Source organism: Liolophura sinensis, chromosome 6 (assembly GCF_032854445.1).
Source record: "Liolophura sinensis isolate JHLJ2023 chromosome 6, CUHK_Ljap_v2, whole genome shotgun sequence".
Lineage (NCBI taxonomy): Eukaryota > Metazoa > Mollusca > Polyplacophora > Chitonida > Chitonidae > Liolophura > Liolophura sinensis.
Window position 1 is genome coordinate 32,040,668 of NC_088300.1, and position 132,402 is coordinate 32,173,069.

At 38.0% G+C, this 132,402-nt stretch overlaps 2 protein-coding genes and 1 long non-coding RNA gene across 4 annotated transcripts; 2 read left to right on the plus strand and 1 right to left on the minus strand.

The window, feature by feature from the left end:
- The first annotated feature begins 3,047 nt into the window (after positions 1–3,047).
- LOC135466635 (iron-sulfur cluster assembly 2 homolog, mitochondrial-like) lies at positions 3,048–11,479 on the plus strand. The gene is made up of 4 exons (XM_064744227.1): positions 3,048–3,139; positions 7,094–7,190; positions 7,994–8,109; positions 9,602–11,479. The coding sequence occupies exons 1-4, from the start codon at positions 3,069–3,071 to the stop codon at positions 9,771–9,773; spliced, it is 456 nt and encodes a 151-aa protein (XP_064600297.1). The 5' UTR covers positions 3,048–3,068; the 3' UTR covers positions 9,774–11,479.
- A 3,286-nt stretch (positions 11,480–14,765) lies between these two features.
- LOC135468664 (mucin-2-like) lies at positions 14,766–98,414 on the minus strand. Its single transcript, XM_064747038.1, has 10 exons — positions 97,252–98,414; positions 67,648–69,301; positions 27,168–27,463; positions 25,735–25,857; positions 24,759–24,875; positions 23,695–23,807; positions 23,196–23,379; positions 22,468–22,609; positions 20,945–21,075; positions 14,766–20,043 (listed from the first exon to the last, which is right to left on the minus strand). The coding sequence occupies exons 2-10, from the start codon at positions 69,261–69,263 to the stop codon at positions 19,760–19,762; spliced, it is 3,006 nt and encodes a 1,001-aa protein (XP_064603108.1). The 5' UTR covers positions 69,264–69,301; positions 97,252–98,414; the 3' UTR covers positions 14,766–19,759.
- Positions 98,415–115,028: 16,614 nt separating this feature from the next.
- On the plus strand, positions 115,029–118,712 carry LOC135469168 (uncharacterized). Of its 2 annotated transcripts, none has more exons than XR_010444294.1 (3): positions 115,029–115,162; positions 117,530–117,845; positions 118,219–118,712. It is a non-coding gene; the product is annotated as an uncharacterized LOC135469168 (long non-coding RNA). The 2 variants fall into 2 exon arrangements; XR_010444293.1 differs by lacking the exon at positions 115,029–115,162 and adding an exon at positions 116,191–116,475.
- Positions 118,713–132,402: the final 13,690 nt, after the last annotated feature.

Here is a 132,402-nt window from a genome sequence, read left to right on the forward strand (position 1 = left end):
ACGAAAGACAGTTAACTATTGTCCACAAAAATGCATTTATTTTTTAGAATTTTTTCCAGTAAAGTGCATTTGTAACTTTGGATTCTACGGTGGCCTTTTCTGATCATATTATACCATTCGTGTCACACCCAATTTTTGTCACTTAAAATACATATAGACTGTTAAATTTCATTATGTTGGATGAATATACAAATAGATCTATGAATGCATTTGCCAAATAAACCTTGAAACGAACTATTTCAAGCACAAAATATAAATGTGACGTCACTGATACCTGTACGGACCACTGTCGAATCGGACGTTTTACAAACATTTTACTTGATTGGACAAATTCGAAAAAAATACGTCAAACTATTTTCCTGGCATCAGGTATATACTTAATTTTAATATTGCGATCACCCAAAGGCTCAACTTAAGCGCCAAAACAATGCTCATGCAGAAGTCGTGTGCATGCATGCACGTGTTGAGCGAATTGTCATGCTTTAATTTTGTTGCATAATGGCAACAATATTAATTTCACGTTAAAAAGGCTATCCCGGATATTTTTGACAAAAAGTCAATCGGCACAAATCCAAACGAAGTTTTGTTGTTATTTTAAAATACGGTAGTCCAAATATTACCTTTCACAGAATATCAGTCTCGTTTGTGAAAATTCCACCGTTCGAAGTCGCTTATTAAGTATCTAAAGAATATTAAAAGGGTCGCATAACATTTTTAAACCTTTTGAATCATTTTAACATTATAAATAATACAGGCAAGAATTTGATATTTACTGAAGGGCAATAATTTGAGCTATTCTTGTTAAATACGTAAAATTTGGCTTTCTGCGATTATGGACATTTTGCCAAAAATATCTGGTGTAACATCTTTAAACAACAAAATAAATATATATTGCATGTACGTTTGACCGGTCGAGCAAACGACATTAATATGACGACCAAGAAAGACATGAGTGTGAATTTAAACACAAAATCACTTGGCGTAAATTTATTTTACTTTTACAAGTGTGTAGTGACAAAATCACATTTTATCACATAATATGTCGTCGAGAAAAAGGAAAAGGGGCCGCTTTGGTGGCCTAATGCGTGATTTAGAGTGTCCACTTCGCAGTCGGAAGACCGCGGGTCGGGTCATACCAAAGACTTTAAAAATGGTACTTCCCACCGCCTCGGTTGGCGCTCAGCACTAAGCGGTTAGAGCAAGGAAACATGACTAGTTGGCCCGGCGTCAGTACAATGTGATTGGGCGGGGCGTTATGTCTGGTGTCTCTGGTGTGGCGGCAGTAGTTTGCATGGTGGCCTGCATGTACTCACCTACCGCAAGAAGACACAGTATATGCACACACACCCAATGGCCCCTCGTCAGCATATGACTGAAGAAGTGTTAAGTACGATGTAAGAACCCAAGCTTACATACACACATACGTACATTAAAGGAAAAACCGTATTATTGTCAAACTAAGAGGGATGGTATGAAGACATCTTGCAATGAAGTAGTGTTATAGATACCAATGTAGGGAAGTTTAAATAAAGGTGCGTTATGAAAAATTTCTGTTGTTTTGTGTGTGTGTATATATATATATATATATATATATATATATATATATATATATATATATATATATATATATATATATATATACACAGTCGTATAGATGAAGGGGCACTTTTCTGGTCGTGGGGGCCCACATATCCCTAAAAAAGTCGGGGCCTCAACTTCAAAACTCGTTGCCCCACAGTTAAACTCGGAATCCTGACACTTATACTCGGCTCATTGACTTTTAATCTTTTAATATTTTTTGCATTTTCATGACTACATAATCTGTTGATACAATCTGTTGATACAATGTATCGGAGTAACGATTAATTTTGAATAAGTGAAGACTTGTACATACGGCAATCTAAGGTTGCTGAGCTTCCGAGGTCTAAGGGGCACCTGACCCCTCACCTAACGTGTAGGGGTTGACTTTCGACTTTTAAATTTGCTCCAACTTTTAATCTTGTATAGCCCCCCCCCTCCACCCGTTTCAATTTAAAATTTCTTTTTTAAGCATTCTTGTGTTAGGCATCTTCAGTTTATAGTTCAAGTTAGTCTGTGTGTATTTGTATATGCACGTCGCCATAGACCCATGCATGCAGGCGGCTCAGCGCCGAGATTTAACCCAAACAAAGGTCGTATCTTCATGGTGACCTACACGTATATAACTAATTATCAAGGGCAAAATACAATTAGCAGTAAGGTATAGCGTGCCCCAATCCAATTTCAGTTAGTTTTGCTGTGGTTTTAAGTCTGAATAAGATACATGTATGGCCAGGATTCTGAATAGCCAGGAGCGTGGTGTTTTCCATCGTTGGTCTTTGGTCGTTGGTTTTATAACATAAAACACCCGTCATAAATAAATTGCTATAGAAAGAAACTGAAAAAGTGAAATTAAAAAAGCTGCAAAATGTAAAGGCGATTCGCGAAGGTGAGGGGATGCTAACGTACATAATGGAATACAGGGCATCTGCATGCTCAATTAACTTCATATACTTATTAAATTACGAAGCTACAAGATACATTTTATTTCATTTGTTTAATTCACCAATCACCTCAATTCCCCCTACACCCACAATGCCTGCAGTCACTTGATTTCTAATATCTTGTTTTCCAGTTTTCTTATATTTTTCTTGCAATCTCTTTTGGATTGCCCCTTTTGTTTTTCGCCTGGTATGCAAAGAAATGAAACATGAAATTAAGTAGCAATACTTTTCTATTCCTGCGGACGACTTTATCACGTTAATCGTAACTCATCAAACGTTCTTCAAAAAAGAATAAATGTCTATATGAATCTACATCAGAAAAGGAAAGACTGTATTTCCATAATTACATTTGCAGTTTTAACAATTACAAACTGATCTGATATGATGCATCAATTTCGATTTGGTTTTTTGTTTTTGTTTTTTTTTTTTTTTTTCAATGCAAACAACACGCTTCCTAAGGCAGATGAAAATAAACTTTTGGTGTGGAAGACTCAGGGGAGATAAGCGAGAAGTTTTCCAAGGAAAGTAACTCTAAAACGATGAGCAATGTCGACCTCTATTTTGATTTCGAGTGGAAGAAATTTTGTGAGACATTTCTGTCGGAATCTTGCCATTAGGTAAAGTCAGTTGTTGACGCACAACAAAGCAAGAGAAGAAGACAACATATTCTTTTGTGACTCTTATATGAGTAGTATTTTTCGAAAGTTCATGTACGCACGGCGTAGTCTAATACAACAACAACAGTATTCACTGGTCTGCAGTGACTTTGACAGAAGACATTGGAAAGTTTCGCAAGTTTAGGATGCAAGAGTCTTGCTCATTCATATCTCCCTAAACGTGTAATTCTAATTTGAGTGGCACAGCCAGAAGATTTACATTGTTAAACTCAGTGGAATATGTTGTAGTCCCCAAAGAAGGATATTTTTCCGCCTGACTTCTTCAGTTTCCAAAAACGACGCATTCATCCATTCAGAAAGGGCAATTATCGCCAAAATGTGAGCTTGTCTGAGGGATTTTTCGTAGATGTAAGGACTGGAAATTTTATAGTTGAGGATGCTGTCACATGGGCTAGTGACAATTCAATTCATTGAAGAACCAGCTTTTGACAATGACCATCATTGAAGGGGCTTATTGACAAAAAGACAAACCCCTAGTCTTTACAACTGCCGTCAAGACTCAATACAGTGTGCAACTACCAGTCGTAGTTATAGATTTAAGTATTGCTTTTGTTTGTTGTGGAGTGGGGTAACTCTCATTTCAAGCAATGCAGTTCCTGGAGTTACAGTGTGAAACTTTTGGCTCACAGAACCAAAAGATTCCATGACAGTTGCATCTGTTTATGAAAAATAATGTGCCTAGCCTATACTGTTGCAGTTTGTGAGCCTGCCTTCATCATGCTGCTTTAACAAGACTGATCTTGATGTCATGACCAATATCAGGCTAAATGCAGGCAGACATATGACCTGTTGAATGACAAACAAGGCAAACAAATTCAGATGTCGGCCTCAGGACGAGAGATCCTGAAAATGGCTTTTATTTTGGTCAGTTTATGTTATTGTCATAGACTGTTTTTTGTTAGGCCAACCAGACCAGGGTAGGGATTTTGTAGGAATATCCAGTTGACGTCGATGTATGTTAGGAAAGTGTTAATGTTCATGTGAACAGCGATAGATATTCCTTACCAGTACTATACACCTGACACATTTGTGGCTGTTTCATACTGTAACTCTTGTAACTACATTGCTCGAAATAAGAGTTGTCCCACCTCGTAACTGTGCTTTTGTTTGAAGAAAATCTAGAGAAAAATATCCTTCTTCAGAATTTATGACACACCACAAATCATTAGCATTATAACACTAGTGTCTGCACCACTTGTATCAGTTACATGTTACCAGCTATATATATATTTCCCCTTGACTAAGCTGCACAAACTCTCCCCTTTCTAGTAACCTGTTGTTTTGATTATACCTGATATTGTTTCTTTGGTATATTCTAATGTGCCATATTCTCCACAAGTTATAAAGGTCAGAGAGAGCGGATCATAGCTGAGTGATCAAAATGCTTATCTTTGAGTCGCTAGGAGAAACAAGATGTTTTTCCTATCCTGTTAGGGATATGACCACAAAAGTGGAAGTTCGTTGGACAAATTCCTTTCAGATTCCTCACATTGAAGTGAAAGACCTCAAGATTAAAGATTCAAATTATACCTGACAAGTGAAGTTTGCATCAGGATTGAATGTAGGTGTAGCGGCCAGTTTTACAAGCCAAGCTTCATCTCAGGGGTTGGTGGGGATGTGTATTTTTATGTTCGTTCAAAGTTCAGAAACTTGTGTAAACCATATTTGATGAGTCATAAGAGGTGGTAACTAAAAGGAATGCTCACTTCATACTATTTGAAACAAGTAGCATTTTCTTGTGAGTAGAATAGCACAAAGTGTCCCTGGCCGTAATTCTGGCACATTTTTTTTTGGTGGTCTCTGTCTTCAACCGTCCTTATCTTGCTTCTGGGGAGGCAGAGCTGTTCCAGTCTGAAGATGAGTGCAGTAACAATGTTTACCATGTGATTTCCTCATTAAAAGTGTTTTAAACAGCAGTTTAAGTTTTTCTGATGCACTGTTTGCATACTTTTCATCGACTACAAGGTAGTGTCCATAAATGGGGAGATAACTATCATTAACTTTCCACCTGCAGGATATTAAAGAATCAAAATCTGTACACAGTGTTAGTAAGCAACACATGAACATCCTATATACAGACAAGTGTTAAACTTCATATTGCCTTCATATCAGTCAAGTATTGTTCTGGAGAGAAAAATTAATACAAAATATTAATACAAATTATTACAGCCGATTTATATTGTTGTTTTACCGATTCCTCAAACTTTTCGCATATGAAAGATCAGCTTTCAGTGCAGTTTATGCATATTTATGATTTGATTTTTGGAACAAAACTATATTGGTTTGATGGGCAAGTTTCAGGGCTTTACAAAAAGTATAATTTTATCAGTCAGCACAGAATAATGCCTTCAGAATATGCTTGAATACACACCTTGCAATTATTCGAAAAGGCCGAAGAATTAAAGTAGATTTGAAGTTACGCTGGTTGGTATGAATGCTGTACTTTCAAGGCCACACATGTCGGGGTACATCACTCGCCTGTGAAAATGAGACGAAGAGGGAAAAGGTAACATAGGAAATGATCAAGAATGGATGACATTCTGAGAGCTATGGCTGATAATAACTGGAAATTATAGTATGTTTGACAAGATACAAATCTGCACAGCATATGTGATTGTGAATGTCAATAAAGTGAAGTTTTGGGCTAACATCAGAATGAAGCAAGGTTTTGAAGTAGCTTCCATGCCATTTAGACAATGTTTACACCTCCATGTCTGTGTAAGTAAAGCCTGTGGGCTTGAGTGAAATGGGAAGTGACCAGATTTGTGCACTACTAAGTAGACTTAATCAGATACCTATCCATCAGTCTAGTGTACCTTCAATTTCAAATTAAGTTTGGTATGTAAAACTGCAGTATAGGAATGATACTTTAAAATGATAATTTTGAGATGAACACTTAAATTTTGATATGAAGAAATTAATCAAACTACACATCCACTTTATAAGGTGGATGAATCAATCAGAATAAAACAAAATGTGTCCCTTTAAAAATGCTAAACTTTAGGTGAAATACAGTAATTTGAACAGGCTAAAATGTCTTACTGTAATTCTTTAACCTTTTTGCATGTTTGTAAGGTGTTTATACAAGCATATTCTTAAGGCGTTATTCTGTGTAGACTGATAAAATTATACTTTTTGTGAAGTCCTGAAATTGGCCAATCAAACCATTGTAGTTTTATCTCCAAAATCTATTTATAAATGTGCAAAAATTGTACCCAAACTTGCTCTTTCATATGCGAGAAGGTTGAGGAATTAGGGTAACCTAATGAAAGATTGTCAGTTTTCTCAGGTTATGTGATTTGGACAGGTGCATGGGTACTGTGGTAATTGCTGTTTCATACATCCACATGGTCACCCATGTGGTTTCTGTGGACCATCAAGTTTTATATGTAATTATTGTCAGGATTTGGTTTATTGGTCGTGAAAAATGAAAGTCACGCGAAAGAGCATTATTATATTGTATATCACCAATGCGGTCACTGTGAGTTCGAGTCCAGCTCATGCTGGCTCCCTCTCCAGCCGTATGTGGGAAGGTCTGACGGCAACCTGCAGATGGTCGTGGGTTTTCCCTGAGCTCTGCTCTGTTTCCTCCCACCATAATGCTGGCCGGCTTCATATAAGTGAAATATTCTTGAGTACGGCGTAAAACACCAATCAAATTATTTGGGCTAAAGGGATTGAATGAAGGTTTTAATCTGTGCCCTGAGTCAGATAACCAAATACATGTACTAATCACATGTAGCAAATATTGTAATAAATCAGAGTGAAAGTTACCTTTGAATTGATCATGAAAAGCACGGATTTCAGATTTATTGAACTTGAATGATTTTATTGGCATTTATTTTTAGTACATGTATCAACATCATCATTGGCATTGTTATTTTATTCTCTCAGAAAGACTGGTGGTGCTCAGTGTTTGTACTCCCAGGTGAGCAAGACACAAAATCAGGTGGATGATGGAGAGGTCAAGCTGAGTGACCGCTGTGTTAAGGTAAGGCTTGTATGGATGGCTATTAATAGGTCTGACTTGAGTTCCATAGCAATCTCACAAGACTAGAAAGACGGGATTTTTAGAGTTATGGGTAACAGGTTGTATGAAAGCATGTCACTTTATTCTGGATTTGCATGGATAACATTTGTACCTCTGGATTATTATTTGTGCTGAAGCTTTACATACCAATGAACTCCAACACGAATATTCATAAGGTACTTTGTAGACACATATTGTAAGAAAGGATTTCATATGAGGATGATTTCATCACTGGAGAATATGGTAAAATGACAGGCCTTCATTCCATATCCCATGAAACTCGCACGATTTCCATGCAGCTTGAATAAAGCTTATTGTCCTAGGCCCACTTCAGCAAAACTTTGATAGTCATACTTCTTCTAACTTTTTTTTTGTAAAAGACTTCTAGGTTAAAGTGCCATAAGATGACGTCATTTACAGGAAAAGTTATGAAACAATTATTTACAAAGTTTCATGAAAGTGGCAAATAATCAAATATAAATAAGACTGTCAAATATCAACAGATCAAGAAAGACATTTCTAACCAGAAAGTAGGAATTCCCTCCCTTTGAAACTACTTCATATTTATGGCATCTACCTTGAGTCAAAGATACAATGAAATGCTAACAGCTTTGGTGGGACCTAAACTTTACTGGACCTCTTGTGCTGCTAGAACAGGGGAGGTAACAAGGGTGCAGTTACTGGTCCAGACCAGTTGTCTATTTGGAGTTTTTTCCCTTATACATTTAACATACGTTAGATTTGTTTTTTCTCTCTGTTGTCAGAAGCTGAAGAGCTTTGGTGAAGATGACAGCTGTGTTCGTGTTGTTGTAGAAGGAGGTGGTTGTGCAGGATTTCAGTATAAGTTTGAACTGGACAATGAAATTGGGCCGGAGGACAGGTAAACTACAACTTGACAACTCAAAGCATATCCCTCATCATCCTGCATAGTTTCACTTTGTTTATTTATTGATGTATTTATTTGTTTATTTGATTGTTATTTGAAGCCACAATCAAGAATTTTTTCAACTTTTATTACTATAAGCAAAACGGCATAAGTTGGATTTGAACATTTGATGTCATTAGTGCCTGATAGATGCACCTGGTGTACACTTTAAAAGATCAGACCAATTTACAGTGAACGTGAAGTTTACCACTGGTTAATACTTTAAAAAATACTGGTTTAAAAGTTTAATATTATGAGTTTAGGAAACTGAAAAGATGGAATTCAACAGTGAGTATATGCCAGAGACGAGCAATTTAGTCAGAATAGCCATGTTGTAGAACTTCCTGGGGACTTGGCCAATCCCTGATTGTAAAAGCATCATGTGATACTTTAGCTGCGGTGTCAAAATACTTGGCATCTCTTGATTGTTTATTGTGACATCTTATAAATAAATAGACAGATATCAGTGCCATAAATTGGATTATTTCAAGTGGTAAGCTGAATCGTTAAATATGCTAAATATGCTCTGATTGCTATATTATCCATTTAACATGAACGTGGGAAGGTCTTGCAGCAACCTGCGGATGGTCGTGGGTTTTCCCCCGGGCTCTGCCCGGTTTCCACCCACCATAATGCTGGCCGCCGTCGTTATAAGTGAAATACTCTTGAGTACAGCGTAAAAACACCAATCAAATAAATAAATAAATACATTTAACATGAACATACATGTACATGTAGTACTGAATCTGTATTTTATGGGAAAATATAACAGAGCAAGACTAAATGGAATCTTTGACATCAGTGTGCTTCAGCCTGCTCTATATGGCCCCAAAAGTCAATAGAATTATTGTAAATTTCTGATGTAAGCAATTCAAACTGAAGTTTCTGCATTTTACCTCCAATAGCTGACTTTCTGCTCTTTCAGAAAAATATCAGTTTTTTAAGTAGTTCCAAGTTGGTCTGAAGTACAAAGATAATGTATGCATGAAAATTAATTAACATTGCCATAGATGGATGTAGAAGAACAATGGGTAAATTTTGTGCAGACTGGATGCTTACTTTTTATTCCTTTCTCAGCCAAAGCAGTTTGTGGCATGATGATGTTGATTAACATGTTACCATATGTTTGAATAATTACTCTGAAGGCGTCACATTATCGCATAAACTTTATAACAGAAAAGTGCAGAGGAACGCCATTTTTAACTTAATTTTTCTTTGATACTTATATTTAGGCCTGCAACATTTAAAGCTATTGATTCAAAACTATATACAGGTCATGATATAGAAATTAACACTATAGCCTCTTCAGTGTATGCCGCATGGTACTGAAGAGAAGTTTCCTTAACAGTGCCTCTCAGTTATGTACTGCAGAACATCTGCGCCTTAGGTACAGGTGTGCTTCAAATGTGTTATTGTCTCAGTTGATATGTGCTTTGGTCTGTTACAGGGTATTTGAGCGGGAAGGAGTGAAGGTCATTGTGGACACAAATTCTCTAGAATTCATCAAGGGCTCTACTATAGACTACGACGAGGAGCTGATTAGGTCAAGTTTCAGGGTGATAAACAACCCCTTAGCAGAACAGGGTTGTGGCTGTGGGGCCTCGTTCTCTCTGAAGTAGATCCCTACAGGGTCTCTTCAAAGACAATGGATATTATATAAGCGATATCTGCTTCTTTAAGCATATTTATGTTGTCACGGTTGGGTGAATACTTGATACATGTAGAGATGGAGAAAAGGGAAGTGATATGTCCTGCATTTATTTTTTAAACCATATTTGGAATGCATGAAACGCTTTTAAAATCAAAGAGGTGTACAAAGGAGTTACAGCAACAATCAAGCATCATGGTAATGGCTCCTTTAAGCAATTTACCCTACGGTTGGGGGACACAAAGTGTTGAATATTTGCAAAGAAGCACCAGGTTTTAGTTTCCAGAACTTTATCAGGGGTGTCAGATAGGACCCCTATTGTTTTTGTACAAATTATTATTTTTATTCCATAAATTTGTGACCTTGCTACTGCCGGGACTGTTTAACAGATTGACTTGAAATTTTGCAGCAAAATTTAACAGACTTAACATGGTAATTTCACAGTTTTGTACACTTTCGACTGTCAGGTTCCTACTTCACTGTCCATAAAGCCACAGTATGGTTAGAAATAGATAAGTTTTGAGGGCAAATACGACATGGACCCAGGCTGAAATTGCTAGCAGTTCTAGTTAATCGTATTACTTGCACATTAAAACATGCTCCATTTGGTTATGGTTTGCAGTAATTTAAGTCATTTCATATTTTGAGTCTTTCACGTATATTCTTCAGTATGGTTTGTTTCTACAGACCGAGACACACTAAATTAATATATTTCAGGGAATCACGGATAAATCCGCTGGTAATATTTGCTACATAAAGCTCTGACACGTTGGGCATATTTTTGGGAAACTTTTCAAAATATACCTGTATGAAGGAAAATGGCTGCTTGGTGTGTTCCCAAGGCTAGTAGTGTTCTGTATTATACTTCAGTGTATTGTAAGGCTAAATGTTATGATATTTCCTACCCAGATTACCACGGGATGTTTAGCAGATTTTCAAACAGGTAATGTTTCATTGTTCTAGGGTAATTCATCCATGCATATGTTTAAGGTTAACAAGAAGTCATTTTCCTACCTCAATGTAGTGTTTATTCTGTACAATGACCCAGAAGTCTCTCACCAATGTGATCACTGTGATCTAAAGTCCAGCTTATGCGTCAGGTTTTCCCGGGTTTCTCCCACCATAATGCTGGCTGTCATCGCATAAGTGAAACATTCTTGAATATGACGTAAAGCACCAATCAGATATTAAAGTGAATAAATATTAATGAAGTAACTGAGGGGATACAATGAGCATTGAATGGGCATATTTATTTTCAGTAAGAATCTCAAACAGTTTTTTCCTAGACATTTATTATATTGACATTTTTGTCTTGTGTTTTCTCCAGTGTTGTTATCTTCTCGGTCAGGTAGCCATTTTGAAAACAAACTATTCCACTAGTTTGCACAGTGTTTCGCAATCTGTGTGTAGAGCTATTAAAATGTCAACACATTTTCCAAGAGAAAGTTTGTATATTGACTGGTTTTAAGTATTAGTTTAGACAGCCAAAAACAGGTTTTCTCTGTAACAGTATATCCTTTGGCAAGTAGACAGGTAAATTGTTAGGGTCGTGATGAATGGACATGTATGTTGCATTTTGGCTTTAGTGAGAAACAGGCATGGTCGTCCTTACTTAAGAGCATTTTCGTGCAATCATTTGAGACCTGTGAATAATAGTATGCTAACATTTGTACACACACACACACACACATATATGAATTGTAGCAAATTCAACCAAAGTATTTGAAATTGTGGTAAATTCTTTTTAATATCTTAAATATGAATTCTAGGCAAGGTAACAATTTAAACCGCTCCTAGTGAAGAATCCTAGCCCTCTCTCAACCAAGATACTGTATGAATCAGAATGTTTCTATCTGTGTATCACTTGATCAGTGTGATCTCTTTGACCATTAGGGTCACCTCTAGGTCAAACCTGGAAACTCCTCCCGTTCCGTTGCGAGGCCTCCGTGGCCTGGTGGTTAGCTTGCTAGAGCATCCCAGTGACCCAGTAGCCTCTCACCCATTAGATCACTGTGTTCAAACCCAGCTCAAGCTGGTTTCCTCTGCAGTCGTACATGGCAAGGTATGTCAGCAACCTGCCTATGGTTGTGTGATTCCCCAAAATGCTAGCTCCAGGAGTGCCATTTAGGTATTCTTACATGAAGTTTGGTACGTGGGAAGGTTAGGCAGCAACCTGCGGATGGTCATGGGTTTCCCACGGGCTCTGGCTGGTTTCCTCCCACCATAATCCTGGCCGCTGTCATATACGTGAAATATTCTTGAGTACTGCGTAAAACACCAATCAGATAAATAAATAATTTACATATGTTAGAGATGACTTTCAACTACCAATATAGCAGACTCACAGAACTCGTGATAATTGTCATGATAATCTGTGCATTTAATTTGAAGTTTTTGTTAAATATTTGCAAGAAACATTTGATTAATTCTGTCACATTGAATTCAACATTGTAGCGTGACTGAAAGATTCTTGAGTGCAGCTATAAACACAAAACCGTTGATCAGGTCAAGCATGTATGACACAATAATTCAGTCAAAAAGTATGCTATCATAGCATTACAGAGAAAAAGGTGATAGACTCTGGGTCATGGTTGTCTGGTTTAGGTGCTTCCTTCTCAGGTCAACCAAGTGTGAGTTCAATCCCAGTCCCAGTCTGGAAATTTTGAATATAGCCTTCTTTCATTATTTGCATGCAGGGCCTCTTTCGTGTGGTCTTCCATAAAGAGATGGGAATCATGTCAGGTGATATCCTTGAAGGTGCATACATAACCTCTTGAACTACACCTTTCCCTCATCATAACATTTCTTCATTACATCACTCATTCACTATAACGCTGTCACAAATGTGTTCTCAAAAGTTCATACAAAGGGCTTCACATTTAACATGTACAGCAAGCAGATTTGTTCCCAACCACAGTGCTTTAACGAGGAATAGGTGCATGTTTATAACGTACTGTCATTACATCTGATGACTTTTTAGGACAAGGTTGGTGAGTTTGGGTGTAAGTTATCCTGTCATAAGATGGCTGTGTCAGGAGCTGCCTTACTTTGAGTTGTCTCCCTTCCAACTGTTCCTGGTAACACCTAGTGCTAACTTGATTGATGAAAATCTGTGCATCCAGTGTGGGAAATGTTTGTCTGTTTTTTGCGAAATGCAAAAATACTTCATTCTGTAGGTTTCTTCCAAATTACCTATTTCAGGTAAATGCAGTGTAATAACTCTGTCACACATATGCTATCAGGGTATCGTAGAGAAAGATCTCAGAGAGAATGGGTCATACATGCCTGGATAAGATGCTTAATTGTCTTTCAATATCTAGGTCATCTATTCATTTGATTTGGGAAAGAGACATTGTTGGTGTTGGTGTTCGGTTAGACTTCTTGTCGGCCTCAATGGGTTGGGTGTGTAGTCTACAATGTACATACTTGCACTTCACTGCATTTTGTTAGGTTGGAGACAGATATATATATAAAGGCTTGGAGTACTCTTCTTTGTTCATCAATCTCACGACCTGTAAACGTGAAAGTTTCGCTTTTTTTGTTTGCACATACATGTAGTATTATTGTCTGACAATGCTCACCATCCAGCGAGCAGCCATAGGGGTCTGGCTAAAGGATTGAACCTGGGCATCCTATGTATGAAAAACCTGGTCATCCTGCATATGAAAAACCTGCCCATCTTGTGTATGAAAAACCTGGCCATCCTATGTATGAAAAACCTGGCCATTCTGTGTATGAAAAACCTGGCCATCCTGCGTATGATAAACCTGGCCATCCTGTGTAGGAAAAATCTGACCATGTGTAGGAAAAACCTGACCAGTATGTGTACGAAAAACCTGACCATCATGTGTATGAAAAACCTGACAATCCTCTGTATGAAAAACCTGGCCATCCTGCATGTGAAAAACCTGGCCATCTTGTGTATGAAAATCCTGGCCATCCTGTGTATGAAAAACCTGGGCATCCTATGTATGAAAAACCTGGCCATGTGTATGAAAAACCTGGCCATCCTGTGTATGAAAAACTGACCGTCATGTGTATGAAAATCCTGGCAATCCTGTGTATGAAAAACCTGGCCATTATATGTATGAAAAACCTGGCTACCCTGCGCATGAAAAGCCTGGCCATCCTGCGTATGAAAAACCTTGTCATCATGTTTATGAAAAAACCTGGCCATCATGTGTATGAAAAACCTGGCCATCATGTGTATGAAAAACCTGACCATTATGTGTATGAAGAACCTGGCCATCATGTGTATGGAAAACCTGACCATCCTGTGTATGAAAAGCCTGGCCATCCTGCATATGAAAAATCTGGCCGTCCTATGTATGAAAAATCTGGCCATCCTGTGTATGAAAAACCTGGCCCTCCTATGTATGAAAAACCTGGCCATCCTGTGTATGAAAAACTTGGCCATCCTGTGTATGAGAAACCTGGCCATTATGTGTATGAAAAACCTGGCAATCCTTTGTATGAAAAACCTGGCTGTCCATCCTGTGTATGAAAAACCTGGCCATTATGTGTCTGAAAAAAGCTGGCCATCCTATGTATGTGAAACCTGGCCATTATGTGTATGAAAAACCTGGCCATCCTGCATATGAAAAAGCTGGCCATCCTGCGTATGAAAAAGCTGGCCATCCTGTGTATGAAAAAGCCTGGCCACCCTGTGTGTGAGAAACCTCCAGCAGCTGTGGATGGTCATGGGTTTGACCGGGACTGTATATGAAATATTCTTCAGTAGAGCATGAAAACACCAATAAAATAAATACCAACATATCATTAAGTTTGCCAGTGTTGTCAATGATTGTTTCACCATTTCAAAGCTTTTACACCTAAACTCACATTTCTGCGTGTACAAAGGATCGTGTCTGCAGTACATATAACATCAACTGGCATCATCAAAGATGCTGCATCTTTCTCACCAAACTTAAAAACAAACAAAAAGACAAAGAACACAAAGGGATTCATCGATTATAATTTAGAAATTTATTATTCAATAGCAAAAGAATTTCCTTTGCCAATGTACGTTGACAAGGACAAGATATATTGTGCGATTTAGCCATCTGACTGTCTGCATCCCCTCCCCCCCATGGAAGAGACATTGCGTTTACGGTACAACCATACACCCTCCTGTCTTTTTGGATACAAACCCAGTGTGCCAGCATCATGCCCACCTTCACAAGGCCTGTAGCTACAGACAATAGAGTCTATCACATTCAGTAAAATACAATTGGTTTAAACCTATTTGCAAAGTTGTAATGAGAAATATACAAAGGTCAATGAAATATACAGATACAGTGTATATCAGACAGGTCACGGTGCCATCAACATTTTTCGATGAGTTTTATATCAAAATTGTTCTTCATAAATGATATCGCCCAACAAAGATCAAACCCCATATGGAAAATTTCATTTGTGAAGACATTTATGAGACTTTTTTTTTTTTTAATCATATTAAGGGTGCCCAAGTTTTGCAGAAACAAATGTCACAGACAACAGAGTTTGAGTTAAATGCACTAGAATAATGGTAAAGTCACTCACAGAATAACTTCCATAGCTGGTTATAAACATGAAAATTTGGCAAACAATTAGTAAAATTAACCACATTACATCACTTGACTTCCTGCATGAGCTTTGAGTCTGTGCATGAAAAGTAGACACTACCACAAAATGTAGTTTATCGTGATGCGTATTACAGTGACAATGTGTTGAAATGTGCTGAATTTAGTTCAGCATTGTCTAAGCCTTTGTTCAGCAGTCAAAATAATATCAGACTATTTTATTACAACGCATATAATCAAGGGAACATTTCAAAATAACACTGATCTGCTGCAAAACACATCATGAATACCAGAGAAAGAGAAATTAGACTACCAGAAAAAGAATCATTGTAGGATGTAAATCATAGCTTACCCCTAACTCCAATCAGAATATAATATATCTTCATCGTGGGATTGCACACAGATTTAACCAACATAGTTGGATTCATGTTTTTAGTAATCTGGGTAAGTATATATCAAATTGGGCAGACACTGACGCAATGGAAACCTCGGCCTTTACTGCGGATGCAGTCAAAGGGTACTAAAATATTATTCTCTTTACACATTCTTTTATTATAAAGGTAGTAATTTTTTTTTACATGTTTACTATTCTAAAAACGAATATTTAACTCTTGCAAATTTGGCCAGCCAAGAAAATGAAGTTTCATAAATAACTCTGATTTAAATACATAGAGAGGTTTTAAAAACTGATACGAGGAGATGAGTTTATTAAGGTACAGAAATACACAATATAAAGCTAGCAAGTTGGTATGGTGACAATCCATGAATCTGTGAGAAACACTGATATAGAAGGACTACATGTGTGATCAGATGAATAGATTTGATCTGACACTGGATCAATTAAAGCACCATGGGAGATCAAATTTGGGTCTTTTACAATCATTTCAAAAATGTATAAAACAATATCTGCACGACTTGCTGAATATAAGCGCATTGTTACCAATATCTTCCACTCCGATTCCTATCACAAAAGCATTGCTTATTCCAGAATAGTGAATAAATGGCTCAATTCTGAACAAAAAGCTATTATGCATAATGACGCCTCATCTGTCAGAGGAATGATCAAGTACAGGTATCGGTAGCAGGTAAAAAGTGAGATACAAGGAGCACTTTTTTGAAAAGGGTTAGGGGGAGGGTACCGGAAGGGTACTGCACTTAGTATCTAACAATTAGTCAAAAAAACAATACTTTTTAGATGAATTTTCCTGTAATTTAATCCAGAAATTTCTCTTTAAATGTAAACACAAATAAAATGAGAGTTCTTAATAAGCTTCTAGTTAATCATTCTAGAAATTTTTTATCGGCTTCAGATTTCAATTGTCATCAATTCGTATCTTCCCACAAAAAAACCATTTCAAAGAGAAGATAAGCAGTCTTTCCATTACCTTTGCAATAACTTGATAAATCAGCCTAAAATTTCATTTTAAGCCAAGTTTCCTGAGAGATGCATATTGAGCTTAAGAATACATGCATATGAGGCGTCTCATTGTTTTCTTGTTTTGAACAAATCACAATTCTCTTGGTGAAAAAAATACATTCAGAGACATTACGTAGTAAGGAAGCAAAAGAAATGGTAATATCAACAAAGCTCTGACTTCTCTACAAATCATCACTTAACATAACCGTTTTAAATTCTTTTAATTTCTACCCTCTGCATATGATGTTTTTTGACAAACCCAAGTCTGGTATCAGGAAACATAAATTTTAATTAGATGCATGAACATTTGTTCAGTCAAAAAACTAACATGGTCTGAGATACATGAATAAAGACTTGAAATATCAAAACCACTATGGTGAACCTTATTACAGGCTTTGAGCCATAACAGATAAATTCAAATTTTCGGCATTTAATTCAGGAATATTATTACTAGCAGATGAGAAGACAAGCAAAACTAACATCCTTTTAATCATCTGGATCTTAAAGCACTGCTGAAATACTAGCACAGGCATGTTGTCCTTCATGTACCACTACATGATCACGTAATCTGATATGAACCAAATGGTTTAGTAAGCACTATAGTGCCACCTACCTAGTGCCAGGTGCGTGAAATCCACATGGATGATGATTTCAATGATGAATGCAGTTGAGAAAAAATTTTAATATGAGTGAATTTTTATTAATTAGTGCCACCATGCTTGGACAACTGTCCAACAACAAGAATAACAATGTAGGCGAAAATGCGGCATTTTGCGTAAAAAAATTCAAGCCAGTCTTTGCATAGAAAGGCCTTTTATATAGTACTGTTGTAGTGAATGGAAAGATGCATCTTCATCAATTCAGGCAAACTCAAAGGTGGAATTATAGACATGGGACAACAACAACAAAAACAACAGTTAGGCCAATATCTTTTTAACACGTAGGTAATTTAAAAAAAAAAAGGCACCAATTTCTATGTAGCATAAATCTATTCCCAAATATAAAAAAGAAATAATCAAGAACAAAACAAAAATAACAAATCATAGTTTTGGTAACAGAAAAATCAAAGCAGGTCGCTATTCCACAAAGCCAAGTGGGTTAAGTTGGCTGTAACTTTGCACTTTGGGCAACACGATAAAGACACGTTACCATGGTAATTACAATCAACTTACCCCAGAATTTCTTTGTGCAAATGGGCCCAGATAAAACATTATCCTTACAGAACTTATTATGTCTTGTGTAAAACAGTGCACTTATATACCTGGGAGGCACTCCAAAGCGAATGACCACCACCATCAGCTTCCACAGTTACTTCCCTTGAAGGTAAGATTACTGACAACTGGGTGTTGTAAAACACTTGAAAGCACTGTTAGATGTATGTATTCCACATGAGCTGGTTTACAATCTTGTTTGTATTTTGCACGTTTTTTTTTTTTTTTTCGTTGTATGTTTATTATTAACTTCATTTCAACTCACTTAGGAGCACATTACCCATTCTTATTCCAGACAGTGTTTCTGAAATCCTGTTCCTAAAAAAAAACTAACTCCCTTGAAACTGACAATCTACTAGCTATCATTGTTTCCAGCGATATTTGGGTTTTTTTTTTCAGGATTTCTTCTCCATAGCATTTGATGTACATACATTAAAGACCAGGGGGAAAAAGCATAAAGTTCATACATCTAACATTTGTTTGAAATGAAAGAGATTTAAGAGCACTATTGATGTAAAACTTCACAAACATGGTTCCAGTGTAAAAAGAATGTTATTTCAAAAGATTTTTAGGTAAAACACATCAGGGTAAAACAGTGTTTTTCAGGGAAAAATGAAAAAAATGAAAACTGCACACGTAAGAAAATACACTGCCTGGAGTAGATCATAAAGCTAGAAATTTGATACTGAAAACATTTTACATCTATTTTACCCCGAATAAAAACACGAATGAATAGCCCAGGCCACCTAACCGGCTGTTGACATAATTTTTTAGATGGACTCTGTGTATTTGAAAAAAAAAAACTATGAATGCATGGCTTCATTATTTGGGCTAACACACAATGTACCGAAACAGCCAGCATTAAAGTTGTGCATTAAATGAAAGGATGATTGGCAAATATTTTATTGTGTCAAATAACTTCTAAAATTAAATGTGGTGCAGAACAGTACATAAAAGTCACATGACCTCAGCACAACTACCGACGCATGATCTACAGCACTGTAAGTATGTGATGCACGTTCTTAAACACACGGTTTTCGTGGAAGTGCTTGCATAATGGTGACAAGCTCCCCTCCTCTAAAAAGCTATATGAAACCTTATACACATATAACATATAAACAACAACAACAACAAGAGATGTGTCCTATATGCTGAGGACCTAATACCCCAGCAAGTACCATTTTGGGGCCCCATACCAATAAGCTGGTACCGACCTAATGCATCTTTAGTTTAATGCCATCTCATGGCAGGTGAAACAATATAAAGTTATTTTCCTCCCTTTCTCTCCAGGAGACCTCCCTTAAGAAGGGAGATAAATGCTGATGAGCCACTGCCATGCCTAAATATATGCAACACGACTCCACACATATGCTTCGCTAATACCACATGACTGCATGCCTTTGTCAATGCCGATAAAAACGCCAATAGATGCTGCTGACTGGAACGAACACAGTGCATGATGACCAATTTTACAACATACACAGAGGAAATCTGGCATTTGTTTACAGCTACCAGTTTCCTGCGTCGGTGACACAGAGCGTACATATGCTTGTGGTATATGACGTGGGTTTGCGATCCACCCAGCTCAGGTAACAATATCTGTATATACCTTTATAAGGTACTCTCCATAGCACTATGTAATATGCTACCTAATAAGGTGTGAACATGGGATCCTCCCGGGCCAAGGGAGCCTGTGGCCATCTTTGACCTGCTCCCCGGCAACTGTGAATGACTTCATCATGACCACCTTGATGACCACGCAAATACATTAACCACATTGACTCAGGGCAGACTTTTCCTCAGAAGGAAGGCTTTGAGCTTCTAGCATTTCCTTGAGTAAGTCACAGAATGGCACTACACCTTCATTTTTCAGTTTCTGAAGGTGACCAATCGTTTGTAAGCTTGCCTGGCGAATGTGGGCTAGCAGTAGCATCAGGGACGGAACATAGCCCCAGTTCTGGGGGTGGTGTTTTTGGGCAGTAGCTGTGAGAGCATCAATTAGGTTACTCCTCATGTTTGACAGCAGGCCGGGATTACTCAACTGGCGCACCTCTGTACAATAAACACAGAAATATACATCAAACAATATAAAATTGGCATAAAATATTTCACACTCTTTTTTTTTTACATTCTCCAACATTTTTATCAATTAAGAGCAAATTCTTAAACCAACTCTTTCTAAACCATATTCATTAACTGGTACTGCATTTCACCTAAAGTGTAGTATTCTTCAAAAGGCACTTATGGCTTGATTTCAACTAATTCATCTGCCTTATTGAGCCACTTAGAAAGTTTGTTTTTTTTGTGAAATTAGATTAGAAAAAAAAAATGTAACTTCATATAATAAGCACCATTTAAAGGCCTTCATGTGCTCTTGAAAGTGTATTTTATATACCAAACTTTACATGCAATATATGAAGTTCTGGACATAAACTGATGCCTCGCTTAATTTGGAAATATTTTTAAGCCCTTTCCTAGGAAATATATATAATGGTTGATTTGAACCAGTATACATATATATATATATATACATTTATAACATATAATGGTTGATATAAACCAATGTATAATGGTTGATATGAACCAATGTATAATGGTTGATATGAACCAATGCATAATGGTTGATATGAACCAATGCATAATGGTTGATACGAACCAATGTATATAACTACAACATATAATACATGATATGAAAATTGCCTTTGTCACATTTTGTGGCCACGGGCAGGGAGACAAAAACCATAACAAAAACCTCTGGCAAGTTCTTTAGCATGTTGGAAAATCACAAATATATTATCTCCCTTGGTTATTATAAGACATTGCTAAACTGCAAGAAAACTGTGAATCTCAGAAGCAAAGTCTAATTCCACTAAACACAATGCCCATATTAGGAAGTTCAGCTTGCCCTTAAAGTTGGTGATGAAATAGGATGGAAAAGTCCTATGGCACTTACCAGCGTTTGTCAAGGATAAGGCTTTTAGTAATAAAAGTTCCTCCTTATGCACCCCGTAAAATGCCATCTGAGCCGAGATTGCTGCCACTTGTTCGAGCACATCCACCATGTCCAGCACATACCAGATTTGTCTGAAAACACATTATTTTTAAGTCATTTAATTCATAGTGTTCTCAGGAGTATTTTGTTTATACAATTCTTGTCAGATTTACGGACAGAAAAAAGACATAGATAAATCAAAACTTAAAGCTGACCTCTTACTGAGCATCAATAGGAAACAGCGTGTATCAAGTTTGCTACAACCATAACATTTAATTCAAGCTATTTATAAGTAAGCAGCAATGCAAGTTTAATGTGGATTGATATTTAGCCTCCTTACCAAGTCTCTTTTTTAGTACATTCCACACATTTCAATTGTGATGGTCTGAGCCTCAAGTGATCACCAATATAAAACAATGCAGTATTTACCATTTCAAAACAATTTTACATTCATACCATTTTTTTCGTTCGTCCCATAGCTTCTGTGAGCAACAACTACACTAACACTTGTCATAATACAGAGAAAATGCTAGGCTTCCAGTTAGTCAATCCAGGTTGAACCAATGTCCCAAGCCCTGCCCTGTGCTCTTCTTTTCATTGTGAGAATTGTGATGTATGTTTCGGCAGCACAGCACTGGTATTGATTCAAGAAAAGTCGTCTGTATTGCTCTTCACGGTGATAAATTGATAAATGATATTTCATGTCGAAAATGAATATTGATCTGTTTCACAAAATATTAGGCCTAGTATCCACGCAACAAGCTGGTAATTGTTGTAATGCATGTACTCTGTCCCAACATGTACTCTGTCCCAACATGTACTCTGTCCCAACATACACTCTGTCCCAACATGTATCCTGTCCCAACATGTACTCTGTTGATACACTCTGTCCCAACATGTATTCTGTCCCAACATGTACTCTGTCCCAACATACACTCTGTCCCAACATGTATTATGTCCCAACATGTACTCTGTCCCAACATACACTCTGTCCCAACATGTATTCTGTCCCAACATGTACTCTGTCCCAACATACACTCTGTCCCAACATGTATTCTGTCCCAACATGTACTCTGTCCCAACATACACTCTGTCCCAACATGTACTCTGTCCCAACATACACTCTGTCCCAACATGTATTCTGTCCCAACATACACTCTGTCCCAACATACACTCTGTCCCAACATGTACTCTGTCCCAACATGTACTCTGTCCCAGCTGAAATACAGGCCCTGGGATCACGAAGCCATTTTAGACTCAAGTCAACATTTCGAATCACTTCAAAATTGTTATTTCTAACGTAACATGGTCAAAATATTGCTTAACAACGTAAAATTTTGGGTAAGTCGTTGCAGAACAAATTTGAGCTAAAATTACGGAATGAAACATACCAAGTTTAATGACTAAAATTCTGACTTAAGTCCAAGATGGCCTCTTGATCCTGAGGCCATATCATCAATATACTAAGTTTGATATTGGTTTACCTGTCCAGAACAAGATCAGATGCGAACACCAGTTGTTTCCCTTGGTACTCGACAGAACGGAATGCGCAGCTTAGCAAAAGCAGTTCCATCCAGCAGCATTCAATCAGGTGTACTTGGTCACATAGCACCAAATCTGTGTACCCTAGGGGAGAGAAAGCAGTCTGTACAAGCACCAGTTATAATGTCTTATAAAATAAGACCTTCACATAAGTCTTACTTATTGATCGACATATTACAAATGTCAAACAGATGCTTTTTTTTTAAGTCAAAAAGCATTTCATGTGAAGTTTTAAGTTTGAAAATGTCTTCAAAACCTGCTTGTGAAAGAAGAAAACACATCCAACCCTTACTGCAAAAGTGTACCATCGATCTGAAATGTGTATCTGATACAACTGTAATCATGAAAGGCTTTTGCAAGAAACATCCAGAAACAAAGTTACCTTACCAGAAAAGATATAACTTTTGTCTGTGACTACTTTAAGTTCCAATGCCAAAGTGTAAGTAGTGTATTTGTCCTAAAATTCCAACACCCAAAGAATGCATTTTAGTGGCAAATAAACATCATGAAATGTTGGTTTTGGTGCTGAAATTTATATTTTTCCACTAGAATAACATTCTACCTTTCAAACAAACCTCAAAACATCTTTCTAAGATCAATAAAACTCTCAGAATCTGGCAAAACTATCAACTTAGTTATGGATGAAGTTTTATGTTTTAATGCTAATTACCTTGAACATGTTTTGCCCAGTTAATGAGATAGACAAGTTCGCGGTCAACAAGCTTGAGAAGGGATGAGAGGAGATGAGTTTTTGACGGGGGAAGACTGTGATCATGTAAGCTCTCCAGGATTGGTGTGTCGGCCTGGATTAGGGCATCCAGCACAATCACTGCCATGTGCCCCAATCGCTTAGCCTGAAACAGAAAGTGAAAGTAAGTCACTTGTCATGTGCCCCAACAGCTTAGCCTGAAACAGGAAGCCAGAGTGAGTCACTTGCTATGTGCACCAACAGCTTAGGCAAAATTTTAATTTCTTAAGCCCTCAAACAAGCTTTCAGATTGTATTTCAAACTTTGACTTCAATCAGAAATGGTTTTGTGAAATCAGCACCAGTTCTTTAACTGTATGAGCCATTAGCCCCCGCCCCCCAATTTTTATGAAATTTAAAAAGAATTGTGTACCATTATCAGGTTTTTGTGTCAAAGCGATGAAAACACACAATATAGCTACCTTGGTGCCATTTGTCAATGCCGTGCTGTCAGTCCTTTGTCTTTTCCGGGGACGACTGACAGGTGTGTTAGCACTACTTGTACTGCTACTTCGTCTCTCTTTCCGTTGGCTCGCTGAAAGAACAAGTCAGTCAAGTTACCATCCTTAGAAATCATGGATTAAAAACTTATGGTGAATGACCTGTAATGCCCCAATAAATTGCATTTTTAGAAGCAATTGATTTCATAAAATATTATTTATTTATTTATTTATTTATTTATCTGATAGATGTTTTACCCCATATTCAAACCTACTTCACTTATACGATGGCAACCAGAATTAGGAAGCTGGACAGAAAGGGGTGGGGGGACCCACGGCCATCCACAAGATGCTGGCAAACCTGCCCAAACCTGCCCATGAGCAAACTCACATGCTGGTGACAGGCTCCACAGTCACTGTGCTGGACCGACACGCCAACCACTCAGCCACAGATACCTCAGATAAAGTATTACTTTTGGTTTTAAATTATCCATTTTTTTCAGTTGAATATCATCTTAATATTCAAGAAATTTTCAAAACATGTTTCTAAGATTTCTCACAATCAGTTAAAAAGTGTAACTTATTCAAGGAGGAAATTTTAGGTTGTCTACTGTAAGTCAATTGTCATGCAGACATTGATATTGCACTACAAATACAAATACACCTTGTTAGAGGCGAACACTTTACAATCAATGTGTCACCAATTCAAACATCATATGTCACGTAAAACTAATCAAGAGATTGAATTTAAGATTTACATAAAAATTAAAAAGATATCTCTTTATTCTCCATTCTCTTGGTACATTAAAATGCATTATCAGTTCTCTTTAAAACCATTCTCAGCACTGTCAACAATAAATCTGACTAAACTAAAATTTTGACACCAAAGTCTTACTACAGTCAAAATTCTAACACACCTGATCAGCTTTGGAGTAAATATCTATTTAACACTTCTGTTTCTCTAAACTGCTTCTTTTTCTCAGAGAAGGCCCCAGTCCCCTTTCAACACGAAGACCATCAATATAGGTATCAATCTCTCCACTTACTGCCTTTTGTCATTCCTACTTCATAGCACTTCCTAAGTCGGCAAGCCTGGCAGCTCTTTCTCCTGTGTTTGTCTATAGTACAGTTGTTAGTCGCAGGGCATATGTAATCAACAGGGCCTAAAGAGACAAAGAAGAAAAAAAAAAAAAAAACTGGGTCAAATTCAAACAGGTAAAAACACCTTCACTGTTCAGAGCTTTTCGTTAGTTACCAGTGATAACACATGCACTATATACGGTACACTTACCTGTAGCCATAGATAAATTACAGGTGTTCTTTGAAGTAAGATAAAAACTGTTAGTATTACAACACAACTCTTAGCCTTGAGTAAACAACCTGAACACGATCTCATGGACTCTGAGAAGGGAGTCTAGTGTTGGTGTTGCACTGATAGTCTGGAGATAACATTCATGCAACCTGAAATCCTTATCTACATAAAAGATTGATTATTGTATGTAGGCTTTGTGGATGTAGGACAAAAAATAGAACGCTTTTAAAAAACATGTAATACATACACATTAAAAGCAGGACCAATGCCGTTAAAGGATACACGAGAAGGTACCATAAAACAAAGAGTTATTTAGTTTTAACAAAAATGAAGAAAAATGTGGCCAAAAATTAGAAAATGGTCAATGGTCAAAAATATTCACAAATGTTGTCTGGGAAGGCGAGACTAGCTTAGCGCCCCCAATTCCCAACAAACCTATTTTAACTGCTTTCACTTCTATGGGCAAAAACCTGATGTAATGTCACAGGTCTCAATTTGAGCAGAAAGGCCACCACAGAATCCAAAAGTTTCCAACTGCCTTTTGTTGAGTTGAAACAATTCAAAACTATATTTATGGACAGTTTTTAATGATCTTTCATCTGAAATATACCTCATGTTCGTATTTTCCTTTGGCCTTAAACAGAATGTTTTATTAAGACATTTCATGACATTGTATGACGATTGTATGGCGATGAAGATGTAGCCCTTACCCTGTATACTCCTCTTGAAAAAGGCCTTGCACCCCTCACAGGACCAGACCCCATAGTGGAACCCCGAGGCCCCATCGTTACACACCTGACACTGTCGGGACACGCTGTTTGATGTACTGCTCCCTGTTACAACGCAAAATACACTGGGGGTATAGTTGAAAATACAGAGGTGATAATACACAGGTGAAAATACAAAGGTTATAGACTTGAAAATACACAGAGGTGATCCTAGTGATAACACGCAGGAGAAACAGGTGAAAATACACAGATCAAACAAGGTTGGGGGGGGGGGGGGGGTCAACCAGTCATGTGAAGAAATAACCCCCAAATTGACATGTCCAACAACTGCAAAGCTCAGCCTTGAGAAAACATGTACATGCATGAAGCAGGTTTTCCATGGACATACCTACAGCATCAACATTTAAACCAAATCTTCTGGTCTGGGTTAAGACTCATAGGTTGCATTAATGAAACAGAAAAAGAAAAAGGGCTTTTGGTAGCTCAATCTTAAAACCCTAGTGCACAGAAAGGTGATCTGATCCCACAAGTCCAACAATAAACAAACATTGCCTTGTATCAAAAAAACCATGCCTATTCCAAGATATCCTGTGGTGAGCTGTTAAAATTTATTCACCTGACTGGGGTCTTAAACCATACTCTAGAATATTTTCATCAAAATACAATGGTGATCAGTTTATTGAGTTGAAGAAACCGAGGATGGCTGGCAATAAACCACAGGGCATTGGTAAGTAAGCGATGAACTTTCTTACATTGTCATTAACACTGAGTGAGCTCAAAATGTATGTTACTGTAATTCTCCAAATTTTTTACTTGCATGCAAGTTGTTTATTCAAGCATATTCTGAAGGCATTATTCTGTGTACAGTGGTAAAACTTTTCACTTCTTGTGAAGCCCTAAAATTGGCCAATCCAACCAATGTAGTTTTGTCTCCAAAGTCAACATGCATATAAATTGCACTGAAAGTTGCTCTTTTATAAGCGCAAAGGTTGAGGAATTAGGGTATATTTGTTGAAGACAAGTAATCGCTGACAGTTATCCTGTATGTAAGACTGTATGAACAGTCACAAAACTGCTGTCATTTGCATAATGCCACCAGAGCCCCCGAGATCAGTGCCACTGGAATCCACTGTCATGAACTGGGGAAACTATTTTAGGGAGCAGAAGATAAGTTCATATAGTTATATACCAAAACAGAAAGCTATACTGTCTACACAACACATGTCTGTTCCGGGAATGCTAACCTGGCTTATTTCACAGATCCAATTCATAGCTTGTGCTAGTATTGGTTACAAGCACTAGAAGAGAAAAAAAAAGGGGGGGCAGAAAAAAAGCATAGGAGTTACGCAGTATGTTAAGAGCATGTTACTGGGTTCAAATTGTTAGGTAATAATTACAATCCTGCTTTATCGTACCTGGTAGTTGTTCCTCTTGCTTGCACACCACCTTTGATGGGTCTCCGAAGTTGGACTCCATTCCCATGATGCCCGATCCTGAGTCGGTCTCAATGCTGGAGGAGGAGCCGTTCATGATGGAGCGCTCCTCGGGGAGGAGACAAGAGGAGGAGCATACTGGGGGCAACGAGGCAGGTGCAGGCCCTATGGCACTCATGGATGTGGAGGAGATGGGGGACTGCATCGGGCTAACACCTAAGTCCTCGTCTGCGTCTTGGCTGCTGTCTCGTCTGCTAGCCTCACTTACACCACCATCCCTGCAAAACACAGACAGAGTCAACGGTAAGGCCAGTTTAAAGCAGGAAAGATTTAGATTCAAGAAATGTCAGACATGTATCGCATATGTTAAGCGGTTTTCATTTCTTTGTATCACCTAGACTTATCTAATATGCCATTTTCATTCCTACATCAAACAAGTACATTTAACTGTTAGACTGCTCCACATCTAATACATTATGTTTACCACAACATCATTTTAATATCTTTAGACTGAAACCCTGGATTATACAAATTGACAATAGCTCACATCACAATCATCAAAACAATACGTGCCGTTATCAAATAAGAGATTTTCAAGAGTACTAGTACATGCAGAGAGATTTCTAAGTGGAAACAAAATTCTAGTAAACAAATAGACAGAACTTGTCATCAAATTTAATTAACAAAACAACTTCCACAAGACAGCTTATGAAGTTGCATAAGAAAGATTTACATAAATATACCTGAAATGAAAAAGTATTCAAATATGGCTAAAGTGAACTTCAGGTTAAACAAACATGAAACAAGTGAATAAAGAGAGCTAGACATCTGAAAAAAAAAACAAAAACTACTTAATGAGAAATTATCTACGCATCCTCCTAATCCAGGGGGGACTCTGTGGCTCAGTCGGTTAGCGCGCTAGCGCAGCGTAATGACCCAGGAGTCCCTCACCAATACGGTCGCTGTGAGTTCAAGTCCAGCTCATGCTGGCTTCCTCTCCGGCCGTAAGTGGGAAGGTCTCCACCCACCATAATGCTGGCCGCTGTCGTATAAGTGAAATATTCTTGAGTACGGCGTAAAACACCAATCAAATAAATAAATAAATCTTAATCCTGGGAAGACAAAGGACAAAAAGTCACCCAATCATTTGCAAAGAAAATGACAACTATATGCAGATCTGAAGGCAAATTGTATATAGGATTATAGTACACAGAGGATCCAGCCCAGTCAAAGTCATTTTATCAATTTTAGTACAAATTTAGCCACAAAGTCTTATTCATGAATAATTTTAGTACAAATTTAGCCGCAAAGTCTTATTACATGAATAGATTTTAGCACAAATTTAGCCACCAAGTCTTATTCATGAATAATTTTAGTACAAATTTAGCCAAAGCACCTGAAGTCTTATTAATCATCTGAGTTCAGTACACTGAATTTGAGGTCTTCTTCATAATTTGACAAAGTTAGACAATGCACTTGATGATTTACTCAAATAATTTTAGCACAAATTTAGCTAATTTATGCTTGAAGTCTCATCATTGGTAAATCTGAAACACCATGTTAACATGGAGAACTAGAGAACAGGCATGAATTTGAAACTGTATGTACATGTTAAGTCACTCCTGGTTCAACAAAGGCAAGTATGCCACTTCTCTAAGCAATCACCCTCACTCTCAAGAATTAACCATACATCCAACAAAAAAGCTTAATCACGCTGCGCTCAGATTGCTAATGCTTGGTTACATGCTAACGTCACTGTGACTTTCCATCCTCTAGCCAGATTCTGGTGATAAATCGCAAATATTTCTGTACAAATAACACGTATATACCTACTGGCACAAGTAAATCAAATAAGGTTTGTCTGGGAGGAAAACCACATATTGGCAACCATCCCATCAAATAAAAACAATGTACTTCTCCAATGCTCAGTTTTGGAACAGAACAGTTCAAGTTATTAAAGACAGATAACTACCCTGAATGACCTAAAACTTCAGCCACTGAAGTGCATTTTTAGGGGCAGACAAACTTACAATTTTCCAGTATAGAATATCATTCCATCTTTCAAACAACCTTCAAAAAAGCCTTTATAAAATCAATAGAACTCTCAGAATCAGGAAAAATTGGCAAGTTAGTCATGGATGAAATTTATGGTCAGTTTAGACTTAAAAATTTATGTTTAAACTCTGATAGGGTCATTTAATGAAGTAAGTTCTTGGAGACTTTTTTTTTTTTACAGATGAATAACAAACTGTCCTACTTGGTATAAACATTTTCACTGGAAATATAGTGTCATTTTTTTTCGTTATTTCTGTGTACAGACAGTTATCATTCCAGGTGTATTAGCGTAGCAAATTGAATTACAAGCAAGAATCTCTGACGGACATGAAGACCAGGTGGGTAAATGTAAAACTAAACATCGCACAATATTGATCCTATCTTCCCTGAGTGATCAATCAATTCTGGATATAACATCAAGGATTTATGATTTTTAAAATATTGTAATAATGCCATATAGCCCTAAGACTGGCACCCAAAACTAAGCAAGCACAATCTGTACAACATCTGGTTCCAAAAGATTTCATAATTATCTCCGTCTTTAATAAACCTGTTTTATGCCTAGAGATATGACTTGCTCTTGTAGCCATGTTGGATCTCTGACAGAAAGATTTCATGGTCTAATGCACAGTGGGAGAGAAAACAATTCTTTTGTTAGAGATCCAATATGGCTGCAAGTGCTGATCATCAATACAGAGATTAGCCCTTGGATCAGTCACATGTCAAGTATACCAAAAGCGTTACTGTCATTTCTGTTTCAGTTCTTCTGGTTTTCTATAGAGATATATGACTAATGCAATAGCTGTATTGGAGTATATGGAGACTACTTAAAAAGGCGAAGACTTAACAAAGGTCTTGATTGAATGCTATCAAAGGTTCCACCAATTTTATTTTGTGCTCAACGGGAAGTCAGCACATCAACAAAAAAGAAAGGCATAAAAATAAAACTGAACATTCGCCTTTTAATGGTGTTTGATCTTCATGTTTTAAATGATCTTCTAGTTTTATTTTCACTCTCATACACTCCTCCAATGTTGAACTGAAGATTTATCCTGCCTGTAAAAATTTCAAATTGGTGTGGCCTAATTACAATCAAATGCAAACCTTAAAATCTATACATCAATATCTATCTATACTTAAAACTGCTAGCGAAAATCCTACTGCACTTCCAAATGGGTTCTGGCTGTTTTTTTTTTTTTTTTTGGCCAATATGATTTTTAGGAATTGTAATAGTAGACCTGCCAAATGTGCAGTAAAATATGACCTATAACCAATCAATAGTCTGTAAAACATGTGTTCAGTCTGCTGGTATGTAAGTTATACCATTGTTGTACCATGACTATGTCATCTATGGTTAACCAAGGTGGTCAAGGAACAGGCTGCGTAGCTCTAAAGGTAATATGCCAGATTATTGCTATTTTCTGACTAAAATTTCTGAATGTAATTTAAAGAATCCTATCACTGATGATATCACAGGATAGCGCACTTTGCAAATGACATCCCACCTTACAAAATAAACCCTACCTAGCAAGTGACACGTTATTGAGCAAATGACAAGTTACCTAACTAAGACATCCTGCTTTTGCAAATGACACCTTAACTACCTAAGACGTCCAGTTTTGCCAATGACACCCCACTCAGCAAAAAAAACTCCAAGCTCCAAGCAAATGACACCACCTATCCAAATGACACTCCACCTTGCCAAAAGACCCTCCACCTAGCTAAATGACACTCTACCTAGTCAAATGAGACTCCACCTTGCCAAATGAAATTCCACCTAGCCAAATGAAATTCCACCAAGCCAAACGACACACCACTCAAATAACACTACATCTAGCCAGGTGACAATCCACCTGGCCAAATGACACAAATGACACTCCACCTAGTCAAAACACTCCTCCTGGACAAATGTGACTCCACCTAGTCAAATGACACTCCACCTCGCCAAATGACACACCACCAAGCCAAATGACACACCAATCAAATGACACTCCACCTAGCCAAATGACACACCACCAAGCCAAATGACACACCACTGAGCCAAATAACAAACCACTCAAATGACACTCCAACTAGCCAAATGACACTCCACCAAGCCAACTGACACACCACCAAGCCAAATGACACACCAATCAAATGACACTCCACCTAGCCAAATGACACACCACCAAGCCAAATGACACACCACTGAGCCAAATGACACACCACTCAAATGACACTCCACCTAGCCAAATGACAATCCACCCAGCTAAATGACACTCTACTTGCCAGAAAACACCCCACCCCACCCCACCCGATCACAGCTACTGATGCCACAGTATCATGTTGCCTGCACATGCTAATGAATGATCATGCATATTTTAAAACTATTTTTTTGAATTTCAAGTTAAAGAATTATTGCATAAGTTTGAACAGCATATAAAAACTTTACAAACCATACTCATCAAATTGATGAGACAACATTTTTTTTTTCAACTTATGCTCAATAGATTCACATATTCAGAGAAAGTGTTAATTTAAAAATCTGCCAGATTTACAAGTGTTTGAGTTTTTATTGACTCACCTGTAATTACTGAATTACAAATCACTCAAAAAAAGGTGATTTTCCGTCCAGTACAGTGGGTTAAAAATAAGTTAAGAGTGCAGCTGTCCATGTAATCTACTGCATAACCCCCATGCAGTCTTCACAAGAGTCCACAGCCTTAGAACTAACCTATACAGCCACTTCTCCAGACATGTTAATGCTCAGGCACCGGGAATAGGAACACTGTCAAAGTTCCAAGACAAATAATACTCCAGGGCTCTAACAATGATTCACACAGGATGAGCAGCCCTCGGCCAGTGGTCATGTAAGACTGGTGGTCATCCTGGTAGTTAACTCGCTGCAGGCTGGCGGTGGTCAGTAGACTGCAGAGTGTCCAGCGTAATCATGAAGCCTCAGTCAGACAGTGGAGAGCTGGTCTGACCAGCTATGCATAACACACCCATTGCACAGCCTATACAGTGGTCAGTCCTGCCAATCTATAGCCTAGTCCACTGATCTATATATAAACTACAGTACTGACCACATACTGCCCTCTGTCCACTCATGCATTCCGGCCACTTATACTGACCATACCGCCACTATACCCACAGCCTGTCCGTGACCTTTTGAACCTTATGCTATCAAGAGTTCAACAGATATTTTATTTTCTAATAGACAGTGCATGTCTCCGTATGGTAATACTCAATCAATATTCTAATAAACACAAAAACATAACAAGCCCCACTTGCTTTTTTTCTGCTCCAGTAACTCTGTTACATGCTCATATACTGAAAGCATTTGCATTGACATTGCTAAATTGTCCTCTTTGTATCATTCAGGCTTTGCTTCAGTGATTCCTTTTTTATAAGTGAAATTTAACACACAATAAAAATGTTAGTAAAACTTGCAATACTATATGCAATACCACACCGGGGTGGATGCATTTTAACCAGAAAGCAAGCTGCATGTTTGATACAGATGGTATTAAAAGCATCATTTTTGACATGAAATGCCCTAATTCTTCCAAAGACTCATACAAATATATTTGAAAAGAAATGTTTAAAATAGCAGATGAACTAGAAAGCTGAATAACAATATAATTTAACTGTCTAACCAGAGCATTGTAGACAAAATACTTAGTCCTTGATAATTTGTGGTTCAAAAATTACAGTCTCTAAAATTCTGGTGTATTTCAGAACTAAATACACAGACTGAAATTCCATTCCAAATCTACTGTTTATGGTGATCTTACTTGATGCACTTATATGCAAACCAAATGCTGGATAGTCCAGTATTTTTTAAACTTTGGCTCAGTGTAAAAAATGTAAAAAGACTGAAGATATTTCTTAAAATTTGTTTATAAAATTAAATCCTACATGTACTTCATGCCATCTTTTTTTTTACCTGTCACACACATATTCAACATTTTAACAACATAGGTTGTGATACTTTCAAATAACACCTGTGTTTCACCTGAAAAAAATAATTTTAAAAAAGCCACCTAAATTAACTGTGAATGCAAGTTACCTTCATCTCCCCTCAAGGCCATTATGTCTGCCCCTTAACATTTTCTGTCTCATTTCCCTAGACAACTAATTAATTTCTCACCTGTACAGCTTGTAACCTCCTTAAGAGCCATTCTGCTATATACACTGAGAAAAACAAAGGTGCTATATAGAACATTCAATGGCTCTTCAGAGTGGATCATACAGGGAACCTTTTTGGGTTCTTTGAAGAACCTTTTCTAAAAGGTTCCTTGAAGAATCCTCACATATGGTGAACCCTTACAAGAAACCAATAAAGCTTCTTTGATGAGCCTGTTGCAAAGAACCTTATAAGAATGGTTCTTCCAAGATGCTTTTTATGTTCTTCCTTATATAGATTGGTAAGTTTTAATGTTGTACCTTCTGAATGGTAGGCCTCTATCTCCAGAGTATTATTAATATAAAAAATATATGCTGTTCCATAGATACAAGATTTGTTCCCTTTTAGCAAAATGCAAGGCTGTTTAAATCACTGCCATTATCTGTTGCAGTCAGTTTTGTGAGTAGAAAAAACCGGACGTTCCGGATAAAAAATAGACTTTCCATCTAAAAAATTCCCCATGTGACACACGATTTTAATCTGCTCAGCGACATGAAGTCGTCACAATATTTTAGGAAGATAAATTGTTCTAATATCATTTAAAGCTCAGAAACTATTTAAATGTGTTAAAACCAACATTATACATGATATAATATGTTTTTTATTATGTACTTAAATGTATACAGAAAACATTGAAAGCAGTACATGCAAACACATTCTTTTACACATTACTGTAACCAATTCAGTTTAGCCAATCATTGAACAGTTCGTCGCATCAGTCTCTTTTACGGTGAGCCCCACAAAGCAGTACTCATAAACATCCTCCATAGGCATTACTTGACGATCAGGCTTAAGCAGACTAAAAGGGATGGCCCATTACAGTTTAATTTTTAATATTTTAATATCACTGTGATTGATTCAGACAAGGTCTTGAAATCCAAAATGGATGTTGGCCATTAAAGCAAAACACCAAACCAGGTGCCAAGCTCTGCAATTCCTGTGAACCAACAAGTTGTAGGATGTTACCTACATATATACACAAGTCAGTCACCATGTTTCTGGTATATCAAACACTGTCCAGGATGTCTTCATACTGAAATATTAATAAATAAAAAATCAGACAAAAAAATTAAACACCACAAAAGTACCAACTTCAACAACACATGTACATATATATTATCTATATATAGGAAAAAAAAGTAAATAAAATGCCTTTTTAACTTTCTACATTTCTGATATATTCCAGCTGCAGTTTCAAACTTCAAGTTATTTTCAAGGATATATCCTTGAAAATAACATGAAGTTTTGAAACTGCAGTTTACTGGCATATTATTTTCAAGGAATATATCTTTAAGGAATGTAGAAAGTTGAGAAGGCGTTTATTTTTTTCCTATGTAAATTCTCCTCACCAGAGGATCTTTCTGTATTTATATATATATATATAACCCAAAATAAATAGGGGTACAAGTATACCAAACGCAACAATACGTGTATGTATACAAATGTCAGACATGACACTTATATTTAACACTACACTTTGTAAGTAGTATTCCAAGGACAATTTAGATTCGTACAAGAAAACAAGACTGAGAACAATACTGAACCAAAAATATGCCCAAGCTGGAGTGACTGCACCAGAACTTTTTTTTTTTTCATACTATGTTTAAATCACAGTAACAATTTTCATTACTGAAAACTCCTTATTCTGATTTGTTGCCAAATTACAGATAGTAAATGGTTGTGATTTAGACAATAACTAAGAATGAAACCTCTCCATACAGGATTCCATTCTGATTTAGGTAATGTACGTATTTTAACAAGCAGCATTTGAGTTGTTACAGGAAACATGTACCTCTGGCCCGAAGAAAGGGCCTAAAGAATAGGTCTGCAAACGTGTGAAAAGTGTTTTATCCCATAAGACATAGAGGGAGATAATAGCTCAGGGGAAGTAACTGAATTAAAGTATAACTTTTAAAGGTACATGTAGGTCCACACTGTGAAATAATTTTCTTTCAGAAGTATTTTTACAAAATCAGAACAAAATGTATCTCTTTATACGATGTGGGTCGCCTCAAATTTAAGCAGAATCACGTAATATTTAATTTGCAAATTTGCAATACACTACAGACAACCGGAGACAAATATTTAGGACTAAAATTATCTAATCAACACTACTGAAACAGTTAAAACAAAGATAAGCATGAATTGTGAGAAAATGTAACACAATTATATCACACTTACCGATGAGAAAGTCATCACCACCGATGTCTTCTATGAAAGATGAGGTAGGCAAAAGCTGCACGGCTTTTCAAACTTTTCGTTCGATATTAGCTGTCTTCAGCAGAATGGTAGGCTACGATGCACATGATCATGCACGGTCACATGACCCCAAAAAAGTGACTCGTCATTCATTCTGAAAAACCTTTAGCTACGACAAAGAACATTTGCAATGGCCAACTGCATTGTTTTCTTAAAACGGTTCTTTGAAGAACCATACCTTCCACAAAGAACCATTGAAACGCCCTTTGTTAAGTGTGTACTACCATTTCCCGAGAACCACCTTATCTCAACTCGCTATACTCAGCATGATTTCACGGATGACTGATGAAGCAACAATCGAATGGTAACAAGAATGGTATGTTATTAAGTGCTGAAAATGAATTCCTGGTTTTAACACAAAAAAGATATATATAAGTAAACATAAACATAAACTGGGCTTACTAGACTCTCTTCAGTTCTATATCAAGGCTATGAGAATATCAGCTGATCTGGTCAAAAAAAAAACTACGTAAATAAAACAATATGTGCAATACATGACTCAATTTTATTTATTTATTTATTTATTTGCTGTTTTCATACTGTTCTCCAGAATTTCTATAAAAATTTTTAAGTATTTCTGGGACAACTTCAGGTTGTTCCATCTCTGTTTTTTATATAATATACATCTAAAAATATATTTTTGATTTGAGTTTACTATATTATAACCGTGGATAATACATTAAAGGAAGAAAATGTTTTTTAATATACTAGATTAGAAAAGGGGACAGTTTAGGGTTGCAGAATGTGAAAAATAGTCAAAAGGAAATCACTATGTCTTGGCAGTTAGACAAACTGGCAAGAGTTGGATTTGAACACCCAAACTAGCAGGTTAATTAGGGGATAGTGGACTACAGAGATGCTATTATCACCAAAAGTGATAACCTTGATTTCAGGAGTACAATCTACATTCAACATGAAGATAAATCTGATCAATGTTACACAAAGTACAGATAAATTTCACAAATACCCTACTACATGAAATGTCAAGATGAGATTACTGAAATATTAAGTTTATGTCTTTAATGAGAGACTATTTATAAGAATTTTTTACAACTGATATCTAAAAAAAGGTTAAAAAAAGATAAGCACTTTATTTAAGTCTGTTTTTAAAGCAAATATAATATTACCTTTGCTAGGAGCTACATTATCTCTGCATGAGTCTACGAGCAGAGATTTATTCAAAATTACACTGAAATCAAACTGTGTGGAGATTACCATCCTATACACAATTAATGTGATACCTTGTGGCATGAATGCAAATTACAGGTAAACACAAAAATCAGGTAAAGGTAGGTGTTATAAACACCCATAAACACATCATAACACGTACATGCAGAGATTACATCTCAGAATACAAACACTGGCCACTAAAGCGCTTCAAATAAACACATCCTCATTTTCATACACAAAACTCTGTTTTGAGAAATCCCCCCCAAAAGAATGAATGAATGCTTGAGCTATTACATCAGACTTCACAATATTTCAGTGATATGACAACAAGGAGTCATTATATGTGTTTATATAAACTGTGTCTTCTTGTGGCAGGACTTGGTCCATGCTGCCAAAGTGCTGCCTTCACTGAGGCATTGTGCCAAAGACACCAGACGCCAGAGTTAACAACAAGTACCAATCTTAAAGTCTTTGGGATGTTCCAACCAGGGTTTGATCCAAGATCTCCCGACCTCTTCCAAAGAAGGAAAACATGTATCAGTTATCTATACTTTACTTCCCCATCTCAGCATTGTCCTACAAAATAAACCACTTTAATCACAATTTTATCTATAACAAGAGGGGCCTCCATGGCTCAGTTGGATAGCGCAATAGCGCAGCGTAATGACCTAGGTGCCTCTCACCAATGCAGTGGCTGTGAGTTCAAGTCCAGCTCATGCTGGTTTCCTCTTCGGCCATGCACAGGCAGCTCTGTCAGCAACCTGCAGATGGTTGTGGGTTTACCGCCGGGCTATGCCTGGTTTCCTTTCACCACAATGCAGGCCACTGTCGTATAGGTAAAACATTCTTGAATATGGCATAAAACACCAATCAAATAAATAAATAAATAAATAAATAAATAAATAAATCTATAATAAGAAGCCAGAATATTCACACTCGCATGTAGATTTAACCACCCTTTGAAATTAGGATTTCTCATTTGATAATTTCATCAGATTTGTCAAGTTGTCTTGAAGACACTGGGCTGCTCCAACCCCCACCCATTCTAGCTAAACTAGGCTTGCCTTCTACACAAGACTTGTGGTAATAAAAAAAAAAAAAGGGTCAGAGTGTCCCACTCAAAAATTCTCTCCTAGCACCTGAGCATAATCCAACAATTACATTTGTTGAGAAAACAAAGTGAATTATGTCATGATCTAGAAACTTTTTGGCCCATTCTGCTGGATTCAGAGCACTTGATCCATCTTTGAGGTAATTATAACTTTCAGCACCAAATGTAAGATTTTATGACACATATGCTTTTAAGAAAAATGCACTAATTGGGGTTAAAATCAGCCCTGCTACCCCAAGTGAACAATATAAATTAACTAGGATGGTCCTAATATTAAAAATATTATACAACTGTAGCTCATCAAATAAAGTTTCTCTTGCAACAATTTTCAGTATAAACAGAGACAGGAGGTCACAACTAAAACATTGTAATCATCATTTAGCAAAGAAACATTCAGGATAAATGCATTACTACCGACCAACATTTTACAACAATACAAAAAACAGTAGAATTTTTACTAACAGAAACAAAGTAACTCTACAGTAATTCTTTGGAAATTATTAAATCAGAGTAAGTGTTGTAACACCTGAATAATAGATTTTCTGATTTTTACGCAAAAAAAATAAAAATAAAAAATTAACCGTACTATTTTACTCTTCAATCTTTTCTTTGCCCGTATTTAATACATATTTGATACATACCATGCATGTATTAAGCTTTTGTCTAGGTTAACTGAATGCACACTGTGGGTGCGATAACGAGATGTGTGGGAGGGACTGGGTGAAGGGCAAATTGATCAGCCTCAGCAATATACTATCCTTCATTACTTAAGCAAATTTCCCATTCATTGTTCATAAAACTTTCAACACAAAACAAAAATTATATCGCAGTCAACGGAATTCAATCAAAATATTTTCAGCAAACAGACTAAAGTTATTTTTTGAATGAAGCCCTAGTTGCATTATTTTGGCTATTTTAACTGACATAAATTTAAATACTTAGTAGTAAAAAAAAAACTTAAAACCATGTATGGTTTTATTTCACTGGTATTTTATTTTATACCATAATGAATATTCCATTTCCAGACTGACAGTCACGTTTATACATGTAAATAGAAAAAATCGTGCAGTGACTAAAGTTAGCCTTACTCCACTGGTTATGCGTGTCATGTTAACATTACACCACTGGTTATGTGTGTCAAGTTAACTTTACACCACTGGTTATGTGTATCAAGTTGACTTTACTCCACTGGTTATGTGTGTCATGTTAACTTTACTCCACTGGTTATGTGTGTCAAGTTAACTTTACTCCACTGGTTATGTGTGTCAAGTTAGCCCTACACCACTGGTTATGTGTGTCAAGTTAGCCTTACTCCACAGGTTATCTCTGTCAAGTTAGCCTTAATCCACAGGTTATGTGTGTCAAGTTAGCCTTTCTCCACTGGTTATGTGTGTCAAGTTAGCCTTACTCCTCTGGTGATGTCTGTCAAGTTAGCCTTACTCCACTTGTTATGTGTGAGCAGTCAGCCTTACTCCACAGGTTATGTCTGTCAAGTTACCCTTACTCCACTGGTTATGTGTGTCAAGTTAGCCTTACTCCACAGGTTATGTCTATCAAGTTAGCCTTACTCCACTGGTTATGTGTGACCAGTTAGCCTTACTCCACAGGTTATGTGTGCCAAGTTAGCTTTACTCCACTGGTATGTCTGAGCAGTCAGCCTTACTCCACAGGTTGTGTGTGTCATGTTAGCCTTACTCCACAGGTTAAGTTAATCAAGTTAGTCTTACTCCACTGGTTATATGTGTCAAGTTAGTATTACTCCACAGGTTATGTATATCAAGTTGGCCTTACTTCACAGGTTATGTGTGACCAGTTAGCCTTACTCCACAGGTTATGTGCGACCAGTTAACCTTACTTAACAGGTTATGAGTGGCCAGTTGGCTTTACTTCATGGTTATGTGTAATCAGTTAGCCTCTCTTCACAGATTATGCGTGACCAGTTAGCCTTATTTCACTAGTTGGCCTTACTTCACTGGTTATCTATGACTAGTTAGCCTTATTTCACTGGTTATGTGTTAGCAGTTAGCCTTATTCCACTGGTTGTGTGTAAGCATTTAGCCTTACTTCACTGGTTATCTATGACTAGTTAGCCTTACTTCACCGGTTATCTATGACCTGTTAGCCATACTTCACTGCTTACCTATGACCAGTTAGTCTTACTCCACTTGTTATGTGTAAACAGCCTTTCTTCACTGGTTATCTATGACCAGTTAGCCTTACTTCAAGGTTATGTGTGATCAGATGTCTACTGTCACAGTGCTATTATCATTTTCTCAGTAATTTCCTCCTTTTGGTGAATGTACCTGACAAGATTCATCATCTTCATGGCAGCAGATTCACACACCTTACTAAACATTAAAATGTGGGCCTTGCACATTTCCACACCATTTTCCATATAACAAACAGTTGGCAAAAAAATTAAAAAATTAAAAACAAAAAAAACAAAAAAAAACATGAAAATAAATATTTTCAAATATTCAAATAAAACACCTAAGTGGGTGCCTGCATAGATTATGTTCCAGGACCAACTATTCTATCTTCTCAAGAAATGAAAGTAATGGAAGTGTCATACAACAGATGCTAATACTGTACAGTAAACTGTTCTCTCGAGCACATCATAGCATCATTTTTTACTACACTAAATAACAATGACGCCTACATTATCATTTGGACTGCATAATGAGAAAGATATTTCACAATCTACAAAAAATTCTTCACACAAATTAGACTGATCAATTCTAAATGAAATGGAATGCATGTCAAACACAACAGTTCAGAAACAAAAGCGGGAGCCGATATACAACTTTCCTACCCACACTTACATTTATCGTTCAAACCCTCATGACGGCATGTCAGCTAAAATGGCCGGCATTTGCCCTAAAAAGATATGTATTTTTTTTTCTTTCGCCTTGAACTCTCGAAAAGCATGTGCATGAAATTATACGTATCATTCACATAATATAGTGAATTCGCTACAAGAGATAAGTTATACAGTTTAGAAACAGTCCTCTAGGTTATTAGAGGCAGTTTATGTTGGGCAGAGTCCGGCAGAGGCATAGCTATAGACTAGGAGCGAGCGTCTGGCCATGCAGTCTGCTTAAAGCAGACACAAGCACTGCGTTACTCAATGCACCATGAGACAACAGCTAGCCAGACTTCTCACACAGCTCTCCCCAGTCAGCCCTACCCCCAGACAGATAAACACAGGCTACACAGTCCTAGCCTAGCCCACTCTTAACACAACAGCTTACCCAGACTCCCAACTCCACACTACACTGTCCTTACAAGCCACATTTTGTAAGCAAAACGTGCTTTACAAACAAGGAGGCTGTAGGTCTGTCTGCTAACCCAGCGCAGCGGCATTAACCCTTACACTCCATATAGAACACAACAAGAACGGTCTGGAAGTGTAGGGCAGCAGGGGTCAAGGTCAAGGTCGATTATGTAACAGTCGACCAATCAGAGGGTTGAGTCTGTCTGGTAGCTTGGGCTGTGTGTGTGTGTGAGAGAGAGAGAGAGTTGGCTAGCTGGCTAGAGCCAGAGAGAGGTCCATGGCTAAATGTAGGCCAGATTACAACACAGCCTGCCTAAAGCAGACACACACACACACACATCCACACACAAAGCACCTCAGCACCTGCTCTGCTCTCTACAGTAAATACTACAATTATTCTCTCTCCCAGTTGACACAGGGGTTGGCTACCCCCACACAATACCAGCTTGTATTCAACTGTCAGAGGCCATTACCACTAGGATTGTACAAGGTGCTATGTTAACTTCATAACCACACACACTGGCCTCCATTGAACAAAGCATGTTATAGTTCCACTATTGTACCAAACCAATAATCAGAGATACTAGGATGTCACACTTTAAACACCACAAATATTTGACATAACAAAAAAAAAAACAAAGAAAAAAAAAACAACAGCATAAAATTCTGCCAAAAACAACACAAACAAAAAAAATCAATGAGTAAAAAAAAATATATATATACACATGAAAATCAAAAAAAATAATAAATCAGTATCAGTATTTTCCTATTTAACTATTTGGGTATTATACTGGCCTGTATTCCCACAATATTCCTTCTTTCAATTTTTTATTCTTCACTGTCATATTAACTTGATGCATTATTAATTTCTCAATCCATTCATATCTCATTAGGCCTTACCTGCTTGTCGCCACACATTGTCTTCTTCTTAGTTCATCAAAAGTTACTTCCCCTGAATTCCAGCACTTCTCAAATACATGATTAACCACACTACAGGTTAAACATGGCAATAGCCTGTATTTCTTCAGATTACCTAATGAAAGGGTTTTGTATCAGATTTAATAACAAATGACAAATGCCTGCTATTTTTTTTTTTAAATTACAGTGTTCTTTATGAATAATTCCTGTCAAATTATGAGCTATAAACATTGTTTTTCAAGACCCGAAGAAGGTTTTCCAGCAACCTGCAGATGGTTGTGGGTTTTCCCTGGGCTCAGTCCGGTTCCCCCCCACCAAAATACTGCACACTGTTGTATAAGTGACATACTCTTGAGTACAGTGTAAAATACCAATCAAATAAATAAAAAAACAAATAATTTTTTCTGCTTCGAAGCTTTCCTCTAATCATCATCATATGTATTTTCAATCAGTGACGAGGGCAAGCATAAACAACTGTAAATGTATACATGAACACAGATGCTAAGGAAAACTTTTGTCAACAATTATGAATGCAAATTAATGTGATTTAATGTTTTTTTTTCCCCTAACAATTCAGATATGTTTATTCTGAAGAAGTAGAAAAAAGTCATTTTACCTTAAACTTTAAATGTTTTGAGGGTAGAATGACTTCTTATAGGAAAAAAGAGGAGTAATTTTGTAATAACTAAAATTCATTGTTAGTACATAATTTTACTACCATTTGAACTTATCTATGTTAAGGTATGCCAAGCTCTTTGTGTTTATTTACATAAAGTTTGTTATTTCACCCTATAAGGTTAAAAGTATATACCTATAATAATATATGTTCAAGCCAGTGGTCTAATATATTTTGCCTCAATCCACTATGGTCATTACCCTTACAAACAGATAAAGTGCTGGCAGTTAAATAGAGCTATTTCTTAGAAACACTAAAAAAAAAATGACATTTATATTACAATAACTTTTGCTAGTGCGCCACACTTGACTACAGATAAACATGCCTCAGGTGTTGTTCATAATTCTTCCTTTAGTCACACGTAATTTAACACGCATGAATTTGCATTAAGGCACTCATGTGCACAGACAATTACGATATCATTTAAACATTCACGGCAGCACTGTAAACATCTAAGCATTGGACACAGTAAACTTGTAACTCCTTTAACTCCAATACAAAATCCTTGTCTTCATGATAATCTGAACTGTTTTCTCAAAGTATACCTAACTAGCACTGAATCAGTACTTCTGATGAAAGTTTTAAGGAATAATGTAGAAATAAAACTTACACAAATCACCACATCACCTCACCCATTATTGAGGCCCAGCATCAATCAACGCTTAACTTCCTCAAAATCACTCCTGACGTGATATCTGAATGATCATCATGCATGTCATGAATACATCACATCATGAACATGTCACATCATGAATACATCACATCATGAATACATCACATCATGAATATGTCACATCATGAATACATCGCATCATGAATACACCACATCATGAATATGTCACATCATGAATACATCACATCATGAATACATTGCATCATGAATATGTCACATCATGAATATGTCACATCATGAATACATCACATCATGAATATGTCACATCATGAATACATCACATCATGAATACATCGCATCATGAATATGTCACATCATGAATACATCACATCATGGAATTGTCACATCATGAATACGTCACATCATGAATACGTCTCAATAGGACAATTTTGTGGAAAACTTTTGGTCAGACCATTTTTATGGTCACATTTAGTTTTTGATGAGAGTTATATATTTTCAGTTATACTTGTTCAATGGTCATATTGTGATCATTAAACATGTATTTCATGAAACTTTTTACCAGTATCCAGGTTCTATCCTGGGTCGAGTCACACCTAAGACTTTAAAAGAGGAAGTTGTTACTTCCTCGCTTGGAGTTCAGCATGAAGGAGATAGTGCAACAACTGGTTGACCCGTATCAGCGTAATGGCTCAGGCGGGGCTTACTTGCCTTCGGTAAGTCGTCTCAGTGAAGCAGCACTAGATAAAAGAGCGGTGGAAATCCGTCCTGCGACAAGGAAGCACATTACAAACACCCTAAGGATTCCTTCGTCGTCATAAGGCTGAAAAATTGTTGAGTACGACGTTAAACCCCAAGCACTCACTCGTGAAACTTTTGAAAAAATATTAGGTGATTTCTGTTCTGAATGTCTTTCTTCGATATTAAACATGTATAAATATTCTATTCTTGTTTCCTTCCAAATTGGGAATAGCTAAAAAACATTAAAAGAAAAATACCAGAGGACAAAATGTAGGTAGGAATCGATAGACTATTGATACCTCCAAAGTTTGTACAGTATACCTTTTCACCTTTGAGATGTGTATTACAATCATAGTTCAAAGTAAGCGAAATCACACAGAGAAAAAAAAAAGCATTGCCATGTTATCAATTTAAACAAGTTAGGTGCGAGTTTATTCCTATAAACCTGACGATGCATTCCGCTATGTGTACCAAATTCAAACCGTCTTAATGTTTTAATTATTTTTAAAGAATTCTTTTGTTTGTAGAATTACACCCACCACCCATCAAGAAACACCCACACCCACATTCCCGCTGATGGTCTGCAAATCAAGATACCCATATCGCTTTGCCTCCCAAATATATATTACAGATGTTTAGTTAGCACAGATAATGTACCTTGATACAAATACTGTTTCATTACAAAAATATAACGTGTCATTTAAAGTGTAAGCAGTTTGAAAAAATAGCTTTATTCTTTGAACAATTTTTTAAAAAATTGCATACTTTAATTGTTTAAAAACATTTTTTTACAAATCTGAATTCATTGTGGTGCCATACAAAAAAACTAAATTCCATCATGACGCTGAGTGAAAATAAGGGAGACAACTTCGGTGTAAAATGGAAAATTATTGATCTTATACATTTGGGCATGTGTAACTGATGTTTAATACTACAGCGTTCTCACGCATGATTGGGTGAGTATACACCTGAAGCAATATACCTCCAGTATAATGTTAAGTTCTATTTTTAGTTTCAACCCTGTTCCAAGGATCAATCAAAATGAGGATATGAATTAATTCCACCTAAACATGAACAATGTAAAGCCTTAATCTTTTCAGACACATCTGTATAATTCCCCACAATCATTCAAGGAGTATTTTTAGTTGCATCAATACATCGACCTGCCAGGCTGCACCGTTTACATTTAAGTTACAAATTTTGACAATTATAAGTCTTTTGAATATTCTTTTTAAAAGGGTGATCATGGCACTGAAGTCCGCAGAAAATTTGCGGGAAAGTGAGAAGAAGTTCTTGCAGCATAAGCTAGCAGAAGACCTAGCTTTAAACCTGACAAGTTTTAAGTTTGAAAACTTATTGGGAAAGCTCGAGATAATCATTATATGTATTTTTTAATCTATTCAGAGATAATTTTAAAATCCTGCCGTTAGTTAAATGCAAATAGCTTCAGTGAACTCTTAAGCTGAAAAACATGGACTTCATTCAAGACCTCTCGAGTCCTAAAATCCTTTTTTTACCATTCTGTTAACTAGAAAGTATTTGTCACTCTGGTGCCATAACCTACATGCTGCATTCTCTAACAGGTGACCTCCCACTTTCGTATAGTTTCACACCTCAAAAATGAATCTCGCGTTATATCATAGTCCCTGATGTCTACAAAGGGAGGTAATTCAGAGCAAGCCTATTACATCACTGATAACATAACCACAGCAAGTTACTTTGTTTCCAGACTGACCGCTGATGCCTTAGGAAACTATATTTATATTAAGAATAACAGCGAGTGGCAACACAGATGTGAGAAACTGGTATATGCATAGTAGTCAAACAGATACACACCCGAAATTGGTCTCCTCGGATAAATATTTTTTCGTCCAAATCAATATAATACCTTGTTTGTCAACACACATGGAGAAATAAGTGAAATGATGTGTGTATTTTATGATTCTACACATAAAATGCAAAATATCAGTTCTGATATAAAGGTTATAATGAGTAGGGTTAAAGTGTTACTTCAGTTCCAAGAGAAACCAGGCGATAATATTAAAATGATGCAAACAATACCTTATGGAACAGTGCTCACACCACGGTTCAAAGTTACACCACAATATTTCAAGGAATGATTGGAAGCGAGTCATTGAACCACGCGTGAAAATTACAGTGACCGCAAATACCGTCCGCCCCCCAACCCCCACCCCACCCCCCACTCCCTTGCCAAAACTAAGTACACAGTGCCTTTAATCATATATCAGCCAACAACTCAGCACAACGAAATTTTGTCTTGTGAGTTGGAAAAATGTCCGGTAACTTTTAGGGATCAACAGGACAATTGTCCTAATGGCATTGCTTCTAATTTCTATCCCTACTTTGCATTTAACCATGTTATAACCATGTTATAACCCATACAGGCCTTAAAACATATTGGCCTATCTGTTGGCACTGAAATTAGCTGCCCGGTTAAAAGCACAGCCAACTGCCGCCAAGTCTATAGCTTAAAATAACTCATTTAGCAAATTTTGTAAAAGTGTAAAAAAAAACAAAAAAAAGATAATTTATACTGATGTGAAAAATAATGTTTCAAATATTGCCAAAAAGTACAGAAAAGCAGGATATTAGTAAAAATACACTGATGCAGCCTACATTTTGAGCATTAACATAATGAGTTATTCAGTGAGACATCTGGGCGGGATGGGGGGAGCAGGGGAGGGGTTGTGATACTTGGGAGCCTCATCAACTTAAAATATGCTAAGTTAAAATGCAACCAGTTTCCCTGTGACACTTAACGTTTGCTGATTCAGGATTGACAAGATAATTATCATGTAATATGTGACTTTTATCTTTCCCAACTAACTATATTTGTTACAGAGTTAATGAGACTTGGGAGTGTAACTCCCATCAGTTACATAATATCTCCCCTCTGCTATATTACATCACTGTGTCTAGACTGCGGGCAGACATAACACAGAGTTCTCTGCAAGGCACCCAGAAGGTGATAAAACGGGGCTCCACACCAGGGGTTATCGACATTCACAGCATTTCAAAGAAACAGCTCAATTATACAATCTTGGAGCGGCGCCAGATCAAATGAGACAACAGACACTCTACCAGCAAAAATTGATTACTTTGAGAAACTTGGTGGTGAATTTACTGTATTCCCGGCATGATGAAAACGTCAAAAAAATTCTATATGGAAAGTGATAACATATCAAAGCAGCATTTATTAATGTCTTGGTGCTATGCATTTCCTGTGAAAAACAAATATAGATCCAGTAATAACTCACTTCCAGAAGAGAAAATAGAAATATTATTTCAACAATTCATATATTTTTCATATATTATATATGCAAATTTAAAAAATTAAACTAAATGATATAAAATTTGTGTTTGGAAAAATATAAGTTAATCAGTAAAATAGTTACATGTAAGCTATATCACACTATATCAGTACAACAGCATTTACTCTCCCTAGAATTACAGAAGCCTCCAGATACTATATTTTCTATCTGAGTTTTGCTTAATACATTCCTTATCGCGATCAAGGGATGGTTATAAAATCAAAAACCACACAACATTTTTGTTTTTTGACACCACTGAAATTTTCAAGCAAAATCATCATTTGAAATACTGTATTTCACCTGAAGTTTGGCGTGAAAAAGTCCAGTAACAGAAGCACATGAAGGATTTCAAATAATACCTGGTAAGCTGTCCAAAAAAAGCGCAGCTGAAATACAGTACACAGTTTGTAACATACCTAAATGATGGTAAATATGAGTAAGACATCTGATGGGCGAGATAAATAAGAAGTTTATTCTTTATTATTTATTTCATTGTTGTTTATATCTTCCACACTACAGAATTTCTTACATGATGGTGGTCAGTTTTATGGAGAGAGAGAATGAGATCCATGTGACATGATATGGATACGTGTGACATGATGGAAACCTGTGACATGTATGGATACATGTCACTGATACATGTGACATGTGCTGGAAATATGTGTGGCATGTGATGAATACATGTGACATGTACAGTCACCCGTGACAAATGTACTGATACATGTGACATGTGATGAATAGATGTGACATGTGACGAATACATGTGACATGTGATGAATACATGTGACATGTACAGACACCTGTGACATATGTACTGATACATGTGACATGTGATGAATACATGTGACATGTGATGAATGCATGTGACATGTACAGACACCTGCGACATATGTACTGATACATGTGACATGTGATGAATACATGTGACATGTGATGAATACATGTGACATGTACAGACACCTGTGACATATGTACTGATACATGTGACATGTGATGAATAGATGTGACATGTGATGAATACATGTCACATGTACAGACACCTGTGACATATGTACTGATACATGTGACATGTGATGAATAGATGTGACATGTGATGAATACATGTGACATGTGATGAATACATGTGACATGTACAGACACCTGTGACATATGTACTGATACATGTGACGAATACATGTGACATGTGATGAATACATGTGACATGTACAGACACCTGTGACATATGTACTGATAGGTGCCGAATACATGTGATATGAATGTATGTAGACTTGGGGTTTTCTTGCTCTAACTTCTCAGTGCTGAATGCCAAGTTAAACGTTAAAAAGTTCAAGCAAAACAAGTACCATTTGGTATGACCCGACACGGTTTTGATCCCAGTTCTCCCTACCTCGAGGCAGATGCTCTAACCATTAGGCCACCGAAACAGTACATGTGATAAGTATACAGACAAATGTGACATGTACAAATATATGTGACATGCATCAATATCCTGCATCAGATAACATACTCCGCTTTACATTGGATAACAACGGTCACATGGGGTACAGATATATTCTCGTATTCTGCATGTAATATGTTTTATGAGCAGATTATCTCCCTTTAATGGATTATGTCATGGTCAAATCGTTGAAGGGATTCACCTACAAATCGGTCTTCTGCACTGAACTGATGCAGCTTTGCAGGATACATGGTCACTCAGTGATAGGATATGGAAATATATGGTGTCAATAATCCTCATGCAGATTACTCACACCACATATTTGCGTATCTTATCACTGAGTGACCATGAAACTAATAATGTGTCACAGAGACAAGTATGCCACGTATATGGAAATAGCTAGGTGACACCTTGACATATGGATAAATACGCGACACACAGACGGAAATGTGTGACATTTGTCACTGTAGCTTGATCTACATGTTGTTTATCGATCAAGACAAGATTAAAAATGTGTACCAGCTCAATAGTTTTATCTACTCTACTTCAGCAAACGTTTGGCAGATGTAAAACTTTCTGTAAACTTTCAGAAGCACATGAAGATGCCAACATAGAAAATTATTCAAACTTCACAAAAAACTCTAGTGGCACTTATAAGGTGAATGAACCAATCAGAATCAAGCAAATCTGTCACTTCAAACATGACATACTTTATAGGGCTGCAAATTACACAAGGCATCAATAAAACCAAGACCTATAAATCAACAGCCTGGACATGTTGTTATAAAAATATCCCAACAAGTTTACTCCATTCTCACTTCAGCTATACACAGACTTCCTGGTTCAACAATTGAAATTCCCAAATAGTTCAGTGTGTCAAATACAAAATCAAACCTAAAGTGACATTACACTTTGTGCTTGTAAATTCCAAAATATTCTGATTTCCCAAGAATTACTATGCCCACAAATACTTTGTATTTTATATTATGTGTACATTGCATTCCATATAAAACAAAATGAAAGCTGGAAAAGAGGTTGATGTATTGTCCATGGAAGTTGCACAGTCCTAATTAAAAGGACCAGTGATTTTGCAAATATATTTCGCAAATTGTCATCAAAAGTGCGCAACAAACAGACAAACTTGTTAAAAGGCCATCTAGAAGTACACACCTAGTATAGCTTAAAATGGAAAATAATGAAGAAGAAGACTTCTGCACCAAACATGCACATACCTCAGACCTACCCCCACGCAAGCCTCAACAAGGCAAAGCAATATTACCCAACGGTACAATGGGTACAGCTAGCTAGCTTCACGGAAAAATTCGCCTCAAATAGCTATCCACGCGACCTCACCTCAGTTTTGTCGAAATAAGGTTCACTGGGCAGCGAAAATAAAACAGCATTAGAGTAGAGAAGCATGTACAACCTATGGTTACACATTCACGAAAGGCAAGTTATTACAGAAAACTGCTCAGCTTAAGAACAGGAAGTAAAGGCTGCAGTCATTTGAATTTTAAAGGATTACAGATAACAAACTGTTAATTTTCTGATCTACATATATTTATTTTGAGCATTTAGGCAATGGGTAAAAGAGTAAAAAAAAGACAGGGAAAGATCTCCCAGTGCACTGTAAAATTTATTCTTCCTTGTACACAATATGCTGTGTGAGCATAAAAACTGAATTATCAAAACAGCTATGAACATACTACAGTTGATGTTCCCTGGTTTCATCAAAATGACCGAGGTTTAATCATCATTCTTATGTTTTGTGCCTCCACCTCGCTGTTTTGGCACATCATGGAAAATGCCAGACTGCCTGTGGTCTCCTATATGAAAAATTTATTCAAATTTTGATTTTTTTAACCAATCAACTCCATCCTTTAATTTAGGTTTCTATAATATTATCCCTGGATATGAAATGGTATCATCCTGTTTTCTTCTAATCAGACACTGATGGTTTCATGATTTTGAACAAGTCATGTAAATTTAAAGTCCAGGTAACACTTTGACACAAATTTTAAAACCTGTACTCCACAAAACCACATTTTAAACAAACAGAAAGCAAGTTTGTTAATTATCGTAAGTCTTGTTTGCAGGAGCGTGCAGGGACATCCTGACAAGACCAGGAAATTATATCACTAACTAAGTAATGTGCTTGCATCATAACCTGTGCATGTGAAAGTGAAAACTTTACTGGAAATCCTCTGAGAGCTGTCCTGAAGTAAAACAAAAAGCTTTCCATGAATACTCATAGTCAAAGGTGTCAAAATATTATCATAAATGTGCAGAACATAAAACAGAAACTTCTCGTGGCATAACTGACATCCCAGCTAACATCCCTTCAAAGAAATGATGAAAATACAGGTACAGTTAGAACAATGTAACTTATATTATAATTAATACCATATTAATCTTCGCAGAACTATTATATAGTACTAGTACTACATTTTTCGATCATCAAGTAATATAACACAACTATACTTTCTAACTAGAGGTAAATGTGAGTATTGATCTAAATGCATGTAGTAAGAAATGATGAAAATGATCCCAAATTTGGTCCAAGACTAAGCTACACATTTTGTTTGATTCCCAAAGTTCTAGTGATCTTAGAGAGGTGATTTGAAGTTTCCTTGGATGGTAAGATGATATCTTTCTGGCATATGGAAGTTTCTAAAGTGGCATGCCTCTGAAAATGCTGGGGTTTTTTTTGTGAAATTTTTGGTCATTTGCTATATAAAAAGTAAAACTTCCATGTGTTAATATATTCTTCCCTCAGTTGTTCTTAAAGAATATCAGACAACAGTAATTTAAAATATCAATACTGGAAATTGGAAACTATGTGTGCCTATGCCAGTTAAAAGAATTTCTTTCTCTTTTGCTCGCAAACTTATCTTGCTTAACTTTATTTGTTTACACTCTGACTGACTGAAAAAAAAGAAAGAAAAAAAAAAAGAGAAAAGACAAACACAATTCAGTCTACAAGATAAATTCAAACTTCTCAGCCCAAGAAATGGGCTTTGAAATGACATCTATTTACAGTTTTACTTGCAAACATTCCATTAAAATGTAAAGACAATATCAGCCTTGGTATGCATACTTATACTAATGTATACACGTGTACACAAGAAAAAGGAGCACTCCTTGCCAAAGGTTAAAATGTCAAGTAACAAATTTGGATGTAAGTTTATTCATTTTAAAGCAGTATGATTTTTGTCCTCAACACCAAGTTGACTCACAATATATCTTGTAAACAATCACTCAAGTTTCAAAAGATATATAATACATTTTATGTAGGGTTACCATTTTTTTGCTGTGTGCCTTACAAAAGATTGTCTGATAATTTCTTAACATATCATGTTACAGACACGTGATAAAATCATAAATGCTATCTTGTCAGAATGGTTGCCTCACACAATGCAAACCTTTCCACACCAAATATTCCCAAGAATATATTCCAAACAAAATACAACCAGAACGTCAGCATTGTAAATGAATCAGATTTCCAGTATAACAAAACAATTAATTTCTTTCCCAACTGAAAATAATGCCCATAATTCCATTCCATCTCTTTGGAATCCCTGGCCTTGGTCTGGTTAGCCAGCCTTTGATATCAACTTTTTTAGCCAGTAACCTCAACGAAAGTAAATAATTTCATGTATCACATTCTGTGGTCTTCGCACAATAGTACCTTCTTACCGAAGTCAAAATGCATAATACAAGATGTAAATATCTGAACAGAATGTTTACAAAATAGATCCTCATTCAGTTCTGTGAATAACTTGAGCATTTCAGAGAATCAGACGGTTGAAAGTACACAGCAGATCCCACAATCCTCTTGGCTATGTTATGTGTACTCACGACAGATGTATGCACATGGTAGAGAATCGTGCGAAGGAATAAATTATCAACCGAGTCAATAAATTCTTTCATGTCGGCCAGACAAAACAAAATGTTCTATCTAGAAGATGAAGGTAACTTCCCAGCGCAGTCGTTCGTATCTGGACAGATTTACATACAACCTGGTATTTTGTAGGCATGGAAGGCACTTTACTTTTTACAGACAAAACATGAACATTTCCCCTTCAAGATCATATTACCTGTGAACAAGAAGCAAGTATGACACATATACGCATCCTATTGGGATCGGCAGCATTGCAAGCAGGGAAACTCAGAGACTGTAATATGCAGGGAAAAAAGTAGGTGTTTCAGAAAATCCCTTCTTCTTCAACACAGACGAATGGACAGACATGATGATAAAATAATATGCTGATGTGATACAATGCTACAGAGAGGTATACTGGAACATCCCCCATTATCAGCCTGCAAGGCACACAATACAAACAGACGAATGGAAAGACATGATGATAAAATAATCTGCTGATGTGATACAATGCTACAGAGAGGTATACTGGAACATCCCTCATTATCAGTCTGTTAGGTACATAACACAAACAGACAACTGGACAGACATGATGATAAAATAATCTGCTGATGTGATACAATGCTACAGAGAGGTATACTGGAACATCCCCCATTATCAGCCTGTAAGGCACACAATACAAACAGACGAATGGACAGACATGATGATAAAATAATATGCTGATGTGATTCAATGCTACAGAGAGGTATACTGGAACATCCCCCATTATCAGTCTGTTAGGCACATAACACAAACAGACGAATGGACAGACCTGATGATAAAATAATCTGCTGATGTGATACAATGCTACAGAGAGGTATACTGGAACATCCCCCATTATCAGTCTGCAAGGCACACAATACAAACAGACAAATGGACAGACATGATGATAAAATAATCTGCTGATGTGATACAATGCTACAGAGAGGTATACTGGAACATCCCTCATTATTATTCTGTAAGGCACACAAGACAAACAGACAAATGGACAGACCTGATGATAAAATAATCTGCTGATGTGATACAATGCTACAGAGAGGTATACTGGAACATCCCTCATTATCAGTCTGTTAGGCACATAACACAAACAGACAACTGGACAGACATGATGATAAAATAATCTGCTGATGTGATACAATGCTACAGAGAGGTATACTGGAACATCCCCCATTATCATTCTGTAAGGCACACAAGACAAACAGACAACTGGACAGACATGATGATAAAATAATCTGCTGATGTGATACAATGCTACAGAGAGGTATACTGGAACATCCCCCATTATCAGCCTGTAAGGCACACAATACAAACAGACGAATGGACAGACATGATGATAAAATAATATGCTGATGTGATTCAATGCTACAGAGAGGTATACTGGAACATCCCCCATTATCAGTCTGTTAGGCACATAACACAAACAGACGAATGGACAGACCTGATGATAAAATAATCTGCTGATGTGATACAATGCTACAGAGAGGTATACTGGAACATCCCCCATTATCAGTCTGCAAGGCACACAATACAAACAGACAAATGGACAGACATGATGATAAAATAATCTGCTGATGTGATACAATGCTACAGAGAGGTATACTGGAACATCCCTCATTATCAGTCTGTTAGGCACATAACACAAACAGACAACTGGACGGACATGATGATCAAATAATATGCTGATGTGATACAATGCTACAGAGAGGTATACTGGAACATCCCCCATTATCAGCCTGCAAGGCACACAATACAAACAGACGAATGGAAAGACATGATGATAAAATAATATGCTGATGTGATTCAATGCTACAGAGAGGTATACTGGAATATCCCTCATTATCAGTCTGTTAGGCACATAACACAAACAGACGAATGGACAGACCTGATGATAAAATAATCTGCTGATGTGATACAATGCTACAGAGAGGTATACTGGAACATCCCTCATTATCAGTCTGTAAGGCACACAAGACAAACAGACAAACAGACGGACATGATGATAAAATAATCTGCTGATGTGATACAATGCTACAGAGAGGTAGAGTGGAACATCCCCCATTATCATTCTGTAAGGCACACAAGACAAACAGACGAACGGACAGACATGATGATAAAATAATCTGCTGATGTGATACAATGCTACAGAGAGGTATACTGGAACATCCCCCATTATCAGTCTGTAAGGCACACAAGACAAACAGACAAATGGAAAGACATGATGATAAAATAATCTGCTGATGTGATACAATGCTACAGAGAGGTATACTGGAACATCCCCATTATCATTCTGTAAGGCACACAAGACAAACAGACGAACGGACAGACATGATGATAAAATAATATGCTGATGTGATACAATGCTACAGAGAGGTATACTGGAACATCCCCCATTATCAGTCTGTAAGGCACACAATACAAACAGACAAATGGAAAGACATGATGATAAAATAATCTGCTGATGTGATACAATGCTACAGAGAGGTATACTGGAACATCCCCCATTATCAGTCTGTAAGGCACACAAGACAAACAGACAAATGGACAGACATGATGATAAAATAATCTGCTGATGTGATACAATGCTACAGAGAGGTATACTGGAACATCCCTCATTATTATTCTGTAAGGCACACAAGACAAACAGACAAATGGAAAGACATGATGATAAAATAATCTGCTGATGTGATACAATGCTAAAGAGAAAACTGGGTATTGATACAAAATTTGCCTAAACTAATTTAGTGTACACTGCTGTTATAATCTCCTATGTAACAACCTATCCCACATGTAACAGCTACATATGTGTTGTACACAGATTTTATCACACTGCTCTAAAAAAAAAGTGAGGAAAGAAAAGACGAAAAACATATCACATATACTGTTTGGATTCAGCATAACTATAAAGCCTAACGTACTGTTTTTACATGAACTAATAATACCCTACTAATGATATCTAATTATATGATCAATACAAATATCACAATATTGAAGAACAAAAATCCAAGTGAGAGAAAATGACAATATCCAATATCAACAATGGTCAAAAAAAAAAACAAAAAAAAAAAAACTAATAAGACTCTTGTAAAAAGGCGATCATTTCTCTTGGAAAATTTCCACTGGCATCATGTAGTATTTACAATGTTTGTATAACATCAGTGATATATATATCCTCACATAATCAAATCAGAAATATCCTGGTGCGCTCAAGCATGCTCAAAAAGAACAACAACATAAATGTGAATATTCATTCAATGGTTGCTTTATATTTGATTCTTGTTACAATTTTCCTGTTTTTTTTGTTTTTTGTTTTTTTTTCAGGCTGTTACAAGTAATAATTCTCAAAAGTTGTTGCTAAAGTGTGAGAATGAAATGTAATACCCAACAGACCAAAAACAAAAAATAATGCTTGAAAAACTTGAGGGCAACTGTGGTAAATGACTTAAAATTTTGCCATAAAAATTGCATTATAGAGGCAAATAACTTTTGGTGCTGAAACTTACCCCAGGTACAGTTAGAACAATGTAACTAATATTATTATTAATACAATATTAATCTTCGCAGAACTATTATATAGTACTAGTACTGCATTTTTCGATCAACAAGTAATATAATATAACTATACTTAACTAAAGGTAAATGTGAGCTTGTATCATTAATAGTAAAATACTGCTTTAAATGCATGTAGTATCGCATTCTTTCCTTCACCATGTAAATAGGAATATCCCAAATACACTGCATTATCTCCCTTGTTGTGAATTCAGATAGCACAAGCGGTGGTTGGCCTTGACCTTTATGAAGATCATAAGGATATTATGATGAGAGTAATACCCTAAAAACATACGCTTACTTGATGGGTATCAATATAATAAACATTTGACAAACCACTGTGTGGTAGGAGATACAAGGAACAAAGAAAAACAATGGCAAAAAACAAAGACATTTTAAGATTACCTTTTCGAGTCAAACTGGCATCAATTCAGTTTTCTCCATTCCACAAATACAACTATTACAAAACATTCAAACTTTGTGTCCTTAAAGCATAATTTGAATTCATTACTCCCAAATTAAAAAAAAGGCTCTTCAATTTGCCTCATGTCGAACGAAGAAACAATTTCAAGAATGTGTTAAAAAGGCTTTTAACCAAGGCCATTAAACCATTTACTGACCTTTGCCACAGGGTTTTATTCAAAATTGCTCTGGATAAACTTTTTGGGGGAATGGCATCATAATAGTATCAAAACTCGAGCTCAAGGAAAGTAACTTAATCTTCCCAGTGTTCCATGACAATTTACACTGCTACTGAACATCGTTATGGACTAGTTTAACACCCCCTACATGTACATAACCTTGTATTAGGTTACTTCTGCCCCCTCCTTCATTACACTATCACAATTACAGACTTGACACCATGACACACTTACAGGCTCTGATGGTCAACAACAACCTAGTTGATATTCTACTGGTCAGCCAATGGAAACATTGTATTTCAGTTTTCAGGCATAAAAGTACATTTTTATGAACAAAAGCTCTGGAAAAAAAGTCTTATTTAAATAAGTGATACACAAAATAATTTTGACAATATTTATAACTTAGTAATTACAGATATGAGAAGTTGCTTCATTTTTCGTTTTAAATTTATTCTCATTCATCACATGAGAAATGCACAAGCATTATTTTAGGTAGCCATCTTGACTGGAATATAATACAAATGCCTACAATTTCTTTGAATTTTTCAACAACTAAACACCCTGCTGTATTTGTGAAACTGGGTGAAAATCCAAGCAAAATATAAAGTGTTTTACAAATAAATCCCATACAATTTCACCTGAGTTTTCACAGGCTGTATAAACAATCTTTAGTCTTACAGTTCTCAGAGCAGGTTGATTAATTGATGAAAAAATTATATGACTTTATAGGAGGTTTACTATGAGCCAACCAAGCTAATTCTAACAGCTCCATGGTACATGTATATTTGAGTCTCATATTCGCATGGTTGAAGTCACACAATATACAGTCTATATCTGGCATGTTATCTTCCAATTAATCGTGCACAGTTATAAAGCGCACATTGATGTTATGTAATCTGGTTATCATCTGTGACATTTCACATATATGCCAACAGTGTATACACCTGATTAAAAATGTACCGCTAAATGTCACTTTTTCTACATACAATACATGGATATTATGTATGCCTTGCCAAAGTGGACATTTTACATGTATAATGTATATAACATGCCAAAGTGGACATTTTACACGTATAGTGTATATAACATGCCAAAGTGGACATTTTACACGTATAGTGTATATAACATGCCAAAGTGGACATTTTACACGTATAGTGTATATAACATGCCAAAGTGGACATTTTACACGTATAGTGTATATAACATGCCAAAGTGGACATTTTACACGTATAGTGTATATAACATGCCAAAGTGGACATTTTACATGTATAGTGTATATAACATACCAAAAGGGACATTTTACATGTATAGTGTATACAACATACCAAAGTAGACATTTTAATTCTATTTATTTATTTTATGAGAATATTTCACTTATACCACGGCAGCCAGCATTATGGACTGGGAAAACCTGGCAGAGCTTGAGGGAAACAACATTCTACATGAATACTGTATACGCTTCCACAAAATACCATATGTATATTTTTTAGGCATAAACTAGACATACTGTGCCTCTTGTACATACTTCACAAAAAAAAAAACACGCAAAATTGTATTTTATCCAAAAACAAAAATAAGTGATTTATGAGAAATTGTGCAGTGGAGTTTGCAACAAGTGAAGATCAACATTAGTGTTAAAAGTAACAACAACAAAAAAATGAACAAAATGAACAAAATAACACAACAGGTCATGTTGTACAGAGGGCACAAAATTACAATCCCATAGCTGAAGATACTGTTGATCTAGGTTAACTACAAGCACTTAAAGAAATATCAACAGTTCTCCAATAAGGACCATTGTAACATCATATATAAATTTTATTGAGCATCACATAAAACAACAAACAATACTAATTCTTCTCAAATTAGATATTAGTAGTGTTGGAAGTAGAATACTCTATTTCTTTACCAGCCTTTTGGAAAAGTAAAGATATAAGTATGTTGTTCAGCAGATGGTGTAACCATGCGAGAAAAAAGAAACTCAATATTCCTGCCAGAATTACATATATATTGGCTAAAATGAGCAGATCACGTGCACCAAAATTTAGAAGAAATAGTAGCAAGAAAACAAATGATTAAAAATGTAGCAAAATGTTGCTGTAAAGAAGATCACAGAGTGGAATATAGATAACACTCTTCAGATATTCATTCTAGTGCAGAAAGTTTTGAGGTGTTTGGTTGAACCTTTACATTGAATTCACAAACTCTTGTAACAACTCTGACGAGAAAGTCTAAGAACTGCATGTATTCCCTCTCAGGAGACAAAATGCCAGTTACAGATCTCATTAAACAGATTAAAATTGGCTTTTTGGGAGAAAGCCTTGAATTAACTATAAACTACTATCTATGAAGAATTGGTTTCAGCGGAGAACCAGTCTCAAAGCAAATATTATTGTCACATTAAAAAGTGCTAATGCCTTCAGCTGCCAGCGGGGCACCTGCAAATTGTCAAGAAGCAATGTACCAGTCAACCGCTCTTGCCGATCAGACAGTACAAGTTTTATGTCAAGCTGATGAAGAATTCTAATGCTATGGCAAGGACAATTTCTAACCCAAGAGACTTCAAACTACAAAACATTAACTACTGAGGCAGGCATATTGGAGGTAAAAGATACAAACTCAACTCGAAAATATGAGAACAACACATCAATTAAGCCAAGATTCATGTCAAGCAATGCTGTATACTCAAGACACTGGATGGAACACAATTTGCCACTCATTCCAAATTAGCTATAATGACCATATTCTGATGGCTTAATGGTGAAAAACAATATCACTCCTGCAAATCACGAAACTCCTGGAAAAGTTGGCGCTTTGTCCAATTGGTTGAAGCTTTTATGCTCATGCAAAATTTTACTGCATGGAAAATACATTGCCTACTAAATCTCAAATAATAGCTGAGGTAGCCATATCAGAGATCATTCACAAGTGGAGAGCAATATCTTTCTAACCTTTCAACCATGAAATTACTGCACCTTGGAGGTAAACTCTTGACGTTGTTCATGCTTGATCAAGATTTTGCACACAAATTCGGCCATCTTGGATTGCAAACGATGTGTAATGGTAAAAATCTACCCCATCTTTTTCCATGGCCTGCAGACACACTAAATTTCTTTGCACATGCATTTTCGGAACCATAACTGCTGTATCCCTAAATCAAACTGAACTCTCTAATTTTTTTAGTTCGACATGGACTGCAAACTGGCCTAACCAACACCATCCACTCCACTGCAGACATAATGGGCAGATATTCAAGTGACGGTGCCCCACAGTGCTGAAGTCAGTCTTTGGTTTGCATTCTGTCTTGTCAGGAGAATTCCAAAATCTGTTCCCTCCCTTTTTTCCAATGCACGGGTTTTTACAGACAGCGCCTAATCAACTTTCCCAAGCTGACTCTCTATTTTAGAATAAAAGTATTAAACTGGTAACTAATTCAACTAGCGTTTGTTCACATTACTTACTGGGTGTACAGTCCGGCATTCAGGGCGGAGTCCGAGAAGGAACACGAGGTGAAGTAACACTGAGGAAAGGAGCAGACAGAATCCCCAGACGCCATCCCTAGACGCCAGGGCCCTCAGACAGCAGAAATTGCAGAAACACCAAGAAATCAACAGATAGATTTGACTAGTGCCCACAGTGGATGAATCACCTACCCACCACAAATATTACATAACAACACAGTGTAATCGGAATCAACGTTTAAAATTTCACTACACGCTTGAGGAGCAAATAAAACGCGAAATTTCGGTACCTAAAATTTTCTGCAAAGGCGCCCCGTCCATGAAAACCGCAGTATTCAGTCGCCTCACCCGACGTGACGCTCACATGGGCGCATTACAGTAAAGATAATACGCTGGAGTAGGTTTTGAAGCAAGACCTAGATATACGTGGCGGCAGTGGTGGCGGCATGCAATGGTGCACGAGTATAATCATGCAGTATACAGAATATAGATGTAACTAGGGCATATGGGTCCATGCCGCTCAACACTATAAATACTGGAAGGAATAAAAGTCTACGTACCTTAGCATGGTGACAGAGCTAGCTTCCATCCCATTAGTGACATGTTGTAAAAGCTGAGAGATACTAGTCAGAGAGGGACATGCGGCAGGTAACCGAGAATTAAACGCCATGGTTTTCTCAAGATGAACTCATACTTGCGCCCAGACGTTCAGGTGAGGAAAACGAAGAGGGCCTGATCTAAACAGACGGGGGATTTTATCTCCCAATTGGATCCCACCCTCAATCACTCGCCCTCTCTCTTTCTCTTCCGTGTCTTTCCCTCTTAACTGACTGCTTCACTCTTTCTCTCTCTCTCGCTCTCTCTCTCACTCACTCTCTCTCTTTCCTAGACAGATCCGAGATTGTGACTATGACGTAACACCACACAGATGAGACCAGACATAGTGTTTTACCTCCATGCTGCCTGCTTCAGCCCCCAGCCTATACCCCTGCAGACTGTCTGACTGCACACATGCCATATATATGACAACCTCGTCGCCCCTTTCTAAATTTCAGTCCTAAAAATCCAGGCGCGTTCACTCAGGAATCACAGTTTTGCATAAACATATGTATATTTGTGGTGCGCCGAGAGAAACCCCCAAAGATAACCTGTACTAAGTGCAACCCACTCTTAACCCCACTCTACAACAATAGGGTTATGCTCAGAACAGTCAAGTCAAGGAGCTGGTAACACAAAAATGTATTTATCCACACGAGACCGCTAAAACTTCACCGATGTATCTAAGTGTGACATACTTCGCTTTACACCATTTCAGTGATGTAACTTTCCTTTAAACTACACTATATCCCGGTTGAAAAACGAAAAGAAAACAAAAAATCATCAAGTTTGAGAAATGAAGTAATAAAATAGGCTAGACGTCTGTTCCTAGACATATCTGACTAGCTTACAGCCAGAGTTAGTGCAGTAACAGGCCTGTGTTGTGCAAATATCTCCCCATATTACAGCATAGCATGAGCTGATGCCAGCCATCACTCTGTATGAACTGGGCCAGAAAAACTAGGTCAGTCTACTATCGAAAATTCTCTAAAAACTGACAAAAACCAAACGATATTTCGACTTATAATTCGACTATCTCAAACTCTGTATCAGAAATTGCTTCTAAAAGTGCAAACTATAAATAATTGTCTAAATATCACTCTAAATTTGCACAAACTTGTTACCAAAATTCATTCACGTCTGATTAAAGTTGAAGAGTACAAGCTCAAAGATATTTCTGTACATATATGATGTGCTTTGACAGATACCTATATGAATAACCACGGGCACATTAAAACAATGCCATGGCAGACTTATTAGTCTCACCCTCAGGTCTGGCAGACTGTCTGCGTTGAGCTTTATACTGACACAGCATACGTGCCCTACATTTTGGTTTTAAAATTTGTTATTTTTTGGCAAAGAAATGTAAATTTTGTTTTATCTGAGGAACACAACTGAATTCAAGATTACCAATCCTGATATGAGAGAGGAAATCTGTAAACATTTGTGATCTGATAAGGGTTAATTACTTGTGGCGGATTTGTGGAATATTATTTCACAAAGAGCAAAGCTTAACTCATCTAAGTGATGTTCTGGAGCTAATGTAAAAATCACCATGTATAGCCAATATGTGAGCATCAACCACTAGAACCAATATGTGAGCATCAACCAACAGAACCAATATGTGAGCATCAACCAACAGAACCAATATGTGAGCATCAACCAACAGAACCAATATGTGAGCATCAACCAACAGAACCAATATGTGAGCATCAACCAACAGAACCAATATGTGAGCATCAACCACTAGAACCAATATGTGAGCATCAACCACTAGAACCAATATGTGAGCATCAACCACTAGAACCAATATGTCAGCATCAACCAACTGAACCAATATGTGAGCATCAACCAACAGAACCAATATGTGAGCATCAACCAACAGAACCAATATGTCAGCATCAACCAATAGAACCAATATGTCAGCATCAACCAATAGAACTAATATGTAAGTATCAACCAACTGAACCAATATGTGAGCATCAACCAACAGAACCAATATGTCAGCATCAACCAACAGAACCAATATGTCAGCATCAACCAACAGAACCAATATGTCAGCATCAACCACTAGAACCAATATGTCAGCATCAACCAATAGAACTAATATGTAAGTATCAACCAACTGAACCAATATGTGAGCATCAACCAACAGAACCAATATGTGAGCATCAACCAACAGAACCAATATGTCAGCATCAACCACTAGAACCAATATGTCAGCATCAACCACTAGAACCAATATGTGAGCATCAACCACTATAACCAATATGTGAGCATCAACCAACAGAACCAATATGTCAGCATCAACCACTAGAACCAATATGTGAGCATCAACCACTAGAACCAATATGTGAGCATCAACCACTATAACCAATATGTGAGCATCAACCACTATAACCAATATGTGAGCATCAACCAATAGAACTAATATGTAAGTATCAACCAACTGAACCAATATGGGAGCATCAACCAACAGAACCAATATGTGAGCATCAACACATATAACCAGTGTGGCCATTAATGTGTATAGCCAATATGTGAGCCTGAAGATTTATTAAGTGTGACCATCAATGTGTATAACAAATATGTGAGCCTGAAGATATATTAAGTGTGACCATCAATGTGTAAAACAAATATGTGAGCACCAACATATATAACCAACATGTCAACAAAAATAACCAGTCTGACCATCAACATAGATGTATATAACCAATATGTCACCATCAACATACATAAACAATATGTGACCATCAAAACATATTTATTTCTTTATTTATTTGACTAGTGTTTCAACACCATAGTCTAGGCTTTTCTCCCTCCTCTATGAAGATAGTTAGGTTTATTGCATAAAGTTGAAGCAGCAAGAGCTTGCACTGGGGCAGTGCTTTAACCATCTGAGCCAGTGAGGCAAAATATAAAGCCATTGCAAGGTTTAGCACGCATTTATGAATGTTGCAAAAGAAAAATGAAAAAGAAAAAACAATCGTGCTAGGGTTTTCCTGAATGGCGACATGCAGGCAGTGTCAATTCTCAGTGAAAACTGCTTAGGGATATTTGACACATAGAAAAGTCCCACACATAAAGTCCCACTGGAGCATAATTGTGCACTATAGAGATTATAATTAAGAATAGAGAGAGGTGCACATATTTAACCCTAAAGAGAGGTCATTGTCCTCTGAAGGGTTATATATATTATAATGATATAAGCAAACCTGTGGAAAAAATAAGCTATTAGCTAATAATAAGTATAATATCCTCTATTATCTTAGTCAGTTTACAATAAATCCATTCTTTCCCCTAGTCTTCACACATTTATGCACATGCATAGAAAAACGAGGAATTTTCCAGCAATTTGCTTTTTGTCAATATTTTTTTTATTATTACTATTGTACAATGTAAAGTTATGACTTTGGTTTATGCTGTCTGGTGGAACATGTGTACAATTTCCCAAATTAAATATATGAGTGGCAAGGCCAGATTCATTACAATCATTGTACGTGGTATGTACTATAATTGTTTTATAAAACCTTTTTGCATTATAAAACCTTTTTGCATGTTTGCAAGGTATTCAAGCATATTCTGTAGGCGTTTTTCTGTGTTGATAGAAAAAATTATACTTTTTGAAGCCATGAAATTGGCCAATCCAGCCAATGTAATTTTGTCCTGAAAGTTGCTCTTTTATATGCGAAAAGGTTGAGGAATATGGGGATGTAAGTAAATAGGTATGCTTGATGTTTTACGTCGTACTTAACAATTTATGATGACAAGAAACACCACTCTAGGAACATCTAGTTATCAAGGGGAAACATCTTATAGAGTCCGTAACAACAACAACAAAAAATGTGAAATTCATCAAAACCAACCTTATCATGCATTATCATGGCTAGTAAGGCTTTCAACAAAATTCAACTGTGAACCAAAAAACCAAAGATCGACATAAATGATGTGCAGTCATACATGGACATGGCCACTAATCACACTGGGTAAGGGGAGACAATCCTGTGTAGGTTAGCCCCCTTGATCCACTCAGTATGTCCGTGGTGAGAAGAGGAGGGAATATTTGACCTGCTATTAGCTTGTGACTCCTTCCGTCATCAAGAGGTTAATTCCTCGAGGGTAAATTTACCGGAAAGCTTATGCTAACAGGTCAACAGCGCTTTGATGACTGTCACAAACTGCAAAACACATGTGAGTAGGTACGGTGCAAGATGAAAACTTAGGAAAATATGCTAATTGTGATTATAAACATTCTATCACCTTCTACAAAATGCACAAGCTCATGGTCTCACATTTGTCATGTAAATAAAGCTACATGCTGCTTGACCATTCACTACGTGGGCTTTGGTTCCATGGGCATTGCTTTAGCTGAAAGCTTGTTTATTTTCCAAAGAGTGATGAACTTGGCTACTTTTCTAAACGACATTCCCTTAAACATACAGGTATCACCCCAGTGAGTAATCCATAGTTTAGTTTACATAAATTTACATTTTGGAGTCAAAATATTACAGTGGTTGAAAATCTTAAAAATTAAATCACTTGTTGTACAGAATTGCATTAATTTTTTTCTTGCCCACGGTAAAAACTGAACGCTAATATTCTGGTAACTACGTTAATACACCCCCTAATTCACAGGAACTTTATAATGAAATAGCTTCCTAAAATTTGAAATGTGAAATCTAATTTGAAACCGTGTGCAGCCATTAGAAGAAAAACATTGGTATGACATATCACAGGTGCTACAAATGAAATGTTACCCTCTCTGAATACGTTTTATAAAAATAATTTTTGTCAATCCCAATAATGAGTAACCAGAAGAATATCCCATTTGGATTAGTTTCTGAATATTCCACAGATTCCCAGTTAAGCCCTCTGTCTCAACCGATTGTTAAAGGCCTCACAGATAGATGACAAACGAGATGACAAACATATAGTATTCAGAAAGTATTATTGTAAACGATAATACTGTTCATCCATTTTCTAAAACAAATGACATCTAAACCTGTCTAACGTATAATGAATCAAAATAAAAATATCTTCACGTGAACGCATAAAAACATGAATAACACTGATTATATGCGTACATCCAAACTCAAAAATAATAAAAAGCGAAAAAAGATGTTGTAAAGTGTAGGGTGCAGTTTTGATACTGAGGTAGAGGACATGACTTCCGTTCACTAGAGAATCTGCTTTTCACAATTAACATCCGAGAAGCCTGTTAACGACAAAAAACAACAGCACCCTAAACTTTATAATTCCCAAACAAACATGTCAGCATCTGAGGCCGCTTGCACAAAGCCACTACATCTTAAGTTGACTGCAACTACCATTGCAACAAATGTTTTTAGCATAAGTCGAGATGGTAGTTACCATCAACTTCAGCCTACAATCGCTTTGAGTAAGTGGCCCCCTGGTCCTTTTGTCAAGAATGTACAGTGGACAGATATTATTTTTGCTTCAGATATCTGTTATTTAGGTAAATTAAGCTCTGAATATATCAATGAGATATCATCATTCAAATGCAGCACGGATACAAATGACAGCTCACAAACTGTTTCATCAGGAACTTCCCATTTCACTTACAATTTCATTCTGCTGGAAATCATATACTGAGCATGATAAAAAATTTTATTCAAGGGGAGATAACTCCAGAACACATCTTCCACAGTTTGCACCAGTGTCTCCATAAAATAACCTATCTTTTGAGTGTTAAAACAGAATAAAATGCATTTTTTGTGCAATAGCAGAAAGATGAATTTGAAAATATAAATTCTTCACAAAGAATTCAGCTCATTTGATTACCGATTGCTTTTTCTATATTGTTATTTTATGTCATACTACTTAATGTTTCACTCAAACACTACTGCAGCCAGATTTAGCAAGTGGAAAGAATGGAAGAAGCCCTGGGGAAAGCCTCTAAGCTTTAGTGGGTAAATGAAATTTACGGTTTTACATAGTTAGCAATTAGAGACCAAACAACCACTGCTCCACTCAGAAATTAAATTGCATTTTCTAATATTTGAGATGTTATCAGCATTAAATTGTTCAAACACACATTACAAGCAGCCAGGATAAACTGTGCAAATGTTTGATGATGTTATACCAAGCATTGAAAATTTGATCTAACAAATAATCCTTAAAGCTTAAAACAAATTACTGACTCGATTTTCTTAGATCAAAATTTGCTTTTAAAGTTTCTTCACATTTTCGCACATTGCCATACTTATATGGCAAGGAAGGCTTAACTCCCCTTTCTTATTGTTTTTTCATTCATTTCGTTTTCCATTCAATAATAGTTGCTTTGTCAGTATAGCCTTAACACATACACAGACATATACATGTACACATGAAGGTGAGATGACCACAAGCACTGAGAAATTTTCAATCTAATAAAAGCTAAAGTTCTGAAAATAACAGACATTTAAACAAGGCTTACCTTCTTAGCTGCTTTAAAAAAAAATGGCATTAATGTTTTGTTTTTTTTAAAAAGAATCTGCACAAAAAGATAAATCGTATTCATCTTACCTGCTGTTCTCTCCAGGGAATGAATGTGAGGGCGATGTCAAGGTGTCATGAGATGACGTCATGGAGGTATGAGAAGAAAGTCGCGATTTGGAGGCAACAGTCACATCTGTATGAAGTGTCCCTGCACTATCAGTTGACATTCCCGGCGCAACAAACACAGGAGAGTCTGGTGTCAGGGGAGTTAACCCAGAAATAAGTGCTCCTGGGGGTGCATTGACAGCTGCCACAAGACCCCCCATAATTAATCTAGCACTTGAGGGCCTATGTGACAGCTTAGTGTTTGTGGTCTGTGAGTTTGGCACTGAGGATACATTAGGTATGAGCATCCTGCCCTGGTTGCCCACACCATTCCTCTGTGAGTTTGAGTCCAAGCTCCCTTGGGAAGAGTTCGACACTGTCCTGTAGAGGTTGTTGCCTGATTGCATCGTCCGCAAGACTCCCGACGTTGAGGTATCAGACATGTCGACTGCCGTGCTCACCAATGAGGTCCGGGCTCCATCTGTGTCGCAAGGTTCCGCTGAGGTCTGGTGAACGTCTGCTGAGGTCCGCTGGAGGTCGGCTGAGGTCGACTGAGTGTCTGCGGGGGAGATGCCCATGAAGGCAGTGCCTGGAGGTGCTGAGGTCCGCAGTATGTCCATAGCCCGCTTCTGGTCGGGCTGTGTGGGCTGGGCACGGCTTTCCGAGGCCGAGGTAGATACGGTCACATTATGGTGCACGGTCGATGTGGACGTGACAGAGCCAGACAAAGCCGCGGACAACAGTGAGTAACGCGGCTTACGTTTGCGCGAGGTCCCGTCAGATCGGCCGATGCTCTTCTTTGAGAAGTCATGAGGTTGAGATGATGTGTGGGCCAGGACATTGTCTAAAGAGGCAAGAGGTACTTGTAGAGGAGGGAAGTGTGGGGAGTGAGGGGACACACTGTCGTGGACCCCCACGGGAGACTGCCATATTGCATGTGAAGAAGGCCCAGCCATCATGAGGGTCAGCATGGGGGACTGGTGCCGCTGTAGCAGCACCGGCGGTGCCTGTATTCTGTGAGGGAGGGTCGGGCTGGCCGTGGTGCCGTGTGACGGCGAGGAGTAGCGATTGGGCGGAAAGACCGTGGGTGAGGCCGTGTCGGTCATTCGCTGAAGGACAGGAGGCTCAGGTTCAGAATATCCCAGGCCTGGTTCCGTCTTTGGCACTGCCAGACCAAAACTGTGGTTTGACGGCTGAACGTAATTGGAGGTAGAAAACGTCTCTTGGTTTTGATGCGGAGTGAAGCGACTGGAATTTGTGCCATGTGAAATATCGACACGTTTATCCTCAGACTTCCAGTTTGTATGATTATCACTGGAGGACAAGTTCATAGGAAGGTCATCTTTGTTGTCTGCCGACAACACATGGCTGAACACCTTTGAGTCCTCATTTGACCTTGACTGACCTTGGTTTGCTGTCTCGAGAAGCTGGTCATCTGACAACAACGGACTGCTGTTCCTCCTGGAGAGCTGATCCGAGGACTCGGAGTCCGTGGACAGAAGCCGCTGACTGTGCAACTTGTTCAACTCATCTTCTGTCAGGAACTGATCAGCTGTCGTTGGCCCCTTTTTCGGTTTTTTTGGAGGTGGCATGATCATGAAAGTGAAGGTCACATCTGTACGGTTGGGAAAACTGCCTGTTGACAATGAAAAAAAAAAAAAACACTTCCCATTAATTTTTATTGTAATTTCTGCCAGTGATTAGTAAATGTCTACATCTACCACTGGATATTATGTAATGCAAGAAGAGTATTGTTAATGAAAACTAAATACTAGATTTAAAAATATTTATTAAATTATCTGCTATCTGTTGGTGAACTTTTACCTATGAACATGGACCATTCACTCCACAAGAGGATTGAGTGCAAGAAAACATAAACTTTTTACACGTGTTGTAGAATCTATGAATTTAGGCTTGTTTATTGTTGCTTATGGACATTAGACATGATGGACATATGGACATTTTCATCCATTAGTCATGTTTTTACTCGGGGTGCAGGAAACTAGTGAGATTCAGCAGGAAACCAGCGGATTCAGCAGGAAACCAGTAGGATTCAGCAGGAAACCAGTAGGATTCAGCAGGAAACCACTTTATTTTGCCAGGGATGTTACCTGATGTCTCTACTGATGATAAAGTGCCATCTGGATACATAAGTCTATACACCACACTTCATTGGTCAAAAGAGATGTTCTTTTATTTTTTTTTCGTCTTCAAACATTATAATCTTTACGTTTTAAATCTACTTTGGTAAAAGATCTTCAAACACAAAAAGGAGTATTGCTGACTGAAAAATAGAATCTAGGTACAATTATCTTTGAGTATCTCTGAGCTAGAGATTGTATGATCAAGTTGTGAGTTTTCACAGCTGAGAGATAATTAGTTTTTATCTTTACTATCAAATACTGTTGTCACTGAAGTTGCCAACCAGTGCCAACCCTCTGTAGGTTTTGAGCTGGGTGGTAGTCAACTTAATAAGGACTTTATTACTGGATTATCCCAAGTCTAGACAATCAGAAACTTCAAACTTATAACGGCATGTTCAACAACACAGACATGTTGTTTAACTGTCACCTGCAGGCTTTACTCATGCAGACACCAAGGTGAAAATGTTCTCTAATTAACATGAAATTTAATACAAAACTCAGCATCGATCATCCAACATAAATCCAAAACACTGATATTCACAATTTACATGTCCTTTGCAGACTGTTCTTTTGTCGAACATGTACAAAACTTCCTAGTTAGTATTACTCATAGTTTTCATCTATTCTTGTTCATTTCCCTATACCTTCTCAATTTCTGTAGCCACGCCTTCAAGCAGCTGAAATGCTTTTTTCAGTTTTAATGTACAGTTTTAGCAAATTCCAGAGTCTAAATCCTATCTTCAGATATGTTCAACTTTTCTGTACATATTATTTATCATCATAAAGATTTACCTTCTTAATCTACATAGAAAATACAGTCATGATTTTTATAGATACTAAACAGAACAGTGCCAAACCTTGCCTTAACCTAAGAGGAAGGTGGAAAGGGGTTAATTATGGAAAAAATGGGAATTCAAGGGAAATAACTCTACTAAGAATCTGTTGCAAAAGGTTCATAGCCATTCATTCAATTTGTGCAACATCCTCCTGAGCATATATGAAAACTTTTCTATAATTAGATGTTGCTCAGCCCTTTGGTATTTGTTTATATGTAAGGATCAAACTTTTCCCATACCCATTTTTATAACGGTACCTTTTTTGTACCAAATTAAAATTTTCCTGGTTATTATTTAAGAAAGTTCCTTTATTAACAAAGAAATATTAGAACTATACGTCTAATTTATCATAAAATTATATTTTCATGATGTGGAGAGAAGTACACTTGAATAAAAATTTACCACTGACAGGCTGCCACAATACTCTGCCTACTGTGTTACCTTCTATGAATTAGTTATTTATTTGTTCGTGACTGCTGAAGCAACAATGTGTTAATAAAAACTAAGCTTAATAACAACTCTGTTTACATAAAGTGTTAATTGCTGACAATGTTTCAATGAAAACATTATATCAGTCTGATGAGACATGGATGGAAGGCAGAATGAAAATAATTGTATAAAACAATCCGTCAGCAGAAGGTAACGCATAACAACAAATATATATCTGTATATACTAAAGGCTTGACAATAAACACATCATGTTTTTAACGAATGAGGTGAAATGTGAATAAATGTTTTTCTTAAGAGCATCATCAAATAAATATTCTTAAATAGCTGCCACAGTTCTATGTTAGCAACATCAATGCCCGGTTTTCTCCCAACATAATGCTGGCTGCCGTTGTATAAGTGAAATATTCTTGAGTATGGCGTAAAACACCAATCACATAAATAAATCAAATAAATCATATAGTTAATATCTTTATACAGATCTGAACATGTGATAACAGCAGGCTTTTATTTATGAGGCTGTATATAAATGTATTAATAGCACTTACATTCCACATGTGTATATATATATACACACACACACATGCACACACACACACACGCACACACACATGTACATTAAAGGGTTTGGGACTACAAGGTGATTGACCTTTGACATTTCAAATTGACAGCCAATCACATTGTGGCTACCTAACAACATTGCTTAAACTTTTTTCAGCACCAGTATGTTTTGAGAATTGTAAAAAGTATACTGCTTCATGCTAAAGTGAATTACACTAAAAATCATTACACCGAAACAAAATTAACCAGACACAAGTATTACAAACATAAACATCTGCCAGTATCCCTGTCTTTTTTTTTCTTCTCCTATTTAATCAATACACATAAAACCTTATACCAATTTTAGCTTTCCTGCAGGATATATTCATAATTTCACATTAGTCTATCACTGACTAAACATCAGATCCGAGTATCAGAAATGAAGAGGAGAGCATCAAATCCCAACTGGCTGCTACACATGACTGGCTATTTGTCAGACACACAAAGAATTACCTACATGCCCAGCTGTGGTGTCCTGAAACTGCCCCAGTGGCCCGCTGCCCTTATTCATGCTGCTGTACTGCCTGTCTTTCTTTCACCTGCCTTGAGGTTGTAAGGTCAACCCCTGGCAAGCTTGCCAGGACACAGTTCACAGCTGTCCGTCAGGATATCGTGCACACAAAAAAACTGGACAGTATATTTTTTACCTATGTGAGGCCCTGCAGGGGAGCTTTGCAGCGGAGTGGTGTGACTGACTGCCCCTTGCAGCTAGTAACTATTAACACTCCACAGCATGCAATCAAACTGCATCCTGTCCCAATAAGTACATTTGTTTTGTTTTTTTGGTTCTTTTTTTTTTAGTATACCAAATTTTTCTCTTTTTTTCACTATTGTGTTTTACCTGATTAGCAGGAGTAATTTCTTTCCCTAATTCAAGCTTTTGTTTCACATAATTGTCCATGTTCTAAATGACGATTAGTAAAAACTGCCTTTATAAGAGAAAAAAAATCAAGAATTTCCATCAAATAAACCATAAATGTATCTGTGCAAAGCTTTCAATGTGTCTGGTATTTTCCTACTGAATGACACAATTACAAGACACAATCCCCCAAAACTGGGATCTAGGAGACTTTACTGAACTAGTATTGCTCCACATATTCAGTTCTTACAAACCATGGTGAGTAAGATCTTAACACCTGGTCACACCTGACAGGTATTGTGTTGTTCAGGTTGAGGTTTGTCAATTGGCATTGTATGGTTAACAAGAGCAGAGTCCAGTTTGCCCTTACTGAGCCTCCTTGTATCTATAGAGAGCAGATGAAAATGGCCCTGGTCAATCAGCCAACCACTGGCGGAGGTTCCCCCGCTATATAGGTAGATATACATAGTGCTAGATAGAGTAAACACGATATACATATTGACCTGTTAAAAGAGGGTACAGGCAGTGAGCTTGTGTCCAGTATAGCCAGTCCTGACCACAGCACTGCTGCTAACTAAGGCAGACTGCGTGCTGACCCAATGTGACCTCTGTGAGGTGACCTGCTTTCCCTCAGTCAGGAGCATCTATGGGTCAGTGGGGCAAGCCTAACTCACCTTGTCTTCCCATGACCACATCCCCCCTCCCACTGTCAGGACAACTTACCCCCTCCCCTCACCCACACTACTCCCCACTCTCACCAGTCACATCCAGTGCTATACCAGCCCGGGACAGAGTGGGCAAACCTGGAGGGGAAAAATAGAGAGAGAGAGAGAAAAAAAAAAGAAAAAAAAAAGCACACAGAAAAGTCTGAGAAGTATTGCAGTATTGACATCTGCATGAGAAACAGCTGCTAATCAGATTTAAAAAAAGGCGTTTACAATATTTCTTTCTCTTCACTTCCCTACCACATACGCCCTTTACAAGAGAGGCTTATCCCAAATGACTTTGCCTCTACTCCCTTCAACATAAAAAAAAACAAAAGCTGGACATTGTTATTAAGGGCAGTCATTAGCTACACTATCTAATTTACATATCCAATTAGGCCATGCGTGCACAATTACATAGAAATGCTACCCAGCATTTTTCTCCATGCTGCAAAGAACTGACCTATCTCACCATCATTTCATTCAATGTGTGATGAATCAACTCACCTATATGTACTTGTGCTGGTGTCAATTTATTGTTCACCCAGCTGGTCAATGACACAGCCCCGAACCATAAACATCTCTCAGGTAGCTGCTTAGCGGACTTATTACCAGTAACGGCAGCATTGCTGTACGGCATATGAACAGTATTATATAGCCAGTCTTGACTACATGCACTTTCACAGCAGGATTCAGCAGGACACTTCTCTTGCTTATTTTGATTACATAATGGCAAATTAGGCATTCTCCAGCAATTCCATTCATGGCAGTTTGCAGCTGGTCTCACAGAAATGAATGCAGCATCAAAATATAGAAGTAGAAAAGAGTTTTGTCTTGTCCGTTTCATGTCAACGTATTTGTACTTTGTACATACATTTAGTGCTATCTTTTATTTACATGCACCCTTGGTAAAACTATCTCTTTGGATACCCACGAGTGAAACACATTCCTTAAACAAGATTCCTTACCTTTAACAGGTTTGAAAGACTAGATAACAAATTTAGCCATAAATACTATCAGATATCAAGTCAATGTAGTAAATTTTCGCCTCACAGTAACGGCATACCGTTGCTAAGGTCTGATCATTGATTGGTTAAATCTGCCTGAGAGAAAGTGTGTGAGAGAGGGAGAGAGTGCCGGACAATGCACAAGCTATGTGTGTGGTTGGAGCGCCGGCGAGTATTTATATGTGTAAGGTCAACCCTTGCAATTCCCCCCCCCCCCCCCCCCCCCCCCCCACCCACCCCCTACATCTCGCTGTCCAACAATAGAAGTTTGAGGGCAGTGAATGCTGTGGTCAGCATGTGTGATAGTGTACACAGAGCTTAAAACAGGGTATCTCCCAGGGCATTGGCCAGGCAGATTGGAGTCTGACTCATTAAAACACATAGTCAGTTATCTGACCTGATTACTGACCAGTCCAGAGCAGACTTCAAATCTGACCAAGAGCTATATGCACACCCTGCATTCTCCTCTTGACCTATAACTAAGGTCCAGTGTAGCCATAGAGATAAGGGCAGTCTATGCTTAGCATGCACTCTGATCTGCACCCACCACCCAAACTTTTCCTTTTATGCCACCCCCACCCCCCACCCCCCAATAAGGTTCTCTCGCTAAATACCCTCTACTCTCACATCTGCAGTTTGATCCACTTTTTTTTTTTTTACCCCGACATGACCTTCTAATAAACTGTAAGTTTAGTCTGATTTTATATATACGTTTCTCCTGTCTGTGATATTTTATCCACCCTGATTCTCTTTGAACACCTTTACACCATTCATGTACATGTATATCCAGACTCCAGTGCAAATCCATCAACCTATATCCTTGTAGAAACAAAATATGCGGATGAGTAGAACACTTCACCCTCATGATTTTCCATTCCCACTTCACCCTATCTCTCCTTGTTGCCGTACGGTATGTACATTTAATTCAACTGCATGGCATGGATTCAAGAAAGAGATCTTTTACTGATGTCGAAACTTAAATTCCACATACAAAAAGTTTAAATTCTGATACCCGTATTCCTCAACCTTTTTCGCTTTTGAAAGAGTAACTTTCATTTTCATTCACGGACCTATTTTATTTGATTTTCGGAAACAGAACTACAGTGGTTTGGTTGTTCCATTTCAGGGCTTCATAAAAGAATAAGCTTATCGCTCTACACAGAATAACGCCCTCTGAATATGCGTGAATAAACACCTTGCCTTAGATGCAAAAAGTTTTAGAATCACAGCGGATTTATCTTAAAATAACACCATTTACTTATTCACACATGTTGACTCATGGGCTACAAAAACAACACCCTAAATACAGTTTCAAAGTTTGTCTGAAGTGAGGTCAAAACTGGCTTAATGGGATCAGCCACTGAACTCCAGAACACAAAATCATTTGGCTATATGTTTATTTATTTGACTGGTGTTTTTACACCGTAATCAAGAATATTTCACTAACACTATGGCAGAATTTTAATATGTGTTGCAAGTTTTCTACTCTATCTCTGCATCATGTTCTCTGCACCCCCCCCCCCCCCCTCTCAAACATACATCTTGCTTTTGCACGTGTTACCCAGTTATAAGTAGAGCTATTCCTTTGTCCAGTGCACATATGGTGTTTTATCCTACAGCCTTCCTCATGACAGTACAATAGCTCCCCTTCACTGGACCCCAGAAAACTATGTTCACCTTAAATGACCCCAGTCCAGGCCAGCTAACCTACTTTTGACCAGTCATGGACTGACCGACTATACAGTTTCCCCCTCCCAGCCCCTATAGTCTTCCCCCTTGACCCCAGAACAAGCCGGTCACTCTTGACCATAGCTGCATCTCTCTCACACAACTTGATATCTCCACACGCGGACTCTGATGATTATATGTATATATGTATTCAAGTCATAAAAGGTCCTTCTTCATCCATTTCTGTATGCACTGTCAACCTTACGATGCCTGTACATATGCATGCCTATAATATGTTTATATATACACGCAATTCTTACTCTTTTATTACAAATGCACTAATATTGAAAAATGTACATACATTTAACAAAGAAAAAGTTTATTTCTCTATACATGTAGTATTGTTTTTTTTGTTGTTGTTGTTGATTAAGTCGTAAAGCAGCTATGGTGCTTGATCTTTTGGACACATGGGGTGTGGGTTCAAATCTGGTCTTGGGCATGGTATCTATTGATTCCTCCTATCTCACAGTTTGTTGGGCCGTGGTGACAATGAGAAGTGGACAATGCTCCTGAGGTACAGTTTGCACACCTTAACGTTCATCTAAGATCACTTTTGTTCCACCAATGTGATGTTTATGCATGAACACCACGTGAGAATGTTACTCTGCAACCTTCCAGGGGACGATGGTTTACATCACCATCGTTTTTAAGTTGGGTACAAATAAATAATCCCCAGCACGTGTATAGTTACTAGCTCTTAGTAACAGGAAGTTCATTCAAAGTAAAGTTCCAACCATTTATATCCTGGTATATTAAACTTTTGTTAAACCATTATGCGAATGGTATCTCCGGAAATTGGGAGTTATCTTGCACAAAGGCGAGAAAATGAAACCAGCATCGTGGGTTCAGAGGGTATATTAATGAAAGACTGTTCCACTCTATTTCCTATTCATATCAGATCGCATCACTAAAAATCCTATATAGTTATACACATATATGCACTTTTCATCCTCGAATCTCATCTTATTTACAAACAGAAACTCCTTGCCTGTGCACCCAGCTTATCCCCTCCCACTTCCTGTCATGTGCCTTAGTGCAATCTACTTCAGACTACGACCCCAGGATGTCTATGATCCAACATTTCTAGTATTACCATTTTTCTTAATAGCCCACTTAAAAATGACAGATGACAGAAAAATAAAATAAATTTGAAAAAAAATACTAAAATAAAAAATCTGAAGTGCTTACACTCAATATCAGAATTGCACCTGTTAGCGTTCATTCGACTTGAGTCAATGTTTTTCGAGTTTTGCAAAAAAGATGTGTGATCTCTTCTCAAAGAGATTCTGACTAGATGTCATATGTGAAAACATTTTCATAAAAATAACCTGAACATAAATACTGGGGTATGTTGTCCATACTTCTGAAACTTTCACAGAAAAGTAATAAAAATTTGTTTTTATATTTTTATATTTTTCTCCTTTTTTTCCCTTTAGGCTATCTTTTCAAACTTGTCAAATGATGACAAAGTTGATTGCCAGTTGATATAGATAGCCATATTGTAAGCCATATACATATTAAAATCCACAGACCTACAGCGATTGTCATAATCACACATTACTGATAATTGAGGCAGTCAGAGATCAAAGCCAAGCATCGCTGATTTTTTTTTTTTTTTATCTTCCCTTACAAGCAGATGTATCTGCGCTGAGAAAGGCCTGTCACAGTTTCTGTCAGCCTGTTGTAAAAGTATACACAGCGCATACACATCTTCATTGCTGAACCCGAAAATTCAACATCAAAATATCAAACAGCATATAAACTTAATATCTGACACCTACACATAAGTAGATGACTTCTTCATACTCATACCTGTGATTTATGTGTCTTACATGTATATCATGTAGATCACACCTTGAAAAACAGGTATTTAACTGTAGTCTTGTTCACCTTGACATTAAAGTAATCGTCATTAATCTTGCCCAGGTTTATACAGAAGGACATATACAATACAAAGGTGATTGTAATGAGTCTCTTTCCTAGCATTTTTTTCCCCAAATGATCACTGCTGACTGCTGCGGTACCTTATTTGGCTTAAAGCTATGACTTGATAGCTGTAGCCTACAAAAGCTTTACCTTTAAAAAAAACAGTAAAGGACAAATTTTGCCATTTTTTATTTTTTGAAAAAAATATATAATTTAAGTAATCCATTTGACTGATGCTTCATGCTGCGCTAAAATCTACACATTCTTTGACAATGAAAGACCAGGCATATTTATGGTGGTGGAGAAAGGAAAAAGGGCAGATCTCCAACTGGATAACCACGGGAAAAAATCACTAGGTACCTGACAAACCTCTATGATACTGACAAAATTACAAATCTGTCCCAGCAAGACCTGGATCTGAACTCATGTGACAAGGAACATGGTTTCTATAGAGGAAGCGTTTAGACCATACACACAGTTTGAAGTTGGAGAATTCATCTTTCAGAGATCCATATTAAATGTTGCACCAACTGAAACACTATCGATGCATGTTAAAAGCTAAAGACACAGGCTTCTCTTGCCTTGTGTACGGCATACTGTTGAAAAGTGAGGGACATGAATATAAAATGTTGTAAAGGATCTTCTTTTTTCAGCTGGACTTTTAGAGCATTGTATGGAGAGGCTTTCTTTACGGATCAGGTATTCCCCATCATCATAACTCCTGCATACCTTATTTACATCAAGGGGGTTCTGTGGCCACGGCGTTAGCGCCAGCGTGGTGCATTGACCCAGCAGCCTCTCACCAATGCGGTCACTGAGAGTTGAACTCCAGCTCATGCTGACTTCCTCTCCGGTCGTAAGTGAGAAGGTCTGCCAGCAACCTACAGATGATCGTGGCTTTCCCGCTGGCTCTGCCCGCTTTCCTTCCACCATAATGCTGGCCGCATCGTATAAGTGAAATATTCTTGAGTACAGCGTAAAACATTAATGAAATAAACAAATAAATAAATATACACTGTACATTAATATTGTGAGTCGAATATGCATATGTAATAAAGCTTGACTTTTTACATCACAAGCTTCTGTGTATTCTGATTGCAGCTTTCTTTAGGTTCATAAAGAACAAAAAATGGCTAAGCAAGTCACAAAGAAAATAAAACTGAATCCCTTCATGCAGTCACTGTGAACATCAGGCCTGCAGCCTTAATCATTAAAAGTGTGACAAAGAGGTAAGCGTAATAGAGCATGAATTAGCAGGTATCATCAGCAGTGTTAGCTTAATACATTGTTATTTGCATCCCTTTCATAAGCACAGTAACAGACAATGTCAATCTGCTTTGATATCTGCAGTGACCCTTACAAATTTTTTCAAAAAATGGCTTATAATTTGTGCTGAACCTGTAAGATGTCAGAGAAGACACCTACAAAGCTTCAATCCAGTGAGACAATCTATTTTGAGAAGTCCATAAACATAAAAGCAGCCAAACTCTGCTGAAAATGTGTGAAACCATGTGAAGCTCAAACTTTTCAACTCATTGATTATCATCAATGCCCTACAAATTCTGAGAGCGAAGGTATCTACAAATTCCCTGTCTATTGCTGGGCTTGAACCCACACCTCCTGTGTCCTAACAACTGATCAAAAGCACCAAAATAATGTGATCAGTTTGAGCCTGCACCTCATGTGTCCTAAAAATTGATCAAAAGCACCAAAATGATGGGATCACTGAATTTGAAACAAAAAAAAAAACAGTCTGGAAAACTGTTTCATGATAGACAGGTTATCAAGTGGTAAACCTATGGCCCACCTGGTACCGGTGACTAATGTAAGATTGCGTTAGGATATCAGGCTATGATACCTTGTGAGATCAGATAAATGCAAGTGCAGTAGTCCTTCCAGAAACTATCTGGTTTTCTCCATTATATGTGCCATTTCCTCCAATACCTGTCTGGTTTCCTCCGGTAACTGTCCATTTTAATCCAGTAACTGTCTTTTTTTTCTCCAATACCTGTCTGGTTTCCTCCAGTAACTGTCCATTTTTAATCCAGTAACTGTCCATTTAATCCAGTAACTGTCCATTTTTCTCCAATACCTATCTGTTTTCCTCCAGTAACTGTCCATTTTCCTCTAGTATATGTCCATTTCTCTCCAACAGCTATCTGGTTTCCTCCAGTAACTATATTGTTATATAACCATAAGCCATTTACTATACTGACATACCACAGTAATATCCTTGACTACAGTGTTATCCCTATCTAAAAAATAATGTTATCAGGTTTTATATTTTAAAAAAATAGTACCAATCTAGCTAATGTTGTTAGGTTCTTTATAACAAATTTGCTGACTGCAGCTGTTATGCAACTACATGAAGTGTCCAGCCACTACCTGACTGGCCCCTCCTCATCCTACATTCAATAGTAAATATAATATTACACTAATTCCTTAACTTTTCATGTATGAAAGAGTAACTTACAGAGCAATTTATACACAATTTTCATTGACTTTAAAAACCAAACTACATAAGTTGGATTGGCTAATTCCAGGGCTTCACAAAAAGAATAATTTTATCAGTCTAAACAGAATAATGCCCTCAGAATAAGCTTAAATAAACCCCTTGCAAACATGCACAAAGGTTGAAGAATTACAGTAAACCAAAGTTACTTTATACCACGTGAAGTTGATTGGTGTGAGAATGTGTTATACACAAAAATCAAGCATGACAACAATTAGCAAAATAAAAATTAAACTGGTTTCACTGAGTGTTAGAGTTTTTTGGGGAGTGCTGGTTGGAGGTTCATGATTGTTCCTAACAGCTGATTTACCAGTCACTGAATAACTGTGCTTAGTAAAAGTTGCAATTATATTTGAGACCAATACCAGTGTAAGTATCACTTTAGGATGCCACAATATTTAACGCGACAAAGCCGTTGTTGTGCGCCTTGTTATGTAAATGTTTGTGCAGCGTTTGCAAACATCATGACAGCTATGACATATCTCTATGTCTGCATCAGTGACACCGGTACGAATAAACCGGACATGCTGTAACTGGAACAACAATACTAAGTACCCATGCCCGTAGATGCACGTGTATGCCCCAGATTTGGGTTCTGTCACAGCGCTGATTGCATGTAGTCAGGTATAAATGGTACATGGTAACTCAAATCCAGCAGAGGTCCAAGTACATTTATGGGTGCATTTCTCAGTTATAAAGAAGAAGCTGCATGAGGTGTCCTTCTTTCTTTGATTAACACACTACTATGTTAAACAACTTTTACCAATTCAACCGAACTGGACAAAAAAAGAAAATAAATAAAAAACAGTACACTTATGTCTACAGTACAGGATCAGTACATGACTAGCCTTTTGTCAGTACACAAAATACTCTTAGGACTTATACCACCTAAAATAAAATAAACAACATATAAGGTGTCATTCATGAATATAATAGCTTATTTGACAAGCCTACATATCCCTAGTATGGTAGTACATACATTTCATGAAGTACCAGTTTGCTGTGTGTTCACATATACAAATGTGATATATATATATATATATATATATATATATATATATATATAGGTACACACAGTAGCAGGTATGTCCACATATTCCTTTAATTTATGCAAATGTTTTCGCATGTTTTTTTAGCCCCATTCATATCTCTTGTGTAAATAAATGAGAATATTCTATTTCCAGCACTGACCAGCAGTCCTGTCGGACAAAATGGTGATATATGTCATCACGTTTATAGCCAGAAGCGCCAACTGCAGAAATAGCCAGTTAATGGGGTCAGTGCTGTTCACTGGACTGTGCTGCTCGGTCTATACTAGGTCAGGTGAGACTGGCTCATTAAGACAGGCCGGTCAAATGGTTCGCATGTCAGCTTACCTATACACCTGACAACCGATGTCAAATTCCCAATTCAGCGTGAACAGGCTATCCTTTACAGCAAATACAGATATTTACATGTCTGTGTACACCATCTGATTGGTCTGTGTACACCATCTGATTGGTTTGTGTACACCATCTGATTGGTGTTTTGTGCCACATTTGTTAGATTGGTGGCTTGCTTGTGAATTTGCATTCCTTATAACAGCATTTACATGTAGGTCATACATGTATCACTACACTGTCAAGTTCAAAAACACCTGACTACATATTATATGACAATAGCCAGGGTTATATTTATTTATTTATTTCATGTCCGTTTTGTGCCATACTCAAGAATATTTCACTGATACATCGGTGGCCAGCATTATGGGGGGTGGAAACCGGAGAAACACACGCCCTTCCCACATACAGCCGGAGAGGAAACCAGTATGAGCTGGACTTGAACTCACAGCAACCGCATTGGTAAGAGGCTACTGTGTCATTGTGCTGCTCTGATATTAACCTCCTCGGTCATGGAAGCCTGCCAGGCTTATAATATTGAAGGAAATTAAATGTGTAGTGCTCAAAGGAAACCACTGCACCCACATCAAACTCACACCAAGACAAACATACCTTATCAATGTACCTTATTACCACATAACCTTAACTACCCATTACTTACTAAAAAGAGTTCTACTCAAACATTTCTATTGAGATTTTCTCCAGAAAATCATTTTATTTCTTCCAAAATCTCAACTTCATTCCCTTAATTTTTCATGCAAGTTATGGTTACATGAAACAAACATTTATTTAGGGGTCAAACTGAACTGAATTCTAACATGGAACATGAATGCTTCCTGATTTTATGGCCTGCATAAAAAGTTTGAAGACTGCTACCTATGATCCCTGAGCCTTTCATATTTCTCTTAAAGGTTCATTTATTTATATTACCTGTTTGACTGGTGTATTAACCTATACTCAAGAATATTTCACCTATATGACATTGACCAGTGTTATGACGGGAGGAAACCGAACAGAGCCTGGGGGAAACCCCTAACCATCTGCAGACTGCTAGCAGACCTTCGCATGTACAACTTAGGAGGATTCCAGCATACCCCTGGACTTGAGCTCACAGCATTCGCATTGGTGAGAGGTTCATGGGTTATTGTGCTGCGCTAGCCTGCTACTCTCTCAACCACACTGGCCCGGCTTGAAATCAAACCAGGAGTGCACTGTGGTGTTGGAAAGGTGAAAGTGTCAGCCTCGTAAGCCAGAGAGCCTGGTTCAATTCTTTGTACCTAACATGAAGCTCAGTATAAGATTCAATGGGTCAGGTACTGCTATTAATGTCAGTGCTCTGTGAATGAGCGAAGTGTCATATCTGGTGTCTTAGGCATGGTGAGGTAGCGCGGTAAATATGTCAAGACTGAGACCAGCTTACTGCAGTAAAAACATGATCACCATAATAATAAAAAGCCATGTCACACCTCCAAGCAATCAAAACATATGATCAATCAAAATAAATTCTGTTATCATGTTCTACCTCCATGATACATGTTCATACACTGCAATATATGACCGTAATGTAATGGTCTTCTTACAAACTTCTCCGAGGTCAATGTCATTGTAACACCTGTTCTGTGAAATCAGAGAGTAACTGGGCACAGTTTGTCCACACCACACGTATGTACCAACACTGATATCGATCGGCAAAGCTTGTATTACGTGCATTCCCGTTTTGACGCTCTATATCCAGGCTGTAAGGCAGTCTGACATAATCACACTCTCCATGTCATTCATGTTATATAATGAAGGGCACAGTGACCCTCAGCATGCACTTAGCTCACGGCAATGTCATAGTCAACAACCCCAGGTGTAAATCAATGATGTTACAACGCAAACTGTAAATTAGTGAAGCAGGAGATTCACAGGCTCTGGGTCGCGAGATACTAAAATGATGTTTATTACTAGGTGAGGAGATATGCAGAGGCAATGTCAGCTTGTTGTCACTCAGCTGTCATGTTAGTCACTAAGTAGTAAGATACAACAATTGTGTTAGTCAGTACTGGTATATGACAGTAGTGAGTTAAAGCAGCTATGATACAAGAGTCAGGAAGGTTACTTAGTGATAAGATATAGGAGTCCTTCCAGTTAGTCACTTAGTGGTGAGATACACAGTCAGGTGAGTAACTTAGTGGTAAGATATGCAGTCAGAGGAGTCACTTAATAGTGAGGCACGCAGTCAGAGGAGTAACTCAGTGGTGAGATATGCAGTCATTTGAGTAACTTAGTGGTGAGATATGCAGTCAGGTGAGTCACTTAGTGGTGAGATATGCAGTCAGAGGAGCCACTTAGTGGCGAGATATGCAGTCAGGTGAGTCACTTAATGGCGAGATATGCAGTCAGAGGAGCCACTTAGTGGCAAGATATGCAGTCATTTGAGTAACTTAGTGGTGAGATATGCAGTCAGGTGAGTCACTTAGTGGTGAGATTTGCAGTCAGAGGAGCCACTTAGTGGCGAGATATGCAGTCAGGTGAGTCACTTCATGCGAGATATGCAGTCAGAGGAGTCTCCTGATGAGGCACACCGTCAGAGGAGTCACTTAGTGGTGAGATACGCTGTCAGGTCAGTCACTTACTGAGATACAGCAGTTCTGTCTGCACTTTAAAGTGACATACAGCTTTCCTGTTAGTCAGAACAGTTTCTGTACCCACAAACCTGACAGCATATAAAGGAAGAGTTTTTGAGTACAGTTCTGTGAATGCCAATGGATATGGTAAACAGGTTTTGACGCAGCTAAAACAGTTTGTGTGGCAGCTAGAACAGCTTCAGGACCCACATCACTGTGACAATGAAGTTATATATGACTAAATTCAATGAAATCCCGTCTTGTGACAAGTGGTGTGATTTAATTAAAAGTGAAAGATTTAGTACTCCATTTAATTACCTCACGGTGCATGGCTTATTTCAGCTTGAAAAATAAAGATGCCAGCAAAACTCCAATGAGTAAGACAGTAGTGAAGCCATGACAGAATGTATAAGTCTGTCTGTTAATCACATGACTGGTAATGCGATACGAGTGAAAACCTGGCCATGTCTCGCCCAAATGCCACCCCAAGATGCAATCATTGACACATGCATTTGTTAACTAGGGTCAGTGGCTATGTTTGGTTCAACTCACTGAAGGCTGTCTTTTACGTCTCACAATCTTGTAATCACAGTGCCAGCTTATGTAACAAACCTATACCCTATCTGATTATAAAGATGTATGTAAATCCAATGTGAGGTCAAACAGTGAAGAAAATAAGTTAAACATTCCGTGCTACATATATGATAAAATTTATTCTTATGCAAACAATAATTTGTATAACTTGTTACTTGTCACAATTCACCATTTCAACACAAAGCAAAGTCCTAGATTCCAAAATGGACAATTTGAAAATCGCGGCCATTCTGCGTGATCAGATGTACAGCTAGAATCGGTGACGTCACTCAACTTCCGCTCCATCCTCAAAAATGTGCGCAAGTCCGTCTTTGGCTTTAACCCTTCTTTACATCTAACTGGCCTTAAAATGAAGACAGTAATTCATCAGTTTTATACACAAGTTAACCGTATATCGCCTGTCTCAAACCTGCTGCGCACACAAGAACAAGCTAACTGCACCTTCTCTATATGCGCCCTGCGCTGTTAAGTTCCTACTGCACATGCGAGATTTGGGGGGGGACTTCCAGTTACAGTCTAAGTCAAGATTATTGCAAACCCAGTGTCTGGCGGAAGCTAGACTTCCGTAGACATCAACTTTGAAAAACACAGTGCGCAAACAGCCAGGTTAGTTTATCCTGCCATTTGGGCAGCATAACCTCCGGAATTAAACCTCTAGTCACTGAAGGTAAGTAAGAAATTTCGTCTAGACAGCCAAACAGAGAGCTTTATGGCCCCCAGTGCAACAGAAGCTTCGACCCTATGGTGTTGTTGTTGTCTGTCTGGTTTTTGCGCTTGCTTGTCGCTTTGACACAGTCGTTCGGCATTTCATGATAACTCTGTCCTTGCTGCACCAACTTTTTGCACTTTACAACATAAAGGCCTCACAAAATGCAGGCCCTGGGTCAGGGTGATCTAATATGTACGTGTTAGTCTATAAATGCCTCTGTCTCGCAAGAGAGATTACTCAAAATTACGAAGTTGCACTGTAAGTCTTGCGCATGTATGCACCATCTCAGAGATATATATGCACAGGTTAGCTCTGTCATTTATTCCATCTTCCTCAATTTAGCATGATAAAACTGATAAGTGTTACATATATACGTATGTAAAAGGTGTGTGGATTCAGTGTGGCAGTAGTGGTTGCAGTTGTTATATAAGGCCCGGTGTATATGGCTCGCTGCTTTATGTAAGGTGAGCATCGGGCGTATAGACTTGACGTGATATGTACACATACTGCACAGCTGGCACTCTGCCAGGGTCACCCTAACATATCCCACTGCCCTCCAGGCTGCCTTCATTCCTTCTTCAATACCTACAATATACAGCCAGAACCACCCCCCCTCCCCCATTTCCCCCATAACCACCCTACTGCTATAGAGCCTGCTAATGACTGCATGTAACCAGCTTAAGCAGGTTACGATGACATCACATTCAACCATGTCAAAACATGATCTAGAAATTAAGGTAGGTTATGTACCTTCCCCTGTCTAATCTTAGATGAACTCTTGACTCATATTTAATTAAGTACACATCACATAGCCGTCATTAATTTTACTGATATTTTGAACCTTCGCAAAGAAGACACAGCTTGGCTGCTTAAAGCATCTAAGCTAACATCAACCTAATATCCACAACCCAAACAACTATACACCATATGCCATACCGTTCACTTAATCTGAACACATAAAAAAGATAAGTCTGCATGCAATCTAAAATTACTTTCAAATGTAGCATTTTCTTACTTCTTATTCTTCTTCTTATTATTATTATTATTATTACAATTCATGTATGTACATGTTTATGGTGTAGAAGCCTGTGTTTTAACAAATGTTTAATTTTCTTGCCATTTCAGACACCAGCCGAACTAGGCCAACTAGGAAAAATGTTTACGCGAGGACCGATCGCTCTGCATTAATTATTAAAATTACCCAGAATGCTCTGGTCAGAGTGACATTGAGTGTGAGGATAGTGTTTGACGGCAGCGACAACGGCGTATTTAGAGAGGCTGAACTGACTGCAAAACATCAATATCTTCCTGGTTTGTCCTGGGATAGATCAACAGCCTGAGCACAGCCATGCAGGTCTATAGCCTGGTCTCCTGAATGCCGTGACTCCTGCAGACATGAGGTTGCTCCTGTATCTCCCTGCTTACACGGCCAGGTACATCTCACCGTATATACACCTGGTCTGGCTCTGGTCACCTCGTTACTGGCTGATCTGAGAGACAGGTGTGCCTAACACCATACCTGTATGTACAGCCCACTACAGGGACACACTGCCCGCATTATTAAAACTGTGTCGGCTTAATCTGTTATGACATTCTAGTGATGCATGCATGCATGGGTTTGTGTGTGACAAATAGCACAGCCAACTGACAGAAGCTTATGAGTGCATATATATACAATCTTACCACCCTTCTCATCATACAGTGCACAATTACAGGCTGCAATTAAAAGGCTCCCCTTATAGGTCTTTATCTAATTTACTGACATTCACACCTTACTAACATTTGTTGACGCACACAACTTACGGAGTACTTTTGTCAAAATGAAATTTAATATATATTATATATATATTGCCGTTTCTAAAACCTGTATATACATGTACAAGTATCAGTAACGTAAATGCAATGGAAACACCACACAGATGATGACATGTTCATCATTTACACTATGATTAGTAGCTCATATATAATTACACGTGTTTAATATGTACTGAATGAATACTTCATTAAAATACCAAATGTCTTTGCCATCTAACAATTACATAAACGCACTTCATCAGCTCTGTACATTGACATTCCTTTACACATGCAAATTGACAAAGAGTTCAGCTGGGGATTCAGTAGCACTGAAGTCTATGCTCTACATACTTGCACGTTTGTAACACCATAATCTCCCATTCTTTCTTTTTTTTTATATATTTTCTGGACTCAGTGCAGCCTCAATTATTCCAAGTACATTAGCATAAATACTCATATGCAAGAATACAGAAATGCATGGGCCGGCTAGCGCTCTCTCTAAAGACATCTCTGAAAAGCTCTATAAAGCTGGCTTTAACTGGATCCATTAACCTCCATAAAGACTGTCCCCTGGGTTACAAGACGGGTTGGGGTGAGATTTTTTTTCACCAACCCGGCAGCCAATCTTACATGTATATATATATATAGTTAGATATCGAGCTGACATCCATGTTAGACTATGTGATTCATCTATGTAGTAAACATGCGAGAGTTCAGCGGCAGTTCATGTAGGTCAGTATGACCCAGCGGCCTTCAAACCACCTATAAACAAGCCAGTCGTCAGCATGTAACATGACATAAGCAGCCTAGTGCGGAGGTAGGGCAGATCCTCAGGTCAGCTTGTCACAGTTAGTGCGCTAGATTCTAGCCGAGAGAAAAGAGGGGGAAGAGAGCAACCTGTAGACAGGGCAGTCTTATATAGTACAGGGTTGTATGCCTTGGGGCACTGTCATATAACACATATACGTCAGTCTCATACATACATACCACACCCAGTACTAACAGCACCAATCCACTAACCCACCCCACTGTGGGTCAACCATATACAAATATGCCGCATATGACACCTGTAATCATATCAACCTGTTAAATCGTTCACGCAGTTTATCTAAAGGTACACAGAGCACTTTACAATGGGGGGTCAGGTGGAATGGAGACACAGAAAATACTACAACTTTCCTAATAACAAACGCATTTCATATAGACCACAACAATTGCCACTAATTACACCTGCAACTAACTCTATGCACCAAATGTATTACTGCGTTTTAAGGGAAAATTTGATGTAGTAATCTTTCCATATATTTTGGATATTAAGTTTAGTACATGTTCAATTAAATCATAAAACAGGCTAGTCATGGCACAATTCATTAGCCGCTGATTTCTTGTAAATTAATATCATACATATGTAATTGACGCTATACGCCTTGAAACGCAAAACCTTGAAAATTAAAACTGGTAAGACTTCTTAATGTTGTTTTTAATGCAGGTGTGCATTTACGTGTAGTAACAACCTAATACCTCATGACGTCAGCTACCACCTCTAGTCAGCCAGATACAATGTAGGTTATACCATTTGCACTGACATGCCTAAGATAACCGAGTTAGAAGTCAGACGTGTAACTAGCTCAATGCAGTGTCTGACACCACACAAAGTGCAAGTGTTGGCGCTCAGAGATTTGTACCATACCTGTCAGTGTTTTCTAACTTCCCTCCTGTGTGTCTTTACTGAAAAGTAATATGGCAGCCAGTAACTCAACAGCTAAAGTACATACAGCTAAAACATATATTACGAAAAAGAGTTATCTGTGTTTGTTTGTTTTTTTTTGTTTTTTTTTTTTTTTTAATTTCACCTTCACAAGTCTCCGTATTTTGGATTAACAAGTACTGGTAAAGGAACACTGCATGTACCAGCATGGCCAACAAAAGGAGCTCAAGTAATATTAACCCTCAGACTCTATACATTGTTGGAGAAAATAACTACATCTAGTTTAGTTACTTCACACTACTACCCAAATTCAAAGTTTCTGAAACTCCAAATGATGAAGAACGCCACACCGCCCTCCACCTTCCCCACCCCCACCCGCCTCGTCCCCTTGAGCGACATTGCAGCCTCATGTATCACTTGATGCTGATGTAAAGCTAATTGTCTATTATTATATATTTCATACCATTATCACTTCTCTGTCTTGCAAGATCTTGCAATGTTTAACGAACAGACGTGTGGCGGAACAGAAAAAAAGTTCCAACATACACAAGACATCACTGAATTCTGATTGGCTGCTTTCCTGCCGTCTATAGCATAAACAAGCTCATGTTCGGAAGCCAATACACCAGTCAGAATTCCCGTGTGGCACTATTTTTTTTAATGTATTTGAAACTTTTTAACCCTTCACAACAAGCCTCTCCACTGGATGACAGGTAACACCAGAAAAATGAATCAGACGTGATACGAGATTTATTACTTCCCGGTTAAGGCGACATCAAATTTACAGATGTCCCAAGACTAAAAAATTCAAAAATTCCCTGGACAGTTCACATGTCCTACAAAATAGATGATTTTTCACTTCTGTTTTTATTTTCATACCCTCCTCCGACACTGAAGAAAAGATTCATTCTAACCGTAAAACAAACATTTAAATTAGAATGGCTTTATAACTTTTTGTGACTAGAATTTTAAATACAAGTGCCATCCCACTGGCTGAAGAAGGGCTTATAATACAGGTTTGTACATAAAGAAATAGCTGGTTACCAGATGAACAACATCACCAAGTCTGATACTGAAATTGATATTTTCCAGATTATAATGTTTTATAAACTGTGCTGAACAGAAGTCTGTTTCTCTCCTGACTATAAAAATGTTATCATGTTAAATATGAATAGTACCTGTATATATACTTCAATGCTATATGTCTCCCTAGACATATAGGCTATGATATTTACTAAACTACCGTAACTCTTCAACCTTTTCGCATGTTTGCAAGATGTTTATTCAAGCATATTCTGAGAACATTGTTCAGTACAGACTCTTAACAGTATAACTTTTGTAAAGTCCTGAAACTGGTCAGTCCATCCGATGGAGTTTTGTCTCTTAAAAAGGTGTGAAAGTTCCTCTTTCATATTCGAAAAGGTTGAAGAATTAGGTTAAGTAATCACAATAATAAATTTTTCTTTTCATAATTTAAACTTGTTTGTTTTTTAATTTACAGCACCAAATACTACTTCATACATGCAATAAATCTAATATGCAAATAAGTGCATATAACAATGTTATCACCACACATGTCATACAGCTGTGTATTTTCATAAAACAAATGTTATGGCAGGTATTGTTTCATGATCAACACATCTATTAACAATAATATTTATTTTCTGTACAGGTATCAAGTTTCATAGCCTTATACATGTGCAATTGTAATGGCATAACAATTATATACATGTACCATACTGTATCAGGCTGGCAACCATTTGTTTCATAGCCACAAATTTGTCTTCAATCACCTGGACCATATACAGCTGAAAACCATACCATTATAATATGTACTGGCAATGAAAGGTCACCTTGCCAAATATGCTAACTGGAAGAGTGTAGGATTCTAGCCTTAAACACAGTACAACCAATTTTATGCTCTACCAACCATTTCTGTATAGTCAGAAACAAAACAGAGCATAATTTAGTCAAGATTTCAAAAGAGGTCATGACTGCTAGGTAACTTTATACTTATCTAACTATCTACCCTAATTTATTTACGCTCATTTTAATTTGATTTTGGAGACAAAATTGCATTGGTTGGATTTGCTGGTTTCAGGGCTTCCACAAAAAGTATTATTTTCTGTCAACACAGAATATTGTCTGCAGAATATGCCTGAATAGTCACCTTGCAAATATGTGAAGAATTTCAGTAACTATAAAGAAGGAAATCACTGCATGTACATGTTTGTATGCCTGGATGTATATCTGCCCTTTGATTTCCTCCATTCACAGGACCTTAACGGAAGTGCAGTGTCAAGTATTCCAAAAATTACACATTAAATATGCAAATTAGGCTAAAATATCACACAAAGAAGATTTTGAGGCATGCAATTTACCCTAAATCTTCAACTTTTTCAAGTGCCTCTGCAAACCAATAGTTTGACACATTCTGAAGAATTATGGGATGGAGAGAGAAATAATTTGTATACTTTAATGAAACTTGCACTGATATTTCATGACTGACACAAAGAAATCATTTCCAGAATCATAATAAGTGTATTCATAACTTCATGATTTCCACTGACAAAAGTGCTTTACTGGTACAAACGACTGAATATTTACACTACAATGAATAGAAGATATTACATTATTTTCAACACGCATTGCACTTATCAATAATGTAAATAACATGAAAAGAGCTTTAATTCCTAAAAATGTATAGCATATGTGAATTAGTTCTTTGGCAATGCACACCTTACACCAGTGAAGCCAAAGGTATGTGTGCAAGCAAATATCTGCATCTGTAAAAACAGCAGATCTGCATGCGCACGTACGTAGGCAGGTATTAGCAGTTGCAGCAGGGGATAACCATACAGGGCAGCATCTCATCTATATAGCACCCACTGCAAACACAGATAATACAGCTGCTAAAAATACAAGCCCAAAGTGCATACTAGAAGACTGTAGCAACTAAAACCGTGACGCCCAGCTTAGCTAGCTTACATCACGTCTGACTAGGACCTAACCTCGAGTCAACCGGTGCATGGGTAAATGTGCAAACCGAAAAGAACTTTGGCATGCCTCAACAAGTCCATGAGGCCACTCTTAACTGTCAGGAAACATGAAACAATCTTTTATTAACAGCCATTCCAGCGTGGTTCCAGCACGCACATACATTAGGACAAAACCAATGCAAAATGAATGATTAAACCACAGATATCTTGCTGAATTAGATTTTCACATGAATGATTTTCTATGCAACACATGTCTGAAACTTCAGGCCTTACAACGTACAAAAATCTTGGAAGAAATTCTGGGGCATTTCCGGAGATAATGTATGACACATACGGTTTTTTAAGCATCTATTTTACAAAAACAGCTAAAAGATTCCATAATGATGATTACTGGAGAGACCAGAAAAGCTGGGTTTTAATCAAAGATTTACAGACACAAAATATTTTAACTCAAATTTAAATCCAACTATATTTGGTTATTCAGTTTTGTATATCTCACTTGACCATTTTTTTTAATAAAATAAGTACATTCCATGACGATTGTGAGACACAATGTCCTATGTTCCAGCATCTTCATACTTGATTTTCACAACTCTGTGACACAAACATGTTTCCTATTTTGACATTTAATCCTTTGTATTTTTTCTGTACTGTCCTTGACAAAATTGAGATATGGAGACATACTGTAGTTTTAACTTCATTCTGATTTGTATGCGTATCATTTTACAAAAGGTTGTCTTTGATATTCTGCTATAATTCCTTAATCTCATGTGTGATGCAGTTAGTGTTAATTGTGCCTAGACATTTCATGCCAGAGGTCAAGAGTTCAACTTGACATGAATCAATTTTTCTGTCCATAAATGGAAAAGGTCATTTGGTGCTCTTATCAGTAGCGTATATAGGTTCTTCTATTCAATTAAATCTTAGCAGCTGCATCTGCGTTGAATGATAAATCATATTTCTGCTAACAGTGACCTTGGAAACACCAATAAAAGTTGCAACAACGAAAAACAAATATATGCTTCGAGAAATATGAAGAGAAAAGAAGAAAAACAACTCTTGCTTGAATTTGCACATTTGCACTTATTAGACAAAAACCAATTTACATGAAGAACAATCATTTATATAAGAAATAAATACAACTGACATGTGGTGTATAACAGATTGCATTAAAGGTCTTAGCATTCACCCCTGAGGGATTAACACAGCTTAGCGTGTTACATTTTGACTGGGTGAACACTTAATTACTTATTATCACCCGCAGCCCTATTGTGTACAAACGGCACTAACCTCAGTGAACCCGAGGTGAAAACGCGCACGATATTACCTGTGCGCTAGCCACATAATGCAGTAAACAAATTAAATGTAAAAATCAGCATATTGGGTCATAAGTTAACCTTCTGTGACACAGGTCAGTGGAGTGCGAAATATTCGCATCATAATAGAGCTGATCCAATCCACTGTAACAAGTCATATGTGGTCTTGTTATTGTAGGAGTTAGAACCACTGTTTTCTGTCAGCTTATACAAAATTCCCTCCTCACAGCACAAAATAGCCATTAATCACTGTCACAAAGTGAAAAGATGTTTTCACTCCAAATTGATCGCCTCTTGGGCAACTATTGGAGAAGTTACAGTCACAGGTTAGTTGATGTGTGCTACTATTACAGAAGGTCCCAGCATAACCAAAACTGACGGAACTACTTTAACCTAGTTCCAGTCTTTGTCGCAGCCCTCTCTGACTTATAGAAGCCTCGGCCTAATGCGTCTGATGCCCACGTTACCTCTCGGACACACTTTCACTTAAGGGAGACATTGCAAACAGTAAAAAGCAGGCGGACGAAGAAAAAAAGCAATCATAAATAAGAAAAGCATTCAAACTCTGAATCCACATAGTATTGTTGTTATTTTTTTTTTTTTTTTTTTTTCCTTTTTTTTATAATCTTAAAACAGCGATATATGGCATGTTATTATTGATAAACAAATCTGTTGCACTTTGCGCTGATGGAATAGTACTACAACAACAAAGAAGTGTAACAGTTGGCATAACTCTGAGATGGGGGAGGGGAGGGAGTCCATTGAGGGTGGTCTAATCTTTTCATTATAATTTATGAGGTTACCAACTGATTTCATTGGCTGGGCGTAACAGTCTCACCAGCACACACGCATATTATATTAGTCCCAGGTTCTGTCATAAAGTCTGCATATGTAACACGTGGGAACAAAAATCTTCCTGGTTTATCATCTTCCAAAAAAAAAATATGTATACAGACTAACCTTCTTTTAGTCCACAGCTCTCTAAATAGCTGTGTCATGCTTAACTCATTATTCCCTATTTACCCGATCCGTGTACAAGCTATTCAGTCAGCCAAACTAGGAGGCGTGTAATATTGGGCATACGTAAAGTTTACCTGAAAACCTGTTAATGCCACAGGGGCATCTGGTAACATTGTGAATCCCGCACAAGAGAAAACAATTAGAGACCCCTACAGCAAGTAAAGACTGATGGTCCTTTATTGTCAATGTGAAACTTAGCGATCATTAAGAGACAATAAAAGGGAGGGGCTGAAATTCTTTTGAATCTTGTCTTGGTGAATATGTTCACAGAACTTTATCAAACCTCCTATTTCTAAGAAAAGACAAAATCTGTTTTTAACCTAATTCTTAGTAAAGGAAGGCCAGTTTCCTGGAGTATTTCAAATGTCCATAATAGTTACAATGAAACTTCATACATTTAGTGTTTCCTTACACAAAGTAACTTATACAGGCTCCTTCAATGATATTTGATTGGTTTTTGTTTCCTTATTACAACAGAAAATAGGTCAATCACGAATAACAGATATAAAGTTTTTACACTGCAAATAAAGGCGAATAACCTTCCATTAGGAAGTCTAGGCCAGAGATCACATCTAATCTTACCTATTTCATTAACAATCCTAGTATGGCTGTGTTTGTTAGACAGATGCTATTTTCATGCAGGTACCTGGCATACATTTACATTAGTTTGAGACAGCTCAGGCATTAGGTTTGGCAAAATTTTGTTCAGCCAAGGGTGGTCTCAAACTATTGTTGGAACGCTGTCCATTTAAAAACTTGACACACCTGCCGTAGCAGTTTGTCACAGTGTTTGCAACAAAAATTACCGGTTTAATATGGCTTAACTTAATTGTACTGATTTATTGCAAGCACAGCGTCTATAAGCTATTTTAAAGTCTCCAAACCAGCCACAACGCTCAAAGCCACCCACTTTAGTGCCAGCTTCGACATTCCATATTCGACAAAGGTAGATAACTCACATCACGCTTTCTATTGGAGCTTGCTCTGACATTTGTTTGGGGGCCATCTTTGGATGAACAAAATTTTGCTACACTAATGTCAGAGCAATCTCAGACTACAATAATGCATGAACCACAATGGTATAGATCTAAAGCTACCTTACAATATTATTTACATATGTCATCTTATGTTGACTATTATTAAGGGTCACTAGTACTGTAAAACATGTAGACCTATGTATACACTGACAAAGTACAGTAATACATAAATTTTTATGTGCTGAATTGCTTGCAGTCATGTACATTATTGACCATAAATGTATTATCTAAAAACATACTTTTTGTGCCTGTAACCAATAAAAGTGTTATCCAGTATCAGAATGCCACAAAACTCATACCGCAGAACATTAATACTTACATGCTTAATTTTCATACTATATATATATATATATATTTTTTTTTTTGTGTGTGTTACTTGCACACCCTATGTAGTTTATGCGTCTATATATAACACCATGACTTAGCTACTGTGCCTTGTACCTTAAGAATTACACAGACCATAAATTAACGTATCATTCAACTTATTATCACACCACAACCCAAAACAGGTTTAATTATTTTCGTTCTGAATTATATCCATCAGACCATGTCTGTATTTACTTTTCTCTGTGTATTATACAAATTTTCTAAACCTAAATGAAGTCTTTCTGTCAGTGTAGACCTATGTTACGTCATTTAACAAAGGATTCACTTTCACTATCATAGTGTACTGAAAATACTGTATTAGAAAGGGAAGTAACTCTTTAAAGTCGTACTACTCAAGAATATGACGTGCACTTGGATACGAGACGCTGACAATCGCTCACCCGTCAATTTTAACACACTGTTTACTTACGAAATAGAAAATATTTTCTCTGCATCATCTACGGTTTTATTTTATTTGACATATACTCTTGACGTTTCATGTTATTCAGCATGGTTGTAATTCTGTTGCAATTTGTGGTAAAGTTCCAAATGTTCAGATAAAAAGTTAATAAAATTAATATTTGCGCCTGTTAAAATTTATGGAACATATAGATGACAACTTTCTCTTACAATTCATAATGTCGAGCATTTCACCTGAAACTTGTGCAGCTTTTTAAGTTTATTTTCTCTTCACAAAAAAAACGCCAGATTTTTACTGCTAAAAATGATATTAAAAGAGGACTTTTAACCACTGTGTTAAAATCAGAATAATTCATTGGACACACTTATGGTTTCCTTTTTGGTTTATACAATAGTACCAAAATGAAGCAAATACTTTCTTTAGGCAAATGTTTCATGATTAATCAAAAGATGTTGATAATGTTGTTATGAAACATTTTGCTAAGTATAATTGTATTGCTGCCAAATCTTACTACAGGCTGTTCATACAAAAACAGTATAGATGAGGCATACAATAAGTGAATACAATTTACTCAATACAAATTTACTAATTGTTGCCATAAAAAATATAACAAAAAGTAACAAAAAGTGCTAAATGTGTCAAGCAGGTTCTCCCTTAGACTAGATTATAAAAAAAAAATACTAAACCCAGGAATATAAGCAAAATAGAACATCTTCATTGGCAGTGCTTTACAATAAGATCGGCTGTGGTGATAAGATAATTATCTTTCTTCCTCATTTGAGAATTTCTAATGTATTTATCCTTTAACACACCTTCAAGGCTGCTAAAAAGAAAACGATATGGAATAAAAACACAAAACGTCATGACTTACCTTTTTATCTTTCTCTGTCTTTGTTTCTAGGATAAAGGGAATCCCATAGAGAAATACACCTGCGTATATACGCCTATGCGTGTCAGCAGTGATACTTCACCTTGTTATAAGTAAATCCACAGCAGTAAAATTATCACACTTCATAATCCGTCAGGTTCGCCCTGTCAAGTTCCAGTGTGAGATCCGTTTCTTCTTTTATCTTTAGTACAGGTTCCTCGGTAGAAAAAAAAATTAACTGCACTGCATTTAAAAAGGGATCACATGCTTTTATAACTTCTCCGCCCGTTGCGGTGGCCTTCAAGCTTCAGGGCTGCATTGGCCGGCGAAGCGCACGGCGCTATTACATATAGAGTGTGTGAAGCTTTTGTCATAGAAAGTAGCCCAATGCAGCGGTTCCACATCGAACTTGACGAACTATACCCGTATATACAACTAGCACGTATACACAGTTTTAATATTGCAACCCACTGCTCTGTTTTAATGATACATTTGACGCCTGAAAAGCCTGGAAGTTGGCGTGTGAGGTCGTGGGTTTGAGGCCACTGCCCGTGACCTGAAACGACCTAGTTCAGCGGCCGGCGTCCGGCCAGTCAGTTAACCGCTGGTCAGCTCTAGCTCTCATATAGGTCCGCGCTATGGTGTAGTCACACCGTACTGGGGCGCAGAGAGTAAACGTGGAGTAGTAACGATGATGACCAACAGTAGCCCACAAGATCACAACCAATGCATGAAACTATGTCAAAGAGTTCACGGCAGCACATTAAAACATAGTCCTAATTTGACAGCCCACGAAATACGGAGAGTCCAGTTGCTGTCCCGGCTTTCCATTGTCAAAACTCCGCAGTAAAACTGATTACTGGTAAAATTCTCAACGCATTAGAATCTGTCAGAATTCCTCGTCATACCCTTATCTCGGTGGCATAAAGCGTATACACACACACATATAGTCTGGGAAGAGGCGAGAGAGCGCTGGCTATAGCCGGGTCACAACGATTTGGTCACAGTGACACATATAGTTGAACATCATAGAATTTACTCCGGGCCGTAGCGGGAAGCTTGAATATCCTTCTGACAGCAGTCCTCTACATCCACAGAGAAATTCCACAGCCAAAAGCCAGCTTCTTCTTGGAGTTTCCAGCACGGAGGGCGCACTTTTTGAGAGATACTTGTCGATGGTGGCATACAGTGGGTCAAGCTAGCGGAGGGTATTGTCAAATCATCTTTGGGAAATATTTTCTGTTGTACCACGTGTTCACGAAGACATATACAAGCGGAGTGATATCCGGGTCAGCAGCTGATCAAAATATTACTCAAGGTTGCGTGTACTAGGGGTATTTCAGGGTAGAGGGGTGAATCAGCGGTCAACCTAAACGACAGCTTTTTCATACATTCTTTTGACTTCAATACTTTGAGACACACACAATTACGCTACTATGTAAATTTCGCCCATTAGCACTGTTTAGCAGTAGCACAGTAGGCACCTCATTTAGGGATTATTTTCAGTCGCGCTGAGGCCGATGGTAGTGCTAAAAGCGCTGACCGGGAGAGGTAAGATGATTGGTCTATTTATGGAGTCTGTATTATTTAGGACACGGAGAAAAAGTTCTCGCCAGACTGTGGGTAATCTAAGGTCACAGAGCGAGCAAATGGACAAGGGAAACTGCTGAAATTTGCCTCCGTTTTGTCAATTGCAGGGCGTCTAGTATGAGACAGGCTGGTCTAGGAAGGAAAATAGTTGATTGGTGATATACGTGCACAGTGTCGTAAAAAATACAAAAAAAGAGAAAATGGGGAGGAAGCTAGGCCTATGAATATACCGTGTGAACTTGATGGGGGAGGAAAACGAAACATTGCACAATAAACAAAACAGGGATAATTTTCTGGCCGCGTTCAAGACTGCTGCGTAGGCTATGTTATGACTCTGCTGAGGCGTGCTCTATTCTATATATATATATATATATATATATATATATATATATATATATATATATACAGACTCCTCAGAGTGGTAATGTTTTGGTGAGTTGTTTTCCTGTCATAGTTCACAGGCCTTCTATATGTTTATATATTTCGTCATCCACGGATCAGAAGATGGAATAACCCAGGCAGTGGTTGAGACAGAAGGCGCCTTTGTAGAAGTGATCTCACGGCGGTAGGCCTACATCCGTTGCTTCTCCGAAGAACGGACAGAATGTCAATATAGTAAGGAAAGAAATCTCTCTGTGGCTGTCAAATAAGTATTAAATTGATAAAATCAATGTCTGTAAAAAAAGACAATGTCAATAAAATATGCTTTCTTGAAACAGGTTGTTCTCTGGTTTGGTTTTGTTTCTGTGTTGACAATAAGTCCATGGAAAAGCTTTACAGGGCCTATATATATACAAATATTTTTGTATTATATGCAGCAAAAATACGTCTTATCTTTCAGTAAAGTGAAATCGATGTAAACATTACACAGATCACATGCAATGCATATGTTTCTTTAACATATCAAGTGCATGGGAATGTGAAAATTAGCAACATAATTAATAACTCCCGGATATAATTTATTATTACATTTTATTGCTTATACAAACTTAGCTTTCTGTATGCTGGCATTAATTGTAATGCTTACTTAAGCGCATGTTGTATGGACAAAATACGACCGTGTTATATACCGGTACAGGCAGTTGTGTGCCCGCTTCAGGCTGCCGGTACGGACCTATATGGATAGTCAGCATATATAGATTTGTAGTTGCAGTGACATGCTTGCTATACAACTGCAACTGTAAAGAAATTATTTATTTATTTATTGGTACCGGTATATTATATGCAGCTCCCATTCAATGTCTCAGCTGAGGGAGATGAAGTTTGTTTATCGGGATGCATACAGCATACCGGACAAGGCCCGATTCCATGCAAATTCATTTCTGACTTGAGTCAAAACTTAAAACCTCTTCAAAGTAATGCATATAGACTATGTTAATGGAAGTAAAAAAATTGAGACATTTATGAGATAATCACTTGGGAATCCACTGTACATCTTGCCAGATGCGTGTCAAAAATGACCAGTGTCCATGAAGTCATATTTACTGTGACGCATACAATTTTAAAAAATAAAGTCCACCACCTACAATCGAGAAGAAGCGCAGCATCCCCAACAACAACAACAAAGGCCTCCTCACTGACAGAGCTGCTTGTCCAAGATGAAAACATACCGGCATGACGCATATAATGTATTCATCTGTTGGCTCAGTTAACATTCATTTTCCTTTCATTTGATTGGTGTTTTACGTCGTACTCAGGAATATTTCACTTATACAACGGCGGCCAGCATTATGTTGGGAGGAAACCGGGCACAGCCCGGCGGAAACCCACGACCACCCGCAGGTTGTGGCAGGCCTTCCCACGTACGGCCGGAGAGGAAGCCAGCATGAGCTCACAGCGACCGCATTGGTGGGTCATTACGCTGCGCTAGCGCGCTAACTCACTGAGCCACCGAGTCCCGTAGTTAACATATACGAGCTTTAGATTTGTTTAAAGAGCCATTTCAGCCAAGACTTCTTTTGACGAATCGAAGAAGAAGGGTACCCTGTCCAGTAAAACATGCGTTAATTCATGTACCATGCATGAATTTTCTCAGATCTTCAAATAATCCTACTAATAACGAGTGCTTACAGAAACGAAATTTTCGGCCATTTCTGTACAAATTCCTCGAGTGACGTCATTTTCCTGGAGCGACGTCATTTTCCCTGGAATGACGTAATCTTCCGCGCTTTCAATCACACTAAAGCTCATTTACGGATGGCGTGGTCTTCTGAGCAGGAGACTTCGGCTGGAATTTTGTGAGGTCATAGTAGCGTCAAATGGGGGTAATATGAAGTCACACCAGGGATGAGTATGGAAATGACCGAACATTTTATTTTTTGAAATGAATTGTACTATATGGCCTTTGAATTGCCCCAGAAGCTTAACATATCTTGATGTGATGACTGTTTGTACATACTATGTACCCATGTCGCATACTAGCAATTTTACCGTGAAATGTATCCACCAGAATTTGAGATTAAAGTTACGGGTAAATAGCTCCGTTTCATCTACATGTGACCATGCATGTCATAGACCTATAGGAAATGAAAAAGTACTGTGTATGTGAAATAGAGTCCTTCTTGGCGCTCAGCACAGAGAGATTAGAGCGACGAAACCGGACTGGTTGGCCCTCTGTCAGTATAATGCGACTGGATGGGGTGTCATGTCTAGTGTCTTTAGCATGATACTTCAGTGGTGGCAGTACTTTTGTGGCATGGACTCACCCTGCCACAAGAAGGCAGCTGTGTACACACACCTAATGACTCCTTGTTCTTGTGTGACTAATAAATTGTTGAGAGTGAAGTGAAATCCCAAGAATTCATACATGCATACAGGCCAGTACATATAATGTATCACGAAACAACATGGAACCATAAACCTTCTTTTGAGGTTTGTAAAATGACATATTGCTGTACGAGTTTGTGTTCTACATGAATCTATATACCAGCCATGCCTTGATGAACATGCATGTAATCTGTAGATTTCCCTGCTCTCATTGTTAGTGAGTTCGTTTAACGGTGATGACGATACGCGGTCAACTCATCTGTCCATTTGTAGTCTCACATTCGCTTAAGACAAGTTGTCTTCCACCAAAATGATGTGCATATATCACACGTAGGAAAGTTCATCAGTAACTTGCCAAAGGTCGATTGTTTATCCCCTACATTCTGTTTTAATTTTTTTTTTTTTTTGTTGAACATCACCATCCATATAAGTGGACAATTCTTAAGTGTGGCGTTAAGAAGGTATCAATAATTTAAAACAATTAAATGAATAAATTAACCAGGCAAATTCACCTAATGGAAGGCGGATTTGACCCAATCAGTTTCAAATATATCATCCGATGTTTTCTAGTTTTTCGTTCTTTAAAGCCTTCATTTAGATTAAATGTTCTTTTGCTCAAGATCATATGCCATATATAGGGCCAGTGTTACCTTCTCACCAATACATGTCAGTGCCACTATTTATCCAGAATTGCATCCTTATGAATTATTAAACAGCATCAAAGGCCCAGTCATCCAAAATCAGTGTTGATCACATGTTGATCATGGTTGATCAATATAATATTGGCGTCCACATGTACATGTAGTCCCAGTTCCCGCATGGTTGGTTGGGCATGGCCTTGTATAATAAGGTATCACAGCTATCCAGAGATGTAAGAAGCATTTCATCCTTCCTGTCCCTCTGTACATGTTTGTCCATTTGCTATTTGTAGCTGAAAAAGCTCAACACATCTTTAACTATCGTATAAAACTACAAATCAAACTAAAACTGCCTGCACTTCCACGGCTTTCAAGCAATCTGCACGTGTGGTTTTCAGCTTCTGCTTTAATACAGAGCAGTTTGTGATGACACTATTTGGAACAACCGTTCAGCAACACTGTCATGCTCGTATATTTACATTGGGAAATCACGGAAAGTTAACTGAGTAGTTCAAGCGCACGTAATTGTCCAATTACCCTGTAAGTCGAGAATGGATTAACGAGCTTAAATTTCTATTTCTGAAATAAGGTGATGTCATTTAAACACTTCTTGTGGGGCAGTTATATATTAATCTTATCTCAAATATGTTGAAATGGAGAACAATTTGGTACAAATTACAAATATAGCTCTCGTAATTTTAGATTTTCTGGCCATAGAAATTAAGTTAAATTAATATCTCAAAATTTTACAAACATCGATAAAATAAAAACAAAATCAGTATCACCGACCCGAAATTCACCGGAGTACATGTACATCAAGGTACAATCAAAATTCAAAACTTTATGACGTCATATATTCGACCAATGACCAGCCACCTTCGATTTTAGGCGATTTCACTGTCTTCTTCAAAATGTATGTAAGTATAGTATTGGTCTACATGCATGTCAAATTTCAGAATGATTCGTCCATTAGATATTTCTTGAGAAGATGTTTAAACATTTTCAACAAAATTCAAAACCCTTAAAAATAACATTTTGCTGCTAAAGTTCAATGGCGATAGCAGTTTTCTAGAAAAACTGTCGGAAAAGAATAGCTTTTATCTCGGAATAAATAAAGAAAATGGTAACCGGAAACGTCGAGCCAGCACCCGACACCACGAATGTACCAGTATATACGTCCATGTTGACACACATTCGGCGTAAATTATAGAGGATATGTAAAATCAAAATGCATGAATCATTTCTTTCCTTGTTCACAAATGCATATGTGTTATCTGCCGTGGATACAAATGTTTTACAGTATTTCTGATTTGTTACAACATTGAAGATTCAGCATGGAGGTAAAAGGCTATTCTAAAACCTGTTAGGTCATAAATGTCCCGAAAAGCCGAGCCTTGGTCTATTTTTTGCCAGACGAGCGGAGTTAAAACACTCAATGTTGTACGTGAAATAGTGTCATTTATGATCTCTGTGCCTATTGTTTCAGAATTAGACCAAGGTATATATAGCTGTAGTAGTGCTATATTGCTTACAATATTGTATAGAACAAGAGAAATTAGCATTAAATCTGACAGAATATAGTACGCCCATTTTGTGGACATACACACTGGCAAACTAAGACCAACCCATAACAACTGGCAACAGTTTGGTTATACCAATATTACTCTGAACTGAGTGGTACTGCAAGGGCTACCGCACAGTACCAATTAGTTTTATGTAGCACACTGGTAACTAAAGATGTAGTCTTTACCTTAACTAATTCAAGCTATTCGTCTCAAACGTAATGGCAGATTTGTTGGTGAAAATGACATTTTAGCCTTCCCTGGGTTGGGAGAGGAGTAAACTACAATGGTGAGAAGGACTGCCTCAGCAATTTTCTTTGCAACCAGAAAACGACAGAAGACATAAACGTTTTGTAACATTCTAGGGCATTCTATCGTGGTTGTGTTTAATAATTGCTACTAACGGTTAGCTCCATGTCCAAATATCCAAATGGTAAATTCCAAATGGCTCACAGTAGAGGTCTTTCCATGACCCCAAATCCCTAACACCAAAGGAAACTGCAAGGGACTTTCACACTCTCATGTATCTGTCAGCGGGTGCCATGGATGTTTAACTAACATCTTGCTCCTTAATTTGAAGGCTTAATTGCATGGTGGCTTTAATTGCGGAACCCTGGGTGTTGGCAGTCATTGATTTGTTGTATGGTTCAAGCTGTCTGGATAGATGAGAAGATTTTTCTTCTTATCCGAAAAACAAAGTAAAGTGATTCACTCAACATGATTGTTTGTGGACATTTTGATATTGCATGGTGTTAAATCTATCACGTGCAGCACTTTTTGATTTAGAAGGCGAACATTCCTGATAAAAGGGCACTACTCCTAAAGGAATGAATGAAAGGTTATGGCTTAACGCTGCTATTTCTGGAGGAAGACTCCCCTTTGTGTACAGTCTAGAGCATTCTAATGCATGACTACAGCATCGAGGTAGGTCTTGTTTGGAGCAAAGATTCAAGTTTTATGGTATGCTGCTATCTGTACCAAGCTAAGCAAACTGGATAGGAGGCTCATTTGTTTTCGTCCATTAGAGAACAACCGCATCTTCATGATAATCCACGAGACATCTTTGTCTGCTTTACTGTTGGGATAGTGTGCGCGCACAATTTCTTCCCTGAAGAGTGAATATTAAGATCTATCAAAGAACGCTTTAGATGGAACGCTCTGAAAAGAAGTTGGTGTATCTCAAGAAAAAATCTTGTACAGGTTAATCACATTGGATAGTCTTTGCCATGTTGAAAATGCCACTGAACTAGCAGTCATGTTACATTTTTGAAATCTGCCCGTGTTCAACTCCTGTTGCCTGATGTCCACCGCTCATTGTAGAATAGTCCACGAACCTAATCTCGGATTTCTCGGATTCAGAGTGATCATCAAGACAATGAATGATGCCTGACTGCTCCATTTGCGTAGTAGTGCCTTCATCAACGAATGGTACATCGATTAAGAAACAGTTTGCTTTAGGGTCCATTTAGTTAATGCATTTATGGTTCTATACAAGTATGTGTGTGCAATTTAATGTAGTAGTTTAGTAGTTTGTAGTAATCAAGTTCCAAAAAACTAATGTGAAGTCAATGTTCACAATATGATCAGAAAAGGCGTCTCAAGTATCCAGTGTTTTAAAGGCAATTTACTAGGTTGTAAAAATTTGAAAAAAAAAATGTATTGTCTGACATATATTTCATAATGATTTTTTTTGTTTTCTTTTTTTTGTGTTCTTTTTTTAACTTCTTTAACTTCAAAGTAGACATTTACACTCTACAAAGAGTATTACCAAATAATTTAGTTTTTAATCTTAGTGTTTGGTGGAACTTTCCACCAGTATTCCACCAGAAATTACCAGTATTCTTGATGGAAAGTCAAAAAATGTGATCAAAGTTTGCTCTAACATTGTAGTTTTCAGACATGTAGATCACAGGCACACTTACCTGAGCTAATCTACCTTAACCCACCGTAATAATGGGCGTAAATAAGTACACAGCTGGTCATATAAACTGTTTATAAAACGTTATCAACCCAGGTGGAAACCTTGCAAATCTTACATGTCAATGTACAGGTCAATTGAATATTCAGCTAATAACATCCATGAAATATAGATAAAATGTGAATTACTAAATTTTCGTCTGCAAGTCCATATAAGACATATTGACGTTTCTCCTGCTTTTTGTAAATTGCACAACGTGACTTTTCATTTCATGTAAATGTGTAATAAAGCTACTGTTGCAGAGAGGCTGTCATGTCTTAATTTACTTCTGCTGATCCTATAAACATGTTAGTGCCAAATAGGTTTGGCCACCTCAGGTGGTACCAATATCACGTCTGGCCCATGGACTAATTGTTGTGTTTGGTCACAATCATGCTTATCAACCAGTTCAAAACAAAGCTGTAATCAAGCCGTTATCCATTAGTAACTAATCACCATCCGGTGTGGAACTGTGCAGTAACCAACTGGTACATGACAGCTAATTACTGCAAAAAAAACTGGCTGGTTATCAACCTGTACCAAACTGTAACTGAACAGTACCAGTTGGTACTGCCAGGAAAGGCCCAGTTAGGTACCAACTTGTGAAAGTTTCCCAGTGTAATTTGTCTTTGTGTCCGCTTATGGGGAATCAAATGCGGGATCATGTGATTCAAAATCGTTGATGGTATAACGTGATTCGAGACAGGAACTATTTCCTACTAGGTATGTTCACGCTCATTACCTGTCGATTTACATCTCTGCCACCAATTGCAAATTTTGTACAGAAGTCTTGAACAATGCCAAGGTCACTGGAGTAACGGTGATGAGGCAGGACGTGATGTCAGAAAACACAAACAATCCGTCTCAACATTTGTCTGTAATAATACTTTATACACATGCATTCTCTTTATCTAGAGTGTGTGCAACATGATTCTAACCAACACTTAAAACAATTTTATTGATGAGTGGTGATTAAATAGTTCCTGGGAGGACACAAGAGATGAGGCTAAGTCTGAACGTGCGTCTCCCAGGCTCCAAAGGGCAAGCTTGTCTATAGATGGCATGGATGTAAAGCGAAAGGTAGTGAGCAACGCATGCGCTGTAAGGGGTATGGAACTATTTGTGTGAAGAAAGAAGATGGACATGTAAAGATTATAATAAGGTCTGGTATAAAGTCGCTGTTAATTCAGCATGGGAATGGTGTTTGTCATTAACATGGGCGCTAAATGTTATCCAAAAAGAAACTGTCAGCGCGGGAATGTAATACTTACATTTTATATGCATTTCGGTATTTTCTTTTTATACAGATAGAAACCATTTTTTATTTATGTATGACTTTTTCTTAGGAAGAATTGCCTACAGTATGTATTTTCAGACTGGCATCGTATAAATATTAACATGATTTAGCTTGCGACTACATACGTGTCATATATCGTCCTTCGTTATGTATATCTACGTGATCCGCATGCATAGCAAATAACATAATCCACAAAGGTTGCGTAAAATTTACGACTTGTTTTGTTCTAGTACACATCGTTAAGTCGTCTTTCAGTAATATCCCTATCAGCTTACATCGCTACATCAGCCAACATTTCGTTCACGTGCCATAAATCCCCGTCTTTGTATGTCACTGATCAAAGTGACTCCGTTATTCCTGGATATTAAAGCTTTGTGAGATTATGCATCAATAAAGAATGCATACGTCGGACAATACATTTATGACATTGACAGTTTTCAACCAAGGACACTGACGATTATTGCTCATGAAACAATTGAAAATCAAATCTCGCCCACGTCTCTCCTTCAACAGCCCCGAAAAGTCCAGTTATAATTAAATTTCTCAGCGAGATGAAATCGAAATGCGTGCAAGATGGCAAATAGACTGGATTAGATATATATGCTATGTCTTCATTTACGAACCCCTCTGTTTACATGTGTGGAAGATGGCGTGGCTCTGCCCAGGGTTAAACATTGCATTGCACGAGGTACCGGTAATGTGTAACCGCAGCTGAGAAAATTTATAACATAGCTGGAATTGAACCTATGAGCTTGTCTTGAGCTTGAAGTTGTCTGCCACCTTTGACAGAAACCTTGCATGTATGTATATATATATGTATGCTTGAGGTTTTACGTCGTACAATTTTTCAGTCATATGACGACGGAGAGTGACTAGGTATGTGCACGTATACGGTGTCATCTTGTGGCATGGAGAGTCCAACTGAAGTATCATGCCGAAGACTCCAGACATGACACCCACCCAGTCACATTATATTGACACCCGGGGCAACCAGTCCTGTTTCCTTGCTCTAACCTCTCAATACTGAGCGCCAAGCGAAAGATTGAGTAGTTTGTCCGGGTCAACCCAGGAACCGAACATGGTGTACTGCTTGATTACTCTGGGGTGTAGAAGTATTGAGCTGTATACAGGTATATATATATATACACACATATATACTTTAAAACAAGAGCTTGTTTTATGTCTTTTGATTGGTGATTTACACTGTACTCAAGAATATTTCACTTATTCGACGGCGGCCAACACTGTGGTGGAAGGAAACCGGGCAGAGCTTAGAGGAATCGATTGTTGTTTATAACACATTACTGAAGAATATTTAACTTACATATACTTCGATGGCCGTCAGGTTGGTGCGTGGATGGAAGACACACTTGTGACCGCGGAGGAAACAATGTGACAAAACCATACAGACAAAGCTGTAGGAGATCAAGCGAATGCTGGATTTGTTTGTTTGTTTGTTTTTTTTGTTTTTTTTTTTTTGATCGGTTTTTTGGTCAGGTAACTTTCGAGATGCATGCTGTGGTTTCCTAAACCGAGCCCTATGCGGGCTCTTGAGGTCATTGACATACATGTACGTGAAACATTTTTGAGCATGCATGTCACTTAGAACACCAATTAATAATAAAGTAAATAAAAATACCTGTATACAAGTATTATATAATATGACAAAAGAAAATTGTGCCACTATTTTACTGTACACCGTAAAGAGTTTCCTTTCAAGTTTTTTCTCCTTTAACGGGTCAAGATTTATTTCGTTTTAATTATACATTTGGTTATCAAGACAATTTGCCGATGGCCAACTGAATGTATTATTGCTTTGTTGACGAACCATATATTGTACACTTACAGCTCGCTACACGAGACGTTCCTATAACAATGCTGTTTATTCCCGGTAATTGTGCATGGTGGGATGTAGCTCCTTCTGCTACGATTACTTTACGATGTTGTTTTCGCTGAGGGTTTTTACGGCTTTAGCTTAACGCCCAGAGGATCAACTGCGCAGTTTATATAAGATTGGTTTACAAGGCGAGACGCGCGCCAAGGCGCTGGCTTAAACCATGCAGTGCCGCTTCTCTCTTGACATCTACAATGGCCTGTGTTACAATTCGGCAGACATTGCAGTGTAATGATGCAGACGGCGATCGATGGCCGCCAAGCCGACGGTCACATGATTCTTCTAACCATGTACCGCCGATGCTTCTGAGATTAGCCTCATCGCCACGCGGCCCACGCCATGTTTGTTTCAATGCCTTCAAGTGCATCTGTTCAACCCAATATACAAAAACACGGTCACATGGAAGTACAGAATAATCACAAATATAACCATCATTTAAGAAAGCAGCCTAAATATGAAATGAACCTCATGACTCCGCAGAGAATATTGTTATTGGCTTCAGCCCAGACATATCAACGGTATTTTCTCGACGGGGAAATCTCTGAAATTTACATTTATTTATGTATAAATATATAGTACAGTGTATATTCCCTTAATTCAATAGACCAGCTTTTGGACGTATAACGCTTATGTTGGCTTCATACAGCAGCTATGTCTTGCTGAATAATTCTACATCAACAGTGTTTACAAATAACCTGTTGGTGATTATGTACAGATAAATATACAGCGAAGGAATGTGAGTCTGAATGTACGCAAATCATTCCTCCACGTTGTGCTAAAAGTAATGGGGAAACACGGGGTTACACTGCTAGGCCTCCTGTCTGCGTTGGACAAATTCAGACAAAGAATTATATATAAACTGATTGTTTCGTTCATTTGGGCATGGCCAATCTGATAATTACAGATATTATTGTGTTACAGTGTATTAGCCTGGTGTATAGGTGAAGCAAGGACATAGTTTCCTCTCTGTATAACTATAGGGAACGGAATAACACACGTACAAATAACGATATAGTGTCTCACCACAAATCTGTGAAATCCTTCATATCTAACTGACATCCACATCATCCATATAAATGGGGTTAAGCGTGTATTTATCGCCTTTGCGTACAAGGCAGACAACAGTGTATATACATGTATATATACGTGTATTGATCCCTGAATTAGACCATGGATTTCCACCTATTATGGGTTTTAGGTGGTGTATTCAGATACCTTCCGGTCCATATGCTGTGTATCTTCTGTCTAACATGATTTGGCTAGCTGGGTGACACATGCTACATGTATAGAGCGATATTATATCAATGTCAAATCAGTCACGTGCGTGATACCCGTGTTCCATGTTACTGGTATCAGTATGTCTTGCATTATATGTAATTTGTACCACACTGGTCTGGTACGTGCGCATAAACCTGTGTTATCTGTCCCCTGTATCTCATGCGTAGCGTACAGACTTGTGTTATCTCTCACTTGTATCCCATGTGTGTGGTATACAGACCTGTGTAACCTGCCACTTGTATATCATGCGTAGCGTACAGACCTGTGTTATCTACCACTTGTGTCCCATGTGTGTGGTATACAGACCTGTGTAATCTGTCACTTGTATCTCATGCGTAGCGTACAGACCTGTGTTATCTACCACTTGTATCCCATGTGTGTGGTATACAGACCTGTGTAATCTGTCACTTGTATCCCATGTGTGTGTGGCGTATACACACCTGTGTTATCTGTCACCTGTATTACGTGTGTCTGGTACGTTAGACCTGTGTTATCGGTCACTTGTGTCCCATTCGTGTGGGGCGTGTAGACCTGTGTTATCTGTCATTTGTGTCCCATGTGTGTGGGGCGTATACACCTGTGTTATATCTGCCGCTTGTATCAAGTGTGTGTCGTGTGTAAAGACCCTGTGTTATCAGCTGCTTGTATCCCATGTGTATGGTGTGAATAGACCTGTGTTATAAGTCATTTGTAACAGGTATGTAAGGCGTACATAAGCGTGTTTTATCTGTCAGTTGTGTCACAGGGGTGTGGGGCCTGTTTATTTGCCAATTGTATGTATGTCACAGGCCTGTTAGTGATATAGACCTGTGTTATCCGTCTCTTGTAACGCCGTGTGTGGGGCGCATAAACCAGCATGTATTACCTGAAACTTCATGGACGTATAGATCTGTGTTATCCATTTGTGGTAACACGTGTGTGGGGCCTGTAGACCTGTGTTATCCGTCTCTGATAACATGTGTGTGGGGCCTATGGATCTGTGTTATCCGTCACTTGTAACACGTGTGTGGAGCGTATAGACCAGAATGTATTATCTGAAACTTTATGGGCGTATAGACCAACATGTATTGTCTGAAACTTTATGGACGTATAGACCTGTTTTATTTATCACTTGTATCCCATGTGTGGGGCATATAGACCTGTGTTATCGATTACCTGTAACACGTGTGTGGTATAGACCAGTGTGTATTACCTGAAATTTTATTCGCGTGTAGACCAGCACGTATTATCGGAAACTTTATGCGCGTATAGACCTGTGTTATTTGTCACTTGTAATACGTGTGTGGAGCGTATAGACCAGCATGTATTATCTGAAACCAGCAGTGTCACGGATTAACTATACATCTTCACCCGTGACACCTTCAAAGTTCCTTTTGGGGTTTAATGTTGAAATTCTATACTCACATGGTTAAAACTATAGTTTTTTTCCATATACATGTATATACCAATAAACATTTAGAAATTTTGTGGAACTGAATGTTGCAATTTTCTGTGCTTTGTCCAGCATGTCCGATCTGTAATGAAGGTATTTTTTGAGTACCGTATCATTTAACTGTTACACCAACCAATGGAATGCTTTGTGGCGCACTTCATTCAGCTAAATGGAGACGACAATAACTTCAACCAACCAACCAACAAACCAACGGAGTTGAGTTGCCAATAACTGTGTAACCACATCGATCTTATTTTCTTACTGCGTAGAAAAATTTGGGGTCAGCTTGTTCTTGTTTACTATACTGACATAGTGTATTACTGCGCAGTGCCATCTTTACGATGTCGAGGTGTATACACACAGTCTTTATACGCAATCATTACACTAACTGAACGGACGTGTTGTCCCAACCGTAAGACGAAGACAACATGCGTGTGCAATTTGCGGAATTTGTCTCATACAATTAAATGCAGGTGTATATAAAGTGTGATTGAATGGACACGGTATATCCGGCCAAACTCCGTCTGATATAAATATATATAACACCTATATCTCTAAGCGGACTACTTGTATCGTTTACTGTAGTGAATGCTGTCTTGGTCGACTTCCTTATGTAAAGTTGGGTAAACACTATAGACTCGGATCTCGTGGCACCATTACACTCGCCCTCAGCTATTAATGTCAGCGTGACATGTAAATAACTACACACACACGCCTGATACAACCAGATACGTAGTACGTGTGCAGCTGACGTGGGTGTATGTACACACGTACGCTGACCGCCGGCTGAATTAATTTAATTGTGCGGAATGTAACAATGGGTTTAAACTGGTTAAACTGGCCCCATCCCATTTCAGTTAAATTAATATAAATGTATTTGTTACACTTACGTAAGGCCACTTCACCCGTGAGGGCCATATATAACATTCCAAACTAGAGTACGCACGATATACCATAAATACGGATAATAAAGATGAATAACACATGCAGAGACGTCCGTGTACTATTTGTTATTTTGTATGCTGATTCTATTTAGATTATATAATGTAGGCCCTGTATTATTGATGACTCTTTAATTGGTGGCTGATAATTGGTTATTTCCTTTCTGTTTTGTGTATAGGCCTATATAATACTAATTTATTTATTTATTTGTCTGATTGGTGTTTTACGCTCTACACAAGAATATTTCACAAAACGATGGTGACCAACATCTTATATAATGTTGGATAACTGATATGTGTGTGCAAAAAAGTATGATCTATACTCTGATTGGAGTATGTACTGTACTCATGAGTTTATTTCATTCCGAGGTTTGAAATTTTGAAAAGCCAAAATTTCATCTCGCTGTGCATGGCAGTCCCGATGTGTAATATAAGTTGCTTGAATTAGGTGTACCACTATATAGTGTGTACTTTTATGTTGCTTGCTCTCATTCACATGCTGGCTTCCTCTCCGGCCGTACGTGGGAATATTCGCGCCAGCAACATGGGGATGGTCTTGGGTTTCCCACGATCTTTGTCCTGTGTCCACCCACCCTAATTTTGGCCGCCGTCGCACAGGTCAAACATTCTAAAAACACAAATCAAAATAAACAGATAAATGAAATACAGGCCTCATTATGTATATGTCTATTTACTGAATGCTACATAGGTTGCTAAATACACGCATTGAATACAGGGGCATGGAAGCTCTGTGACAAAACTTAAGGTGTTCTTTCTTTTGACTTTTAGCAGATTTTAAGCAGATTTAAATCGTTCAGGCATTACAAGAACAGTAACATTGCTCATTTACATGTACAAATGTTAAATCTTAAGCTATCTGTCAGCCATCTGAAACAAAGCTTTGCGTCCAGCTACAATGTCACAGGATGCTTTGGGTGTACGTCGTACTCAACAATTTTTTCTTGTGGCATAGCGAGTCCAACTGAAGTATCATGCCGAAGACACCAGACATAACCCCCACTCAGTCATATTGTACTGACACCAGATCCACCAGTCCTGTTTCCTTGCCCTAACCTCTCAACGCTGAACAACCAGCGCGAGGCAGCAAAGAGTATGCACAGCAAACGGATGCGTTTTCTTATGTATACTTCCATATGTCACACCTATATAGTATAGCGACGAGTCTGTTTGGGAGTTGTATACAGCTGCATGAGTTCAGTCACACTGGTAACTTATACCATGGTGAACAAAACTCCCGATTTCAAGCAGAACATTTCATATCGTATAACCAAAAAAAAACAAATAATGCATTTTGTGAACAATTATTTCAGGTAGGTTTGTATACTGTTGTCAGAAATATATACATTTCTGATTAGCTGCGTGCATCTAGGCAGTTTAAAATGAAAGAAATAATGATTAAGGAGTCTCTCACCAATGCGGTTGCTGTGAGTAGAAGTCCAGCTCTTGCTGGCTTTCTCTCCTGTTGTGCGTGATAAGGTCCTGCAGAAACTTTCGGCTGGTCTTGGTCAAAAATCAAAACTCAACGCCACTGAATTGAACATGTAGCTAAATTTAGCTTTGCTAGGCTTATAATATTTAATTTTAGCCACATGCTTGTATCCAAAGTGGGATGGACTACATTAATAAATTTAGATGTCAGTGACGTCTTAAAGATTTTTTACAATTTTATTATCGCCTTTGCAATAATATTTTCTGAGTACTACAGAAGCTAAAAGAGTACTGTTATATGTGTACTTATCTGGGTAGTGAACTATTCTCACTTTTAAAATACCGGCTTTGATGCAAGGAAAACCTTGTGACGGGTATGGTTAACACAAAAAAGATATCTATTATATATTGGAATGGGTTAAACTCTGTAAAGATAATTCTAAAAAATACAGGTGTCCTTTCAGAAATTCCATTTATAGCGCTTTTTTTTTTATTTCATTTCTTCTTTAATTTCCCTTAAAAACGGAAAGGTACCTATTTATATACATTGTCCCCTCAAGGTTTTTCTTTAACCAGCCTATAATCACACTCAACGACCTGATGGTCCATATCCACTCAAGTTTGCAGAAGTAGGCCTATGATATCAGATAAAGTTTTCAGCGAATAACGAGCCAATACAAGGCTTTGTAAATATAACAGTACACACTTCTGTAAGTGTCTTTCTAAGCACTTAACCTAATATATGGTTTGTGTACTATAGGTTGTTTTTCTAGATCAAACCTGATGTGATCAGGATTAGGAGTCACGTGTTTTGCTTCTTTGGATCTATGTGTCTAGTCTGGTCAGCTGACACAGATTCTGTGTACTGCGATCTTCACTACGCATATCAACAACAACGTCACCTATATATTAACCAATGGCGACGCCGCAAGGTGGACATACTTAACTTTACGCCTGGCACGTTCCTTTCGGTTACCTTTCAAATATCAGATATTGTAACAGCTCCAACAAGCAATCTCAGATTATATCGACGAAAAGTTCTGAGAGACGTAGAAACATTTCTCTACAATATAAGTGGGCGTAGAGGGCCTACTATATACGGGAAAACATGTGAGTCTGCATGGCATGAAACGAGATATACAGAATGTGTTTGGCAGATTTAAATGTCACATTCTCATTTATCTTTCTAATGAGTACAAGCCAAGTACGAGCAATAAATCAAGCAACTAGCCATTCATTTTTAGCAAATCTGCGGTTACACTCCTCCACCTGTGCCCTGCGTTATTAATATATACTGCGTTTATCCAATGAGCATGCGTCCGGTTATTATATTGTGTATCTGCGAATCAATTCCCAAGCGTTACAATATAAAACATATTTTATATTTTGTGTGACATGAGGTTGCTTTGTTCGAAAGCATGTATATAAAGAGTACTCTTATTTTGTAATAAAATGTAATAATGCAAGAGAAGTAATAGGGTGACGTTTAAAGCATAGGCTATACCCAACGCCAAAACTGTTAAGAGTAATCTCTATGCCTATCGTGTTAAAATATTTTCCGGCGATTTCCTTTCTTGTCACCACGTATGTTAAACTTTACCTAACATCTCTTTTCAGAAAGAATAGGCATATATTATTTCAATGCATTTCAAAAATAGTATATATATATATATATATATATATATATATATATATATATATATATATATATATATATATATATATATATATATATATATATATATATATATCCCTATGAGTATAATGGTTCAGTTTGGGCGAATTACTTGCCTTTGGTAAGTCGTCTCAGTAAAGCAGGACTAGATAATAGAGCGATGGAAATCCGTCCTGCAAAAAGGAGGCACATTACATGCACGCTAAGGACTCCTTCGTCGTGATATGACTGAAAAATTGTTAAACCCGCCCATAAAACTGGATGGCATCATATTATTGAAACATTCTTTAGCATGATATTAAACAACAGTCAGCCAAGCAGTCAACATTGTTTTAGTCACATTTCTGATGATCCGCAAGCTCGTATAAGCAGAAAACTCGGCACACCCGATCAAACTTCTTACATTTCTGGGATAGCGCTCTGCATTTTAGCAGGGGCAGGCCAAGTACTGCGTAGGTAGATCTGCAGCTCTCAGTGTTCGAACTGGGTGACTCGGCAAATCTGGTGAATTCGACATACTGCTCTAGTGAGGTAACACTTTGACCATTCTATAACTTGGACCGACCCGACAAGGAAACTTTGTCGTTATATAACTACTGAAAGTGACTGAAAATTCCATGCAAACAGAGAAGCAATCAAGCAGTATCATGCCTGTATATATCTTTGGTCATTGAGATAGCGGTTCCCATGAAGCTGCAAGGGGACTATAACATAACGTCGTCTTGATGTTACCGAAATTCTGTTAAAGGTAACATATAATCCTTCTCCAGATCTGTGCTGCTATATATATCTTACCAAGTCCGTGATGCTATATACCTCAGTACCAAATCCGTGTCCCTATACTACATGTTTACCAAATCCTTGTTCCTACTGCTTACCAAATTCATGATGTCATGCCGCATTAAAGCTGCATGTAATGCTAGCGTACCAAATCCATGTTGCTATACCGCTACCAAATCTTAATGTGGTGCTAGTTTACCAAATCCGCGTTGCTCTACTGCTATAAAATGTGCTTGTGGTGCTAGCTTACCAAATCCGTGTTGCGGAACCTCTTACCAAATCCGCATGTGGTGTTAGCTTATGAAATCCGAATTGCGAAAAACCTCCCCAAATCTGCATGTGGCGCTAGTTAACCAAATCCGTGATGAGGAACCTCTGACCAAATCTGCGAATGATACTAACCAAATCCGTGTTGCTATAGCACTTACCAGGTCTGAACGTGGTGCTAGCTAACCAAATCCGTGTTGTGGAACCTCTTACCAAATCCGCATGTGGTGTTAGCTTATGAAATCCGAATTGCGAAACCTCTCACCAAATCTGCATGTGGCGCTAGTTAACCAAATTCGTGATGAGGAACCTCTGACCAAATCTGCGAATGATACTAACCGAATCTGTGTTGCTATAGCACCAAAACCATACTGTTACCTCTTAATAAAACCATTTTGATACCACTTACCAAAACCATTTTGACACCACTTACCAATGCCATTTGGATACCTCTTACCAATGCCGTTTGGATAACACTTACCCATGCCGTTTGGATAACACTTACCAAAACCATTCTGATACTTCTTCCCAAAACCATTTTGATACATCTTACTAACACTAAATAACACTTTATATTCTTACCAAAACCATTTAATACCTCTTACGAACCCATTCTGACCTTTACACCAAAACCATGTTACTATTTATGAAAATCAACCATTTAGGAAATAGTTAACAATTATTCTGTTTCACATATACCTTCATGCTTTGGATCATATAATACTTTATATAAAGCCATTCTTTTGCCATTGTAGGATCCCGAAACCATTTTCTATGCACCCAATCCAGGCACATTGCATGTCAACGTGCCAGGAAAACATGTCTGGACTTGGAAACAGGCAATAACGCGGTGACATACTAATTAGTGAATGTTCTACATCTGGACTAATGAAGACAATCCTGACGGGGTCCCCTGTGATGTCACATCAATTATGCCACTCTCTGGCGGGCGATTGTTGCGAGACTACCAGGCTCTCAGAGGAGTGTCGACGTCTTAGTTGAGACTGTCGAGGCCAACTGGGCAACGCATTGGTCAGTTCAGTAGCCTCGTTCCTTGACGAGATGGAAGAGGTCAGCCCTTCCTTGCCAGTGTCTCTCCTCCCCTTCCCTACTACTGTCGGTATCCACCATCCATATAAACAATTCTCAAGACATAATTGAAACATCCTTTATACTAAGACGTGAAACACCAATCAAATAAATAATTAAATCATTAATCTCACAACAATTTGTCTCAGACTTCCAAAGTAAACCGACAACCTTCGCTGTTGATATAAATACGCTTCGATTGGTCTGTACTAAAACTGAATTCTTCGAAAGCGAAAAGATTCATCGATAAGAGTAGCACTGTTCACAAAAGAATAGACAAAGGATTTGCAGATCTCTTTTGTTTATTATTTATTCTTATTCTCTCTTTTTTTTTCTTTTTTTTTTTAATTTACAGCGACTTCACAACTTAGACACCAGAACAACCGCCTTCGTCACAAGCTCTGGGGGCTTTATATGTTGTCTCCTTTCATGAACTTATATTTCCAAGTTTTATGGATTCTGGTGTAAACCTTGCCATGGATACTGGCTGCGTCTTTCGCGCAGCATTATAGCAAATCTATGCAACCACTGAACTCAACTTCGTGTTTTTTTTTACCTAAAACAGCCATTTGCCGATTTATCAGCTGGTAATGAAGTCTCTTATTGGGCTTATTGATTTTGTTTATAATTGCCGTTAAAACTTCATATAAAGACTTAAAATTTAACAGATTTCTGTCAGCAATATACGTTCCGGCGTTGCTTAAGTCAAACCATCTTTGTATATAATTGTTATTAAAGCTAATCGATATTGTATAAATCTTAGGGGTTTTGTATAAATCTTAGGGGTTTTATGTAAATCATGCCAGCTACATGTGTGCGGGTAATACGTTGGAACACGTATATTTCTTCAGGCTACAAACTAGATGAAACCATACACAGTCCTGTTACACGACACATATATGTCTTAATGCCAATACACGAATTATCACAGAAGCAGATTTGTTAATCCTATCATCCAGGGATATTGTATAAACATTCGGTTTCCTGGCAACAGCATACCGTTTATACGTATATTTATACAAGAAATATAAGACATGAAAGATCTAACTTTCGTTCAACAAATCAGTGAGTTACCGTTCACATGTATAATATACATGTGAATATATATATATATAGCCGTTTTTATAACATCGTCTAGCGCAGGTGGGCCTACAGGCCGTATACATATTGTATCCCAGCATCTGGTTGACTATGGGTTTGCAATTAACGGAATTGATGCATTGTTCCCATCAATTCGCTGGCTACTAGCGTCTGCATGAATGGGCTGGTGACCGGGTGACCTGACGGGAAGCAGCCTGAAGGAGCATCGGTCGGTCACCGTGTCATCCCACCATCCCCATACCCAGTACATAATCGACCTGGTCCAGCCCATGCCATAGGGCTGATTTATTCGTAGCCCGTGTGTCACGCATCAATTAACTTATCAGCGGATGAAAGTTTCTGTCAAATAACCCACACGTGTAAGTTGACGTGTTTAACACGTCCGTGACACAGATAGATGACTATATTTATTTCGCGTCATTGTATACTTGTATATGCTTGAAGCGGAGGGATGCTTGGCATGGTATCGAATCGGCTTATAAGGACGGCGTGCAGCTCCGCGACATGAGCCAAATGGGCCAATGTGTATATTGCTATCCGAAAAGCAGGAAGGTTGTTGTCGATCTAACACGTTGTCAACTCTCGTGTCAAGGTAACCTCGTTCTGGGGTTATCCACAAGTCTGCTCAGACTTCGTCTGGAAGGAAGACGAATCGCACAGACCCGGAAGTAACTATAGAAAAGACCCTTGTTACCTTACACCAATCAGCGCACGAGCTATGCGTCGTGTTCAACTCCAATTTGGATTATAGTTCAGCAATAAGCTGACGTCTCCGCGAAAACCTCCCGGGTATATTGGCACATGCAAAAACACGGGATTTGGGCTCAACCTTTTATCTAGAAAAAAAGTAATACGTTGAAAATCAGGGTCAACTCGACTTACATAAACGCTGATGACCTATATCAACTTCCAAACATGAGGTCGTGAAGCACCGCTGGAGAAATTAGCATTATTGTGACCTGGTTTCCCACCCCATGAAACCTTAGATTTCCTGCCCCATGAAACCTTAGATTTCCTACCCCATGAAACCTTAGTTTTCCTGGATTAATGAGTGAATAGTTATCTGGGTGATTATGTCATATATATTTGGACCGAAGTAGGTATTGTACCTGTCATACATGATCATGGCTAAACAAATGGACACAGTGACCGAAGAATTATAAGTTTGTCAGATTATGCGGTGCACAGCTCCGTACAGGTACAAGCTCCATATGTCTCTGTAAAACATATATACACGACATATACATGTTGATTTATATGGAAGAGATAAAGATGGAGTTAATTTGCCTCCTTGACGGAGTGTTTAATGTGTTAGCACGGCTCAATGGTCCAGGAGCCTCCCACCAATGCGGTGAATGGAAGTTTAGCCTATGCTGGCTTCATCTACAGTTATACGTGGGAAGGTCAGAAACCTGTGGATGGTTCTGGGTTTTTCAAGGGCTGTGTCAGGTTTCCTCACATGCATCATAATGATGGCCGCCGTTGTATAAAAGAAATATTCTTGAGCACAGAGTAAAACACCAACCGTGTAAATACATAAATATACGAGTTGGAAGATAACATACATGAGTTATATATACCGGTTAGAGGACAACGCATCTGATTGTTGGAGAGTCGGAGGATGGAAAACAAATGGCATATTCATAGGAAAGCACGATATTTGGAATATCCATATAGAATAAAAGATTACAGCGTAGAGTAGTGACGACATTGTAGTAGTTGGCAAATCGTCATACAGGTGAAATCCGCCCGCCTGTCAATTTACTTCAGTTAGGGTTTTATAGGACAGGGAACATCATGCCATGAGATGGAAAACAATATTTTGTACATTTCGAAATTTTGAACTGTCCATTTACATACTGAACCATTGCACTTGGTTTGTTAAATGTTATGTCGTGAAATCAGAGCTAATTGATTAAGTTTAGAGCGCTACAGCTCTAGGACAATGAGATCGTGTGTTCCAGTACAACTCCCGCCGGCACAGCTCTGACAATACATATATTTGGTTAATAACTTATTCTGAATGGAGGGTGAACTTGGCATTACACAATTGAACGTATTGTTTGAATTTGTTTTTTTTTTTATTTTCATTTATTTTTTTTTTATTTTCATTTATTTTCTTTTTTTATTTTTATTTATTTGGTGCTGAACCACTGACGGATCTTTAACAAGCTACTGGCGAACTTCCTCACGTGTGAGGTAAAAGTTTGAATACCATATTGATGGGGTGCAAGTGGTCTTCCATGCACAAGCGTTAGGAAACGGAGACGAGGACACAAGTGGTCTTCCATGCACAAACGTTTGGAAACGGAGACGAGGACACAAATGGTTTTCCATGTACAAACGTTAGGAAACGGAGACGAGGACACAAGTGGTCTTCCATGCACAAACGTTTGGAAACGGAGACGAGGACACAAGTGGTCTTCCATGCACAAACGTTAGGAAACGGAGACGAGGACACAAGTGGTCTTCCATGCACAAACATTTGGAAACGGAGACGAGGACACAAGTGGTCTTCCATGCACAAACGTTTGGAAACGGAGACGAGGACACAAATGGTTTTCCATGCACAAGCGTTTGAAAACGGAGACGAGGACACAAGTGGTCTTTCATGCACAAACGTTTGGAAACGGAGACGAGGACACAAGTGGTCTTCCATGCACAAACGTTTGGAAACGGAGACGAGGACACAAGTGGTCTTCCATGCATAAACGTTTGAAAACGGAGACGAGGACACAGGTGGTTTTCCATGCACAAGCGTTAGGAAACGGAGACGAGGACACAAGTGGTCTTCCATGCACAAACATTTGGAAACGGAGACGAGGACACAAGTGGTCTTCCATGCACAAACGTTTGGAAACGGAGACGAGGACACAAGTGGTCTTCCATGCACAAACGTTTGGAAACGGAGACGAGGACCACCATGCACAAACATTTGGAAACGGAGACGAGGACACAAGTGGTCTTCCATGCACAAACGTTTGAAAACGGAGACGAGGACACAGGTGGTTTTCCATGCACAAGCGTTAGGAAACGGAGACGAGGACACAAGTGGTCTTCCATGTACGAACGTTAGGAAACGGAGACGAGGACACAAGTGATCTTCCACAATCGTTTGACAACGGAAACAGGAACACAAGTGGTCTTCCACAAACGTTAGGGAAAAGAAACGGGGAAACAAGTATTTTTCCACAAACGTTAGGCAACGAAATCGGGAAGACAAGCGGTATTTCACAAACGCTAGGCAACGGAAACGGGGACACAAGTGGTCTTCCACAAACGTTAGGGAAAAGAAACGGGGACACAAGTGGTCTTCCACAAACGCTAGGCAACGGAAACGGGGGTATAAATGGTCTTCCACAAATGTTAGTCAGCGGAAACGGGGGTATAAATGGTCTTCCACAAATGTTACGCAACGAAAACAGAAGCGGTCGCCGCTTATTGTCACAGTAGTGGTGTCACATGATTGGTAATTGCGTTACACACCATATTCATGTGATAATAAAAGGCATAATAACGAGCAGTGAGGTTATGTAGGACAATTCAAAGATTACTTTGTCCAAGGCCAGGTTTGAACACGCACAACGTGTGTCTCAATGAATGAAAGACAATTAGTGTCGGCCTCGGACAGGATTTGGTTCTTTCATACAGTTGGTGTTGAGTGAAAAACGGTCCAAACCTCCTTGATGATCTCTATAGGCCTACAATATGAATGAACAAATGAACGAATGAATGAACGAATGAATGAACGAATGAATAAATGAATTAATAAATGGATGGATATATGAATACCTCATATAATCACTTGACCGTTACTACGACGACAATAAGGCCTATGTCGCAGGAATGACTATCCTGACGAACTAATATGAAATTATCGATTCGTCAAAATTATTACACTATGATACTGTTAGTGATCGACGCTGTGTGCAATTGTAGTACCCTTCTCCAGGGATGGCGCAATCCGGCCACCGGAAGGGGTCGAGACCTGAAACGAAACCCTTGAAAACCTCCAGAACGCAGTTTACATCCTGACATCGATGGCACTAACTGCTCACATAAGATTCAGGATTATATGTACATGTATTATGTATCGTGTAATACATTGTCACCACTGCTCAAGTAGGGGCCATTGCTCTGCGAATGGCTCAACGCTTTGCAGTTTATAGCCAACAGTGTAGATGTGCCATTGACGGTTGATTGAAGGTCATGTTGCTTCCTGAACTCCAACTCTAGGCCTATATATGGATGTCTTTAATGGTAAGAACGGTGAATACATGTGACATACCCGAATGAAATTTATGAAACACAAATTCAGTCCTCATTTCCCCTGTCCAGTGTTGTAGATCTAGATTTCACATTCCCGATTGTCTTTTTGATTAGCGCGTCGTGGCGGAAGGTGCGCGCTAATGTGCCTAGTTTCTTCAGCGAGAACACCATACACCGTGATTGGCTGACTGATATTTCATGAAAACACCGTTGCTTTTTTTTTTGTAGGTCCGAACAGGCACGATGATAGCAATTTGTTTAGTTCTGCTTGTGTGCAATAACAACAATTGACTGTGCCACATATCAAGTTTCTTTCTGTGTACACGCTCTGAATACGATTTGAAAACTGACACTGATTTATATGTCAAACACATGTAATGAGTTTTTCAAACTTAATCCATGGAAACTGGATTACTATTTTCAATTATGTAGCATGATTTTACTTTACACATCGCTTGCTGTATATTGCCTCATAGTTTTGTACATATGCATGCATTCCTAAATATGTTGTGGATAGTTTGCTACTTCTAATCTTGTCTTGGCGAACATTGTAATTTCTAAACATATAAACATAATTTTGAAACTTAAGATGTCATCGGCTTTACACGGAAGCTCGTTAGTGTCATGGTGAAAAACAATTGATGGAAAAAAAGTCGAAATTTCAGCTTTTTTCCCGAAATTTTGATTTTTCCCTCGAAATTTTAACTTTCCTATGACGAAATTTCGACTTTTTTATGTCATGGAGCTGGAATTGCGATATACCTTGCGTATTGTTTCACACGATATCTCCGAGTGTCATCAGAGTGTGTCATTGACAAGATGCCGAAATTTCGAGAAAAATAGTCGAAAATTCGACTATTTTTACTCCCAAATTGTTTTTCACCGTGACACCAATGGGGTTCCGTTGTTCTTCAGAGCTACAACAAGGTTCTATATAGCTTGACAAGACGTGCCTTAGGAGCATTGATTATAGTACATAGCTAAACAACCCATAGCGATATACAGTGCAGGGTTTGATTGTGGCTGATTGAATGATGAAGAGGTTGATTATTGCCTGACGTCAGCTCTGTAAGCATTCTTTCAGCCATCTCTTGGAGATCTCATCTCCATCTCACATTTCATAATACTGTATCTAAGCTACGTCATATCCATTTATTTGGGTGTTTTTCCAATTTTCATAGAGGTACACGTGTTTTCCCTCCGTCATGACAACACAAGCAGTCGACAATGCTCGTGTATAACGTTTGTGCGGTCTTGCACTCGTTGGGCACCGCTTAATTTCTTCCACCGATATGCTGTTCATATATGAGCGTCACATGTTTAAAGGTTTGTCAGTAAATTGACAAAGGTCAGTGGTTTACACCGGGCCCTTAAAACTGGCCGCCATGGTATGTGAACAATACTTTAGTATAGCGTAAAGCAACAAATAAATATATAAATAAATAAATAAATATAGTTCTCTTGAATGGCCCGAATTAGTGTGTTCGCACAAGCTGTGAATAATGTCAGGACAACCTAAGTCTACAGCCCACTTGACCAACTTTTGTACACACCAGAAGGCAGCCCCGATACATGACTTACACCACTTGCCCTTGTGTGTAGTATTGTGTACAAATCACACATAGGATGCATCCATTGTCTGCTCACTGCAGTCTATTATGATTGTTAGGTTCTTCGTTGGGAGTTGCATTGTCCCCTTGTTGATGCTATTGATTTTTCGTTATAGCTGTTACAAGACAACAACAATTTTCTGCATGGGTTATATTATAAAGGCAGAAATATCGGCGCCATGTATTTTGATATGTCTTGTTGAGCTTGGTTTAGCACGTTGTCTGCTGGAAAACGTTACGAAAAATAGGCAAAATCTTATTTATCATAGAACTGATTTGGTTACGCCTCACCATTAGCTACACTGCTTCACGGAAGAATGACGTAGATGTATAACGTTGCTGTGCTTGGTATTCATAAAAAATACGCACGCTAATGTTCATATACCTGCATGTCAACGTGAAAAGATATCTAATACTTTTGAATTGATCAGCTCTGATTGATTCTGTTTGGTGACCCATTAAGATGTCATGGCTTATCTGTTTTGCAAGGCGTATCCGTCAGCTTTGTAGATCTTTCGTAATATTCGACATAAGTATATAATGTTCACATTATTTGGTACGAGCTTCAAACACTTACTGTTTCTGATTCTCTCGATGGATATGTCAAAAGCGATTGATTGTTAGGCACAACGAGTTGTCGTTCCTGGTTGAATATCCCCCTGAATTTACAGCAAATGGAAATCCACGTGGTTTTTAAGATATAATTTTCTTAACACGTTTAGTATTTGAACGCGTATAGTTTTAATCAGTGGCAAAGAGTGCAGGCGCATGTGTGGGTGACATGCGATGCCACTACAAGCGATCGCCCATAATATGGACGGTTTCCACACTGTGGGGAGTATGGAAGTGTCGCAGAAAACTGCAGTTGTTGAAAAGTTTCACCTTTAGGAGTTTGTGGCAAAGAATTGCAGTTGTTGAGACCTGGACAGTCATTGAATCCTACAGTGTGAGGAGCTTAGTAGTGCTATCAGGAATTGCAGTTGTTACCCTCCACAATCAGTTACCCATTTTTCATAAGACATTTTAACTTAAAGAGACGTAGAGGCTTATGTAAGACTGCAGCACTGAGAGGTTAGAGCAAAGAAACAGGACTGATTGGCCCGGTGCCAATATTATGTGACTGGGTGGAATGTCATGTACCGTGTCTCTGGCATAATACTTCAGTGGCCGCATGGGCTCGCCCTGGTGCAAGAAGTTATAGCCCCCGCGCCACCGCCCACCCCGGTATAGTATGTATACACACACCTAAATAGCTCCTACTCGTCATATGACTGAGAAAATGTAGGTTATACCCCAGGCATACATACATATGACTATAAACTGTGTACATTCATGAGAGACACCTGAGGTGAAAATCAAGACAATGTGTCGGGTGTAACGACGTCAGAGAAAAAAAATTAGCACAGAATATACACTGTTTGTACCACAACAGATTTCGACTTATTTCCGTGAGAAATAAGACAACTTTCGCGTTCAACTGATTTTCAGATGACTCCAGTATCCCAGTTCCATGACCCTCGGTGTTTGTATGACGCTTTAGAAGGTACAAAAAAACCTGATGAGATGTATAGGTGTATGTCAACTAAAGTTTACATATGTACCAGGTCGACCGACGGATGTATTATTTCGGTGAGTGACCGATTTAGGATGATATATATATATAAATATATATATATATATATATATATATATATATATATATATATATATATATATATATATATATATACTTGAATTGTATCAAACAAAGCATATATAAGTGACCCTGATGATGATACACTTAAAAAATGAATCTGTTAAATTTAACAGAAATCCTGTTATCTGAGTGATGCTAGAATGTATTCTGTTATTGCAGCAGATTATTACATATTCTATTAATTCAATACAACCATTGCAAGGCGGGGGGGGGGGGGATTTGACAAGAGCGGAACGACTATCACAGTCTATTAGGCGAGGGGCCAGGGGTTGCCTATGCCCCGGAAGCTCCGGGATATTAGATTGCCGGGGAGAGAACCTGAGTGATTTCGAAGTGTTTTGAATGCAGATTTGGCCAATGTGTACACATTCATTTTCACATTAAAAAGACAAAAAACAACTTCAGCTTAGGTTGGGTTTAAAACAGGCTGTCCCTGAATATATAGTATTTATTGTCACGGGTTCCAGAGTTACAAACAGCAGAAGTAAAACTGCGTCATCTCTCTTGTCCACCAGACGGAAATGGCTACTGCTGCCTGCGTGGCACGATTTAAGAGAGGTAATTCTGTAAAACAAGAACATGTCTAAATAGGCCTACATACTATTTAGAAAAATGGTACGAAATTGTAATATTGGTTTATACAGGCAACAGCAAATATCTGTGGAAAGAATGTTAATAGCTAGGTAAGAAATATAGGCTAAAATATTATTTTTCGTCGACTTGAGCGGAACATTTTTGCCTCGCAATCCCTCACCCCCACCACCAGCCTACGCCCCTGCATTCCATTAGACTAACAGGACATCATATTGTTTAATATGACACAACAGTGTTATAATAATAGAATATACATTCGAGCATCACTCAGACAACAGACTTTCTGCTATATTTGACAGATTGATTTTTTTGAGTGTAATAATTGAGTTTTAATAGTATCGCATTTTTAACCTTTTCTGAATGTAATCGTTATTTATTTGAGAACCAGTGTGTGTTTTAAGCGGTACAAAGATCATGCCTACACTGCATATCCTCCATGCATGTTGATAAACCATGTCAACAAGTTCTCCGTAGATAATATTGACGTGAAATTACAGTAACTCTATATTATATAGGATACAATGAAAACATCCCATGAGTAGTGACCTTAACATTTACACTGCAACTAAAGAAGGCTGTCTGACCTTTGATTGTTTTTACCGAAAATTATGTAGATCGTTATATCAACAATAGATGATGAAATTCGGTGAGTCAAATACTGGATGTGTACATCCCTGTGTCGCAGAAACTTTTATGTTAACTCGCGTCCATATACATCCAGCATTCAATTACTAATGATTTTAAAGGTCCTGCAAAATTACCCTGCTACACTTTGTGTGAAGATGTTCTTTGAATGCAAATAATTACATCCCAGAGTTTTTTTAAATTCAAAAATGGCTTCAAAATGGTTTAAATAAACAAAATAAATTCAAGCGTATATAAAACCAGCGGTAATTTGACCATTGACACGTGACGTGACGAGTTGAACGCTGAACGAGCAAGTGGCAAGTTACAAATGGCGGTAGCGTGAAATCAGGTGGTCATTGTCACATTACTGTACACGGCAATCATCTCAGATGCCCAAACGCTGGGGGTATATAGAGAACTCCGTTGTCGAGGGGAATAGTACACCAGCACGGCGCAATGTCCCCGGAGCCTCCCACCATGCGGTCGCTGTGAGTTTCAGCTTTTGCAGGCCTTCATGCGGCCTTGTTTATTTGTTGCTTTGTATTTGTACAAAGCAACAAATAAACAAATAAAGTATATATACTTTGTACTATAATAATCATATTGTTTCATGAATTATTTTAGTATGTATTTATTTATTTGATTGGTGTTTTACGCCGTACTCAAGAATATTTCACTTATACCACGACGACCAGCATCTTTATGGTGCGCCATGGCAACTCGGATCCAAGTTGGACTGACCTTTGGTCTCTAGTATACATGAGAGCTACACATATGTTAGCAGTTTACCAACAAAGCATCATAACAAAGGTAGAGATCTACAGCAGACTACATAGCATTGCGCCGAAGTAGTTTAAGACCTGAAAGGTTCCCCATTCCATTAAGTCCATACTAGCACCAGAGCATACTCCTTCCAGCGCACGCACCTCTCTCTACATTCGCTTTACATAACTGCCACCACTAGCAAAATTTGTACAGGAATCTTGAACTGGGTTCACTGGGGTCAAGGTGATGGGGCAGGATGTGATGTCGTGGAACACAAAAACTTTTTTTGTCTCAACTTTTCTTACTAATAATACTTCATACACATGTTTTATTGCCCGCCGTTTCCAATTGAAAGATAAGACTTAGATATACATGAAGACAAACGTTTCTTATTCCTCTGTATAATTTATGCTTCTCACGAAAACTACCTTTAGTAAATGCTGGTACTTAGAAATGACCGAAGAGTTCCAAACACCAACGAAAATTAAAGGATCCCTTGCAACTGGCTAGGAAATCGTCACACTTTGGTGCAGCAGTGAGGTGTAATTTTTTCACACAGAAAAAACAAGTAAAACTTATTTGAATATGAAGTACCACTGCTGTTAAATATGTATGAAAAATTGCAGTAATCCGATTTATACTTTTCGTTTTATCAAAGACAACAGTTGGGTCAAAAGCAGGTTTGGCTATTTTAAGGCGTTTTCCTGCGGAGATTCACTTCATGACAAAAATGATATTACGTGAACCAAAATCATTTCCACATATTTGGTGTCTGGTTGGGGAGTAGTAGGCCATAACGAAGTATCGTGTTGGTTCACTGTAATACTTTTATGTTAACGTCTTTTGACGTAAGAAAGTATAAGTAAATAAAGGACTCGAAACAGCGTCTCAATTCAGGCACTCCCTCTATTCCACTCACTTCATCACCTCGAGCAGTATCACCCCGTCCCGCAGTATGTTTCTTATGTAATATTAACCAATCGCTATGCTGCAACATCATGAATATTAATTTAGGGGAGCTGATCATGTGATGTAAACATACACGTGCTAAACAAACTATGCTAATATCACATCGCCCTTCTTTTGAAGAAAAGCTAATTACATTATTAATATTCTTAAACAAATTTTTCTTCTGAAGGACTGCCGAAGCATACACTTCAAATGCAACCAATTTCAATTTAAAACAAAACAGAATACATTGCAAACTGTAAGTATTTGTAGAGTCCGTTTGATACTTAAAACTTGAGGTGGAGTCAAATGTCAAACGATATCCGTGGTTCACCATGTTTTAAAGCTAAACACAAATTTATCCATACGTTAAACTTTCATAAGAGTGTTGAAATTAATATCTTATGCCCATACTTCAATCCCTGTCAATCAGATGGCACATTGCAAAATAGTGTCAATAAAATTGTCAAATAAAATTACGGTGCATTGTCAATTTCTTTTAAAACACTGTCAAGATCACACAATTTGGAACAATTTAATATACCATATAAATTTAATCATAGCACTTTGAATCATTCAAATCCATGAGTCAGAGTGATGGAAAAACTGAACCTATCTGCAAATGCATCACTCATTCCAATGCCAAGGAATGATGGAATCCAATAACTGAATAAAATGCACACATTAATCACGATTCACAAATTCACTGTTGGAGCTGGAACTTGCATTCTGACTAAAATCTGCAACTGAAAGGAACACAAACTATGCTCACAATAACACACACACACACTTCCACTTTATTTAGTTATGAAATCAGATAAAAACGTAACCAAAACGTAAGAACTGTTGGTGATGTGTCAGGTGATTTCGGAGTCTCAGGATGAGTTGGGTTTTCCAGTGATGGAGGTGTCGAGCCTGTTGATTTGTTGTTCAGACTGTTGGCCGGTGGTGCTGGTTTGGAAGGAATGATGTGACGACAGTTCCGTTGATAATTTCCACCGTCAGGTGTGGAGACAATATATGCTCGTGGTATTTCGGCTGCTTTTCTCACTATCGCTGGTTTCCATTTCCCATTGAGGTGTTACATGTGCACATCCTCTCCTTCCCTTAATGGTTTTTGAGATTGGTTGTTACGGTTGTAGTATTTCTCACTGTTCATCCGTTTCTGTGAAAGTCGCCTTTGTACATCTTTTGCGTTTTATACAGATGGACGGAGCTGTTTTTGTTGGACCGGGAGGTTGTTTCGAAGACGACGACTCATTAGGAGTTGAGCTGGTGTAGCGGTTCCATCAGTGGTTGTATTTCTGTAGACTAACAGTTCCATGTACAGGTCAGGGCCGTCGGTCTGGGCTTTCTTCATGATCCATTTTGTTATACTGACATGCTTTTCAGCAAGTCCATTAGATTGGTGATGGTAGGGGCTGTTCATGGTGTGCTTGGAACTCTTTCATTGTCAGATAACAGTTCTTCACATATGCCGTGCCGGGCAAAGATTGATTTCATGTGGTTGATGACACTGTTGGCAGTGATATTAGGTAACATGCTGATCTCAAAACAGTGACTATAATAATCAGCCACGATGACATAGTTATGGTTGTGCCACTCAAACAGATCTGTGGCTAACAATTTCCTTGGCCCGTTTGGTATCGGCGGTGACATCATCGGTTCCTTCGGTAGGGAGGACCTGAGTTCAAAACATGTGCTACATCTGTCCACTTAGTCTTCAATTTGCGAACAGATGTGGGGCCAGTAGAGAAATTCTCTAGCACGTCGTTTGAAAAGTTCCATGCCGAAATGTCCTGCATGTATCTGTTGCAGCACGTCGACATGCAGTGATGGCAGAATCACAATTTTGTCACTTTTGAACACTATGCCGTTCAAAACAGTCAGTTCGTCTCGCACATTTTTGTCACTTTTGAACACTATGCCGTTCAAAACAGTCAGTTCGTCTCGCACATGCCAGAATTCTCTCAGATCAGCGTCCACTTGTCGTTTAATCTGTGGCCAGCCTCTGTGAATGACAGATTTAAGTTTGATGAGAGTTTGATCCTTCTGTGTTTCCAATTTAATTTTTTCCAGTTTTTGATCAGTTACTGGGATCTGTTCAAATACTGCATGAACGTGCTCTTCCAGGGTTGGATCTTCATGTGCGTCATGTCCAGATTTGTAATTTCTCAAGAGTGTGTCCGCAATCAGAATTTCCTTTCCGTGGCGAAAAACTACATTCAAATCGAAAAGCTGTGAACGCAGCATCATACGCTGTAGTCTGGGTGGTGCTGAAGCCAGTGGTTTGCGCATGATTACCTTAAGTTGCTTGTGATCACTTTGTACTGTCACTTGTTTTCCATAGATATAAGAATGAAACTTCTCAGCCAAAACTGAATTGCCAACATTTCTTTTTCTATCTGTGCATAGTTTTGCTGTGTCGGCGTATGTGCTCGTGAGGCGTAGGCAACTGGTTTGCCTTCTTGAAGAATGACTGCGCCAAGGCCTGATTTTGACGCGTCTACTTGGAGAGTGACGTCCTTGGTGACCTCATAGTATGCTAACACTGGTCCTGGTGTTCGCGTGATGATGGATTTCATCTGTTCAAATGCTTTGTCCCAATTTGCGTAATTGATCATACCCATCACGGTTTCCAGTTCCTTTTTCGAGGTAGGGGCCGGCATCTGTTCAATCGCTTTAATCTTGTCTGGGTCAGGTTTCAGACCTTCCGACATGACACTGTGCGCGTAGAACCAATTTCCATTTTTGCGCAATTCAGATGCAGGTTTTTGTCACGTCATCTCTGAAGTAGTTCTCGTCGTGCAGTTCTCGGGTTGGTATGTAGAGCAGGATGTCATCATCCAAGACCTCAACGCCGTCAAAACCTTCCAGAGCTTCGTGTGCTTTCTTTTGAAAGATTTCCTGGGCTGATACAAGGCCAAAA

What these genes read in the sequence shown, in the direction of transcription:
- LOC135468664 (XM_064747038.1), bottom strand. Translation starts at nt 69,263, where the DNA reads ATGATCATGCCACCTCCAAAAAAACCGAAAAAGGGGCCAACGACAGCT. An exon ending in TTCCCTGGAGAGAACAGCAG is followed by an intron (nt 27,464 to 67,647) that starts GTAAGATGAATA and finishes TGTGTTTTGCAG; the next exon opens with GGATGGTGGTGTAAGTGAGG. An exon ending in GCAAGAGGAACAACTACCAG is followed by an intron (nt 25,858 to 27,167) that starts GTACGATAAAGC and finishes GCGTTGTAACAG; the next exon opens with GGAGCAGTACATCAAACAGC.
- LOC135466635 (XM_064744227.1), top strand. Translation starts at nt 3,069, where the DNA reads ATGTCGACCTCTATTTTGATTTCGAGTGGAAGAAATTTTGTGAGACAT. An exon ending in TGTCGGAATCTTGCCATTAG is followed by an intron (nt 3,140 to 7,093) that starts GTAAAGTCAGTT and finishes TTATTCTCTCAG; the next exon opens with AAAGACTGGTGGTGCTCAGT. An exon ending in GAAATTGGGCCGGAGGACAG is followed by an intron (nt 8,110 to 9,601) that starts GTAAACTACAAC and finishes GGTCTGTTACAG; the next exon opens with GGTATTTGAGCGGGAAGGAG.